The sequence below is a fragment of the Bos indicus x Bos taurus genome, chromosome 13 (assembly GCF_003369695.1).
Source record: "Bos indicus x Bos taurus breed Angus x Brahman F1 hybrid chromosome 13, Bos_hybrid_MaternalHap_v2.0, whole genome shotgun sequence".
In the NCBI taxonomy this organism is placed as follows: domain Eukaryota; kingdom Metazoa; phylum Chordata; class Mammalia; order Artiodactyla; family Bovidae; genus Bos; species Bos indicus x Bos taurus.
In genome coordinates, this window is record NC_040088.1 from 45,039,911 (window position 1) to 45,181,059 (window position 141,149).

Here is a 141,149-nt window from a genome sequence, read left to right on the forward strand (position 1 = left end):
GATTAAAAGACCCTTGTTCCTTGGAGGAAAAGCTATGACAAACCTAGACAGTGTATTAAAAAGCAGAGACATCACTTTGCTGACAAAGGTCCGTCTAGTCAAAGCTATGGTTTCTCCAGTAGTCATGTATGGATGTGAGAGTTGGACTGTAGAGAAGCCTGAGGGCCCAAGAATTGATGCTTTCAAACTGTGGTGTTGGAGAGATTCTTGAGAGTCCCTTGGACTGCAAGGAGATCAAACTAGTCAATCCTAAAGGAAATCAATCCTGAATATTCTTTGGAAAGACTGATGCTGAAGCAGAAGCTCCAATTCTTTGGCCACCTGATGTAAAGAACTCATTGGAAAAGACCTTGATGCTGGGAAAGACAGAGGGCAGGAGGAGAAGCGGGTGACAGAGGATTAGATGGTTGGGTGGCATCATCGACTCAATGGCCATGAGTTTGAGCAAACTCCGGGAGATGGTGAAGGACAGGGAAGCCTGGTGTGCTGCAGTCCATGGAGTCATAAAGAGTCGTAAAGATTCGTCAAGAGACATGACTGAGCCACTGAACAACAACAACAATTTTACACCTGGTCTTCTTTCCAAGTGAACAACATTTTGGTGACTCTTGTATCGATCATTTTCCTGCTTTGCCTAGTGATTTTTTTTTTTTAATTGTGATATAATTGACATATAACATTAAATCTGTTTTAGGTATACAATGCAATGATTTGATACATATATGTGTTGCAAAATGATTACCATAATAAATTTAGTTAATATTCATCACCGCACATATTTTTTTTCCTTGTGATGAAAACTTTGAAGATGAACTCTCTTGCTGGGCTTCCCCTGTGGCTCAGCTGGTAAAGAATCCACCCATAATGTGGGAGACCTGGGTTTGATCCCTGGGTTGGGAAGATCCCCTGGAGAAGGGAAAGGCTACCCACGCCAGTATTCTGGCCTGGAGAATTCAGAGTAGGACACTTTAATTTTGAGATAATGCAGTTTCACATGCAGTTGTGTGTCCTTCATCCAGTTTCCCCCAATGGTAAGTCATAGAGAACGAGTGAAGTTTATTATCAGCAGAATATTGGCATTGAGACAACCCACAGGTCTTCTCCAGACCTACACAGTTTTACTTGTACTCACTGGTGTGTGAGTGGTGGTGGTGTGTGTGTGTGTGTTCATTTTATTTTTTTTTAAGTCTTTTTTGTTTTTTTTTTTGGATGTGGACCATTTTTTTTTAAAGTCTTCATTGAACTTGTTACAATATTGCTTCTATGTTTTGGCTTTTTGGCCAGAAGGCATGTGGGATCTTAGCTTCGAATCCACACCCCCTGCATTGGAAAGTGAAATCGTAACCACTGGACCACCAGGTAAGTCCCTGCATGTGTGTTTGTGTGCATGAATGCTAAGTTGCTTCAGTTGTGTCTGTTCCTTTTTGATCCTATGGACTGTAGCCCACCAGGCTTCTGTGTCCATGGAATTTTCCAGGCAAGAATAGTGGAGTGGGTGGCCATGCCCTACTCCAGAGGATTTTCCTGACTCAGGGATCAAACCCATGTCTCTTATGTCTCTTGCATTGGTAGGGAGGTTCTTTACCACTAGCCCCACCTGGGAAGCCTCTGTGTGTGTGTGTGTTTAATTCTATACAACTGTATCATATATCGGAGAAGGCAATGGCACCCCACTCCAGTACTCTTGCCTGGAAAATCCCATGGACGGAGGGGCCTGGTGGGCTGCAGTCCATGGGGTTGCTAGGAGTCTCGGACACGACTGAGCGACTTCCCTTTCACTTTTCACTTTCATGCATTGGAGAAGGAAATGGCAACCCACTCCAGTGTTCTTGCCTGGAGAATCCCAGGGACGGGGGAGCCTGGTGGGCTGCTGTCTATGGGGTTGCACAGAGTCGGACACGACTGAAGCGCCTTAGCAGCAGCAGCAAACTAATACAAAACGTAAAACGAATATGAAGGTAGAAAGTTAATTTTTTTAAAAAGGAAATAACTAATTTCAGCGGGATCAGAGACTGAAGTATGACTGTCCTGAGTCCTCATTTTCCCACATAGGATGTTAAAAGATAATGCACCAAACTCAAGTATACATAGGTATCACTGTGAACACATCTAGTTTCTGAACTAAACAAGCAAAACCGGAAGAGACGTTGTTGCCTCTAAGAAACTGTCAAGGATTACAACAGTCATAGGCAGGGCCTTTTTCTTTTTTTAAGGGAATTTGGAAAGTATTTTGATTTTTTTAAATACTATTTTTATTTATTTGATCCTTACCTGTGGCATGTGGGCTCTAGTTCCCTGACCAGGGATGGAACCTGGGCCCCCTGCATTGAAAGTGTGGAGTCTTAGCCACTGGACCACCAGGAAAAAAAATCACAGGGTCTGTCCTTCTGGTAAACCTACTATAGCAATGGGCCATCTACCTTCCTGTATATCTTTACTACAAATAGAAGTAGAATAAAATTTTTTTTAAAAAAATAAGCAATAAGAAGAATGTTATATAAATGGAATCATACAATAGGTAACCTTCCGTATTGCTTGTTTTAAATCAGCCTAGTCTCCAGAGACTCTTCCAAGTCATTGCTTGTTGACTAATGGTTTTAAAATGTGTCTGTATTCCTAAATATGGTTTACTTTGATCTGTTTTTAAAAGTAATTTGAATCTTATAGTACATTTCTTCTGTCACCTGCTTTTTTTCTTTCAACAATATGTCTTGAGACCTACTTTTGTTAATGTGTGTGGCTATGAGCTATTCCTTCTCACTGTACAGATTTATCACCATGTTTTAATCACATCAGTTATTGATGGTCGTTTGGGTTGCGTTAAGATTCTTATTTTTCTAAGTATAATAAATGCTGCTATGATGAGTATTCTCGTCTGTGACTCTTGGTACAAAAGTGCAAGACTTTTTCTAGATTCAGAAACTGAAGTGGAATATCTGTGTCATTTAGTATGTGTGTGTCCAGTTTGACTAGGTAAAGAAAAACTCTTTTCCAAAAAATTTTTTAAAAAACACTTATTTGGCTGTGCCAGGTCTTAGTTGCTGCACTGGGATCTTCAATCTTCAGTCTTCACGTGTAGCATGCAGGAGTTTCTAGCTGTGGTATGTGGGATCAAGTTCCCTAAACAGGGACTGAACCCAGATGCACTGCATTGGGAGCACAGAGTCTTATTAAGTCATTGGACTATCGGGGAAAAAATAAAGGAAATTGAATAATGAAACTGGGAAGTCCCCAGAGTGCTTCAGTGAATATACATACCCATTAGAAATATTTGGCCAATTTCATTGCTCCACATCCTCACCACACTTTGAGTATTGTCAGACTTAAACATTTTGAAAGTTGGTAGTTTGTTCAGTAGTGTTCGATTCTTCGTGGTCCCGTGGACTGTAGTTTACCAGGCTCCTCTGTCCATGGACTTCTCCAGGCAAGAATAGTGGATTGGTTAGCCATTCCCTTCCCCAGGGGATCTTCTTGACCCAGAGATTGAGTCCAGATCTCCTGCATTGCAGGTAAACTCTTTACCATCTAAGCCACCTGAAATCATATTTCGTTGTCATTTTAATTTGTATTTTCCTATTTACTAATGAGGCTGAGTATCTTTTTATATGTTGATGAACCATTCATGTTTTTTCTTCTGGGAGATGCTTGTCTAAGTCTTTTGCCTTCTTTCTATTGTTTGTCTTTTTCACAGTCATTCATGAGAGTTCTTTCTATAGTCTGGATTCTAATCATTTGTAAGATATATGTGTTGCAAAAAGTTCTCTGCTGTTTAGCTTACCATTCTCTTGTGCCTCTTGATACATTTTTAATTTTTCTGCAGTCAGCCTTATCAACTTTTGTGGTCTGTTTTTGTTTCTTAAGAAATTCTGCTCTACCCTCTGGTCATGAATACATTCTTCTACATTATCTATGTATATATATATATTTGCATGCTTATTTCAATGTTTAATCCACTGAAAATTGTTCTGTGTGCACATTATTCAGTTTCCTTTATTTTTTCCCCAAATGGATAACCAGTACTCCGGTTTCACCTATTGAATGACACATCTTTCCCCACTGCTCTGCAGTGCCTTCTCTCATAGATCACAAGTGTGGGTCTCTTTCTGGGTTCTCTGTTCTGTACTGGCAGTCAACTTGTACACTAATGTCTACTTATGCACCAATGTCTGTCTGTCCACCAATGCCCAGCCTAGCACCAATGTCTCACACTATTTTAATTACTACTGATGTCTGATATTGTCTGCACACCTCGTTTTTCTTCAGGAGTGGGATGGTTATTCTTTCATATATACTTTACAATAATTTGAGCAGACCCCACAGGTGGCCTAGTGGTAAAGAATCTGCCTACCGATACAGGAGATACAAGAGACACAGGTTTGATCCCTGGGTCAAGAAGGTTCCCCTAGAGTAGGAAACAGCAACCCACTTTAGTACTCTTGCCTGGGAAATCCCACGGACAGAGGAACTTGGTGGGCTACAGTCCATGGGGTCGCAAATGTGTTGGACACAACTGAACACACATGCACAGAAGTATCTGTTTTTTTAAGTATTGGATGTGGGTTTGGGTGAACTCCAAGAGTTGGTGATGGACAGGGAGGCCTGGCGTACTGCAATTCATGGGGTCGCCAAGAGTCGGACACGACTGAGCGACTGAACTGAACTGAACTGAAGAACTGTATTAAATCTACAGATGAATTTGGAGATTTTTTGACCTCTTTTTCATGTGGAGTCTAACAATCTGTTAGTATGGTAAATCTTTCCATTGATTAGCATATTCTTTAACACTTTCCAATAAAAGTTTTTGAATTTTATTGACAGGAAATTTGCACAATATTTTTAGAAAATTTATTTCAAGGCTCTTTGTCTTCTGGTTGCTGCTGTAAGTCACTTTTTAAATTAGGCTTTTAATTTTTCTGACTGTTTACTATGTAGAAATGCAATTGACACAATACATATACACAGATTTTCTATAAACAATTTTGCTAAACTCTCTTATTACTTTTAATAATTTGTCTGAAGATTCTCTTGAGTTTTCCACCCAGACAATCATACTGACTACAAATGATGGTTTATTATTTCCTTTATAACCCTGTAGTTTTATTTCTTCTTTTTTGTCTTATTGAACCTATAAGAAAGCTGATCTATTGTTGAATAGAGCAAGCAGTTTTGTCTTGTTCTGGGGTGCTGATTCAAAGATGAATTCAGTTTGCAAAAAGTTATCAAGCTGTGGACTTATAATTTGTGCATTTTTTTTCTAATGCTACATTAAGTTGTTGTTCTCTACTAAGTCATCTCTGATTCTTATTTGACTCCATAGACCATAACTCGCCAGGCTCCTCTGTCCATGGATTTCCCAGGCAAGAACACTGGACTGGGTTGCCATTTCCTTCTTCAGGGGATCTCCTCGACCCAGTGATCAAATCCACCTCTCCTGTATTGGCAGGTGGATTTTTTTACCATTGAGCCACCAAGGAAGTCCAACTCTATGTTATATGCTTCAATAAAAAGTTAAAAAAAAAATCTAAGGAATATTTTTCCCAACATCCTAACCTGTCCTCATAACTGTATGCTCTAAGGATGCCATTGAGCAGCTTTGTACCTGTCTATTGCAACTTGACCATACATTACCAGAGAAAAGGAGTCTTAGGAGAGGCTAGGGGAGGTATTTTTTCCTGGTTTAGAACCAGGGGGGGGGGGGGGGTGCAGCAGACCCTGAGGACAGAATGGGGAGGGGAGGTAGAAATGCAGGGAAACAGATTTCCATTAAATGGAAGGAAAAGCTTTCTAACAGCAGTGTTGTCAAAATGGAACAAGGGCTGCTATTTTGGAAAAATGAGCTCCACAGCTCTGGAGGTATTCAAGCAAGGCTGACTACACACCTACCGACGGAGGCCACCTCCTCCTCCTAATACTGGGTGAGCTCTGGACCACTCTTCCAACGCCAAACTTTTGAGATTTTGAAAAGAATTGAGTTCATTTCTTTTCTTTCTTTTTTTTTTTTTTTCATTTCTTATCCTACTTTGAGGTGCTGCTCTATCAATACCTCTCACAAAACTTAGAATACTGACGTTACAGAGGCAAAACTGATTCTTTGAAAATGTTAATAATACTGTTGATAAACCCATCTGGTCTGATCACACACAAAAGAAAGATAACATCAGAATTCCTTTCTTCCAAAGAGATATCCAGTAAATATAAGAATAGGTGTGCATCCAACATGGTCAAATAAAAGTGTGATCAAACCTGTTATCCTTCCCCCCTAGTGCCCTAAGTATTGAGCTACGTTTTGAGATTTCTTGCCTTAGATCCTGTCATTCTACAGTGTTTTCAAAAAATGGACAGAGTGGATCAGATACTCGGTGATTTGAAATCCAGTGAAAGAAAAAAAGAAAAAAAAAAAAAGCTCTGTTAATGGGTTTTTTGTTTTGTGTGTGTGTGTGTGTGTTTTGTAAAATAAGGAATTTTGAAAAAAGTGAAGTTTTTAAGGTTTTTATGAGATGGGGCATACTTCGATGATTTCACAGTTTTACTCTATTTTTACTTTCATTCAACCAAGCGTCTTCTTTCTAATCAGGCTCCAGTTTGTTGGTAGATAAAAATACACTCGCAGAGGCTCCCAGAAGCTGCGCCATCGGCCTCGGACGAGAAAGAAGCCTGGTCTCCTCGTGCCGCTATGGAGATGTCTTCCTCTTCCTCCCCCGCCTTCCCTCCGCTCCAAGTTTTTTTCCTTCTGCGTTGATCGTTTGCAGAGAAAATCTGGGGTTCAGACAGGGATGAGCCCGGAGAGGGGTAGCTCTTGAGGGCAGCCCCAGAGGCGGGGCGCGTCTGTCCCCAGCAGTCGGGGCTGAGCTGAGCCCTTCTCCGAGCATCCTGAGTGTTGCCGCCGAGCCGAGAAATCCGTTACCAGGCTGCCGTGTCCCCAAGGGCCATTCCAGGGCGGAAGAGGACGGGGAAAACCGCTGTGTTGATTCTCCCGCCCTGTGGGCAGGTCGCACTGCGGGTCAGGTTACAGACAGGTGAGTCGGGCGGTTGGGCGAGCGGCTGGCGCCCAGGGCACCCCAGGCCGGCCGCGCCCCCGCATCCCCTGGAGCTGGCACACGTCTGATCCCCAGGAAGTGGGGTGACCCCGCGGCCGTGGAGGCGGTGCCCTGCATCCCTGGGCACATCCGAGCAGGGGCGTGGGACCGGCGGCGGGCCCTCTTTCCCCCAAAGCGGGTACAGCTGCTCTTAGAAACTTGGCATCTTTTTCTTACCAACTCCCCTTCCTTCTCCCCACCCCCCACCCCCATCTCTGGCCCTCCAGGTATAAAGGTAGATTAAAAAAACAAAAACAAAAAACCCATACAAAACAAAACCCAAACCCCAAACCTAAATTAAACCCTAAGCTATCCAGCCAAGCTCCCAGTAGGGGCGGTAAGGGGAGGTAAACCCATCTTGACTGGCTTCCTGGAAAGTATTTCCCAGCCTCAGAATTTGGGGAGCAAATGGTTGGGGGAGGCAATCATCGGAGTGAGCGAGGATAAGAAAATTGTTTTGAAGCTGCGTTTGCAAAACTAGCACTTGGCTTTTTTTCCAGAGTGTTTATTTAGGGGTGAGAGGGTTCGCGGGATGGAAGGGGCTTGGGGTGGAAGCAAACGGACTGGTTTTTCTTAGATTGTATGGCCCAAAATAACGTGTTCTAAAGATGCTGAATTTAAAAAAGATTTTTTTTTTTTTTTTTTACTGTGTTTACTGGGGGAAGGGGGAGCTGTTGTAGATGAAGGGGAACGGAAGCCCCCAAGTTCCCTCTTTACCGGATCAGAATCCCGGGCGTCTCCTCGCGGCCTCCACACAACCGAGACTTCAACAAACCCAGGAATGATCCACAAGGTCCAGAGGAGCTGAGCCATTTTCTGGCTTGCTTGTCGGAGACGAATCCACGGGTGGGGGCCGGGGGCGGGCACTAGCGGGAGGCCCCAGCTTTGAGGAGCAATGCCCCGGGAAGCGCGCGCCGGGTTTCGTTCCAGGAGATCTCCCTGAAGTGCCCGTGGTGCGGCATGGGGCAGGGGGTTCAGAGAGAAGCGTCCTTCCTTTTTTACAAAGGGGAGGGGGGAGAATCAGACGTTAAATTCTTTTGCAAACATTCATGCCTAAGGAAGGGCTGGAACAGGCAGCCCCGGCCGCCGGAACCGGTCGGACAGGTAGCGAGCTTGTTGACACCGTTATGTTGCAGGGCGCATGCTCACTCCCAAGTTTCCTGGTGCCTTTTCTATTCCACCTTATGAAACTTTTTTCCTCGGCGTGGTCTCACCCGCGATTTCAGGCAGAGGTGTCGCGGAGCCCGGAGGCTGGGAGTCTCCCGGCGTGCGGGGGAGAGGCCCGGCCGCGCGGCGGCGGTGGGGGGCGGAGGGAGGGGGCAGGCGGGGCGGGAAGGTGGGCTCCGGCCGCGGGGAGCCGGGGACCAAGCCGCCGCCGCCGCCTTTAGTGGGGAGCAACCTGGACTAGGGGCCCGCAGTCCGGGGAGAGGGCCCCCACGATGCCCAAAGTCTTCCTGGTGAAGAGGAGGAGCCTGGGGGTCTCGGTCCGCAGCTGGGATGAGCTCCCGGACGAGGAGAGGGCAGACACCTACATCCCAGGTGAGCGCCGCGCGGGGGCCGGGCCTGGGCGCCGGGTTCCTGGGGTGGGGGCAGGGATAGCCGGGTCCCCTCTACTCCACGACCCGGGCTGGACTCCCTCCGTCCCCCATGCCCCTCCTTTGGGGGAGGGGGGAGGAAGTTACCAAGGAGGACCAAGAGTGAGAGGCTGGGAACCCGGGACGCCCTGCACCCCCTCCCCCCTAGTGGGCGCCTCTAATTGCCCTGCGGCGGGACCGTTGGCTGCTGCGGGCAGAGGTGGCCCAGGAGTGGGACTGGGGGCCACAAAGGGGCAATCTCAATCCCATGTCCTCGTGAGGTTGCACAGGGATAGGTCAACCTCTCCGGGGCTAGGTGGCTCGAGATCGGGTCCCAGGGAGTGGAAATTTGGTGCGCGGTGTCCCCAGCCGCGCTTGGCCCTCGTACCTCGTGGGCACGGGAACTTGGAAAGAGGAGCGGACGCCCCCCACCGCCCCCCAGGACCCCAAGCTTGCTCGGGAGGCCGAGTCAGGGGCTCGATCGCCCACCCCCGCGGCATTGCCCACTTGGCGAGGTGCCCAGGTCCGGGGAGGGGCGGCGGCGGCACCGCCCGCAGGTCAAACTGCTGCGGGCGCCCGGGCCTGACGCCGCGTGTCTGTGTGTCGGGGCGCGGCCCTCGCTCCGCAGTGGGCCTGGGCCGTCTGCTCCACGATCCCCCCGAGGACTGCCGCAGCGACGGCGGCAGTAGCACCGGCGGCGGCAGCAGCAGCGCGGGGGAGCCCGGAGGCGCAGAGAGCAGCTCGTCCCCGCGCGGCCCGGAGCGCGAAACCCCAGAGCCCGGCGACGGCGAGGGCCCGGATGGACACCTGGCGGCGAAACAGCGCCCGGTCGCCAGGTCGAAAATCAAGGTACGGAGTCGACTCTGCCCTCGCCGCCACCTGCACCACGCCCTGGCGTCGGGCTCCCGGGGCCGGCGCCCCTCCCTGCCGCGCCCGCCCGCGCGCCCGGGCACCGGTGCACCCTGAGCGCCCGCTGCGCCGCTCCTGCACCTGCCCTTGGGCCGCGGCCAGGGCGCCTCCGCATGTCCTCCTGCCTGCGGGCTAGCCGGTCGCTGCGCCCGGAAGACCCGCTCCCCGCGCGGGCACAGCCCTCCCGCGTGGCCTCTGGAGCTGCCCAAAGCGCTCAGGCACAGCCTCCTTCCCCCATTCTGTGCATAGAGCCTGAAGCACAACCAGGCCGTTGGAGTTCCAGGGGTGGGAAAGGAGGGACCCCAGGCCCTGGGTTCCCCTCCTCTGGGGCGCAGTTCCCAGCGCTGTTTGAACTCGAAGGGAGTTTCGCCCCGTTCCTTGCGTTCCGGAGACAGTCGTGGGAGCTTGGCACACAGTAGGTCTTTCACAGTATCAACTATTCCCAGTGCCAATTATGAAGTGCCCGTTAGACACGAGGTCTGTGCCGGGCACTTTTAAACTGGTGTTTATCAAATCTTCTTGAATCATATTGACGGATAATCGGATTCAACTGCAAATTGCCCCATGGCCCCGCCCGCAGTGGCTTGCAATGTTTGTTTCCCTCTCTTCTCGCGATTTAGTCCCCACCCCCCACCCAGCCTCTTGGAATTGTAGGCCACAGTTTATCACGACGCCCATCTGCGCTTTCCTGGGTGGAACTTCCAAGATTGCCTGCTCAAAGGTATCCGCTACCTCCAAGATTAAGTCTCAATCCACTGACTCACAGCCAGCCGGAGCCAGGGAGTGGTGTTTTTAGGAATCATATGACCCCAGCTCCTAGCCAGGTGGGCTTTAATGCGAACTTTTGCGGGTTCCAGTCCCTCGGTGAAGTGTTAATTCTTGGGCGCTCCTGGGAGGTCCCAAGGCGCCCCCTGCCCAGGCCGGGGGATGGGGAGGAAGCCCTAGAACACTGTGGATTGGGAAAACTTCCGTTACTTTTGGTGGGAGGGGTCTTCCCTCCCCCGTGCATATTCCTGGCTCCTGGGGCTTGGCTCTGGGAAGGGCTGGGGTGATTTGGTTATGAATTGAGGCTAGATGCTGAGCTGGGAATCCTTAGGAAAGACAGCTTTAAAGGACGCTGTCGACTGGGTGTGGGCATCCTGCTTGGAAAGGTTCAAAGTCAGCTGGTGGGAGGCTTTTCTGGGCCTGCTGGGGTTAAGTGGGAGGGACAGTTTGCCTGCGGCTGCTACCTCTGCCCTCCAGGAAATTCTACAAAGGGTCCCACTTGCATATTTATCTCCCGGCTGGAAGGACAATTGTAACGTTGTTTTGGGGATGATTTGTAGCTAGTTTAAACCTCTATCCCCCAACTGCCCACATTGCCCTGGAAAGAAAGTGGCAGGGGAAAATTATCCAGTCCCTTAACCACCATTTTAGGAGATCTCTGATGCCCCGGGCCAACAGCTCCGCTGGGGCCCTGGATTAAGGGATGAAGAAACTGATCTTATTCCCAGGATCCTTGTCTTTGTGCTGCCCCCAGGGGTGGGGGTGGAGTGTTGTTTGCTCCTCAACCCTTAACTAAATTTCCAGAGGAGTTTTTGTTTGTTTACTGAGGCCAAAGTTCAGGTTCCTTCTCCTCTCTTCTTCCATCGAAAATTGGAGACATCTTGGCGTCAAGATGCTCCAAGATTATAGAATTATCAGCCATGGTATGGTCCATTTTCAAATAACTGGTCAAACCACCCTTGACTTAGCATGAGGTGTGACTTTAGAGTTCTGTGCAAAGTAGGACGAACGGTCTAAGAGGGGGAAGCCACTGGAGCAAGATGCATTTTTTTCAATGACTAGAAGGCACTCATTAAACAGTTGGTTCTTAGAACCAGAAAAGGGCAGAGAGAAGCTCCATCCACAGCATTTACGCTGTACGTAAATGTACAGCTGTACGCAAGGCAGACAGGGGATAAAGTTGTGCCACCCTTGTGTTTCAGAACCATCTGACAGTAATGGTTAGGGTTCTACGCTCTGGCTTTTGCAAGTTGCTAAACCTTCCAGGCTCGATAAAGGACAGAAATGGTATGGACCTAACAGAAGCAGAAGATATTAAGAAGAGATGGCACAAATATACAGAAAAACTGTACAAAAAAGATCTTCATGACCCAGATAATCACTATGGTGTGATCACTGACCTAGAGCCAGACATCCTGGAATGTGAAGTCAAGTGGGCCTTAGAAAGCATCCCTACGAACAAAGCTAGTGGAGGTGATGGAATTCCAGTTGAGCTATTTCAAATCCTGAAAGATGACGCTGTGAAAGTGCTGCACTCAATATGCCAGCAAATTTGGAAAACTCAGCAGGCCACAGGACTGGAAAAAGTCAGTTTTCATTCCAATCCCAAAGAAAGGCAATGCCAGAGAATGCTGAAACTACTGCACAATTGCACTCATCTCACACGCTAGTAAAGTGATGCTCAAAATTCTCCAAGCCAGGCTTCAGCAATATGTGAACCGTGAACTTCCAGATGTTCCAGCTGGTTTTAGAAAATGCACATGAACCAGAGATCAAATTTCCAACATCCACTGGATCATGGAAAAAGCAAGAGAGTTCCAGAAAAACATCTATTTCTGCTTTATTGACTATACCAAAGCCTTTGACTGTGTGGATCACAATAAACTGTGGAAAATTCTGAAAGAGATGGGAACACCAGGCCACCTGATCTGCCTCTTGAGAAATCTGTATGCAGGTCAGGAAGCAACAGTTAGAACTGGGCATGGAACAACAGACTGGTTCCAAATAGGAAAAGGAGTACGTCAAGGCTGTATATTGTCACCCTGCTTATTTAACTTCTATGCAGAGTACATCATGAGAAACGCTGGGCTGGAAGAAGCACAAGCTGGAATCAAGATTGCCAGGAGAAATATCAATAACCTCAGATATGTAGGTGACACCACCCTTATGGCAGAAAGTGAAGAGGAACTAAAAAGCCTCTTGATGAAAGTGAAAGTGGAGAGTGAAAAAGTTGGCTTAAAGCTCAACATTCAGAAAATGAAAATCATGGCATCTGGTCCCATCACTTCATGGGAAATAGATGGGGAAACAGTGGAAACAGTGTCAGACTTTATTTTTTTGGGCTCCAAAATCACTGCAGATGGTGATTGCAGCCATGAAATTAAAAGACATTTACTCCTTGGAAGGAAAGTTATGATCAACCTAGATAACATATTCAAAAGCAGAGACATTACTCTGCCAACAAAGGTCCATCTAGTCAAGGCTATGGTTTTTCCTGTGGTCATGTATGGATGTGAGAGTTGGACTGTGAAGAAGGCTGAGCACCAAAGGATTGATGCTTTTGAACTGTGGTGTTGGAGAAGACTCTTGAGAGTCCCTTGGACTGCAAGGAGATCCAACCAGTCCATTGTGAAGGAGATCAGCCCTGGGATTTTTTTGGAAGGAATGATGCTAAAGCTGAAACTCCAGTACTTTGGCCACCTCATGTGAAGAGTTGACTCATTGGGAAAGACTCTGATGCTGGGAGGGATTGGGGGCAGGAGGAGAAGGGGACAACAGAAGATGAGATGGCTGGATGGCATCACTGACTCGATGGACGTGAGTCTGGGTGAACTCCGGGAGTTGGTGATGGACAGGGAGGCCTGGCGTGCTGCAATTCATGGGGGTCACAAAGAGTCGGACACGACTAGCGACTAAACTGAACTGAAAGCTTCCAGGCTTCAGTTTCCTCATCTGTAACGTGGGAATCTTAATAATAATGACATTTGCCTCATAGAGTCATGAGGATAAATGAGTCAATCAGAAAACATGGTAGGTGCCCAGTAACTCCAGCTAGGATTCTTTGGGTTGGTGGAGAGGCACAAATACTATATTAATTATTAACGCTATTACAGGAAAGTGAACGCTCAACCAGAAGCAAGAGGAAAGATGCAATACATTCTGAGCAGAGGGAGGTTTCTTGGTGTGGATTCTAGGGCAGTGAGAGAGTGCGAAGAGGCAGGCTTTAGGGCGGAGCCTGAAGCTTGAGTAAGAACAGGACTCAGAGCTGAAGGGAGGATGGGAAACGGGCCTGGGGTCAGGGAGAGTCAGGGTGAGGAGCTGGAAATATAGCTGGGATAGGCTGAGATGGTAAAGGGGCCAAGCCAGAAAGTGTGGATGCTCTGTGGGAGAAGGAAAACCTCATTTGGGTCCATCTCGCCAGCTGTGCTTGGGCTGTTCTGAGCCTCAGTTCCCTGATCTGTAAAATGGAGAAATAATAGAATGGGCCTCTCAAGCATTGGGGTAGACAGTGGATACAAAATGCTGAGCGATTTTCTTAGCGTATAAACTGCCCAGTGGGGAGTTAGCCAATAGTGACCTGTGGCAGGTTTTGTTGATGTCCAATATTTTGTTGCCCCCAGCAAGGACAAGGGATTTACCAACTGGATTGGGTGGATTTAAGTATTATTTGGAAAAAACCCACCCATTTGATGTTTGGAAGGCAACGTAAGCCTCATCCCTAGCTCCTTGCCTGTTGACTTCAGTCTCCCAAGACAGAATTGGAAGCTCCAACCTTGTAACTTACCATCTCCTTGGCTGACCAGACTCCTCTTCTTAACTCTAGAGCCACCAAAGGCTGGGAACATTCCTAGTGGGCTCATATTTCCAGCAGCTGGTACAGTAATACGTGACTCATAGGAGGACTTAAGTCAACATGGAAGAGAAATACAGGCAGGGAAGGAGGAGTCAACAGTTCCTAGATACAAGTGACAGTATTTGGGGAAGAACAGGAAGGAAAAAGGGGAAAATGCTTGGAATGGATACTTGAGAAAGCTTAAATTAGTTTAAAGGGGGAGAAGGAGAAATAGGACAACAACGTGTGAGCTGCAGATGATGGTTAATTATGGGGCATTAAATGGGGTAAGTCTTTCCTGGTGGCTCAGATGGTAAAGAATTTGCCTGCAATGCAGGAGACCTGGGTTTGATCCCTGGGTCAGGAGAAGGAAATGGCACCCCACTCCAGTATCCTTGCCTGAAGAATTCCATGGACAGAGGAGCCTGGGGGGCTATAGTCCATGGGGTTGCAAAGAGTCAGACACGACTGAGCGACTAACACTTCCTTTCAAATTGGGATAAAGAGAGTGCAGGCTGAGCTCCCAGGAGTGACTCCCGGAGCCACACTGCAGAACTGGGCTGCCTAGGGAGCTGCTGCGGTGGCTGCTGTGGCTGCTGTTTGCCCATCACAATGCTTCTGCTAATGCAAGATGTGAAAAAATTGCTGCATACTTGCCTCAGCTCAGTTAACTCAGGCCCGCCTGAAGTCAAATCTACAGCAGTGCATGTAACTGGTGGAACCCAGGTCACATCTAAAGACCACAGCTGCGAGGGATTCTGGGAAATGTTGTGTCGCGCTTTCTAGCCTCTCCTATGCAGGATGGTCCACCTCAGAGCAGGGACAGAGGCTGAGCCTGTCCACCCACAGGATCTACTCAAGGGCCCAGATGTGGTCCAGTCTCCTCATATTTATGGGGAGAAAGATAACGCTAGAGAGGTTGTTTTGAGCTCCTCACAGGTGCTAGCGGCAAAGCCCAGCCCAAGGCTCCTTTTTCTTTAGGATGTTGTGCTGTCTTTGAAGTGTGTAGTCGTTGTTGTGTAGTTGTGTTGTTGTGCTGCCGCCTTAGCCACTAGTGTGACATGAGGGAACCTGAAGCAGTTTCTACCACATGACAGGAAACAAAGCACAGGGTTACCCCTCCCTCTCCCACACAGCGTGCCCAGACCCATGGGCCTGTCCCTGGGAAGTGTAGGCACACATTTCGCAGACTCCAAGCCCCATCAACATGTCAGTGTGGGCACCTGCAAGTGTTTTAGCCCCTGTTTCTTCTGGATGATAAGGATATGTTCCCTTCAGCATCTCTGCATTTGGGAAGACTGCATTCTGCCATGCAGTGGACTTGTGACGCTTAAGGATGCAGGAGGGGTGTTTTTATCCCAAAGAAATTGGGGAATTACACTTAGCACGTTTTGAGCACTCAGACATAAGCAGATGTGTCAGTGGTAATCTTGTCCACATGGCCATGGAAGGTAGCCTAGACCCATGGTAGCCTACTGCAGGAAATAGGTTCATTAGTTTAAGGAACTTGTCTGGTGGAAGCATCCACAGAAAATAAAGGATTTTTTTTTTTTCCCTTTAGAAGTTGACAGGTAAGTGACCTTAGCCAGCTTTGAAGTTAGTCAGAGGGCCAGCCCAAGTCCCCACCTCCCCGGACGCTCCTGAAATCTTCCGTAGCTCCGATACAATGATGGGTTTGTTTCTGCTGCAGAGGACTGTTTTTCAGAAGAACTAGAGGGGAATTTTGTGTGTATTTTAAAACGAAAGCCGAGATCCTGAAGAAAACAGGACAGCATAAGAAAGCGCCAAGCTGCAGGGTTGGGGAATTAACTGTCTCTCTTCATCTTTCTGGCCGTGATTAATCGCCAATTAGTTAATGAATCTCCAGACTGATGTCACCTCCCACCCTCCATGGTAGCTTCCCCACTTGAGTGCTGAGCCTCTTGGAGAGTTAATTTTGGATTAAGGGTGAGACTATTAAACTTTTTCAGAAGATGACTGAAGTATACTTTTTCAGAAGTATCTGGAGCAGTACCCGGTAATTGCACACATTAATAATTTCTATATTGAAGTATGAGTATTAACACCAAACTGTAGCTTCTGGTTTTGTTGCCAATGGAGATAAGAGAGAATGTTGGTTTTCGGAACTTTTTCGATTTCAGAATTGCAGATGAAGGACTAGGGGCTGGTGACCCACACTGACGGTTAGTTCCCTTTTTCTTCCATCAGTGAGAGGAAAACTCAAAAGACAGGTGGAGAAACAAGAGGTTTTGTTACATTTTATTTAGGATCACAGGACGCTGGAACTTGTCAAACTCTTAAGAGTTAGGATTTACCGGGCAACTAGTATTCCTTAACAATCCCAAGAGGCAAGTATCGTTATTGCCCACATTTTATGGGGGGAGGAGTGTGAAATTACTCAACCTTAGAGAGGTTGAGTAACTTGCCTACTTAGAGAGGGCAACCTTAGAGAGGTTGAGTAACTTGCCTACTTCCCAGACTGTGAGTGGTAGAGCAGGATTTGAATTTAAGAAAAGAGTTCATCTAATCCCATTTGGGGCTTCCCCCGTTGTCTCAGTAGTAAAGAATACGCCTGCAGTGCAGGAGCTCCAGGAGACAGGTTTGATCCCTACTGACCTCCCTGGAAGAGGGCATGGCAACCCACTCCAGTATTCTTGCCTGGAGAATCCCAGGGACGGGGGAGCCAGGCGGGCTACGGTCCATGGGGATGCAAAGAGCTGGACACGACCGAAGCGACTTAGTACTCACAAATATGGTGGTCTTAAGAGAATGTGATACATCTATTACCATTCCAGTGATCTGCTGCTGCTTCACAGATAACCCCAGAGTTAGTAGCTTGGCATAATGTGTTATGATATCTTCTAGTTCTGTGACTTGACTGTGCTCAGCTGGGTGGGTTTTGCCTGGGGTCTCTTGCGGGTGCAGTCGGATGCCAGTGGGACTGGAATCTCCTGGGGGCTTGACTGGGCAGGATATCCAGGAGGGCTTACTCAGGTGGCTGGTAGTCAGTCTTCTGTCTTTTTTTCTAGCTGCTTTCATTATATGATCCTATCATCTTTTTTTAATTTTGTAACAAGTCCCAATTGATGGACATGTAGGTAGTTTTCCAACCTTTTGCTATCCAGACCAAATTTCCAGGCATATGTGAAGTGCACTCTGTGGGATAAATTTCATCTTTAGAAATTTATCCTCCAAATGTTTTTCTGCAGAATTCTTGGGAATTTTTCCTTTTTAAAAAAAAATTGATGTATAGTTGATTTACAATATTGTGTTAGTTTCACAGGTACAGCAAAGACATTCTGTTATACATATATATATATATATATATATATGTATATATATATATTTTTTCCTGATTCTTTTCCTTTATAGGTTACTACAAGATATTGAATATAGTTCCCTGGGCTATACTGTAAATCCTTGTTGGTTATCTATTTTATATATAGTAGTGTGTGTTTGTTAATCCCATACTCCTAATTTATCCCTCTTCCCCTCCTTTCCCCTTTGGTAACTATGTTTGTTTTCTATATCTGTGAGTCTATTTCTATTTCATAAATATAAGTTCATTTGTATTATTTTTTAGATTCTACATATAAGTGATATCATGTAGTATTTATCTTTCTCTGACTTCACTTGTATGGTCATCTCTAGATTTGTCTATGTAGCTACAAATGGCAATATTTCATTCTTTCTTATGGCTGACTAATAAGACATCTCTCTTTTCTTTCTGATGAAGGAATTTTTCCTTCCCTTTTGCCATTAAAAAATTTTTTTTTGGTCGTTCAGCATGTGGGATCTGATTTTCCAACCAGCGATTGAATGCTCACCCCCTGCATTGGAGTTCGGAGTCTTAACCACTGGACCGTCTGGAAAGTCAGTCCACTTAACCACTGGAAAGTCCTAGGCTTTTTATGACAAGTGAACTAGTTTGGCAGAAGCTAGCTTTATCAGCCATGATCCTTTGCCTTTTAATTAAGCCTACATCTTTCAAAGAGAGACTCTCTTCAGAGGCTCTGGATACAATTCATCAGTGTCTGGGGCTGGACTGCTCAGGACACATTTACAGGCAGCAGGTGGTCCTTTCTAGGGATTCTCTGGATAAGCATTTAGCGGTGACTCCGTTTTCCATATTGTGAAATGGGGATGCGCATAAACGTGGAGAAATGGGAACCCTGCCTTGGCTGAGGGTCATGGGAGAACTTTTCCTTTTGCTCTAGGAAGACCAGAGGGAAGCTTCCTGAGAATGGGGTGTCCTCCCTCAGCAGTCCCCTCACTCCTCTTTGCTCCCCAAGGTTAGAAAGCTGTCTATATCTTGCTCAGTCAGATGCCCCGCTGGCTCTGCACCACCTTCAGTGGTTACTGACCCCCTCCCCTCTGCCCTCAGCATTTTCTTCTTTTCAAACCAAAAAGTGCCACTGATATGAGATTTCCACCCTGGACAATCATAGGAGGTATCTATAGCTGTGAAAAGAAGAGAAGCGAAAAGCAAAGGAGAAAAGGAAAGATATAAGCATCTGAATGCAGAGTTCCAAAGAATAGCAAGAAGAGATAAAAAAGCCTTCCTCAGCGATCAATGCAAAGAAATAGAGGAAAACAACAGAATGGGAAAGACTAGAGATCTCTTCAAGAAATTAGAGATACCAAGGGAACATTTCATGCAAAGATGGGCTCGATAAAGGACAGAAATGGTATGGACCTAACAGAAGCAGAAGATTAAGAAGAGGTGGCAAGAATACACAGAAGAACTGTACAAAAAAGATCTTCACGACCCAGATAATCACGATGATGTGATCACTGACCTAGAGCCAGACATCCTGGAATGTGAAGTCAAGTGGGCCTGAGAAAGCATCACTACGAACAAAGCTAGTGGAGGTGATGGAATTCCAGTTGAGCTATTTCAAATCCTGAAAGATGATGCTGTGAAAGTGCTGCACTCTATGCCAGCAAATTTGGAAAACTCAGCAGTGGCCACAGGACTGGAAAAGGTCCGTTTTCATTCCAATCCCAAAGAAAGGCAATGCCAAAGAATGCTCAAACTACCGCACAATTGCACTCATCTCACACGCTAGTAAAGTAATGCTCAAAATTCTCCAAGCCAGGCTTCAGCAATATGTGAACCGTGAACTTCCAGATGTTCAAGCTGGTTTTAGAAAAGGCAGAGGAACCAGAGATCAAATTTCCAACATCTGCTGGATCATGGAAAAAGCAGGAGAGTTCCAGAAAAACATCTATTTCTGCTTTCTTGACTATGCCAAAGCCTTTGACTGTGTGGATCACAATAAACTGTGGAAAATTCTGGAAGAGATGGGAATACCAGACCACCTGACCTGCCTCTTGAGAAATCTGTATGCAGGTCAGGAACAGTTAGAACTGGACATGGAACAACAGACTGGTTCCAAATAGGAAAAGGAGTACGTCAAGGCTGTATATTGTCACCCTGCTTATTTAACTTCTATGCAGAGTACATCATGAGAAATGCTGGGCTGGAAGAAGCACAAGCTGGAATCAAGATTTCGGGGAGAAATATCAATAACCTCAGATATGCAGATGACACCACCCTTATGGCAGAAAGTGAAGAGGAACTCAAAAGCCTCTTGATGAAAGTGAAAGAGGAGAGTGAAAAAGCTGGCTTAAAGCTCAACATTCAGAAAATGAAAATCATGGCATCTGGTCCCATCACTTCATGTGAAATAGATGGGGAAACAGTGGAAACAGTGTCAGACTTTATTTTTTTGGGCTCCAAAATCACTGCAGATGGTGATTGCAGCCATGAAATTAAAAGACGCTTACTCTTTGGAAGGAAAGTTTTGACCAACCTAGATAGCATATTCAAAAGCAGAGACATTACTTTGCCAACAAAGGTTTGTCTAGTCAAGGCTATGGTTTTTCCTGTGGTCATGTATGGATATGAGAGTTGGACTGTGAAGAAGGCTGAGCACCAAAGGATTGATGCTTTTGAACTGTGGTGTTGGAGAAGACTCTTGAGAGTCCCTTGGACTGCAAGGAGATCCAACCAGTCCATTGTGAAGGAGATCAGCCCTGGGATTTCTTTGGAAGGAATGATGCTAAAGCTGAAACTCCAGTACTTTGGCCACCTCATGTGAAGAGTTGACTCATTGGAAAAGGCTCTGATGCTGGGAGGGATTGGGGGCAGGAGGAGAAGGGGACAACAGAGGATGAGATGGCTGGATGGCATCACTGACTCGATGGACGTGAGTCTGGGTGAACTCCGGGAGTTGGTGATGGACAGGGAGGCCTGGCGTGCTGTGATTCATGGGGTCGCAAAGAGTCGGACACGACTGAGCGACTGAACTGAACTAATGTTGCATGCAGAGCATTTTAAAAATAGGAATTTACTGAGAGGATTAAAGTAAATTAGATCCAGGTTGGAACTGTGGTCGGCACGTTCCCCGGGCACGTTGATGCAGGGCTTTCAGAAGACAGATCTCCCTTTCTTCGCGTTTCTAATCAGAATGACCAGGGTCATGTGCCTGTGTTCTATTTTATTAGCTGTGTGACCTCTCAAATGACCTTCCTGTGTAGACTTGGCTTTGAGAAGCTCCAAGTACCCTTTGCCAAGATTTGGGCTATATTTAGTCTTTTTCACATCCCTTCAATGGAGGCAGTGACCAGAATGGGGACTTGGGCACTGTGGACAAGGAGGAGACCACGACCTGTCCTGATGATGGGAGAGCCTTGGGCACAGCGGAGTCGCCCCCAGGCTCTGTCACATCCCACCACTTCAGCGGACACAGGGCAGAGGTGGGGTATGAGGCAGGAAGGTCTTTAGACTCAAGCCCCGTGGTCCTCTTGTAACTTCCAATGCGCCCCACCTCCCACCGCCCTCTGACAGTCCAGTTTATCAGGGACCCGAGGTAGAGCCCTGCCCTTCTCTGCTTCTTTGCTTCCTCGGCTCTCTTCATCAGCTGCTCTCCAGGGCTCAGGCTAGCCAGGCTGGACCCCACGCAGCTCTTGTTTCCCAGCCCTCTCCTGAATCTTCTTTGCCCTTCCCCCAACTTCCTCCTCTTTGGCTGTGACACTCACTTCCCTAGAAGCATGTTATCTTGCACCAGGACGCCCCCCCGCCCCAACCCCCATCTGGGGTTAGGTGCCCCTCCGAGCAGCCTCTTGCACCCTGGACTTCCTGGATGGCAGTGGCCTGTGCCTAGACCAGCCGCTTCTTGGGAACAAGCCATCCTGGTGATGGGGCACCCTCCAGCTCAGAGCACAGGCTCTGTCTGCGATTAGGCACACATTAATGTTGGCTGAGACTAAGATGGAGCAGTTGAGAATGAACCACTGGAGGGGGCCAATTGAAAAGCCCTGCTCTGGGGTCTTCACATTCTGCCACCTGTGAGTCATTGCCCAGAAACTCTGACCTGCACGGTGCAGGGCTGCCATCTAGGCTTGGGGCATGGGGGCTGGAACCTGCACAAACACTTGCTGACTTCCACCAGGCATTTAGTTGAGGAGAACAGGTGAACCCTGAGGAAATGCTTCTGCGTGATGGAAGCCTCTAGAATGAGTTGGAATAAAGTGCTAAACCATCTGAAAGCCAGTCCTTCATGTCTCAAGTGTGGTCTGTGGACCGCACAGTGGTGTCTCCTGGGAGCTGGCTATAAATTCAGACCCCAGCAGACCTCCTGAATCAGAAGTTGCATTTTAACAAGACCCCCAGAGGATTCATGTGCACACTGGGGTTTGAGAGGCTCTGGTATTAGGGGTACTGGGACCAGTTTGGGCAGGCGCTGCAGAGCCTGGAGAAGCTTATCTGGGAGGGAACAGGTGAGTTGGGGCTTGGTGGAGGTGGTACCTTGGGTGGATGAAAGGAGGATGTTTGAGACATGGAAGGTGTTAAGCCAGGAAAGGACCAACTCTTCTTGCGAATGACACTTGTCTGAAACAAGTTTTTTAGGTTCTTTTATGAGTAGAATTTTGGCCGAACAATTGGATCCATCTTCAAAAGGACTTCTCTGGTGGCTCAGATGGTAAAGTGTCTGTCTACAGTGCAGGAGACCCGGGTTCGAGCCCTGGCTTGGGAAGATCCCCTGGAGAAGGAAATGGCAATCCACTCCAGTACTATTGCCTGGAAAATCCCATGGACAGAGGAGCCTGGTAGGCCCCAGTCTATGGGGTCGCAAAGAGTCGGACACGACTGAGCAACTTTCACTTTTACTCTAAAGGATCTAGGAAACCTTTGATGAACATAGCAGATCTGGTGTTTTTCATCACATAGAGATTCTGTTTTCTTCCTTTGAGGCAGCAAATGCAGTTGAGAGAATGGAGTGGACTGTTCAGAACCTGGGATTTGATTATGGTTTTTCTGGTAATGAAGCTGTGGGATTCTGACCAAGTCCCTTCGGAAGCCAACTGTCATTTGTTCATGATTCTGGGGCACGGCTGGGCTAGGCAGTTCTCCTCTGGGCCGGTTTGTTCACTCAGCTGGTGGTAGTCCTGGGTGGGCCGGAAGGTCCAGTGGCCCCTTATCCACACCTGGCACCTCAGTGCTCCTCCGCCGAGCTGCTTGGGCTTCCTCACGGCATGGTGTGCTCGGGCTTCTTGGTGGCCCCTGGCTTCCGAGAGGGGGGAGGGAGAAAAGCCACTGCTAGGTCTCTTAAGATCTGGAAGTGACAGAGGCTCTGCCAGGTCCAGGGGGCGAGGACACGGTCCCTTTTGATGGATTCAACCTCAGTGCAGGCCCGGAAGGAAGGAATTGACTGTGGCTGTCTCTAGGGGCTCCTCTCTTCTTTCTCCCTTCCATCTTCAGCACGGGCTTCCCCCTTAGGGTCCGAGGTGGCAGCTGGAGCTCTAGCAAGCAGGAAGGACAAGGCCAGGAAGGGCACCATCCTCCCCCTTCCAGAGAGTGTATCCCACTAGGCTGGTGGTCCCACCCCCACTTGCTGGGGGCAGTGCGCTGCTGGAAATCAAGAGCATGGATATAGGGGGAGCGGCTCTGTTCCATCTCGCTGCCCAAAGCCTACACCTGCTGGGAATTTTTAGTGGGGGGCGGGGCAGCCCGAGCCAGGGCCAACCCCTCCCCTACCCTCGCCCCCACCACTCCCCGCTGGACCTCACGCCCCTCTCTGCCCCAGTTCACTACAGGCACCTGCGGCGATGCGGCCATGCATACCTGCGACCTGTGTGGCAAGGCCTTCCGTCTGCAGCGCATGCTCAACCGGCACCTCAAGTGCCACAGCCAGGTGAAGAGGCACCTGTGCAGCTTCTGTGGAAAGGGCTTCAACGACACCTTCGACCTCAAGCGGCATGTGCGCACGCACACAGGTAAGGGGGCGCAGGCACTCAGGTGAGGGGCATGGCGCGAGCTCCTGCGTCAAGAAGGAGGGAGCCCTGAGCAGAGCTGTTTCTGGAAGGATCGCGGGGCAGGGGTGAGGGGGGCCGAGGGAGGGCCAATTTGAGCCAGGCCACCTGCAGCAGTGCCCCCTGGGGCCCGCGACCACCCACCCCCGCCCCCACCCCCCAGCCTGGTCTCGCCCCCAGTGAGATGCGGTTGGAGGCAGGTCACTGGTTGGAAGTGCCCTGCGATGCCCACTCGGAGCATCTGGGCGTCAGGTGCAGCCATCGGGCCGGGCTGATGCTAGAACACGGTTCCTGTGGTCCCTCTGCAGATATTTTGTGCTTCTCTCTTGGGAAGTGATCCTGTCTCAAAATAGCATCACGTTGGTTCCTCCTGGGAGCTCACAAAGAGAAGAAAACACTCAGCGGACTTAGCGCTCTCCAAGCCTTCTGAGGGGTTGGGGAGGAAGGGTCAGGGTGTGGGAGGTCTGGCAGGCGGGCAAGTGCCTGTCCCTCCAGCCTTCCTCAGCTCCCTCTTCTTGTGCAGCGGGTCTGGGTCCCCACCATCTCCTTCCACAGACAGCCCTGGGGGGTGCCTGCTCATCGGTCTGCCGGCACCTCTGATTGCTGGTAGCCTCCGTAGTTTTGTGTAGGAGGTATCTGGTCTGCAGGCTTCTTCTTGAGGACCACACCTTTGCCAGAGAGATCCCTTGAGAATTCTAAGATGCCATTTCCCAGCTTAAAAAAAAAAATCTCCAACTCTGGGCAGGATGAAATTCAAAGTCTCCATCTTGATGGGTTCCATATAAAGCCCCTCTCCGTCTGGCTCCCATCTTCAAATCTGCCTCCTGTCCCAGCCCCTCCGAACCCTCACGCACCCCACTGGGCTCCACCCTCTCATCCCATCCTGCCCAGTCAGTCTTATGCGGGTCCCTCTCTCTCTCCCTACAGTCCCTAGAATTTGTTATAGTCCTGCTGATCCCTCAGGCCCTTTCAGGGTTCAGGGTTCCCCCCTCCGGCATTTTGGGGGTGGGAAAATGTCCACTCCTCTCTCTCAGTGGGGCTCGAAGCTCCCCAAGCCCCACACAGGGCCCTTCTCGGACCCTTGCTATTGAGATTTCCTTTATAGACTCCGTCACACATTTTGTTCTTAGGGTGCTTGCCATGAGCCCCTTCCTGGCTCAGAAGGGTGTCCTTCACCCCAAAGAGTGGTCTGGCATGCTAAAAGGTTTTTCTTTTTTCCTTTAAAAAAACTTTGCTAAAGTGAAATTTTCATTTAAAATTTCATTTAAAAGTAACAATGCATCCAGAAAAGCACCCATGTCATAAGAGCACAGTTTGAGAATGTAGGAGTTTCTACAGAGTGAACACACCCATCTAACCAGCTGGAGTATTGACAGACCCTGTAAGTCACTGCCCTGCCCTGCACCCCCTCTGGTCACTGTCACCTTACCTCCGAGAGGCACTGTTAGCCTGACTTCTGGCAGCATCACTGACTGTTGTCTGGCTTTGAATGTGATGAAAGTGGAATCAATAGAGGATGTTCTCTGGGGTTTGGCTTTAATACTTTCATTTCAGTCCTGAACACGAGAGAACCTGTAAAAGTTTGACCTCTGTGTGGCCAGGCTGACACCTTGGGTTGAGGCAGGAAGAATACTTAGGGAGTGGCCGGTGGTAGGGTAATTGTTGCTGCTGCTGCTGCTAAGTCGCTTCAGTCGTGTCCGACTCTGTGCGACCCCATAGACGGCAGCCCACCACGCTCCCCCGTCCCTGGGATTCTCCAGGCAAGAACACTGGAGTGGGTTACCATTTCTTTCTCCAGTGCATAAAAGTGAGAAGTGAAAGTGAAGTCGCTCAGTCGTGTCTGACTCTCAGCCACCCCATGGACTGCGGCCCATCAGGGTCCTCTGCCCATGGGATTTTCCAGGCAAGAGTACTGGAGTAGGGTGCTATTGCCTTCTCCGAGGGTAATTGTGGAGGGTCCTAAATAGGGTGAAGGGTCCTATAGGTGGTGGGAGTCCTGTGTAATTGTGGAGGGTCCTAAATAGGGTGAAGGGTCCTGTAGGTGGTAGGTGGTCCTATGAAAGTTGGAGGGATTCTGTGGTTGATGGGGCAGCCCCAGCTATCAGTGGGCCCAACAAGTGGCTACAAAGCTGGTCTAACACGCAACTACCCCAAGAGGTTAAGAAACTGGGGACTGGTTGCCCAATCATTTGTCGTTGGCTGTCCGGGAGAGTTCCTCAGCTTTGCATCTTTTTCTGAGCATGTCGTTGAGGGCATGGCCTATTTCTTCTGCAGCTCCTTGCCTGGTGGGTTCTCTGGCCACTCCCTGATCCTGGATCCTGGCCTTTTAGACAAAGTGAAGGGGGCTCGGGGAGCATTGTGGGCTGCTGGTATGGTCAGTTGGAGTAAACATGGAGCTGCCTCATCTGTGACTGAGTTAATTCTCCGTTAGTGGAAATATGAGGGACTGACCACTCTCAGGGAAGAGTTTGCAAGTTGAATCAGTCACATAGTGGTTAAGAAATCCAGATCTGAGCTAGCTGTCTGTGCAGGCTTGTCCAAATTACTTTTTTTTTTGCTTTAGTTTGTCCATCTCTAAAGTACGCATGGGGTTTTAATACATATCACCTAAGTGATGGCTGTGAGATTTCAGGGCAGTAATGATGTATAAAGTGCTTTGCACTCTGTAAGCATTTAGTAAATATGAGCTATTAGAGGTGGTAAATGTTGAAATAGTTGGCAGAGTTTTCCTGAGGCCTGAAGACTTACCTCTGTGCTTCCAGAGACCTCAGCCCACATAGAGAGAAAGAACCCAAACCCTGGACTCCCCAAGAAAGCCAGCGGGTGTGCCAGACAGAAGAGAAAGTGGCATCAGGGAGGCTTCTCGGAGGAGGTGTCCTCTTGGTTGAGTCCTGAAAGAGGAGCAAGATTTTTATAGACCTCTAGTGACTGCTAAAGGAGAGGCCGAAAATCCCTGGGATCCCGCAAGCTAGGCAGTACAGCCCTCCCACCAAAAAAAATCGTGAACTATAAAACTACAAAGTGACTTGAATTTTTTTTTTTTTCTGTACCATGCAGCATGTGGGATCTTAGTTCCCTGACCAGGGGTTGAACCCTCACCCCCTGCAGTGGAAGAACAGAATCATAACCACAGGACTTCTGGGAAAGTCCAAGTGATTTGCATTTGAGTCTCTATTGGACAGTTCTTAGATCATTGAATCTATAGATAATGATTTTAATTTTTTTAATCATAATTTTAACTCTTAAAGTGACTCCTCCTTAAGCTTCTTAAGGGGCCCAGAGCCAGTTCTAGACCTCTGGTCTTCTGATGCTCAGCCGTGTCCAACTCTTTTCGACCCCATAGACTGTAGCCCACCAGGCTTCTCTGTCCGTGGGATTTCCCAGGTAAGAATACTGGAGTGGGTTGCTATTTCTGCCTCCAGATCTTCCCGACCCAGGGATCGAACACACATCTCCTGCACTGCAGGTAGATTCTTTATGGTGCTTTAACATATTCCTTAATACTTTAACAAAGAGTATTAAGGAAATGTCTGGAACCTGTTTTCCCTGCTCTGATTTATTTTCTGATGGAGACTTGCCTCCAGGTAATGATGAACCAGAGAGAGGAGTCACGGGCTTGTTGACAAATTAGCTGCTGGCAGATCAACAAAAGGTCACCAGCTGCAGTGATGCTGCTGAGCAGGAGCTGGAGGGACAGACCTGGCCTCCTGGCTCGAGAGGCCTGCCCTGTAAACTCTGAGCTCTACGCCAAAGGGATAATCGGTAAAAAGAGCAAAGACTTGGGGGTCCTCTGACCTTGTAGCTCATGTGAACCACCTCACTAGCTCCAAAGAGCTCAGCAGAATTCTGTGAACTTGGCTTTGTCTTTGGTTGAGACGCAGATGCTGGATTTTTGCTCTGGACAGTGACAGGTAAATGTTGAATTTGGACCAGAAGCAAAAATGTGGACCCTGTTTTCCCAAGTACAGTAGCTAGTTCAGTGAAGGTTACGGTTGCTCCTAGTCCAGTTGGGCCAGTCCATGATTAATGTAAAAACTTGCCTAAGATCTCTGGACCCTTGTTTTGAGAATTGAAGGGACAGTGTTGAGAGGTGGACAGAGCTGGGTGGGGCCCAAAGAGCAGGATGAATCCCCTCCCCCCTCATCTCCTTCTTCCCTCTGCAGCCCTGGAGAGAACAGGGTGTCTAAGGAAAGACTCAGAACAGGAGGAAACATCTTGGAAAAGACCCAGGGAAACTGGAGCCTGGAAATGTCTGACCTTAATATCCAAGTAGATGAAAGAAAAGATTAGACTTCTCTTTTGGATATGGCTTCACCAAGGAAAGAGTAGATAGGGGGTGTACAAGTGAGGTGGAGGGTTGGCGGCGGGCGGGGAGTGGGTAGCCACGTGACATCTGACTCCAGGTTGAAAGAAACTGGAATAGAAAGAAGAAGCTCTGTTACCATCTTGTGAAAATATATTGGCAAATGAGTGGCTATTTTCAATCCAGATGGTTTTAGGTTGGGTTCCCTACAAGCAGTTTCTGAGATGGTGATTCTTTTTCTTTTTTTTTTTAAATAATTACTTTTATTTTTAGTTATTTGGCTGTGCCTCGTCTTAGTTGTGGCATGCAGGATCTTTAGTTCTCTGATCAAGTATTGAACCCGGGCCCCCAGCATTGGGAGCACATAGTCTCAGCCACTGGACCACCAGAGAAGTCCCTGAGATGGTGATTCTTATAAACCGATATATTGAAGGGTGGGCTCTTGGGAGAAGCCTGCAAGGCAGTGGGGAGCCGCACAGTGTAGCAGGAATGTGGCCTTAGCCTGATCCCACCGGGGTCTTGGGTGGGACTGGCTCTACAGGCCTATCCTGCCCCAGGCAAGTGGGGGCCCACTCAAGGGGGTCCAGTCAGGGAACCAAGAGCACTCACTGCACACAGAATAGAGGGGTTTGCTCTGTTTGAGAGGAGTTGACAGGGTCACTGAAGCCAGCATCAGGCTAAAATGAGACAGAGGACAGAGTGGGGGGAGAGTGGGGGAGAGCTTTCAAGAAAGGAATGTATATTCAGTTCACAGCCCATGAAAAATGTCATGGGTCTGTTTTTAGAGAATATTCTTTTGGCTTTGTTTGAATCTTTTAGGTTGAACCAGCTGGCCATCCATGGAAGGAGATGGTTTGGGTTTTTGGTGGGGGGAGATCTGTCATTTAGAGTAGAATGTAGCAACCAGCATGGGCCGGACTTGGTACTCACCGTCTCTGCCCTCGATGCCTGGGGACCCTGAGCACCGCTGGCACCTGGGGGCGAGAGGAAATGCTGAGTCACGTCTGCGGAGGTGTCAGGGGTGTGGTCTGGGTGTTGTTCGTCACTTTGACCAGGTGTGCCAGGCTCATCAGACAAATATGGCTTTAATTGAAAGCATTTTGTTTTCCTCATTTGTAAAAGTGACTACTTACTGTGTGAAAGACTCCAGTCGACATAGAAGCTATAAAGGAGAAAGCATAGCTGCTGTAACCAGCTGAAAGGGGCACACATGTCTGGGGTTACCCGCTCAGTTTGTGGGAGGCTCCAGAATTCGTAACCATGTTGGTTATACCTTTACAACTCTGGCTAGAATAAAAGAGTCAGTTCGAAGTCTTTGTCATTCCTGTGGAAGCTTCTGAGTTCCATGGGGGGAGACTGAGGAATTCAGGTTGGAGGTCACTTAAGGGAATGGGGGGGCTGTTGACCAGAGCAGTTGTGTCTGCCCTGCCCCCACCCCCACCCCAGCCCCCAAGGGGCCCTCTGGCCTTATCTTCCATCTGGGCCACATTAAGAAAGAAAAGCCAGCAAATCCCGTCTTGATTGAAGAGGAGGAAACGATGGTGTCGTTTGTTTGGAGGCTAAAGGAAGGAGTGGAGAGATTGGATTGGGAGAAACACAGGCTGGCAGAGGCTTGAGTGGGGTGTGTGGGGGAAGAATAGAGTTACCTCCACCCCTCCCAGCCTGGGGAGCTGAGAAGAACACAGACTCCTTCACTCAACAAGCTTTCCCTTCTTTGATTTTGACTTACTTTTTAGCTACAAAAAATAATATAAAAAGGAAAGAATGAAAGAAAGAAAAAAAAAAAGAAGCTTCTTCTCCATACCAAGCCCTATTTCCACTCTTGAAAGCAAAGAAGTCGCTCAGTCATGTCCGAGCCCATGGAGCGTAGTCAGCCGCACTCCTCTGTCCATGGGATTCTCCAGGCAAGAATACTGGAGTGGGTTGCCATTTCCTCCTCCAGGGGATCTTCCCAACCCAGGGATCGAACCCAGGTCTCCCTCACTGCAGGCAGACTCCTGACCATCTTGAGCCACGAGGGAAGCCCCTCCTGAAAGCAAACTACCATTTAATTTATTTCCCCAGAAATTTTTAGTACACACTGCTTTTTCGTGTACTGTCTATCTGGGAGACTGTTTCCTGCCTGCACAGGTGGAGGTGTCTCTGTTGAATGGGTGTCAGAGCGTTTCTCATTGTGAGATGATGATGTAATTTCAAATATGGAGGCATTGTCTTTCTTTTTCTTGCTCCAAATGTAACACTGTCTTTAATTTTCAGGTTTTTTTTTCCTTTCCTCCCTTCCCTATTTCTTTCGTTTCTCACCTTCTCTTCTAATTTTAGAGAACACAATCACAAATCTTATATATCCTTTGCCTCCTTGTGTTAGTCTTCCTGTAGATAATGTCCCTGAAGCTGGCTGAAGGGTAGACCACTTCCGATGTTTATGGGCATGGTCACATTGCCTCTCGCGGATGTCGCCCTAAATGCCCATTCCCACGAGGAGGCCTGAAGAGAGCTTTTCAAGGAAGCCCACTTTTGAATACAGTTCAGTAAAGAAGACTCAGATACAGCAAGCAGAACAAAACAGATATTGCCAGTAACAAAGACTTTTCTTTGGGGATATGTGAGATGAAGGTTGATTTGGCAGTAGAAATAGAACATTTGAAAAGAAGGAACCCTTTGTCATAACCCACACACAGTATTTTCTGGACTAGGTGATACAGGCCCACAGCACCGCACTGAAAGTGGCTAGGGAAGGAAGTCTGTTCCTGCCTCTCTCCACCAGCTGCCGAGGGACCACATTTTATTATTATTTTATATATATTGCCGTGCCATGTGGCATACAGGATCTTTGTTCCCCAGCTAGGGATCGAACCCAGGCCCCATGCCGTGGAAACATGGAGTCCTAACCACTGGACTACCAGTGAAGTCTCTAGGGACCACATTTTAAAATGTTATCCTTTTTTAAAATTTTTGATTTTTTTATAATTATTTTAATGTTTTTTAAAAAATTTCATCACATGTCTGTTCCATAATGCTTTTTAACAAATGCGTTTTTTTTTTTTCCAGTCACTAACATGCTTTTATTTTTGTCATTGACAAATGATACTGTGATTGAATCATTGCTTTGGCTCCTTAAATATTACTTAGGTGTACATTAAAAATATATGTCTACATTAAGAAATGTAACACATTAAAGAAGTCCTCTTTAAATATTGTTGTTGTTTTATCACTAAGTCGTGTCTGACTCTTTTGTGAGTAGGAAATTGCAACCCACTCCAGTATTCTTGCTTGGAAAATCCCATGGACAGAGGAGCCTGGCAGGCTACAGTCCATGGGGTCCCAAAAAAGACACAACTTCGCAACTAAACAACAAGAAATTCTAAAGAGTGCCTTTGTATTCTTTTGACCTGGATTGTAGGCACTTGAGACTGCATCCCCTTGAGTATTTACTGTGTGCTGGATCCTGGCTCATAAGATCTCAGTTACTCCTCAGAGCAGCCTTACAAGGGGGTATTAATTATTGTCCCCATTTTACAGGTGAGGAAACTGAGGCATGGACTGGGTTGATGAGTGGCCGATGGGTAATTCCAGTGGCCTTGGACTCTGTTACTGTCTAGGTGTCAGGGATGGTGTCTCTCAGTTCTGGAACCCCACTCCCAGCACAGACACGATTAGCCATTGTTCAAGAGCACTCATGTCCAAGACAGGGAGACCTCGGCACTGGTCTCCCTCACCTGGGCTCCTTTCTGGCCATCTTCTTTGCCGATCTCTGAGTCTGTAGGGGAAAGGAAGACTCCAGGAGGCAGGAACTTGTTCCCAAGCCCAGAGTCACCAAGAGGCAGCTGCTGTGTGACAAGGTCTGCTTGCTCCAGGGAGTGAGGGGTGAATGTGGTGATGGGGTGGGGGGAGCAGGTTTGCAGAAGTCAGAATTAACTGCAGTAACAAGGTGTGGGAGCCTTCTGTCTCCCCCTCCCCGCCTCTGTTGTCCGCACGATGCAGGGTTCCAATACCCTCTCGCCCTTTCCATCCAGTCTGTGCTGTGTGCGGTGCCCGTACAATTCAGCTGAGCAGCTGGATGAAGAGAGGAAGGAGATGTGACTCTGCATGTAGACTTGTCTGAGGGGAAGGGCTCGGGACAAGCAGTGCAGCCCCATCTACCCCCCTTCTCAGGCCACCATGGGGTGGGGACCTCCAGGAGTAGGGTGGGAAAAGCACCCACTTCCAGAATCCAGGAGTCATTGCTCCAGGTTAAAGCTGGTGGAAGTGTGCTGGTTTCCCCACCGGCTGACTTTGGATGTTTTAAAATAGTCGCGGGCTGTTTCCGATCCCTCCTGAAAGGAGCAGCTGGTCTCTGGGTGAATTTGTCTTGATGAGCTTCGGGTTTGAAATCAGGGTGATTCTTGATTGGCCAGAGGTGGTAGAAGCCAGCTGCCATGTGGGCCCAGAGGCCTGGGTAACACAAAGCCCCTTGTGGCCCAAACATGCAACCTACGTGGTGTATTCCTTTGGGACAGGTCTCATCATAGCCCTCACGTTTGTAGAAAACTAGCCCCCAAGATGTGACTGACCTCTCTTTTCCTGCGCCAGTAGGGTTCATTCATTCATTCACTGGAAAGTGATTTGACAGGGACAGTGTTGCTCAGTTGTGTCTGACTCTTAGCGGCCCCATACTGTAGCCCGCCAGGCTCCGCTGTCCATGGGATTCTCCAGGCAAGAATACAGGAGTGGGTTGCCATTTCCTCCGCCAGGGGATCTTCCTTTCTTTTCCTGGGCCAGGAGGGTTCATTCATTCAAAAATGGTTTACTGAGCACCTATTATGTGCCAAGTGCTGAGCATTATAATGAAGTTTCTTTTGGCAGTTTTTCTGGAACCAGCAGAATATAATACAGGCCTGCCTTCTGCTTGGGTGGGCTGGAGGAACACCCCACCACAACACTGAGCTGATGGGGTTTTTTTCACACTGAGTGTAGAGGCAATGATGGAGGCTTCTGGATGTGGAAGAATAGTGGAAGCCATTCAGTTTGTTCAGGTGGTTGAATGAGGGTGGGAAGGTTTTTTTTTTTTTTCCATTTTGACTTCCTTTATCATCTGTGTAACTTCATAAACAGATATAGCTCTCCAGGAAGCACCAGTAAGGCACTGGGGACTTGTAACCTTGAGGAAAAGACTGGGGTGCATGTCTGCCTCAGACACCCCAAGTGCTGTCCTATGGCTTCAGCTGGCATTGCTTCAGACCTCAGCATAAGTAGCCTTAGCATCACCTGGGAACCAACTAGAAAATACAGGTTCTTTGCCCTACCCCAGAACCAGGATCACCAGTGAGGGTGGGGGGCCTGGAATCTGTGTTTTGACAAGCCCTCTATTTAGGTGATTCTGTTTTGGACTCAAATTTGAGAACCACTGCTTTCACTTGAATTAGGAGGTCTAGGGTGGGGGCTCGAGGCTCTGCACTTCCAACTAGCTCTTAGGTGATGTGATGTGGGGTGGACCACACCTTAGTACCAGGTTGTACAAGGCGAGGGCGTGGGCTGCAGCAGTGCTTCCTTAATCTCTATAGTCTTTAAAAGATGGGATTTGGGTGCAGCTGAACAACAAAACACTGGTGCTGCTAAAAAGGGATGAAATCAGGCTGTAAACACTACCATGGTAAACTCTCCAGGACTATTTACTTATTTTTATTTTTTATTGAAGTATAGTTGTTGTATAACATTGTATTAATTTCTGTTGTATAGCAAAGTGACTCATTTATACATATATGTTCTTTTTGGGGGCTTCCCTTGTGGCTCAGATGGTAAGCCTGCAATTCAGGGGTCCTGGGTTCGATCCCTGGGTTGAGAAGATCCCCTGGAGAAGGAAATGGCAACCTACTCCAGTATTCTTGCCTAGAGAATCCATGGACAGAGGAGCCTAGTGGGCTACAGTCCGTGGGGTTGCAGAGTCAGATACAACTGAGGGACTTTAACTGTATGTTCTTTTTAGATTCCACATATAAGTGATATCATATGATATTTGTCTTTGTCTGACTTATTTCACTTACTGTGAACATCTCTACTTGCATCCATGTTGCTGCAAATGACATTCATTATTTCATTCTTTCTAACAGCTGAGTAGTATTCCGTTGTATATATGCACCACATCTTTAGCCATTCATGTGTTGATGGATATTTAGGTTGCTTCCGTATCTTGACTATTGTAAATAGTGCTGCTGTGAACATTGGGGTGCCTGCCTTTTTCTGAATTATAGTTTTGTCTGAATATATGCCCGGGGGTGGGATTGCTGGGTCATATGGTAACTCTATTTTAGTTTTTTGAGGAACCTCCATACTGTTCTCCATAGTGGCACCAATTTACATTCCCACCATTAGTGTAGAAGGGTTCCCCTTTCTCCACACCCTCTGTAGCATTTATTTGTTGACTTTTTAATGATTGCCATTCTGACTGGTACCCTAGGAATATTGTTAAGCAAAAAAAGTAGATTTTGAAGATATCTTTTAATAGTTTGCTTCCATTAAAGCTAGGATAGTAAAATCGTAATAAATTTCATTGTTGTATAAGTCAAATAAGCATTTTAGACTGTGAATTTTAATTTTTACTATTTTTTAAGCAACTCAAACAATTTTTTCTTCTTTTGGCTGCACCATGGAGCATGCAGGATCCTAGTTCCCCTACCTGAGATCAAACCCATGTCCCCTGTGGTGGAAGTGCGAGTTCTAACCACTGTACCAACCAGGAAGTCCTTGAAAATACCTATCTTGATTGATGGTTTTGCATACTCTTAAATTTTGAGCCTAAAGCTCTGGGGATTCCTGTGGGAAATGGTCCTCCTGGCCACCAGGCCCTGAGATGGTCTAACTACTTGCAGCCTCCTCTCTGCTCCATGGACCTCTCTGGACTTCTAGAAGCTCCATCTCACCCAGTGGGGTACCCATGGGGGTGTGGGGGTGACTGTCATTTGATTGCTGAGCTTCTTGCTCTGTATGGTACCTGTGGCTTCTCCAGCCAGGAGGCAGGCCCCACTGATAGTAGACCAGATTTAAAGTCAGCATGAGGTCTAGGTTGGAGATGCTTTCCTGACTGTAGCTAATGCCATCAGTGCCCTGCCCCTGCCCCTGTCCCTTGTCACTTCTGAGCACATCTGTCCACATCGAAGCTGACCACTGCGGGCGTTCTTGCTGGAGGCCTCCCACCCCCACCTCCAGGCAGGTGGGACCTGCTGGGGAGAAAGAGCCCCACCCACCAAGGGCGCTCTCCAGGGTACTGCCTGAGCAGAGGGACAAAGACCCCAGCTCCCGAGGGGCAGGGTGACTCGGAGGTGTGTGTGCTTCTCTGTCCCGTACCTTGCTTGACCAGTTGAACCCTGGTTGCCCACTGACTGGATGACTCCCCGCCCCCAACCTTGTCATCTTCTCCCTCCCCTGAAGGTGGGGAGTCACCTCACACTGTTCCTGGGGTCTCCCTTCCTGGAGGCACCTTCCAAATACCTCCTTTTCCAGGAAAACCCAAACTAAAATAAAAGCATGATTTACTCTGCCCACTCTGAAACCCAAACATTAAGGCAGGCAAGTGAGAAGATTAGAGCACCTCCTCTTAAAGCCAGGTGGTAGAGTTTTGCTGTTTGCATCTGTTTTTATTATGTTTGCTCTGTGGATAATTTTGTCTCCTGCCTTAACCATTTTCCTCATATTCTTCATCCTTGGTTATGGTGATCCTTTTTTTCTCCCTATTTCCCCAACCCGGGAGCCCCTGACAAGTATGTTTCTCTTGTTTCTCGGAGGAGTTGGACTTTACTGCATCTGAGTGACACCACACACTATTTGTCTTCCTCTGTTTGGCTCGTCTCACTGAACATAAGGTCCTCAAGGTGCATCCACATTGTTGCAAATGGCAGGATCTCCTCCTTTGTCCTGGCTGAATGATACTCCATTGCAGATATGTGCCACATCTCCTTTATCCATTCATTTGTTGAGGGGCACTTAGGTTGTTTCCACGTCTTGGCTGTTGTGAATAAAGCTACAGTGAACACGGGTGTGGAGATAGCTTCCTGAGATCCTGTTTTCATTTTCTTTGGATAAATACGGATAGTGGGATTCCTGGATCATACGGAAGGTCTGTCTTTAAGTTTTCAAGGAACCTCCACCTTGTTCTCCACAGTGGCTGCACCAATCTACATTCCCACCAACAGTGCATGAGGGTGCCCTTTTCTCCACACCTTCTCCAGCATTTGTTACCTCTTGTCTTGTTGATAATAGACATTCTGACAGGTGTGAGGTGATTTCTCCTACCTTGTTCAATTGCTAGGTCATGTCTGACTCTTTGTGACCCCAAGGACTGCAGCATGCCAACCTCATCTGTCCTCCACTATCTCCTAGAGTTAGTTCAAACTCATATCCTTTGAGTTGGTGATGCTATCTAACCATCTAATCCTCTGCTACCCACTTCTCCTTTTGCCTTCAATCTTTCCCAGCATCAGGGTCTTTTCCAATGAGTTGGCTCTCCTAACCTGTGTGGTGGCAATTTGCACTTTTCTGATGATTGGTGGTGCTGGGCATCTTCCCTTGTGTCTCTCAGCCCTTCGTATGTCTTCTTTGGAAAAATGCCTATTCAGTTCCTTTGCATGTTTTTTGAATCATTTGGGGGTTTTTTTGCCATTGGGTTGTATGGGATGACTTTTAATGGCCTCATAGGTGGGAGGCTCTGGCTTGGCCTTGACCCACAGTTCTGTGTCTGCCCCTCGCCCCTGCAGGCATTCGCCCCTATAAGTGTGACGTCTGCCACAAAGCCTTCACCCAGCGCTGCTCCTTGGAGTCCCACCTGAAGAAGATCCACGGGGTGCAGCAGCAGTACGCCTATAAGCAGCGCCGGGATAAGCTGTATGTCTGCGAGGACTGCGGCTACACGGGCCCCACCCAGGAGGACCTGTACCTGCACGTGAACGGTGCCCACCCGGGCAGCGCGTTCCTCAAAAAGACATCCAAGAAACTGGCAGCTCTCTTGCAAAACAAGATGACGTCCTCGCTCCAGGGAAACGCCAACCTGAGCGAGGAGGAGGAGAAGTAGGAGAGGGCCGTGGACACCAACTCTGCCACATGTCCTCGGATTCCTGGTCTTGGAGGTCCCCTGCCCCATGTGGTATTCCAGAGTCCAAGTGGTCCATTCATCTCTCTGTCCTGGGGGCCTCACTGGGGGCTCCATGCCAATGCTGTCATTGATAACAGTGGCATCAGGCCTCTGTCACCTGAGCCCTCAGGAACGCTATCACAGTAATGGAAGCTTGTGGAGAGCTGTGATCACCGTCTGGGTCTAGTTTTCATTTTTATTTTGTTTTTAGGATTTTCACACATGGAGGTAGGGGTGTTCTGAGAGAGACACCCTTGGAGAGATTGATATGGTGCCTTGAAATAAAAGTACTTCCACTTGAAATGCTACTCCAGCAAGGCAAACGAATTCTGTTATTCTGAAAGCGTTGGCCGGAATTATTCTAATAAAGGGAACATCCTTGTGGAATTATCCGGCTCAGAATGCAACAGGAGAGTGCTGACCTGGTGCTCCCTGTCCAGGGCTTATCGTGGGACCTTTGACTTGAGGTTGTTTGGGGGTCGATGTTTTGTACTGGTAGGTGGGTTTGAAGAAGCGAATCTTGAGCACTGGGTAAAGGTAAACACATGCCTGGTGAGCTGGGCAGAGGCGCTGGGCTCGGCTTGCACGGGCTCACAGACACTCTTGGTGCCAGGGTGTTCCGGTGGAGATGCTCTGGCCTCCGGGGCCAGGCCTGAGGGCTGAAGGCCATTGTCCACCCTCCTTGAGTCTAGCACTGGGGGCCAGGCTGGAGCATGAGGAGCCCCGGAGCATACTTAGCGCCCTTGAGTGATGGTGGGGTGGGGGGGGGACAATGGTAGCATCAGTATCTCCCTCACGCCCTGTGAGTGTTGAGCGCAGTGACCTTCAGCCACCTGCACATCCTCACCTGGGACGTTAGCGAGAAAGTCGGCCTGAGACTGAGATGGAGCAAAAGGGAAGCTGGCAGGGAGGGAGTGTGGGGTGGTTTTCAGGATCCCCCCCATGCCTGGAGGGGTGGGAAGAAGGACCCAGATCTCCCCAGAGCCACTGTGGTGGGAGAGGTCTACCCCAGTCCCAGGAGCTGCCGGAACCAGGCAGGAGGGCTGATCCACAGCACCTCGCTGCCCCTTGACCCCTAGGCGCTGGGTGAGTGCACTGGTTCATTCCCCCTCTGGAAAGTTCAGAAAACCTTGGCTTTGGGGCTGGTCTGGGAACGTTCTGATGGCATGGTTGTTTTCTTCTTTCCTCCCTGCCCACATCATCCTCCCCTTCTTCCCTCCCTCGTCGCTTCCACCTTCTCTCCCCCACTTCCTCCCCCCGCCCCCAACACTGTGGTCAGGCTTCAGGTTACAGTCTGGTTTAAGTGGTACATCCTATAACTCAACACTTCTCTGTAGAGTCAGCAGCACTTTTCTTCAGAAGGAAGGAGGAAATAAATTCTCTTTTCACACCTATGATGCACCAGGCACCAAGCCAAGCATGACGTTCTCTGGTCGCTCCTATAGGGTCAGCATCTCTGTGCCTGGAGCTGCGGTTGGAACTGGCTGCTGGAGGAAGGGTCCAGGGATCCTAAATCTGGTTAGAACTCCTCTCCCCGCCTCACCCCACCCTCCCTTCAGAAAGGAAAGACAAGGCCTCAGGTTCAACGTTGGCTGCACCTGAGGCTGGCGTGAGACGAAGGCAGGCTTTGGGGGATCCTCACCACCTGTGTCACCGCCCCGGGGCAGTGGTGAAGGGTAGACGGCACTGCGGGGCCACGTGGGTCCTGGGACCTACGGCGGCGTGTGGGATGGGGTGGGGTGATTGCCAGGTGCAGCCTCCTGGGACAGAGCCAGTGCTGAGGGCTCAACCCTGGCTCCAATGGGCGAGTGACGTTGGGTCTCAGCACTTGACCCAGGAGAGAGAAGCCAGGAGGCGGCTGGTTCTTTTTCCTCGGTTATCTGACATTCCTGTAAAGGAATACCTAAGTGACTCTGGACCAGCTGCCCTGTGGCCGGTTTTGCACAAGGAATTGTGAACTAGCTGATGTGGTGTTCTCTTTAGGGTCAGATTTTTATTAAACAGAACTCTTCTGGTTGCAAGTGACAAAAAGTCAATTTAAAATGACTTTAATGGAGAAAAAGAATGTATTAGCTGTAACGTCGGGTTTTTCCAGCTTCAGGGGTGGCTGGGCCTGGGTGCTTAAATCATTTGATCCTGTATCTTTTTTTCTTTTATCCAGTTTTCCTCCAGGTGGCTTCTTTCTCAGGCAGGTTCGAATAGGGGCTGGATGACCATTCACTGTTCCAGACGGGGCTTTATCCTGGGCTGATGCTTCTAGTCTCTGATTGGCCCAGTTTCTCTCTCATCACTGCCTCCCCTTGACCCCAGCCAATTACTATGCTCTGTGCCCAGGCCTGACCTGGGGCTCCTGCCTCCTCTGAAGCAGGGCTGAGAGGGCAGGCTGACTACACCTCTGGCCTAGGAGAGGTCTGAGTGCGTCCCCAGCAGGAAAGCAGGGTTCTTTGACCAGAGAGGACATGGATATTGGGCAGGTGTACCAGCTAAGACAGGGCACAGCTGCGGGAACAAAGATTCCCAGCACGTGATGTGGCTTAAAGCAGGATGTTTCCTCCTCACCTGGTGGCTCTGGGTTGGCAGGTAGCTCACCTCCATGCCATTACTTAGGCACCCGGACTTCCCGTGCCTGCCGCTCTGGTTCCTTGTCAATATGTGCTTCATAGGAGCTGAGCGTCTGGGTTTCGGCCAGTAAGAGAACTGTCGCAGTTTGGTTTCCTCCAGAAGCTGCTTCTGAGGTAAGAGTTCAAGGTCAAGTTGCTGGCTTAGGAGGTGATCCCAGAAAAGAACAGATGTAGGGTGTGGGGGAGTGGGACAGGAGAAGGAAGACAATACAGGGACCATAACTAGGAAAGTTGGGCTTCCCCAGGTGGCACAGTGACAAAGAATCCGCCTGCCAATGCAGGGGACGTGGGTTCGATCCCTGAGTTTAAGATTCCCTGGAGAAGGAAATGGCAACCCACTCCAATATTCTTGCCTGGGGAATCCCCTGGACAGAGAAGCCTGATGGGCTACAGTCCATGGGGTCGCAACGAGGGGGACATGACTTAGCGACTGAGCATACACAAACAAGTACAACCAGGAAAGTTACTGGTGGGCAGTCAATCCCAGCGGGGGGTCCCTGGGAGGCAGTTGCCCACAGGAGGGGCACAGCAAGCCATTGTCCACTGGCTCTGCATGCCTGGGGTTTGGTTGAGGATGCTGGCATGGGAGCATTCATTTCTGGGCCTTTCCATCTTGCCCTGTGCACTGACCAGGCATGCCTCAAGTGCCAAGAAAACCCCTCAGGCAGAGCCCGAGGGCTTGGCCGTGAGCAATGTTAATACACCAAGTACAGCAAATGCTGAGGGGACATGGATGGGGCGGCACTGGGTCTGGTTCAGGTGTGGACAGGTCCCACCCACCCTCTGAATTGGCTGGCCAGAAATGGCACATAGCCCTTTCAGTCATATTCCAGGGTGAGGACTTTGCCATGTTGGGGTGGGGGCGGGGGAGGGAACACAGGTTCTCAGCCACGGGCTCTCGTAGGCCAGGGCAGAGGGGACAGATCACAGGAGCAGCTTGTAGATTCTGCCTCCGCAGGCAAAACCAGCTGACGACCACCCAAGCCTCTGTCCCCTCCTCCCACCCGTTTGCTTGTCCTGCTCTCAGCCAGTTGTCAAGAAATCCCGCTACAGCATCCAGGATCAGGATTTAGGGCCCTGGTTCTCAGGCTGGCAGCCCTGGAAATTTAAGTCCAGAGTGGTGAGGATGGATATGGATGAACTTTTGTTATCTTCTGCCCTCATCGGAATCCATCCGTTAGCCTGTACGAAGTCAGGCTAGGTCAGGAAGTTCTCTTCTGTTGGTTGATCTTTGGTCAGCACGGAGAATGGAAACGAATTCTTGTGCTCGTCAGAAGTGCCTCCTGGCGGTTTGTTTTGGAAAGAGGGATCTGTTATCACCCGTGTGCTGTATGTGCTTGATGTCCTAGGTTGGGTTCCTTAAAGCAGAGCCTGAGACAGGGAATCGAGGACATGTGGTTTACTGGGGGAGGCTCTCAAGAGAAACCGGGAAGGAGGTGAGGGGCGCCGGGTACAACGGAGAGAAACCAGGCAAGGATGTGGGTGCAGCTGGAGTCTAGCCGCAGCCTGATCTCAGGAGCCACAGACGGAGTCTTATCTTGAGGCCGAGGGAGGCTGTTGGCCGTGGCTTGTCTCTGGGAGGTGGTGGGGAGGCAGGACCATCGGGCTGTTAAGCAGCCCACACTCTTGGCATCCAGGGGTGGTTCACGTGGCAGTTTCCAAGGTGAGGGAGGGAGAGATCATAGGAATGGATTCTTAGCTGTGAAACCGATTGAGGTCCAATATTTACGTTTTGATAAGGGACCTCTTTTGGAGCTAAAGGAGTGAATCACTTATTGCAAATTATCTTGTGTTTGGGAGAGAAATAAAAAATAGTTTTAAATGTATGCAAAGACAAGTCCTTCCTCCATACGTGTCTCTCATCTGCCAAGCCTCTCCTCTACCATCCATCATGATCAACCACTGTTAGCTTCTTGGGAACCTTCTGGAGTTTCTTTGCTCCTATAGAAGCAAATGTGAACATATGTGTCCTTGTTCTCTACCGTTGTTTTTTAAAATTAACATATAGCATCATGCATACTCTTTGGAACCCTGCGTTTTTCTTTTTTTCTTTATTTTTTATTGAAGTATAGTTAAATTACAGTGTTGTGTTAGTTTCTGGTGTACAGCAAAGTGATTTACTTACACATATACATATTCTTTGTCGTATTCTTTTCCATTACAGTTTATTAAAAGATTGAATATAGTAACCCGTGCTATATAATAGGAACTTGTTGTTTCTGTTTTATATATAATAGTTTGTATCTGCTAATCTCAAACTCCTAATTTATCCCTCTCCCCACCCCTATACTTTTCTTCTAATAATACATCTCATAGCTCTTACCATAATAGTACAAAAAAGAAACCTCATTCTCCTTTATGCTGCTGCTGCTGCTAAGTCGCTTCAGTTGTGTCTGACTCTGTGTGACCCCATAGATGGCAGCCCACCAGGCTCCTCCATCACTGGGATTCTCCAGGCAAGAATACTGGAGTGGGTTGCCATTTCCTTCTCCAATGCATGAAAGTGAAGTCACTCGGTTGTGTCCAACTCCTAGGGACTCCATAGACGGCAGCCTACCAGGCTCCTCCGTCCATGGGATTTTCCAGGCAAGAGTACTGGAGTGGGTTGCCATTGCCTGCTCCAAATTCTCCTTTATAGCTCCCTGCTATTGTATCCTGTGGATACACTACTAACTTCTACTGATGGGCATTTATGTTGTTTCCAATATTTTGCTACTATGAAGAGTGCTACAGTGAGTAACTTTGTACATTTGTCATTTCACATATGTGCAGACATACCTGTAGGATAAATTCCCAGAAATGCAGTTGTTAGGGCTAAGGATAGACCCTCCATAGCATTGACCAATATGGCCCAATTCCCCAACACAGAGATATACCAATTTGATTAGCAGTCTCACAAAGTGTGAGATTGCCCTCTCCTCACACCCTACCGACCTTGTTTTGCCATGGTTTGGGATTTGGACCAAGCTGATAGGGGACAAATAGTTTCTCAGTGTAATTTTGTTTTGTTGTTATTGTTCAGTCACTAAATCTTGTCCAACTATTTGTAGCCACATGGACTACAGCACGCCAGGCCTCCCTGTCCCTCACTGTCTCCTGGAGTTTGCCCAAGTTCAAGTCCACTGAGTCAGTGCTGCTATCTAACCATCTCATCCTCTGCTGCCCCCTTTTCCTTTTGACTTCAATGTTTCCCACTATCAGGATCTTTTCCAGTGAGTTGGTTCTTCCCATCAGGTGGACGAAGTATCAGAGCTTCAGCATCAGTCCTTCCAGTGAATATTCAGGGCTGATTTTCTTTAGGATTGACTGGTTTGATCTTGCTATCTAAGGGACTCTCAAGAGTCTAGCACCACAATTTGAAAGTATCAATTCTTTGGTGCTCAGCCTTCTTTATGGTGCAATTCTCACATGTTTTGTTTCACATTTTTCTTATTCTGTGTGAGAGAAAGAGGTTGCATGCTTTTCATTTGATTAAGGCCTGTTTGTAGTTCCTTTCCCCATGAACTGCCTGAATGCTCATTTTTCTGTTGGGATGTTGGCCTTTTTTTCTGTCCAACCAGTAGAAATTTGTTTGTTTGCTGGTTTTCTCCCAGATCATCATTCATCTTTCAATTTTGCTCATGCTGGCTTTTCTTGGCCAAGCAGAAGTTTTGTGATGTTTCTGTAGTTTGAATTGATCCATCTTTTTCTTTTATGGCTGCTGGAGTGTGAATCGTAGTTAGAAAGGCCTTTCTACTCTAAGGTTGTATCGGAATTCTGTCATGCTTTTTTCTAGGACTTTAATGGTTTCATTTTATTGCGTATAAATCTTTGATCCGTTTGGACTGTTTCCTGGCGTATAGTGGGAGGTATGGATCCAACTTTATCATTTTCCAGATGGCTGACAAGAGATATTTTTTAACAGGGAGCTGGTCCAAAACACACCAGAGAACGCTGTCTTCAGGAAAAGGTCTTATGCCTCGGCAGAAGGTATTGCGAATTATAGTGAGGAGCAGTTTTCTTTAATTAGCAGAGATTCGTGTGTTCAACGAATATTGACTGAGTGCCCACTGTGCGTGCGGTACTAAATACCGAGGCTGGAAGAAATGGACTCAAGTCCTTGCCCTCCAGGAGTACTGTCTCTCTTGGGGGAAGACAGATGAGAAATAAGCAATAAACATATACTCTTTGGGGGGCCACGCTGTTTGGCTTGTGGGATCCTAGTTCCTGGACCAGGGATTGAACCCAGGCCTATGGCAGTGAAAATGCCAAGCCCTAATCACTGGACCGCCAGGGAAGTTTCCCATGTTACATAGTATGGAGAAGATCAGAATTGGTGCTCCATTACTATGACCATAAGCACTGTGCCAAACTTGGCTCAGGGAGGGGGTGGGCAGGGACGGGGGCAGGGCACAGCACGGGGCGGCGGGGACAGCCGCCCTCTGCTGTGTGGAGTCCGGGCCTCGGGCCCATCTGAAGGCTGCTTCTCTTGAGCATCTGGTACCTGATGCTGGCTGTCGCCTGGGCCTGGATTCCCCTCCCTGTGTGTCTCTCCTCATTGTCTCTCTGTGGGTTTCCTCTGACGTGGTGGGTTCCTAGGAAATGTTGTGCAGGGAGCATCAGGCTGCTGTCTCCTGCGAGGAGGCTGCCTCCAGAGTCCTGCTGGGTCACTTCTGCCACATTTTCTGTCAGAGGCAAGTCCCTAAGGCCAGTCCACATTGAGGGGAGGGAAATGAGTCTTCCCCTTTGGTGGGAGGATGGTTCTAGATGAGCTAATGAGAACCGTCCATGTCTCTGTGGCCCTTTTTAGGCAACAAAATCTGCCATCTACAGCAAGGACGGTGGGACAAGGGAAGACAGAAAAGGTGGGGAGTTTAGGTGTTTTGTGTTGGGGAGGTGGGAGGGGACATGTGGCCTGGAGAAAGTGAGGGCAGAGAGGAGAGCCAAGGCCGAGGCTGGGACAAGCATGCGCTCAGCTCAGCATGTCTGAGAGCAGGGGCTGAGGAGAGCTGGGCAAGTGTAGACAGGTCAGAGAGGTGGGGCAGCAGGCGGCCGCTGCAGGCTGTTGCAAAGACAGCAGCTTTTCTCCTGAATGAATTGGGAGACCATTGAGAGTTCTGAGCCGAAGAGAAAAGTGATCACTCCAAGGTTGGAGCAGGGTGGTTGTGGCTGCCATGGGAACAGATTTGGAGGTGGGAGGATTGGGTGGAGGTGGGGAGACCAGCTCGGAGGCCACTGCAGAAATAAAGGCAGGACATGAGGTATGTTTGGACCAGGGTGATAGTGGAGGAGGTGGTGAGAATGTCTAGATGCCGGGTTATATTTTTCAGAGTGGAGCTAACTGGGTTTGTTGATGAATTGGATGTGGGTTATCGTCAGACCATACATCTTTCTTTGCCTGGGGCAGTTCCAGTTTAAATATGAATGACACGATCGTCACCCTCGAGTCAAGGATGACTCCAGAGCTTTTGTGCAAGAGTAGAAGTGCCATTTACTGATCTGAGGATGACCAAGCGTGAGGAGTTAGGTCCGGGGAGGTCTGGAGTCAGGAGTTCTGGTTTGGATCTTTTCAAGTTGATGAGATGTCCAGGAGTCTGGGAAGGTGAGAGCTCTGCCTCGAGATTGGAGTTGGATACGAGAGCCTGAGCCTTGCTAGAGCAGAGAGAGCATGAAGACATGAGGCTAGATGCCAGTGTTCCAGGGAAGAGAAATGCTGTAGGTTCGTCATGGGCATGTGGGCAGGCAAGCGTGGCGGTAGGGAGTGAAGGAGGGCCCAGCGACAGGGACTACGAAGGAGCTGCCATTGGAAAGGAGGGATGTGGTGGGGTGGGCACAACTTCACAGGTATTTTATATCACATTTTCTGTCCCTTCGAATGAAAATCTTTCCCAGATGTGTGTACTTCCTCATCTTAAATAGAAGACGGTGAACACAATCTGATCTGTTATGAGTGACCTGGTCACTTTATAAACGTCACCTGCTGTCACACCATTTATGGTCAAGGCTTCCCGAGCCACCATGGCCCACGGGCTGCTTGTCTCCACGCCCTGCAGCCCAGGAGGCCACACCTGCCCTGGCCTTACTTTCTCCATGTCCTCTCACCACCCCTCCGCCTTTAAGCCAGGACTCTCTAGGTTGTGATAGTTGGTCTGAGGACTGGCTTGCAGGGCACACTGGGGTCACAGGTGAAGTGGAGGCTGTCCTGTGACCTGCAGTCTCCATTGAGGCTACTTCCAAGGCTATTTTCTTTACTTCCTCATTCTCCCTGGATAATTGCTTACTGGAAGGTGACTGAGATAAACAGAGGGAACTATTAATATAAGAGCTATTCTGTTGCCAAGTTAATTTAGTTGTTCATTATTTACTAGGCAGTCCCGCCCCATATGTCCCAAACGTTGTTAGATCAGGACGGGGGTGGGGGTGCTGCAGGGAGTGACCGACTAGTTTGCTCACACAAGTATTATTCGTGGGCCTGCACACAAAGCCAACCCAAATCCCTGCCTGTCTGTTCACAGTACATTTTGATTTACAGAAGGTCAGGAAGATCCCCTGGAGGAGAGCATGGCAACCCACTCCAGTATTCTTGCTTGGAGAATCCCAATGGACAGAGGAGCCTGGTGGGCTATAGTCCATTGGGTCGCAAAGAGTCAGACATGACTGAGTGCACATGCACACAGGACAGAGGTAGGAAAAATGAGTAAAACTTGGAAGCATGTAGGGGGTGCTCAGATCTGTGGAGACATCAGCCAGCAGAGGAGCTGCGGAGGGGAGGCTGCAGGTGAAACAGGGTGGTCCTGGGGCCTTGGTGAGCGTGATGGGGAGTCTGGACCCAAAAGCCCAGGATCCAGCAGCACTGAGACCAGGTGACTGCTGTGGGTCCTGGAGGTCACAACTCCCTGATCCCCTTCCCTGGCCTGCAGGCTGACCCTGACCTCACGGCCCAGAGCTTAGCTCCAGCCACAGTGGACTCTGCTTTCCACTCATAGCCCAAGCACATCCCTGCCTCAGGGCCTTTACACGCCCTGGATAGCTGCATGCTCACCTCTTCACTTTATTCTGGTCTCTGCCCAAATGTCACACCATCATCAAGGCCTCTGGGTGACCAGCGCCCAGTGAACCATGTCCCTCAGTGCTCTGTCCCATGCAGCCCCCCTCCTAAGTGGAATCTGAGTTGGTCCTGTGACTTACTTTAACCGACATGATGTGTCAGAGGTGATGCTGTGCCAACTCTGGACCTATGCCTTAACGTGGCCTGGTAGCTTCTGCTTTTTGTCTTTTAAATAAAATTTTGTTTATTTTAAAATTTTATTTTGTTATTTTTCGGCCGTGCTGGGTCTTCATTGCTGTGAGGGCTTGCTCTAGTTGTGGTGAGTGGGGTCTCCTCTCTAGTGGCAGTGTGAAGGCTTTTCATTGCAGTGGCTTCTCTTGTGATGGAGCATGGACTCTAGGGAGCTGGCTTCAGTAGTTGTGGCACACAGGCTTAGTTGCTCCATGGCATGTGGGATCTTCTCAGACCAGAGACTGAACCTGTGTCCCCTACACTGGCAGGCGATTCTTAACCCCTGAACCATCAGGGAAGTCCTGGCACCTTACACTTTGGAATTTGGGGAGCCTTGAGCTGCCACATAAGAAGTCTGACCACCCTGCTGGAAAGGCTGTGGGAAAGGCTATATGGACAGGCCAAGCGAAGAGGGAACAGCCCTGAGACTGCACGCAGAGGGGGCTCAGCTCTTTTGACATCCCAGCAGAGCCTGGGCTTCTCACCATCCAGCCGAGATACAGGTGTGTAAATGAATTACCCCGAATGTTCCCACCCAGCGAAGCCTCATACGACAGCAGCACCAGGAAAACTCTGCAGGGAGCAGAAGAACCACCCAGCTGAACCCAGTCAGTCCACAGAATCTGGAATGATAACAAAGTGATTGTTGCTTCCATCACTCAGATTTGAGGAGGTTTGTCATGCTGCCCTGTGGGGCTGGAACACTGCCTGATTACCACTCAAGAGGTAGCCTCTATCTCTGTTTCCTTTCCCCTGTGTTGTTTTTCTTCACAGCACTTAAAACATGACATTTATACATGCATTTGTTTACTATCTGTCTCTCCCACTGCCCTGCAATCTCCACGAGGTGGGCATTTTGTTTGTTCTGCTCATCGTGTTATCCCTGGGGCTGAGGACACTGCCTGGTTCATGGTAGGCTCTCAGTACATACTTGTTGAATGGATGAATGTGTAAGGACCCACTCTTCTGAGATCAAAACAGCCTTGGTGAGAATGACCCCTTTCCTCTGAGGAAAAAAACATCCAATCTCCAGCTTGCAAGAACACAGAGATCTTAGTTTGGTCCACCTGCAGCCCACTGCAGTGGAAGCATGGAGTCCTAAGCACTGGACCACCAGGGAAGTTCCAAGAATCCACACATTCTTATTGTACTCCTGCCACATGGAAGATTGATTGGAAAACTAATAGATAAACATATTTAATAGCAGCTTTAAACATATCCTGTTTTATGTCTGGGGAATTGCCTCTGTTCCCAGAGAGGGGACAAGAAGCAGGAGGGAAAGGAAGTTGGAAGAAGGGGCAGAGGCACCAGGCCTCAGGTAGATGAGTGGAGGGAGATGGCCCAGCTGTTCACACCTCCCAGGGCCTTCCCTGCACCCCACACCACGGAACAATCCCCCTGGAGAGGCCTCCTGGGCCCCGGAGTCTGGCCTTCTGTGCCGAGGCTCGAGTCCTGCGGCTGCCACAACAGTCCACAGGGTTGCTATTTCAGGATTTTCCTCAGTTCCATCCGCCTGACGTTTTCTCAACCGGTTCCAAGCCCAGTGCACCATTTTAGCTGACGTGGGGGAGTGTTTCGTGGGGACAGCAGATGGATGGGATGACAAATAGCAGGCTGGTGGGGACAGCTGAGAAGCACTTTTCCTGTGCAGGAGCTGTAGGCTGCGCACGTGCCCTATGTGGTCTGGACGTGCTGGGAGCAGCAGCCTGTGTGGGGCGGTGGGCAAGCTGTGCCCCTGTCCTTTGCTGCCAAGCATCTTGTCCATTCATCCAGTTGACCAGATCATGACTGTCCGGGCAGCAGACAGGGCTGTGATGTGGTCCCAGGGAAGTTAAAGGGAAAGAGAAGACAGCCCAGGGTTAACCAGAAGCAGGTTTGCTGGGGGCTCAGGGCACCCCGAGGGGTGGGGAGCTGGCTCTTCATCCACTGCGTGTGATCTGTTGGCTGAGGGTGGCCCTAGGGGCATTTAGCCCCATGGAGCTTTGGTCCACCTGCAACACCATGAAACCTGCAGGCTGAAGTTCTCAGCTTTTTACTAAGAAGCCTTAGCTCAGGCTGCTATAACAAAGTACCATAAATGGGGTGGCTTAGAAACAACAGAAATGTATTTCTCCCAGTTCTGGAGGCCACAAGTCCAAGATCAGTGGTCAGCATGTTCTAGTGAAGGTCCTTTTCCAGTTGCAGATGGCCACCAAATTCTCATTGTGTCCCCAGGAGGCGGAAGGAGAGCAAGCCAGCTCTCTGGCTTCTTCCTGTAAGGGCACTGATTCCATCACCAGTGTGCCTGCACTTGGTCATCTAGCTATACCAGCGGCTAGCAGGCAGGCTCTCCCTTCCTCTGACTTCACCCCTTTGCCCCCACTTCTTCATGCCTGGCCTCAGGGACTATCCACACAACTGGCTCTGTTTATACAGTAGTTTACAGATTAAGAAGGAAAACGACATACAAGTTCGTCCACAACTGGGTCTTATGGCCACTCCATGAGGCACGTGAGAAGTTACCAGCTGCGTTCTGCCATTGAGAAAACAAAGGTTTCCTACTTACCAATGGATGGGCCCAAGGTTATGTGGCTAGGAAGTGACAGGTCCAGGAGGCACACCTGAGACCTTGTCCCAAGGTATATCTCCCGTCTTAGAGCCCCTCAGAGACCCACGGCCGTCATGAGGGTGGGAGGGGGCCAGACAGGCCATTCTCTCCCTTTGGTCTCTAGTCTGGACTCAGTGTTTTCCTGGTAACTCGAGACCATTCTGTGTGCTGCTCCAAATAACCTGAGCGCACTATGAAAAAGGCCTCTTATCTCTCCAATTACACTAAGAAGAAAACCTCTGTAGCCGTAGCTTTTGGCGCTTCTTTAACCAAGAGAAAGTGGGCCTCAGATTTGACCTTCAGAAAGCAAGCGAACTGAGTTAGAATGAAGAGCACTGTTTTATTTCTGTTGTCTTTATTTTACATTGCCTCCTGTTTACAGCAGGTCATAGCTCTTTTTCAGAGTGGTGGTGAGATACAGTTTGCTTTTGAAATACATTTCCTCAAATAAGAGAGTGTTGAAAGAAAAACATTGTGTAAATAATTGTCTAAGTGGTCCTTGGGTATGGTGAACGTCCTGGTGGTGGTACAGGATTGACAGAAGTTTAGGAAACACTCGTGCCCAATAGAGAAGAAATGTCTTCATTACTCGCAACAATAACACAGCTACTACTGAGTATCAGTTATGTGCAAGGGACTTTACATTTGTTATTTCTAATCTCTATAAAAACCCTACAAAGTAGTTATGATCTTGCCCATTTACAAACTGAGGCTCAAAGACTTTGTATAACTTGTCTGGGTCATGCCATTAGCATGGTGAATTGTAAAAATAGCCCCATTTCTTCCCTTCTCTGGATTCACACACCTTTGCAAGGTAACTTTTTGGCTTTTCTTTTCAAAAGGTAGAGTTTAACACTGGTATATTTAAAATGGATACCAAAAATGACCTACTGTACAGCACTGGGAACTCTGCTCAATGTTATGCAGCAGCTTGGATGGAGGGGGAGTTTGGAGAGGAAGTGGATACATGCGTATGTATGGCTGTGTCCCTTTGCGGTTCACCTGAAACTATCACAGTGTTATTCATCGGCTATTTGCCAATACAAAATAAAAAGTTTAAAAATTAAAAAGTTAAATAAATAAAACAGCAACAAGAAAAGAGGTAGAGTTTATTTCGAGGACACAAGACAGACATGGAGTTTACAGTCTGCTGCTGCTGCTGCTAAGTCGCTTCAGTCGTGTCCGACTCTGTGCGATCCCACAGACAGCAGCCCACCAGGCTCCCCCGTCCCTGGGATTCTCCAGGCAAGAACACTGGAGTGGGTTGCCATTTCCTTCTCCAGTGCATGAGAGTGAAAAGTGAAAGTGAAGTCGCTCAGTCGTGTCCGACTCTTCGAGACCCCCTGGACTGTAGTCCACCAGGCTCCTCTCTCTATGGGATTCTCCAGGCAAGAATACTGGAGTGGGTTGCCATTTCCTTCTCCAGGGGATCTTCCCGACCCAGGGATTGAAGCCAGGTCTCCCGCATTGCAGGCAAACGCTTTAACCTCTGAGCCACCAGGGAAGAGCTCAGATCTACATATAATACCTTTCAAATTGCCAAGCTCACGAGTGAAGCCACAGCCTCTCAGCAAAGAGCTGACCAGAACTAACCAGAATGTCTCTGGGGGCCACCCTGACCCCCCAGGTCTTTTCCTGCTCTTCTCGGGCAGGCTAGTTCCCTTTCGTTATTTGTCCTTCCACTCATCTCTCTTAAAATTGTTCCATGTGACTTTTATCAGCCTCTTTCACTTTCTCGGTCTTGCATTCAGGATGCACACAGGCTTACAACTTGTGCCCACCTGGCCCTCGTGTCATGTTCTGTGCTGGTCACCAGGTCTTGGATTTTTAAAAAATTCCCCACCTTGTGTGTAACTGCTGATCCTGGTGATGGATAAAGAAGCATTCACACGTGGGGCAGTTTAATGAGCACATACGCGGATGTACTGAAGACCCCGCACCTGTCAGGCACTGTTGATGTGTCCTGTGAGTGGGGAGGCGACACAAACATCTGGAAGGGTGAAGCGAGAGAAACGGTAGGACATGACTAAGAATGCAAACGGGCGGTGAAAACAGTGGCTCCAGAGGAGGCCAGAGGAGGGTGGACCCGTCACGTGCTGATCGGTGCCAGCTCCAAGGAGGATGGAACGGATGCTTGTCCAGTACCCCTTCCATCTCCAGCATCATCACACGTTTCCTTGAAATAATTTTCGCGACAGCACTGGGGTCAGAACTGTCCAAGTTACCTGATGAGGAGAGAAACACAGGGGCGGGGAGTGACTTGCCTGACACTGCAAGGCTGGACTTGGGTCCAGCCCGCCCGATGCTGAGGCTCCCTGTCTCCGCTCTGTACTAATCAGGGCAGGCTGGGGCTCAGGTCCAAGCACTTAAAGAGCTAAGGCTCGGTCAAACAAAGGGATGAAGGGAAGTTGTTTTCGGCAAAGGCTTTGGTGCAAACAACAGCTCAGAGATGCGGGAGCCCATGCCATAGACGGGACTGGCCTGAATGGATGTTTCCAATCACAATTGACCTTTGCTTGTTGTTTAGACTGTTTTCTTATTGTTTCCTATCCCATTCATTTAGTGACAGTCCTGACTTACAGACATGTTATATGACATCTCAGCATCATTGCTTTTTTTTTTTAGTGTGGAAATCATTTAATTAATTAAAAAATTTTATTGGAGTACAGTTTCTTTACAGTGTTATGTTAATCATTGTTTTAACAAAAAATATTTTTATTTATTTTTGGCTGTGCTGGGTCTTCAATGCTTTGTGCGGTCTTTCTCTAGTTGCGCTGAGAGGGCTTCTCATTGCGGTGGCTTTGCGTGTTGCTGAGCATGGGCTCTAGGGCACATGGGCTTCAGTTGTTGGGGCTCCCAGGTTTCAGAGCACAGGCTCAATAGTTGTGGCGCACAGGCTTAGCTGCTCTGTGGCATGTGGAATCTTCTGGGACCAGGGATTGAACTCACGTCCCCTGCATTGGCAGGTGGATTCTTATCCACTGTGCCACCAGAGAAGTCCCACTCATTGCTTTTTAACACCCTATCGTTCATGGAACATTTTTTGAGAGATCTTTTAATATGTATTGCTAACCTTGATTAGTATGGATTAATATTTTCATGTTGCAAAGTGTCAGATTTCATTTTCTTGGGCTCCAAAATCAGTGCAGACAGTGACTGCAGCCACAAAATTAAAAGACGCTTGCTCCTTGGAAGAATAGCTATGTCAAACCTGGACAGTGTTTTAAAAAGCAGAGACATCACTTTGATGACAAAGGTCCATCTAGTCAAAGCTATGGTTTTTCCAGTAGTCATGTGTGGATGTGAGAGTTGGAACATAAAGAAAGCTGAGCATCTAAAAATTGATGCTTTTGAACTGTGGTGTCAGAAAAGACTCTTGAGAGTCCCTTGGACTGCAAGAAGATCCAACTAGTTAATCCTAAAGGAAATCAACCCTGATTATTCATTGGAAAGACTGATGCTAAAGCTGAAGCTCCAATACTTTGGCCACCTGATGCGAAGAACTTACTCATTGGCAAAGATCCTGATGCTGGGGAAAACTGAGGGCAAGAGAAGGGGGTGAGAGAGGATGAGATGGTTGGATGGCTTCATCAACTTAACGGACATGAGTTTGAGGAAACTCAGGGAGTCAGTGATGGACAGAGAAGCCTGGCATGCTGCAGCCCATGGGGTCGCAAAAAGCTGGACCTGACTTAGCGACTGAACATTTTCGTGCTCTCATCTTTCTCAGCTGTGATCTTAGAAGTCTTCACAGCAGACTGTCCAAGGCCTTGGTTTAGAAGGATGTTGGGCTCAGATCAGCCCCAGGAGGCAGTTTTTCAGCACAGCCCTGATGACTACCTGCTCCTGAACCTCCCCGCATGGGACGATGTTTGCTCAGGGAAAGCCTCCCCGGCTGGAGCCTCAGAAACCGGCGTTCTGTAAACAGCTTTGTTCCTATCTACCCCACTGCTCTTGTGAGCCAGGGACCCAGTCATTGGCTGGAAGAGGCTGCCCACAACTGGGCAGCCAGGTCTCCACGCTGTCGTATCAGAAAAAATGAGGAATCACAAGCTGCCTCAAATGGGAAGAAGAGAAGAGAACTCTCATGTGGTTTGCTTCAGTTCAGATGTGTGTGAATGACTGAAATGCCCAATGAGGTACACGTGGGTCCACCCGTAAGTGGGCTTCTTGCCCTAACTGCAGGCCATCTTCTCCCACCACTAGGTGGCAGGCCTGTTTTAACACAGATTTTAGAGGAGCTGGAGGGCTACATTTATTGGGGTTGCAGTCGGACACGACTTAGCGACACAAACAACAATTCAAGCAATAATGCTTTTGAAGCTATAAAGTAAAAAATTTCACCCCATCATGTTGGCATGTTACACGCTCTTAATAGTGAAGATGCAGGAAAGCAGGATATTTCAGCAGCACTGGTGGGAGCGGGAAGGGCTTCACAGGTGGCGCTAGTGGTAAAGAATCTGCCTGCCAATGCAGGAGACATTAAGAGCCGAGGGTTTGATCCTTGGGTTGGGCAGATCCCTGGAGCAGGAAATGGCAACCCACTCCAGTATTCTTGCCTGGAGAATCCCATGGACAGAGGAGCCTGGAGGGCTACAGTCCATGGGGTCGCCATGAGTTGGATACGACTGAAAAGACTTAGCATGGTGGAAGCAGGAGCTGAAGTCACAGTGGTGGGGGGACTGGGCAGTGACGCTCACACCGGGCACGATGGGGACCTGGTGGACACGGCAGGCCTCATTTTGATGAAGATGAGGATGGCCAACAGGTACTGGTTCCTGTCGTGTGCCAGGTACGCAGCCACATTTAATCTGCACAGCTCAAAGAAATGCTCTCATTTCCCGTCAACTTACAAATGAGGAAGTCAGCCACAGAGAGGTCAGGTAACTTGCCCAAGGTCACAGAGCTGGTAAGTGGCAGGGCCAAGATCCACATCTGCTTCCACTGCACTGCATGTGCCTTGCGTGTCCTGTGAACAGGCACACGTGGGTGTGCTCACTGCAGCGCTGTTGGTGGGAAAGAACAGTCTAACAGCTCACGGGTGAGACTGTCAAGTAGGAGGGGACATGCAGAGTGGCTGGGGGCCCTGCGCTGGATTTAGGGGTCAACCTGGATGGTCTTGAGACTCGTGTTGAGACAGAGGTAGAAACCAACACAGAAAGCAGAACTGTCTGTTATGCATGGAGACCAGCACAGGTGTTAAGTTTAAAGACTGTAAAAGGACATGCTAGAAAGAGAATGCACCAAATTTATAGTGGTGTTTATTTCAAGGGAGGCTTCCCTGGTGGCTCAGATGGTTAAAGAATCTACCTGCAATGCCAGAGACCCGAGTTCTATCCCTGGGTCAGGAAGATCCCCTGGAGAAGGGAATGACTACCCATTCCGATATTCTTGCCTGAAGAGTCCCTTGGACAGAGGAGCCTGGTAGGCTACAGTCCATGGGGTTGCAAAGAGTCAGACACAGCTAAAGTGACTTAACAGGCACACACACACCTCAAGGGAGAGGGAAACAGGATTAGGGAGAAGAGCTTTTATGTGTAATGCCTATTATTTTTTTCTCTCCATCTCCCCATCTCCCTCCCTAAACCTCTTGAGCAAAAAGGAAAATCTCAAATCCCACTCTAACTCCGAATAGCGTTTTATGATTGATCTTCACAAATGCATTTCTTAAACCTGACAGCTGTGATTGTCAAGGCACCAGGGAAGCCTTTGCTCACATAAGGTGGTCTCCCTAGAAATTCTCTTTAGTGTAAATAGTTTTCAAGTTGAGCGGTTAGATGCCAGCCAGGACATCTTGTTAACCTGGAAGGAAAGGAAGGAGGTGGTGGGAACCCAGGAGAGTCACTTCTGTCTTTTACTTAGTAACTGATTGGTTTAAGACAGTGTTTCTCCTTAGGCACCAACTCCAAACGACTAAGGTGTTTCTTTAAACATAAAAGGTCCAACCTACCTTGCTTTGGTTTTTGTGTGTAGGAGGAGGGTAGGGTAGGTTATAATCAAATGTATAATTGCTCAGGTGGAAAGATCAGTGATTAAAACAAATTATCCCCTCCAACTCCTTCTAAAGCCTGTAGGCAAATTAAGTAAGAATGACTTTATGTGCTCTCAGTCGTGTCCGACTCTTTGTGACCCCATGGAGTATAGCCCGCCAGGCTCCTCTGTCCGTGGGATTCTCCATGCAAATGGGTTACCTAGAAACACAATGACTTAGGACTAACTTGCTTCCTGTATTCACTAGGGTGAATGCTTACGAAAATCGTTATGTTGGATTTTGTTGACAAGCTTTCCTAGAACTGGAAGAGGTTTATAGAGGTTAATGGTCCCAGATTAATGGGGGCTAATGGCTCTGAGCAAGAATCCAAGTCTGAGGGGGAAAAAATTGAAATTTGGCTTTCAGTGCCACCATGGAGCTTTTGCTAGCTGCTAAATGCATTAATAATAATAAGGTGTAGGGAGTTTCCCAGCAGTCCAGTGGTTAGGATTCTGCACTTTCAGTGCCGGGGCTCGGGTTCAATCCCTGGTCAGGGAACTAAGATTCCACAAGCCACACGCCAAAAAAAAAAAAAAAGTGTAAGATTGCAGATGAAAAAGGGGAATAGTTTTTGAGCAGATAGCTTTGCATCTACCGGATGCTCTCAAAGCTCAGGGCAGTTTGGCTGTTCCGCACTTTTGTGAGGAAGTCTCAGGAGAGGCATCTGTACCTCCTTTTCAAAATGTTTGAATTATCCTCAATTAGACTCTCTCCTTGCTGCAAGTCCTGTTTCACTTCACTGGAGGTTAATACACCGCATCACATACGGGAGCAGGAGGAATCCAGACACCGGTAACAGCCACGGCGACTCTTGAAAAGCTGTGGCTCCTTTAGATGTGCTCTTCTGAGCCTCAGCAGTGAAACTGCTTTTCGCTTGACCCCCCTGCACCCCCAGGGCTGAGCATCCATCACTGGGGAGGCTGAGGGGTGGGGGCTGCAGGGAGGCTGTAATTGTCCTCGCTCCCAGCAGGGCTTCCTGGGCAGATTGAGGGTCCTTCATGGCACAATTGGCACCGCCTTAGCTTGGGAGCAAATTGCCAACATCCACTGGATCATAGAAAAAGCAAGAGAGCTCCAGAAAAACATCTACTTCTGCTTCATTGACTATGCTAAAGCCTTTGACTGTATGGATCTCAACAAACTGTGGAGAATTCTTCAAGAGATGGGGCTACCAAACCACCTTACCTGCCTCCTGAGAAATCTGTATGCAGATCGAGAAGCAACAGGTAGAACCGGACATGGAACAACGAACTGGTTCCAAATTGAGAAAGGAATACGTCAAGGCTGTATGTTATCACCCTGCTTATTTAACTTATATGCAGAGTACATCATGTGAAATGCTGGACTGGATGTAGCACAAGCTGGAATCAGGATTGCAGGGGGAGTATCAGTAACCCCAGATATGCAGATGACACCACTCTTATGGCAGAAAGCAAAGAGGAACTAAAGAGCCTCCTGATGAAAGAGAAGAGTAAAAAAGCTGGCTTAAAACTCAACATTCAAAACACTAAGACCATGGCATCTGGTTCCATCACTTCATGGCAAATAGATGGGGAAACAATGGAAACGGTGACAGACTTTTATTTTCTTGGGCTCCAAAATCACTCCAAACAGTGACTGCAGCCATGAAATTAAGACACTTGCTCCCTGGAAGAAAAGCTACGGTCAACCTAGACAGCGTATTAAAAAGCAGAGACATTACTTTACCAACAAAGTTCCATATAGTCAAATCTATGGTTTTTCCAGTAGTCATGTATGGATGTGAGAGTTGGACCATAAAGAAAGCTGAGCGCTACAGAACTGATGCTTTTGAACTGTGGTGTTGGAGAAGACTCTTGAGGGTCCCTTAGATAGCAAGGAGATCAAACCAGTCCATCCAAAAGGAAATCAGTCCTGAATATTCATTGGAAGGACTGATGCTGAAACTGAAACTCCAGTACTTGGGCCACCCGAGGTGAAGAGCTGATTTAGTGGAAAAGACCCTGATGCTGGGAAAGATTGAAGGCGGGAGAAGGGGACAAGAGAGGATGACATGGTTGGATGGCATCATGTCCCAATGGACATGAGTTTGAGTAAACTCTGGGAGTTGGTGATGGACAGGGAGGCCTGGCGTGCTACAGTCCATGGGGTCACAAAGATTCAGACATGGCTGAGTGATTGAACTGAACTAGCTTGGGACTGAACTGAACTAGCTCAGGGTGCAGAATGACAGGTCCAGGGTGTGACTATCTTCACCAGAGAGAACTTGCTGGGTCTGGGCTTCTGAACTCCAAGGTGGTGCTTGGTGGGGCTGGGGCCACACCATCTGGGACACTCCAAATAGTCTCACATGATTCCTGACTTCAGAAATTATAGGAATACAGGCTGCTTAAGAGGCTTCCTTTGTGGCTCAGCTGGTAAAGAATCTGTCTGCAATGTGGGAGACCTGGGTTTGATCCCTGCGTTGGGAAGATCCCCTGGTGAAGGGAAAGGCTATCCACTCCAGTATTCTGGCCTGGAGAATTCCATGGATTCTATAGTCCATGGGGTCGCAGAGTTGGACACGACTGAGCGAGTTTCACTCACTCACTCACTAGGCTGTTTGAAAAGCATGAGAGGTGTGGGGAGTCATCACAAAGTCTCCCTCAATCCTCCGCCCCACTCAAAGCTCACTTTCCCTGTGAGGTGACCGTGTGTGCATATGCGTGTAACACACCCCAAAGCTACCGGGTCAAGATTAAGATGGGTTAAGATTCTGAATTTACAAACAAAATCTAAACAATTCCAGGTTTGTGAAATCACCCTGTAAATGCACACATTTAAATAAAAAGCAAAACCAAAAGCCTTTACTTCATCTTTTATTTCTTATAATTAATGGCTAATGAAAGCAAAAAATGACTGTAGCACCTACTATTTTAAGATAGCAACTGTAACTTAAGTGCTAACCTACTCTATGAAACAGGGAGCCATCCCTCAGGGTGGTAGTGGGTGTTTATTTAGGTTTCCCAAACCCAGTGACTACTAATCAATTTTATCACTGATTACAGGGGGAAAAAAAAAAACCAAAACATGTCATTATTATTCCCTGTAGCTGGAAAATTCCATAAACAATTTTGTCCATGTACACAGTTCCTTGACTCAAACCAGAAGATAGCTACCAAAATACCCAGAAGTACGGTTGTCAGAGAGGGCCCAGCCGCTTCTAAGAATTACCTGGAGGAAGGCCAAGGGGCAATGCAACGATATGGGGAGTGTGCACCATCTTTCCAGAGAGCAATGTTTACTGGAGGCTAAGAGATCACGTTTATTCTTTAAAAATGGTAAATGGATCCTTTCTTCCTCGTATGAAATACAGGGAACCCCAAAACCTAAGGCATGATTTAGGAACCTCCACTGGCAGAAGCAGTTAGCTGATAGGAATTCTCACTGCATACACACCCCGGGGGTGTGTGGCCCCATCCCCGCGGTGTGCCCCAGGGAAGCGCTTGGCACACTAAACCTCACCGCCCTGAATGTCTCAGTGTGAAGACTGAACGTCCTGCCCTGGACACAGAAGGTCTGAGAGTCACCAACACTGTGCCAGTCCAGTGCTGCCTGCCCCTTATCCAGGGAAATGCCAGCCAGAGGTAGCGGAGCTGGTCTTTTATGGGCACGAGTCCGATTCTTTGAATTTAACTTTTCTGGCTTCACCTTTTTGGTTGCAGTAATTCCACCAAGTTACTGGTTGCGCCTGTGTTGATGCAGCTCTCAGACCCTATGGCACCTGATCTCAGATCACAGCAAACAGCGACCCAACTTCCCGACTGTGAACAAGCGCTTCCTGTTCCCATGAGGCTTCCTGCCCCTAATCTAGTTTCTGGATATTCTGGTTCTTTTCCTTCTTTGTATATTCTTCCAGTCGAAGAAGCCACTTTGCCCAGTACTGGGAGCAGAGCTCGGCGTCCATGAAATGTGGGTGGGCAGGGGACCCGTTTTTGTAGGCCACCACGATCAAGCCACACTGAACCTAGGAAAGAGCAGGGCGATTCCAGAGTTTGCAGCGGCACCAGGACTGAGGCTCGCTCCCTTCTCACTCCAGGGCAAGCCCAGAACAAAACAATCAGCAGTGAGAGCTCCCGCCTCAGTTTCTAAGATGGGCTGATGATACACAAGAACAGAAAGATGAACATAAAGAACCCGCTGTGATCATTGAAGAACTATTAACAACAAAAAGCCCAGGAAGTGGGGAAAGTGCTCTGTGAAGTGCAGAAGGACAGAACAGAGGAAGAGGTCAGATACACACAGGACAGAACTTGAAGGCGCTATGGCCTGGCATGGGCAAAGCCTGAAGCAAGCCAGGCTCTGCATCCTGACCTGAAAGCTGTAGTTGGCGTCATGGTTCACGGCACCGACATACGCCACGACTTGTAGTGGGTTGTCAAATGTGTTTCGGATGAAAGGCTTTGGCTTCTCTGATGTCTTCCAATCAATCACACAAAGCTTGCCCCTAGAGAGAAACCAAAGGAAGCCCTTGAAGGTGACAGCTCAAACTGCCCTTGAAGGTGACAGCTCAAACTGAGACTCTGTTAGGTTAACCCTGTTCTTACTATAGTTTGCTGCTTGTCACGCAATGACTATGGCTTCCATTGCCCCCAGTTCCAAGCAGACAGCCCTCTTGAGCTTTCCTTGGAACTGAAGAGGTATTGAGCCCCTCATTCAGGTCAGTGACGAGGTGTGAAGGGGTTGACCACAGGGCTGCAGTGAGGGCCCAGGGCCAGGACTGGGAAAGTCTCCCCAGAGAAAGCCTCTAAACTTTCTAGGCTTCTCTTTGGACCTCCACAGTTTAATAGTTGACAAGGGAATTGAAACTACATCTGCTATTATCTTAGTTGATTTTGCTTCAAATGTCTATCAGAATGAACCACAACAGACCAGCAGCAAAGTCCCCATTGTAAGGGACCAAGCATCATGGCGCCTCAGAAAGCAAACCTGGAGCTCAAGTCCATCAACACTTAAAAGGTACCAGCAATATGTAGAAATTCAAATGAGAAGACCTGGTTCCTGTCCTAGAAGTTTACACACAGGGCAGGGATATATTACTTTCTATTAGGGATCTTAGGGAAAAGAAAAAGTCCTGCCACATTTTTTTTAGTAAAATAACTAGTACATTCCTTCCTCTCCCCTATCCTGGTAGGGTTTTACACTTGCCAACCGCACGTGTCAAAAGGACTGCAAGGCGGATGGGTTGAGAACCAGTGACCCTCAAGCACTCTTACTGCTCTGCCTTGACTTCAGGTTCAAAACCAGCTGTTCAGAGGGAGACCCTCCTGTTAACATAGCCCTGGAGTTAGAACCTATGCAAGGTATTTATAAAACCAGGCTAGAGGAGCGCTATCTAAAAGAAAGAAAATGTGAGCTATACACACCATTTAAAATTTTCCAGTAGTTACATCCAAAAAGAAACAGGTAAAATCTTAACATTTTATTTAACCCAATATATCCAAAATATGATCATTTCAGTATATAATTAACATTAAAAAGTTGTTAGTGAGATATTTTACATTGTTTTTTGTGCAAACTCCCTGAAATCTAGTTTGTGTATTTACAGCGCACGTCAGTTTGGCCCAGCCCCAGTCAAGTGCTTAGTGGCCCATAGGGCCCACTGCTGCCCTACTGGATGGTGCAGATGTAGAGGTAACACATCATCTTTGGAACTGTTTTCCATTCTGTAAAGCTTGACAATCTCTGCAAACGAAGAGAGGCCCTAGCATCCCCAGGGGGCTGCCATTCCCAGTTCTCTTGATAAAATCAAAATATCCTACAGTATCGACTTCTGCCATGTACCAGTTTCCAGAAATGTACTATAACTTATAGAACTTAATATTATGGAAAAAAATCTTAATAGTATAAACCCAAATTAAAATTGCAGTAGGACAGTCCACAAATAGCTCTTTAACAAATGAAAAGGTGCTTAGCCTAATTTATTTTGAAACGCAGACTGGAATGATGAGACACAGTGTTAAAACACCCGTTCCCTGTGACCCCGCAATTTCCCTTTCAGGTCTGTACCACAGAGCAATGGTTTGATATCCCGGGTGCAAGTGACAAGTGCCTGGAGAATTTAAGAACTATTCGTGCCCAGGCCTACTTCAGATCGACTGGATTTACTCATATCTCATAGGTTGCTCACCAAAACAAACCAATGAACCTGTGCACCTGCTGAAAAAAACTGTCCAGACAGAACACAAGGAGACCTGGTTACTGCTACAGTTTGTAACTGTGAAACTCTAGAAATAACCTGAGAGCTCCCAATATGGAAGTGGATACAGTTCATTCATACTAAACAGCAGTTAAAAATACAGAAGAGGGTCAAAATAACAAGGCTAACACTTTCTGAACAGATAGTATACATTTTAAGTACTGTACCAGGAATGTCTCATTTAACCTCTGTAACAAACCTGTGAGGTAGGTACTATTATTTGTCCTATTTTACAGATGAACAAATGGAGGTACAGAGAAGCTAAGTAAGTAGCCCAAAGTTAAGAAGAAAACCCAGAAACCAAACTCAGGCAGCATGTCTCCAGAGCCCAGTATCTTTTAACCAGAGTTCCAAAGGTTACACTAACAGATTTTGCCCCCACCGTCTTTATTGCTCACATGCTTTTTTGGGGAATATGGATATCTGCAGATTATATCTACCCTTGAAATCTGGAGTAAGTGGGGAAAACAGTAACAGCAGCAATTTAAAGATCACAGGAAGTTTTAGTGAGCTCAGTGTTCCTATGCATGTCAAACACTGCATGGAAGCCTTGAAGAAAGTTGATTTTCAGGGCCAATAGACCAAGGTGTCCTTTTTAGAGAAACAGGAAAAACAATGCAGGAATCAGATTGGATCTTATGGCTGGTACCTTGCCTGAGGGTGGGGGGCGGGCGGACATGCTGGAAAACAGGCCATCCTAGCCATACTGGACAGTTACATCTTTCCTCTGCCAAACACCCTGACTTGGGCACTTAGATTGACAAGGATGATGTGGCTCTCACCTGATGTGACTTAGCACAGGCTCTACCTTGAAGCAGGAGTTGAGAGGAAAAACTAGTGCTGGATGGGAACCATGCGTCCACCCAGAATTAACTCACCTCCACACTTGACGTGAAAAATCAAATATACTTACTGATAATCAGCCACACAGTCCAGCAGACCCACATACTGTAAGGTCTCATGTTTAACCGCACTTTCCAGGGCCCGCACTCCACTGATGTCTTTCAAAACATGCTGCACACTTTGGATGTAGCCAGATTCAAGGAGACTTTCATCTCTTTCTTTTAAGTTCCCCTGGGGTGAAAGTATGCTTTCCAAGGCTTCATGAAACTGCTTCCCTTGTAAAAACATGTCTGAAAAGAAAATCAGAAGAAAGGGACAACAAAAAATACCCCAAACAAAGCTAGTACTAAAGAACAAATACTCTATAAGACTCTGAAGAGTGAAATTAAAAATCACATGAATTTCCTTTAAGTGATAACCTCTAAGAAACCGTATTTCGGCCTCCTGTGAAACCTAAGAACGCACTTTGAGAACAAAAGGGACTAGAAGAGCTTAGATAATACAATGGATTAAAATGAAGCATTTCTAGTAGAATTAGGCCAAAGCTAGAATTGAAGATTTGGGGGCTGCAGGACCATACCTAGTGAATTCACAAAGCACTGTGAATTTTAGAATTCATTTAATGTAGGTAACCAGTAAGTTAACCAGCTGTGACAGTTGTTAGACATTTAGAGAACTGCACTTGTTTATGGTTCTTTTTACAACCAAATCTGACTTATGAACACTGGTGGAAGCGTCCTTTACCAATAGGCTTAGTGACAGGAAAGGCATGAAAATCAAGGCATGCAGGGATTAACGTTGTGGGGCTTGGGGGAGGGGAGGAAAACATGACATTCTGCACCTGCGCTTGCTTTTAGGACGAGAGCAGCCTGAGATAGTGGCTCTGTCCTCGTTTTTTTTTCCTCATACACTTTTAAGTTAAGAAAAGAGGACACAAACATATTCAACAAGTGCGAGATATATATTCACTTGACTCTTGATTAAGGGAGGAAAGACTCTTGATTAAGGGTGTTGCTACGCTAAGCACTAAGTTTGGCACTTTCAAACTTAACTTTCAAACACAGCAACCTGGCAAGGTAAGGCTCTTCACCCCCATTTTAATGAGGCCCAGGCAGTGGCTATTAAACTTCCCAAAGCAAAAAGCTGCATGGGCCTGGCCTCAGAGTCCATGCTCACTCCAGCCCATCACCCAGTAGAGCAAGAAGAAAACTCAGGGGCCATCAGGTAGCGTGACACACAGAAACAGAGGAGGAAACAGACGTGCTTGGAGACACACCCACAGAAAATGGGGAGTCATCTCAGCTAATGAGGCAATGTCGAACCATAGTACCTTTGCCAAGTTGTTTTTACAAAGATTTTGAAAGGTCAGTTCTATTACTGGCAAAAAATGGAATTGCTCTGGGGACACAACTTAGAAAGTGAAGTGAAATTCAACTGAGGACCTAAGTTATTCCACTCCAAATTTACCTGGCTTAATTGGACTTATCATTACATAAAAGGCCTACACATGTTTAAGACTTATGGAATTAAAACCCAGGGAAAAGAAGTGTAGTTTTCATCTACAGATTAGCTTTAATGAAGCAGAACACAAACATGTTAAAAACAGGAAGGAGAAAAACGGCTTTATCAAGAGCCAAGCTAAGAGACAACCCACTCTCCAGTGCAGTCTTCACCCCTGGCGAGCTCTTCACATGTAAGGTGCAAGGCAACAAACATGAGGATCTGGGTTACAGGATCCCTTAGGATGGTAAAGCTAAGAACATTAAACATGATTCAACTTGTGAAAATAAATTTTAAAAGATTTAAGCATTATTGCAGATAGCAATTAAGTTGGAGTGTTCCTTGAATAAATTGAAGGAATAAAAGTGCAGTGTTTTCAAGTCTTATATTAACAACAAAAAAATCATGAATCTCCTATATTCTAACTGACAAGCATGGGTATTTTAGAATTAACAAATATTCAATGTAGCAAAACAAAACAAAAACAAAAAAAACGGAAAAAATAAACCCCAGCTTTCCCACTAGGATCAACACAAGTATAAATCAAAGTCAGACTTTCTTATCCTCTGCAATCTTCAAAAGGTAAATTGGTGCTTGGGAAAATGGCCCTATGTTCTGGGTCTTTTTTTGGTCACACTGTACAGCATGTGGCATCTTAGTTCCCTGACCAGGGATGAACTAGCGCTGCTGCAGTGGAGCCACTAGACTGCCAGGGACGTCCCTTCCTGCTCTTTTTCTTTCTTCTTCATTTTGGGCCATGACATGAATCTGTATGTGACTGCCCCATTATTAAAAAAAAAAATTAATTCTGCCTGTTTAAGGTTGATCCTAAATTGACGGAGAAATCATATCATAGTAATCTAGATCTATAAAGTTGACTTCATGGAGTCAACCAGTTTTCTTTCTGCCTGGGATATCGGGGTGGCTCAAACCAAACAACTCATCTCCTTTATCAAAGAGCCAGCAAAGTACTTCCTTCCTTTGTGCCAAGAGCTACAGACCTAGGTACGCAACATCCCAGCAGGTTTCTTAGATTCCCACAAGCTGTTTCTGGTTTAAAGAGAATAAAACAAAACAAAACTTTCCATAGGAAACAATGTCCATTTTAAATTCTAGTGTTTCAGATAAAAAACTTAAAATGCCATTAAAATATTTTTTAAAAATGCTGCTTGTTTAACAGGCTGAGAAATTTGGTTGTTGTTACTAATTAACCACGTTAAGAAGGTAGTCAGCCCCAGCATGCAGTCCTTGGCTGAGGCAGCTGAGGAATTTATATAGCACTTGACCATTTTCGCCATATCCAAACGCCACCTAAATACTTAACATTTTCCCTTTAAAACACATATGACCACAAGTTTAATGTGTTATGCATACACATATCTTTGTTCTAAGATGCCTCAAAATAAGTATTACTCCTGTATTAAAAATTAAAGTGCTTCTGGACCAGTATGGGTGCATGTCCTGCACTCTGGGAAGTGCGGACTAAAGGATGCTCAGTGCAAACTTAGCTTTAACAACTGTGATCCTGCTGGGGAGCAACGAATTCACCTGTACTAACGTTCTCTTCTTTCATCTTGCTTTTGGGTGGAATCTGTTTTACAAAAGCTATTCTCCTTGGTTGTTCAAGTTAGTGAGTTAGGACAGGAGTTGCAGGCTCTGAACATCTACCTCAGTTTACTAAGATCTAAATACAGATCACACATTCTGACTTATTGCGTCTTTAAATTTATGAGTCAGTCACTGCTGATAAGCAGACCAAAGGGGCATTTACTAGATTCTGAACAGAAAGCCTAGCAACAACTAGAACTCCATTATATGATGATCGACTATTCCATTAAAAAAAAAATAAAACAGGAAATTCTAATAAAGTCTATAGCTTATAAAACAAATGAATTTTATACATCTTTTAGTCAAAGTATTTATCTCTGCTTTATCTGTAAAATGGGGATAATGGTATCTGTGCTTCATAGGATTGTCATGATAATGAAGTGAGTTATAAAAAAACGCTGTTAATACTATCATCTGAAAGCAGCTCCTCCTTAGCTATAGGGGTGCCTTCTACTCTGGGAAACATAATAACTGTTAAGAATCAGGATTGAGAAGATTACTTGAAGTATATTCGGCAAAGCCATCCTCTCCTAGTTCCAGAATCATGCGCTGCCTCCACTTCTCCAGGTAGAAAGTCTGTTCTGACGTCATGGTCTGCTGCAGGACTCGGGTCACGCTTGGTATCGCATTCCTTTGCAAAGGGATTTTCAGAGGAACTGGAGGATCCCTTGCTGGGTCTGGTTTTATGCTTTTCTCTGGATTGAACAGAGGAAACCAGTTTTGTGGAACTCCTGCTTCTTCTTCTTGCTTTGGGGCCTTACTCTTACTCACCGGTCCGTAGAGTAAAGCATCTTCCTCGAACAGAGACTGTGGAGTCCGAGCATGGCCTCTGAACGACAAGACAGACCTGACCAAATCAGAGTATTTTTCCTGGTCCACTTGTTCATAAGGGTTCACTCTTTTCTTCCGGCCACACAAATAAGAGGAAGTGGAGAAAACAACACGGGGGGCTGCTTCTACAAAAAACCTCTTTGAACTCTGAAGCTGTCTGCAGATGGTCTGAAATACCTCCATCTTTAGACTTTTTTTCACTTCCCTCTGGTATACTTGTAACGTTGAAGGCCTTTGTAATTTTTGCTTTCCTATCAAAGAAAAAGTGGTGTTAGATGTGTTAAATGTTTGAACTATCAAAGTGAAAGCTGCAACGGTATGATATTGCTCTTTAAAATTGCATTCAATAAGTTTTTCAACATGTTTTAAACAGAGAACAAATGACTCCATATTGGATCTATTCTTTTAATTCTAACCTTAGTTCCCTGCCGGGGCTTAATGTGGGCTTTGCACCTTTTGTAGGAGAATGTTATGCCTATAGCCTGGAATATACAGGAGGGCCCATTCTCAGAGTTCTGATCTTTAAAGGTATTAACACATTTCCAAGCATAAAAAGTTACAGAACAGAAAATAATTGTCTTGTTTGAGGTTTTTAGGAGCATTGTGACCAGACCTCCCTGGGCAGCTACAAGAACAAAGGATTCCTGCACCAAGAAGTATGCAACAACCAGTGACATGCCACTCCTCTTTTAGGATAAAAGGAGTCTAAATTCTAACTCTGGAAAAATGGCTCTTTGGGGCACTAGTCCACCATCCTCTGGGTCTGCTGGCTTTCCAGATAAAGTTGCTATTCCTTGTCCCAACAGCTTATCAGTCAATTTCTTGTCTTGTACTGCAGGTGAGCTTGGAATTGGTACCATTTGTACAAAACTACTTTTGAAGGACCAGCATTTGTTAAATGTGAAATAGCAGACAGCTTGGGACAACGTGTCCCTAACACTCACTATGGTGCCAACTGCCGCCTATGAAGGGAACTCTGTGTGATACAAAGAAACACAGGACAGGACGCTAGAGAGGCCTGGTGGTCACACTTAGCAGTTTAACCACTAATGCCTAAACATCAGATTTCTGGGGGAAAAAAAAAATTTTTATTGGAGTATAGCTGATTTACAGTGTTATATTAGTTTCAGGTGTAGAGCAAAGTGAGTCAGTTATACATACACATATATCCCCTCTCTTTTAAGATTCTTATCCCATATGGGCCACTGCAGAGTATCGAGTAGAGTTTTCTGTGCTTTACAGCAGGTCCTTGTTTGCATATGTGCTGTGGTGTCCGACTCTTTGCTACTCCATGGACTCTCTAGGCAAGAATACTGGAGTGGGTTACCATTTCCTTCTTCAGAAGTAGTGGGGTATGTGTCACAACCCTTTCAAATTGTGGTGCTGAAGAAGACTCTTGAGAGTCCCTTGGACAGCCAAGAGATCAAACCCAGTCAATCCTAAAGGAAATCAACCTTGAATAGTCACTGGAAGGGCTGCTGCTGAAGTTCCAATAGTTTGGCCACCTGATGTGAAGAGCGGTCTTTCCAATAAGGAAAGACTGGGTCTTTCCAATAAGACCCTGATGCTGGGACAGATTGAAGGCAAAGGAAGAAGGGGGCAAGAGAAGATAAGACGGTGAGAGAGCATCACTATCTTCACCGTCTGAGCCACCAGGGAAGCTCACGTCACCAACTTGATGGGCATGGATTTGATCAAACGCCAGAAGACGGTGGAGGACAGAAGTCTGGCGTGCTGCAGTCCACCGGCTGGGCTGCAGTCCATGGGTCGCAAAGAGTCGGGCACGACTGAACAAGAGCAACAATATGTCACTCCCAAATCTGCCATTTATTCCTACCCCCTTCTCCCCAGGTAACCATAAGATTGAAAACCAGACTTTCTGAAAAGCAGCATGGAGGGAGAGCTCTCATCTAACCCCTCACACCCCCTACAGTGGGCGCCGCTAGGATCCATTCAAGACTGGGCACTCGCGCTCCCGACCGGTCTGAATCGCCAGGGGCGGTCAGTAGGGCCCCGCCGCCATGTACGCGCTTCGGCGGAGCCCCACAGGACCAGGCCGGCGGCGACTCCTCGCGCGAGAATCACGGTAGGGAACAGCCGGCAGGGAGGTACCTCAGAAGCCGGTGCCCCTCCGCTAGCTTCAGCGCGCGAACGTCTCCGCGGACCGGTTCTTTCGTCCGTCCCGCGCTTTGCCCTCAGGCTACGCCCCGCCCAGGCACGGCGGCCCCAGCAAGCACTGCGGCGCTCATGCCCCGCCCCTATCCCTGGTCGCCCCCCAGCTCCGTGCATTTTCCAGCGTTCTATGGGGAAACCCTCCCTCCGGCGGGAGCCCGGGCGCCTCTAAATCGCGCCATTTCTCTCTCGCGAGATCTCGTGACGTCAGAGCTCGTCGCCATCTTGGGCTCTGGCTGAGTAATAAATTCCCCCGGCACAGGCGCGCGCACCCTTTCTTGAGACGCGCCTCGCTGCTAGAGTCCCTGCGTTTCCGCGTCCCCAGGGCGGCCCTGCGGTTGGCGGCTTCCGGGTGGCCCGGAGCGAGGGTAGGCCCCCGCGTCGCTTCTTTGCCCGGCTCCAAGATGGACGGCAGCGGGGACGGGGGAGGCCGCCCTGGGGGAGCACGTGGGGGCGCCGCTCGCCTTTCCCGGGGCTGCTGGGACGGTGGCGGAATCTCGAGGCCTCCCGCCGCCGTCGGGCAGGGAGGCTGGCGGAGGCGGGGCCGCGGCCGCCCCTTCCCCTGAGAGGCGCCCTGGCGGTGGCGGCGGCCCAGCCTCTTCTCTCCTCGCACAGCCAGGCGGCCCCGCTCGAGATCCGCGTCGCCATGGCCGCGGTTCCCGAGGTGTTGCAGCAGCAGGAGGAGGACCGCAGTAAGGTGAGGCCCTGGTCGCTCTCGGGCTCCGGGCCGGGAGGCCCCACCGGGCCTCTGGGCCCCACGCTCCTTTCGCGGGCCCCCAGGGGACTCCGCCGCCCTCCCTCCGCGTGGTCCGGGGCGCTCCCGGGACCCGGGCAGAGGGCGCACGCTGTGCCTATGCGGTACACAGCTCTCCCCCGGGGAGCCCGGCGGTGCACGTGAGACCCACTTTGCGCGGTGCAACGAAGCTCCGAACCGCCCCCACTCCCTCCAGAAATTTTGGGGAAATTCCGCCCAGGCCGAAGTTGGACCCGTGTTCCCTGCAACTTCACTAAAGCGCTCAGTGCGCCGCTGCGGTACTTGTGTCATTTTATGAGGTTCTCAAATAGCTGAACTTTTCGCCCTTTAGGTGTGTGTGGATGTTAAATTATCCTTCCCTGCCACTCGAATCTGGAGGTAACCAGGGCAATAAATGCGTGTCACCGTAAAGATCGAATTAGGTCTCCGCTTTTATTGGTCCTGTCTTGACAAGTTACTTTGGAGAATACAGGGGTTGGTGTGAGCCACAGCGGCTTGTGCAGAACCGTCAACAAAAAAGTTTCTAAAAAAAAATTGAAAAATGGTAATCTAGGAACTCGAGGTGCTCTCAGATTTAGTCTGGAAGGCATCGCTTTAGAAACCAAAGCACGTTTTTTGGTCCACAGGTCTTTGGACAGACCTTTTCATCTAGTAAGTGGCGGTTGTACGGCTGCTGGGTTAGTTACTGAAAGTTTAAGGAGAGCGTTTTCGTTGGGGGTGTTTTTATTTCTTTGAAAGCTGAAAGAAATTTTTTTTTTCCCTCCCTAAAGCCGGAAGTGGGAACTTGAGACTCCAAAGGTAGTTTTCTCTAGAAGTTTAGATGACCGAATAGAAATTTTGATATCCCCCATCTTGCATCTCCTTTTGCGACCCATAATTAGTTTTACACTGCTGTTTAAAACTTCAGTGGACCTTTCTGTTTGTTAGTATTGTATAGCCCTGCTTGGTTTTAAGTACCTTCACCACCCTCTGACCCTCCAGCAGGACAGAATTGTGAAGGCTACTTCCTTCTGGTTTTAGTGACTGCAGGAAAGGACTATATAGAATTATTGCCCCGATTTTTTTTTTAATTGCAGAAGTAAGGAGATAGGAAATTTAAATGTTACTCTTAACACAGCTTCGTTTTTCTTTCTCATCTCTGATATTGGTCCTGTGATGTGGATTAAGATGGTTTTTGAAGTGAAAGTTCAGGCTTGTTCGACTCTTCGACCCCATGGACTGTATAGTTCATGGAATTCTCCAGGGGCTCTTCCCAACCCAGGGATCGAACCCAGGTCTCCCGCATTGCAGGCAGATTCTTTACCAACTGAGCTCTGAGGTTTTTAAGAAACCCAACATTAAAATGGTTTTTAATGTTCACCCAAAAAGGGAGTTCCAAATGGGACAAGAGTGAAATAACAGGCGGACAGATCTTGGGCAGTTATATTGCTGTAATATAGCTTTGTTAGTTAACTGAAAAGTTTTGCTTTTTTGCTGAAAATATTAGAAGTTCAAATTTTCCGATTGTCTGCTTAGGGATTTCCATGAGGATAGGGGTTCTTCAAGGTTGGCCCCACAAATAAGTCAGGGAGCATAGTTGATCTCGAGGATTTTTAATCTGTCTACAGAACTTTTGGCTCACAAAACAGGAGAATTGGCCTGTATCCAGTAGCCTGGTGCTTCCATTTAGTGGTTTCCATTTGAGCTGATGGTGTAGATTTGTCCCCTTGCCCAGAAAGCAGTTGCATGATTAATTTAGTTTTTAACTAATTCTGTACTGATGGGAAAGGTTGTGTTATGTTCCTTAAGTTTAGAAAAGTAAGGTTTTGCCAAGTCTAGCCCCTGAAACAGTTAACTAAAACTTTGATACCATTAGGTTCATCTCCAAGATAAATTAGTGCAGTACTGAGGCGCCGTCCCCCCCCCCCCCTCCCCGCCCAACAAACACTGGCTGGATCAACATCCTAAGGTGTCTGTAGTTTTTAATGGTTAGGGGGGGAAATTGGGTTATGCAGAACCTTGTTCCCCTAAGATATTTATTCAGGCCTCCAGTCATTTGCATGTTCTCCAGGTCTCCTGTTCACCTCAAGGTCCTTTAAACATCACACTTAGATTCCCACCTGCAGACTCGGTGTGTGTCTGTTGTGATCCTGTGAGTCTCGCCAACCTGTGGCAAATGGAGTGTGGGTCCTGATTGTCTCCTGGGGTATTTTTTGACTCTTGTTAGTGAGCTGAAGTCAATGTGCCAGTGTACACAGAAGCTTTGTAAGCCTGCTCCCCACCGCAGCCTGGCCTTGTTACTTTCACCTTAACTTGTCACTAGTTGGTTACCTAGGCTTTGGATGGTGTTTTCCTTTTCAGAGCCAGTCATCAGTGTTTCACCTGCTACTGCTCTGGTTTGCAGGCAGTTGACACATGTGGAAGTTGTCTGTAGGGACACCACTCTACCAGCCTAGATGGGGTGTCCTATAACTTATATTACAGGGACAACCTGAATTTTCACCAATACTGCAAAGTCCAGAGTAACTGATTCTTGTGGGCTGGAATTTTCCACTGTTTATGCTGCCAAGTCGCTTCAGTCATGTCCGACTCTGCGACCCCATAGACAGCAGCCCACCAGGCTCCCCCATCCCTGGGATTCTCCAGGCAAGAACACTGGAGTGGGTTGCCATCTCCTTCTCTAATGCATGAAAGTGAAAAGTGAAAGTGAAGTCGCTCAGTCGTGTCCGACTCTTAGCGACCCCATGGACTGCAGCCTACCAGGCTCCTCCATCCATGGGATTTTCCAGGCAAGAGTACTGGAGTGGAGTGCCATTGCCTTCTCCGACTGTGTTTATGGCATGACTTTAAATTCGAGAAGTATGACTTCTCAGAGTTGCCCACGCCTTAGTTCTGGATCAGCAGCTTGCACAGAGTGTCTTAAGATCTCCCTTTGTGAATGCTACCGTGACAGATCACGATCTGCCCACTTGATGTGCTGTGGGAAGAAATGGCCCAGGGAGATTATACGAGAATTTTTTGGATTCTGAGATCTAAGTGCTCCTTTGGTTTGAGACCTAGTAAGAGACTAAGATCTAATAATGTAGAACTTCAGCTTGAACCAGGGTTTCTTAATCTGAGCACTACTGACAGACATTTTGGGCTTCCTTAGTGGCCGTCAAAAATAAATGCAGATATTGTCAAATGTCTTGGTTGAGAATCACCAGTTTAGACTTTCTAAGATGGTATGGTGGGGAAGGTCAGCTTATGTTAGAGGCTAATCTTTAATGTGCCAGTTTGTTTCTAGTTTTTTTCAGATGTTTGATAAATTCTAAAGAAATAGCATAAAACATAAGCATTGTTGACTGTCTTTGATATTAATAGAATTAGCCTTCACCCAGTGTTGAGGAACCTGATCAAAAGATGGTGAAGGGTTCTGGGTAGCGGAGGGTTACAAAGGCTGCTGTGCTTTGTAACACCGTGTTGGAGTTCACCGGCCACTTTGGACAGTGGAAACCTGAGGCTCTGATGCCAAAGTGGTGTGGGGTAGAATTGAAGTTGACTGAGACTGTGCTGCAGGGTAGAACATGGTTTAAAAGCCTGCTTTTTAAATATATTGCTCTCTGTTGTCCTGATTGCTTGAGGAAATTAGGATATAGTACCATTGACCAGTGGTGACAGGCACATGCAGTGAAGTTAGGTAGTATTTACGGAAACAACCTTTCAGTGAACCCAGGTTTATAGAGAGAAGGGATGGTGGGACATCTTGTCTTGCATGAATAGCAGATTTGTTTTCTGTGGGTCTAAATTGAGAAGTATCTTTACATTACTGTGAGAAACTTGCTCCTTCAACCCCCACCCTGAAAGGATACTTCACCCCCAACACCTGTATATTTTCTGATTAGCCATTGAGTTACTCCTTAAAAAAAAAAAAAAAAGATTATGTATTTTAGCTGCCCAGCTCCCTGACCAGAGATCGAACCTGCCCCCTCCCCGCACTGGGTAGCGCAGTCTCAGTCACTCAGTCACTTCCCATCAGGGAAGTCCCCACGGAGTAACTCTTAAGAAGAAATTTCCCCCCCTCTAAAAGGGGAAAGTGAAATTTCTCAACTGTCTCGTACCCCAAAGGCAAAACATAAATACATAGGTAAGAGTGAAGGTGCAAGAGCAACTGACCTTCAGTACAGACATTGGGTCCTTGGCTTGACTTCCCCTCTTCCTTTTTACACATTTGGTGTAAGTTGTTCAGACTGATACATGGTCTGGAGAGAAAACTGTAGTTTTCTCAGTAGTTGCTTATGTTAACCTGTGGTACGTGTTTTCTGTCAGAAGAGTTTATGGTTTACTTGTTTCCGAGGGGTAGCTCCACAAGCCCTTGGGTCTAGTTATAGTGCCTGTGGGGCACAAATGCAAGTGTTGCCAGCCTTATCCTCAAGAGCAGGACATAAAAAGCTCGCATGTTGTGCTGGGGGGTGCCGGGTAGCTGGTGAGTGATAAAATGAGGTTAAAATACTTAACATCTGAAAGATCTGGGAAGTGTGGTACCTTTACCTAAACACAAGAATTCCACCAGGAACAGGCAGCCTTCTCTTCTCTCTGTTGCCTTTTTTGTGTCTCAAACTCAGATGACACAATCCTAAGCTCAGGCAGCTCTGTCCATGTTGCTGAGTAATCTTTGTTGGTAGTAAAGGTAAATTTTTTTTCTCAAATTTTTCTCTTTGATCTTGGGTTGAACACAAAGTAAGACTGCTTTGTAAAGAGTTGTGGACTTGATACAGTGGGAACTTTTGGTAGGGAGACTTCATGAGATCAAATAGTAGGTGAAGGTCATTCAGTTGTGTCAGACTCTTTGTGACCCCATGGAGTGTACAGTCCATGTTGTTCTCCAAGCCAGAATACTGCAGTATTCTGCCTTTCCCTTCTCCAGGGGATCTTCCCAACCCAGGGATCCAACCCAGGTCTCCCACATTGCAGTCACATTCTTTACCAGCTGAGCCACCAGGGAAGCCCAAGAATAGTGGAGTAGGTAGTCTATCCCTTCTGCAGTGGATCTTCCCAACTCAGGAATCGAACCGGGCTCTCCTGCATTGCAGGCGGATACTTTACCAGTTGAGCTATCAGGGAAGCAGTAGATGAAGAGTTTTAGCCACTCAAGTACTCTTGCCTGGAAAATCCCATGGACAGAGGAGCCTGGTAGGCTACAGTTCATGGGGTCACTGAGGGTCGGACACAACTGAGCGACTTCACTTTCACTTTTCACTTTCATGCATTGGAGGAGGAAATGGAATCCACTCCAGTGTTCTTGCCTAGAGAATCCCAGGGATGGGGGAGCCTGGTGGGCTGCCGTCTGTGGGGTCGCACAGAGTTGGACACGACTGAAGCTGCTTAGCGGCAGCAGCTGTGAAAGGAAGAAACTAGTCTGTGTGTGTGCGCGTATGCACGTGTGTGGCAGCTACATCCTCTGTAGCAGTGGTATGTTGATTCTCAATAGAATTTCTGTGCTAGGAGATGTTTATAGATCTTGTAGTTCAGCCTTTCACCGTGTGAACTCTTGAAAATAATCCAGGTATCTTGTAATTAGATGGATTTCTCAATGAATTTCATCTTAGCCAATGGATTCATCTTAATCTCTTTGGTTCCATCTTGGCATCTGACTAGCTCATGGGCTTGCAGCCTTGTGAAATGATGATTCAGTTTATCCATTCGCTGAGTGCGCTGCACTGACCTTCTTCCAAGCCTGGGTTCCTGTTCTGGGAACTCTGGGTTACGTGGTTGCCAAATGCCCTGCAGTCTGCTGTGTTCTACTGTGGACGGCTTGTGTGTTGGTGGACTACCGGTAAGAATGGCTGGTGTCAGCAGGGATGGGTCCCTGTGGGCTCATCTCACCAAGATGAGTGGTGGAAATCTGATCACTTGCTGCAGCTCTTTACCTAGTTTTTAATTAGGGACTTTCCGTAGCTGTTATGTTTGTGAGTAGACAGATCTTCTGGAAGTCTTTGGTTCTGTGTTCCTTGAAGACTGAGGTACGATATTGGCAGGGTTGGAATTACAGGGAGGGGAGAGACAGTAGTGGAGGGAGGAAATAAACCACAGATACAGTGCTACCTGGAAGGGCAGAGCTCTTGTGTTGCTCACAGTTCAGTTTTTCATGTACTGGTTCTCCAGGGGTAAGCTGGCATAGAACACAGACAGGTTTCAGTTAGCTTCAGGGCAGGAGAACTTGAACCATAAAGAGAAATTCAGAGAAAGATAGATGTGATACTGGAATTTCTTACAGAACACTTCCTTCCTGTGAGCTGAAACAGTAACAGAGCAATGTATGTTTCATAAGTATGCATCATGTGAATCTGCTTTCAGAAATTGCTGCAAATCCAGTAATTTGGATTTTCTGCAGCAGAGCGTTTTTGGATTTATTTCCTTACTAAAGCGAATTGGACTGGGCATGGCATCCCTCACTTTCCAGCTGAAATAATGGCTCCATGTTGCTTACAATGGGTGATCTGTTGTTTTGGTCCTGTCCCCAGTAGGGGTCTTCCGTATGTTCGGCAGTCAGGTGAAGGTATAGCAAAGGAACATCCTTCAGAGAGCGTCAGTTTGACGGGAAGAACCTGGTGTAGCCCGTGCTTGCCGGGTGCTTTCTGCTCTGGGACTGGAGAAGGGAGAGGCACTTCAATGTGAAAGACAGGCTTTCCTCTGCCTGTGGCAATTTCCGTGTAACGTTCACGTTAAGCTGGAAATTCCGGGGCTGGCATATTCAATTTCTTGCATGTATACAAAACTGGTTAGATTTAAGTAATGTTCAGCTAGACCTCATTCTGGCAGATGAGAGTCACCGTGGAGATGGTTTCTTGTTCACTTTTTTTTTTTTGTCATTTGGCCCTATGGCAGTAGTGTAAACTGGAGTCTGTAGCCAGTGGTAACGTTTATTATACTTTATCTTCCACCTAAGGTTCTGAATTTCTGAATCGAGCTTTGTGTGTTGTCCAGCCGCAGAGGTACTCTTTGCCATCTCTGAACCTCTTCACCTTTTGAAGAGGGGGTTTTTGTAGATGGTGTTAACTTGGCCTTGTACCAAAGTGAGTCAAGTGCGAGATCCGGACCCTGTGTATCAGCTCAGAACTCTGCAGACCATCCTTTGGCCAGTGTCAGGTGCCCCAGCTCTGATGAACAGGTGAGGGGAGTGCACGGGGGTTTGGTTTTAGTTTTTTCTCCTTTTCAAGTTCTCTTATCAAGCATTCAGATTCCCTTTCTGGGGGGTCACGAGGCACGTGAGATCTTCATTCCCTGACCAGGGAGCAAATCTGCACACCCCATAGTGGAAGCACCAACTGGTAACCACTGGACCATTAGGGAGGCCCCCCAGATTTCTTAAAACAGTTACAATTTTGTTTTCCAAATGAAATGCTTGTTTACTCCCTGTTTTTCTCACAAAGATCACTGTAGTCCTTACTATCAGGGTTAATGTGATAAGTATTTTGGGGACTGAAATTCCACCTAAAACTTGGTATGTGATGCAGTGGTTTCTGTAGAAATCTGCAAAAGAAAGTCTTTTTTTAAACTTGCCTTCCACATAGAGTAAATAAGTTTTAAATTTGGTTCTCACAAGTGGCCTAAGGGGATGAAAACCAAAATTAACATGCTTAAGGTTAGACTTGGTTCTGAAGTCTCCTTTCACACAGTGTCCAGGGGCTGAGGCAGCCTGGGGATGCTTGCTGAAACTAGGGGACAGGTGGTGAGTAGGGGCTTTGTGCGGAGGCGTGCCACCTGCTCCTGTACTCTCCACCCTGTTGGTTTATGTATTTAGCAGGTACTGTGGCATAGGACTATGGGGTGTGGACTCTGTTGACGGATCAGAAGGAGTGCTGAGCTTTTAATCACACTGGATACTTCCGGAGTGAGGATACAGTGCTGACTTAGAAGCTTGAAACATTTCACAACTTTTTACTCCTCTGTGATTTATCTCTTCCTTGTCTGGAGAGCTACAGTACAAGGAAGTTCCTTTGACTTGTGAATAGGGGTGGTTTTTGAGTTGGTGAGGGTTTGCATACTCAGAATTTTGCACCTAACTTTTCAGACAATTCTTTAAGGCCCAAATGCAAACTTTTCATGTTATCTGTTGTGAGTTTTTTTAAAAATTGTTGATTGTTTTGTCTGTGGGAGAAGGGTGTTATATCATGTTGAGGGGTGAGATTGTTCGGACTCTGTTTTGTGGTGATGACAGCTGGAGAAGAAGCTGGGTGCTTGATGTCTTCTTAAGGTGCAGTCTTTCCAACCTTGAATGGACTCTGTTAATTTTGTGTCCTTATCACCCTATCTCACAGTAAAAAATGAAATAGCTTTGCTGACCAGAAAGGAAGATAGGAAAACTGAAAAGTCTGGGGTTACCTGTGAGGTTGGAGGTATGGGAACAGGGCCGACCTCAGCGTTCACCTTTGAAGCCCATTGCAGCTTTGATTCCTGCTGTGATGAGCCCATGTACATCCGCCTGGGTGCTCCAGCCCTAATTCCAGAGGCAGTGCCGGTGGTGCTTGCTGGCTTATGGGGCTTGGCACTTAGACGGAATTGTCAGCATGTTCAGAAATTGAGAGGAAGCCAGGATTTGTGACCTCAAGGCAGCAGAGTCTCAGGAAACGTGGCCCTTGTTGCTGAGCTCAGGAAAATGCTCCTTAGTCCTGGCCCCGGGTCTGCCCTTTCTTTCCACCATTAACCAGACCAGCTTTATTCATGTACCAATTCTGATACATAGAAACATAAGATCAGGCGGGTGGCCAGTACTCTCTGCAGTCAGACTGTTGTGAGTTGTGTATGTGTTGTGAGGTCTTTCTGAATACTGTATTTGCCCAGTCATGAATTATCAGGAGGGAGGCTTTATCAGAAATGTGTCAAGAGCCAGAGTCGCAGCTCTGATGAAATGAAGTATCCCTGACCTGGAAGCTTTATCTTTGTTTGCAGAGATTTCATAAATGGACATGTGAAAATTAAGCCAAACAAGCAAATATTTCATAGGTGTCATCAAGAATTTATTTGAAATACATGTTTAGGTTGACATGGCAGGAACTGTTAAGTATGTTGTGGTCTCACAAATACCTGATGTTAAAATCAATTCTGGTGGCAAGAACATGAGGCTTAGTTCTTCTAGCTAGGAAAGCTGTTGTTATAAGGCTAACTCTGGCTATTGCAATCAAAATTTTTTCTTAGTTACAGTGCTGAAGGAAAATGGGACGTATTGACTCTTCCTGAGATACTACAAAGAAGTAAGAAGTAATCCCATACATTTTTAGAAAATATATTTAATCTTTTTATACCTGATGGAACCAATTTTTCTGTCTTTGGTGGTTTTATTTTGAAGAAAAGAATTCAGAGGGAAATACTTGGGATTCCCTGTTCCCTCATCTTAGTTCTTAGGTCCAGTCTCCACTTGGCACTCCATCTTCCTGTGTTCAGTAACCCAGAGTGTCCTGGCAGCCTCCCTTCAGCTCTAGCTTACAGTTGTGGGCCTGGGGAGGGATGAGATGCTTAATCCATGCAATTTCTCATCTGACAGGCCTTCAGATCCACTGTCAGCCTATCTGTCATAAGAATGAAAGACTTTACCATATTTTAGATTCAGTAGGAATTTTTTTTTTTTTAAGGGAAACCATTTAGCCACTTTCCCCCAAAAAATACACTTCTTTAAAGAATTCTTTTTAAACTGGCAAAATTGGAGTTGAGTATTATTTTCCTCTTGAATTTCCAGCTCTCAAAAATCAGGTACTTTTGTTTCCATAGTAGTGCTCACGCTTCTGCTTTATTTATATGTAATCACAGTGGAATTCTGATAGTTTATGGCTTTGTTGGTTTTTACAGTTCATCTCCTGTTCTAGATCTCTTGTATCCTTGAGACAGTCCTTGAATATACATAGGTCCACGCTGGAGTGGATTTTTCTCTCCATCCAAGACCTCACACCACATAACTGTTCTTTGTACCTTCTGTCTCTAAGTTATCCCAGCCTCTAACTTTTAACACCTCTTGAATGTTTTTGTAATTTGGGCATGTATGTAGGAAGTTCACAACTTCATTTTTATCTATTTTAAGCCTTCTTAGTACAGTTCTTTAAGTATCTGGTTAAATGTATTTTTCACACAAAGTATGTAATGTACATGATATCAGAATCATATAGTTGCTGTTTTCAGATTATAGGAATTCACTGGACCCACCCATGCACTTAAGAGCAGTTGTCCCCACAGTTGCAAATAGATACCTCACCTGACTTTGTTCTAAATGGTCATGGATAGATTGCTAAAAGTTATTACTGGCTCCCCATTTTTGGATGGATGCTTTTTAGGACTAAAGTGGACTTGAGACTAATAGCTAAAAAATGTATTTCAGCTGAGATCTGTGTCAGTGGACCTGAATGTTGACCCCTCGCTTCAGATTGACATACCTGACGCACTCAGTGAGAGAGATAAAGTCAAATTTACAGTGCACACCAAGGTAAGTGACAGAATGACCTCAGCAGTGAAAGCAGCGCCAGGTCACATCTGTGCTGCAGTGGGTGTGAGCCGAAGTGCTGCTGAAGGTAGCGCTCCTGGGTGAGGCCCCTCCTCCCTCTCCATCAGATACCGGCTCCTATTACAGCCCTGTGCACTGTGGGGGAGCCTGGGGCCCACTCTGCTGGTGTGAGTGTGGCTTGTGCTCTGCCTGGGAAGCACACCAGTCCTGCACAGCTCCACCTTTGTTTCTAATTTGCATGCATGGCAAATGCTTGCTTTTCCCATCTTTGCTCAGTTCTTGGCCATCACCCAACCTATTATGATTCAAGACTTTTTCTCCAAATTTTAAAAATTTTATTTTCAAGTGTAAATGATTTACCATGTTGTGTTAATTCTTCTCCAGGTTTCTCATTTGACAAAAGCACTATGCCAGTCTGAAAACTACAGAAAGTTTAACTTCTCAGAGCCCTTTCAGGAACATTTTTAGCCTTTCTCCTTCCATGCTAGTTAAGTGTACTCCGTGCTTGTCTTAGGCCGGGCACTGTTTTAAAGGGGTTACACGGACCTGATTTTCTGGACGTGATTTCCATTATGATTTTTTCTGATGGCCATCTTACAGGTGAGGGTCTGAGGTACAGGTCTAGATAAAGTGGCGTAGGCACAGTGTGAGGCAGGACATTTGAGCGAGAGCCCTTGGCGGGTGCCTCCCCAGCACATGTGTGTCCCTGAGGTCCTCTCCCTCGTGGGTTTCTCTGCTGCCCTGGTGCGTGATTAGCATACCTGTTCCTCAGGAGGCAGTGTGCGTGTATCTGTCTGAGTTGACCTGAAAGGTGGAGCTGTGTGACTAGAATTCCTTGAAGAACACATTGAATCTTAGCTCTGACTTTCCTGGTGGTAGGGAGGTCGTGTGTTGCCACTTTGTTCTTTATTAGATCTCTTAAAAACCAGATGATTTATTGTGCATTTTTCCCATTGTGCACTGCATGAAACCCAAACCACTTTTTCAGAAAATGGTAGTTAACTGTCACTTTGTTTTTTCTTGACAGACCACACTGCCCACATTTCAGAGCCCAGAGTTTTCTGTTACAAGGCAACATGAAGACTTTGTGTGGCTACATGACACTCTTATTGAAACTACAGACTATGCTGGGCTTATTGTAAGTACATTTTGAATAATCAGATAATTATCGAAGCAAGTATCTAATACTTTGCTGTTCATTTTGTTGTGAGAGATTTACCCGTGGGTTGTGAAAATAGTCTGAGTTCATCTGTCAACTAGAGTATATGTTAGCTGTTACTGGTAAAGTCTAAAGTAAGTGAAAACACTGTTAGAAGCACAGTTTTATAGTCTACAGTCTAAGAGGGTAAGCAGTTCCATGGTGTACCGTCTTGTCTACTTTTGGGTGTGGCATTTCCTTTCAGCCGTCAGGTTGAATTGATTCCTGGTGGTGGTGGTGGTGGTTGGTGTGTGTAGTCTGCTGAGAAGGCAGTTGTCTTTGTGCTCAGCTGTGGAGAGTTGATGCCTGGCTACAGAAAGAGACTTAGCTGATTTTAAAGGACAGAGAAATGTGGCTTGACCTGCCAGGCCAAGAATCTGGCCAGATAGTACTGAATCAGTACTGAACAAAATCAGTACTGAAGCTTATGTTTTAAGAATCTTCATGCAAAATTAGAATTTTTTGTCCTGGAATAAAAAAATTCCTTGTAAGTCCAGAGGTTATTACCTGGATGCTGCGTCTTCATTGGTTTTATTTTAGCCTTGGTTGTAATATATCAATTAGATAGTTGCAGCAGGATATACAGTTTGCCTTATAAATTAAGTTGTTAACTGAACAGATGTCGAAGTGAGTGCCCAGTTGTAGGAAGGACCCTTCTTTTTTAAATGGCCAAAAGGAACGAGGGTAAGAAGAAGCACAGTTGACGTTCAGAGAGCCCCCCTTCCCCCGCCTCCTGTGGGGTGAGGATGCTCAGGAAGTCAGTGCCTTGCCTGCAGATCCCGCCAGCGCCGACCAAGCCCGACTTCGATGGCCCTCGAGAGAAGATGCAGAAGCTGGGAGAGGGTGAAGGGTCAATGACAAAAGAAGAATTTGCCAAGATGAAGCAAGAGCTAGAAGCGTAAGTGACTTTCCTTGATGGGGCCCTGTCTTCTGAGGAGAAAAATGACTGTTGTACAGCAAAGAGAATCTGCCAGCTAAGGTTTTCAAGTGTAGCAGTTAATGACTTGCGTGGCTACTGTCAGTGAGTTGCATGGGGGTGTGGGGGCCTGGTCTGTAGACGATTCCCTGGTGATACTTGGAGAAGGAAATGGCAACTGATGCCAGTATTCTTGCCTGGAGAATCCCAGGGACAGAGGAGGCCTGACAGGCTACGTACAGTCCATGAGTTGGAGACGACTTAGCAACTGAACCACCTGGTGATACTGGATAGACTAATTTTTCTCTTTGCAAACAATGTTAGTCATGGAATGTTGGTCCGGCAAAGTGAAGAACTAAACCTTTGACTGTAATGTACAAAAGCTTTCTTCCCTGACGTTTGTTTACTGGAAATACAGTTGAAATTAGGTTGTAGCAAATGCTGTTAACAAGGAAGCATTCTAACAATGGCTACATTGATGGCTTGAAAGAAGTCCAGGTCTGCAAGAAGCTTATTTTAATCTGATTGTAATTCTTTGCAACAAACATGGATTCTTTATGCCATAGTTGGAGGCTTGCACAAACTATCCTCTTGCTCCTTCCTCTTGCCCTCCTCCTATTCATTGGGGTCCATTTCAGCAGTTTTTGCCAATATGCTGCCACAGGCCCAGGTGAGCTAGGCCCGGGCTCACACTCCTGCCAGGCCCGCATGGGCAGCTCTGAGGATAGAGCACCAAACTTGCAGACTTGGTCTTCTGCTGTTGAGCGTAGAGTGTGTAGGTTGAGATAAAGCCACTTTGTAATTTCTGATAGTTCCCAGCTTTGTTAGACACATGGCTGTGTACATGGCTGCAAAATTAAAGGACTGTCATGGTTTTAAAGAAGCCATTGTTGTGTGCTGTAATTGCACGTGGGTTTGGGCTTGACAGGTGTGTCCATCAACTCTGGTTATGTCACTTCCCCTTCCATGCTGCTGCTGCTAAGTCGCTTCAGTCGTGTCTGACTCTGCGACCCCATGGACTTCAGCCCACCAGGCTCCCCCGTCCCTGGGATTCTCCGGGCAAGAGCCCTGCAGTGGGGTGCCATTGCCGGCTCCTTCCGCTTCCATGGCTATTCCACAGATTCCCAAATGAGAGCTGCCTCATCACCTAACTGGATACTGCATTACGCCAGGCTGCTCGGGGCCGGTTCAGGTGGTGTGTGTAGCTGTGGGGCAGCGCTGGCGTCCCGGGAGTGGTGCTGGGCGGGGGGCTGAGCGGCGCGTGTGCCCTGTGTTGCAGGGAGTACCTTGCTGTCTTCAAGAAGACGGTGTCTTCGCACGAAGTCTTTCTCCAGCGGCTCTCCTCCCACCCTGTTCTCAGTAAAGACCGCAACTTCCACGTGTTTTTGGAATATGATCAAGATGTAAGTCATTTTAATTCCACAATCTTAATTGCAATGTACAAAAAAATACATATTTTCTGAAAAGTTGACTTTCAAAGTTGGATTTCCCTTTTCCCCTTCAGTTAATTTTGGGGTTATTTGAAAGTTGATCCTAGTTTTTTTCATCGAAAGGGGACATATGGTTGCCTTAAAAGAATACATTCTTTTTCTTTATTATATATGAGACAAGCACTGACTTACAAATTTCCTCATAGTCTTTAACCAGTGAATAATAGCATAACAACAATTCTACCCAGAATTTAAGGGCACTAAGACTTGATGCCTAGATAGTTTTTCAAAGTGTCTCCAGAGTCATAGAATATGCAAGAGACTCTGGGCCAGGAAGATCCCCTGGAGTAGAAGATGGTAGCCCACTTAAGTATCTTGCTTGGAAAATTCCATGGACAGGGGAACCTGGTGGGCTATAGTCCATGGGGTCGAAAAGTCAGACATGACTAAGCATGCACACACAAGACTTGGTACATAGATAGTTTTTCAGAATACCTCCTGAGTCAGAATTATCACCTGCCCTTAGGTTTAGTTTTGTTTGATTTTTTAGATATGGTTACAGTGGGGTTAAAGGTGGCTTGGGTGTGCTTACGTTACTTGGGATGTGTTCAGAACTTGATAGAAAATATATGTACCATTAATTATTTTGAATTTCTTTTCAGCTAAGTGTCAGGCGGAAAAATACTAAAGAGATGTTTGGTGGCTTTTTTAAAAGTGTGGTGAAAAGTGCTGATGAAGTTCTTTTTTCAGGAGTTAAGGTAAGTGGCCTTTAGCTGTTTAAGAAAATTCTCTTTGTGTGAATAGGTGACCTTTTCTTTCTTCAGAATAGGTATTTGTGAAACAAATGGTATTAGCTTCTCAAAATGGAAATATTTTCAAGTTTTGGTTATTTTTATCAACTTACTGAACTTTGGCTCATTTTCCCAAAATACCTGTTCTTTCCCAGGAGAAGGGATGAGAGCCTCACTCTTTGGTTTTTGTTGTCTCCTTTTCTCTAAGGAAATGACACTCAGTTATCCTTAAGAAAATAAGCTACGTGACCAGTCTTGGCTGTCTCCACAGCTGCACTGTCCCTGTAGCCCCAGCCTTGTGTGGAGTTGAGCGCCTGACTGGTGCTGTGCCCTGGTGTAGTGCAGGGACTGAGGTTTCTGTTTTGTTTACACACTGGATTTGTAGGCCTTTAGTAATGAAGAAAACATAAAACATGAGAAATAATTTTACCTGTTTCTTTTTATACTGTGGCTGCTAAGTAGAAAGTTCTAAGTGGCACATTTGGCTCACGTTACTTCTGCTGGACAGTGCTGTTCTGGAACATAAATAGATGTCCAGGTTTCTCAGTAGCAGCCTAGGTGTGGTTTATTTCTTTGCTCCTCAGTTACTGTCTGGTGTCTGACTTTGCCACTTGTGGTCTTGAGTAAGGAGACTAGGAGGTGGGTAACACAGGCCTGGTCAGAAGTTTGGAAGCTCTGGGGCTGTCTCTGGGTGGCGGTGAAGGTGTGCTGATACCTGTCTATAGTAGGGGTGTTCGGCATCCCTGGTCAGTGCCCCCCAGATGCCAGTATTGCATCCTAGGCCATGTTTCAGAAATGCAGGTATCTGAGACAAGGTAGCAACCCACCTAGCTGGACCACCACTTTAGTGGAATTGCCTCAGGAGGTCAGCAAGCTTTACTGGGCTGTGCTAAATGGCTCTTCAAAATGGTTCTCTTGATGTTTCTTGCCAGCCTTTCACTTTGGCTAATCCCTGGTGTGAAATGTTAATTTAAAAAATAATTTAAGTTTCGCTGGTCCTTACAGGTTAAGTTTCTTATGCCCAAGCTTATTTTTAAAATATAAAATATATACTCGTACGTAGAAGTTTTGCTTTTTTGAAACTTTTTTGCCTTCCCTTTTAGGAGGTAGATGACTTTTTTGAGCAAGAGAAGACTTTCCTCATCAACTATTACAACAGGATCAAGGATTCCTGTGCAAAGGCTGACAGGATGACCAGATCTCATAAAAGTGAGTGCACTCACCCACTAGCCCCCTACCTCTGCTCAAGTGCCAGCTCTGTTCACATGAAAGGACTGCCCTTGTTCCACAGATGTCGCAGATGATTATATCCACACCGCAGCCTGCTTGCATAGCCTGGCTTTAGAGGAGCCTACAGTCATCAAGAAGTAAGTTTTTGTTGGGAGACATTTTCTCTCATCCCCTAATTGAAAACTGTTGTGCAATTAAGAGTATAATGGATAAGGGCTGCATAGTTCAATTCTGTCCTGAGTACAAGCCCATCGAAGGTGGATGGTCTCCAGCATGCATTTTATACACCCTCCAAACAGGAGTACTTCTAAGCCGTCTATAGGGAATTCAGGGCACTTCTGTACCAAGTGTGGCAGCTGTTGTCAAGGACTTGATTGCTGTCAGACATAAATGTGTCTGTTTTGTGGGTTTTTTTTTTTTAAGTTAATTTTTGACTGCTCTGGGGCTGTTCTCATTATGGTGCGTGGACTTTTTGTTGCGGAGCTCAGGGCTCTAGGCATGCAGCCTCAGTAGTTGGGCACACAGGCTTGGTTTCCCTTTCACAGCATGTGGAGTCCTCCCAGACCAGGGATTGTCTCCTGTGTGGGCAGGCCGATTTCTATCACCTGAACCACCAGGTGATTTGATTAATTTGATTTGGAGTTGTCACTGAGTGAGGTTTTTCAGCGTCTCTATTCAGGTTATTTCTGGTATGAGATGGTACAGTTGGCCCCCTCCATATCCATGGGTTCTGCATCTGCAAGCTAGAAGAAACTGCAGATAGAAAAACATTTTTTAGAAAGTTCCAAAAAGTGAAACTTGAATTTGCTGCACATCAGCCACTATTTGCATAGCATTTACATTGTACTTAAAACTGTTTGTATCCATTTACATTTTATCAGGCACAGGAAGTAATCTAAAGATGATTTAACATATATAAGAGGGTGTACATGTATTATATATATCAGGAGCTTGAGCATCTGGATTCTAGGGTCCATTCAGGGTGGGGCTGGGTCCTAGAGCCACTGCTCAGCTGTTACCATGGAATGCCTGTTCTACTAGGCCTGGTCTAGTGGGTGGTAGTATATTTAAGACCTTAAGTCAGAATCGTGTATATTTGCAGGTACCTGTTGAAGGTGGCTGAGCTGTTTGAAAAACTTAGGGTAAGGATTTTTACATTGGTCTTCATAGTAGACATTTCATAATCTGTAGATTTCTTCTTAGATGATGGTGGCCTTTTGTTTTGTTTTTTAACAGAAAGTGGAGAGTCGAGTCTCCTCAGATGAAGACTTAAAGCTGACGGAGCTCCTGCGATACTACATGCTCAACATAGAGGCTGCCAAGGTGAGGGCTCCTCCCAAACAAGGCCTGGTGATGCAAGTGTATTCTCTGGGTTAGAAATGAAGGGAGATGGGAATTTGTTAGGATCATTCATGTAAGTGATGTCACCCTAAATAAAGAAGTAAACTGAGGCAAGCGCCAGTTTATTCAGGAAGAGCAGAGAAATTGCATGCCGCATGGGAAGCCACAGGAGATTGCATTGAAGGTCTGGAGTGGGCTGTATTTGGGGGCAAGGAGTGCAAAGACAAAGAGTTTGGGAAGGCATGTCATTGGCCTGAGGGCACCGGTCCTGAGCAGGAGCTCACTGGCTGGGCGCTCACTGCTCGGGAGGGGAGCTCAGGCTGGGTCTTCTGTGCATCAGGTGTTTGTGGAAGTTAGTCTCTCAGTTCCTTCGTCCTACTCTGAGGGTGCGTGGGTCCCCCAGGTTCAGATCTTCTCAGTGACGTGCCTTCTTAGGTGTGATACCAAGTCCTTAATGTGTGTTCTTCAGGGCCCTGGAGGAGGAGGGCTGGTGCCAATAAGTGTTTGGGGAGTTAATACAGACAGATAAGAGTTTGGGAAGTTAATATGCTGCTGGATGGGGACATAAGTGGACATACACCTAAGGGGCTCTTTGTGAGGCAGGAAGGGCTTTGGGGTTTGTTATCTTTTATTGAATTGTAGTTGTCACTGCATCCTTTGAGTCATGAAGCATTGCTTAACCAAAAGCAAGATGTAAGCAGAGTGACATTTGGGAATGGAACACGTAATCTCCACTGTCTACACTGTCCTGACTACATGTTTAAATTATTTTTATTTATGTCATCTTTCAGTCACTAAGTCATGTCCAACTCTTTGCGACCGACCCCATGAACTGCACACCAGGTTTTCCTGTCCTTCACTATCTCAAATTTGTCTGTTGCTCAAACTCATGTCCATTGAATCTGTGATGCCATCCAACCATCTATCCTCTGTGGCCCACTTCTGTCCCCAGTCTTTCCCAGCATCGGGGTCTTTTCCATTGAGTTGGCTGTTCACCTCAGGTGGCCAAAGTATTGGAGCTTCAGCATCAGTCCTTCCAGTGAATGTTCAGAGTTGACTTCCTTTAGAATTGACTGGTTTGATCTCCTTGCTGTCCATGGGACTCTCAAGAGTCTTATCCAGCGCCACAGTTAGTATCAATTCTTTGGCTCTCAGCTTTCTTTATGGTCCAACTCTCAAATCTATATATGACCATAGATGAAAAACCATGGCAAAGTGGTGTCTCTGTTTTTTAATATGCTAAGTTCATCATAGCTTTTCTTCCATAGAGCAAGTATGTTTTAATTTTGTGGCTGCACTCATGTCTAGTGATTTTGGAGCCCAAGAAAACAAAATTTGTCAGTGTTTCCACTTTTTCCCCATCTATTTGCCATGAAGTGCTGGGAACTGGATGCCAGGATCTTTTTTTTTTTTTGAATGAGTTTTAAGCTAACTTTTTCCCTTTCTTTCACCCTTATCAAGAGACTCTTTAGTTACTCTTCACTTTCTGCCATTAGAGTGGTATTATTATCTGCATATCTGAGGTTGTTGATACGATTTTTATATGAAATGTACTAAATTAGGCAGCATAAAATTTTAAGCTAATGGGGAAAGGTCATCAGGAAGTTGAAATTCTTTTCCCCATAGTTTAGTTTTATTTTAAGCGATTAGTCTTTTGACATGTTTTCTTTTGGGAAGTAACCCTGTGGTCATCACTGTTTGGTTCCTTCTCTTGATGCGTGTAGAGAAGTCTGGGAAGACTCAACATTGCATTAATTAATTGCCCTTCCCTGCCTCATGTTGAGATCTTAAGGGGTGGAAGTACATGAGGTGGCTGCCATCTGACCTTTCAGGCAGTAAACCAAGGTACTTGTCTGGTTCTTAGAGACTTTAGCTGGTCTTCCTGTTCTGTTCTAGAGATTTTTCAGTATAGGTTTAACTACCGTATATCATGTCTGTCGATTTGCCTTCTAGGATCTCTTATACCGACGCACCAAAGCCCTCATCGACTATGAGAATTCAAATAAAGCGTTGGATAAGGCCCGGTTAAAGAGCAAAGATGTCAAGCTGGCCGAGGCGCACCAGCAGGAATGCTGCCAGAAGTTTGAACAACTCTCTGAATCTGCAAAAGATGGTGAGTGAGGCCTCTTCTTTCTTTTTGCTATCTTTTTAAAAAATATTTTTATTAGCTTTGTCAGATCATCTTTGCAGGATGTGAGATAATTTCGTTGCTGTGCGTGGACTCTAGTTGTGGCACGCTGGCTGGCTTCGTTGCTCCTTGGCACATGGGATCCTTGTTCCCTGACCAGGGATCCAACTCATAGCCCCACCATTGCAGTGCCGATTCTTAACCCACTGGACCTCCAGGAAAGTCCCTACTTTCACTTTTTATTGGGAAACAATTTAAAAAGTTTACAGAGAGAAGTTGTCCAAATGGTGCAGAAGATGCGCACATGTCCTCTATGTCACCTGCACACGTTCATGAGTTCCTACTTGTGTGATTTTATAAACATATCTGGGTGGTTTGTTTGTTTGTTTTTTAACTGTTTGAGATTAAGTTATATCCTTAGTCGTTTTATCTGTAAAAACTTGGCTATGTTTCTGCAATACAGTTACCAATGTGGGTTGCATTTAGTTTTCACTCTAAAATCTCCCTTAATCTAGAAGGAACACATTTCAGGTTTAGTTTGGTTTTTTGTTTGTTTGTTTGGTTGGTTTTTTTTAAATCACGTTGTCTTTTGGAAGACCAATTTCTTTTTACAAATATTAATAGATGTCCCTTACTTTTGTTTGGTCTATCTCCTCACGATTGGGTTCTGGATGCTGTGTAATTGTGTCCTTTCGAGGGCATCACATTTGAGGATATGTTGAATCCATCATCCCCTCATATCTGTGTGTTTTGATGACACAGTCAGGGGTTTGTCCACTGTGTACTTGACTTTTTTTTCCTGCGAGCCGCTGATGAGACCAGGCATCGCCCTTCCTCCCGGATGTAGCCGAGGCAGTTGTCTCTCCTGCACTCCAGCTTTCCTTTCTCTCCCTTAATTTTTAAAATCATTTTTACTAGAATGTCTGGATTCCTATTTTCCAGAAGTTTTAAAGTTTTTCAGTGTATTAAGCTATTTTGGTGTTTCTACCGTCCAGAGTGAGCCTATGGGCATGCCTTTAAGCTGGCGTGTCCTATGACACCCCCATATTTTTGAGCGTTTAGATACTCTGTTTTAGTCTTAGACTTCTACTCCAGCGCTGAAAATCACCATCTCTTCCAGGAGCCCATATTGAGTACTCTCTGTGTACATTGCTTCTGGGGCGGTGCTTCTAGACCCTTCCACTGACGGTGAGGAAGTGTCAGGGTGTGTGCATACACACCTACTCCCCAGGGATCATGAGTCCATGATAGTGACTCAGTTCTGGTCCATCTCCACGGTTCTTTCTTACCCTCTACCATTCCTGGATAATGGGCTTTTTAAAATAATTTAGGACTTCCCTGGTGATCCAGTGGTTAAGACGCCACACTTATAATACGGGGGGAACAGGTTTAATCCCTGGTCAGGAAACTTAGATTCCACATGTCAAAAATAAGAAGATAAAATATAGTTTTATAACTTTATTGGGAGATGGCATACCATTTCCATTAAATATGAGTGTAATAGGTGGCCTTTTCCATAGGGGATCTCAGTACCGTGAAACTCTTAGGGGCCATGGAACATAGCAGAGCAAAAGTTGAGGACTGTGGTCTTACAGAATGTGAATGTACGTTATGGTGGATTGTGTACTTGATTCATCCTCAAGACACCCTCTCCCTTCAAAACTCTAGGTTTCCATGTGAAACCCATATCTCATCATAAGACTGTTCTCTCAGAATGTTCCCCTCCTCTGTGGATCTGGAGGGTTCTGCTCCTTTGTTTTGGCTGAGTCTGGCCAGGACCATGGGGCCCTCCCTGGGAGGAACTGGGCTCCTCTGTGCAGAATCTCTGCTCATGGCCTGTGGACACGCCCATGTGGCTGCCCTTGGGATTTCTTTTGGAGAGTCACCTCCTCCTCTCTCAGTTCAGTTCAGTTCAATTCAGTCACTCAGTCGTGTCCGACTCTGCGACCCCATGAATCACAGCACGCCAGGCCTCCCTGTCCATCACCACCTCCCGGAGTTCACTCAGACTCAACGTCCATCGAGTTGGTGATGCCATCCAGCCATCTCATCCTCTGTCGTCCCCTTCTCCTCCTGCCCCCAATCCCTCCCAGCATCAGAGTCTTTTCCAGTGAGTCAACTCTTCGCATGAGGTGGCCAAAGTACTGGAGTTTCAGCTTTAGCATCATTCCTTCCAAAGAAATCCCAGGGCTGATCCCCTTCAGAATGGACTGGTTGGATCTCCTTGCAGTCTACTTAAAGTAAAATTTTAGCTTAAAAAAAATAGCTAATTTAAATGTATAAGGAAAAAGGAGACTTCAAAGCTACCACATTGAAATCTCAGGTAATTATATAGACCAGAGTTAGTGGCTTTGATAATTTTTGTGTTTTTCTTTAAATGGTGCCAATTTAGGCCGAACTCTATTGCGGAAGGTTTGTGCTGATGGCATTTGATAAGCCTGGATGTACTGCCTGTAAAAGTGCAGTGTCCTCTAGGATACGAAGATGAGTGGCTCTTAGCCTCATGGCCCTAGGTTGAGGCTCTCAAGTTGTGGCTGACTAGATGGGAGCTGTTGGACAAGCACAGCACAGTGGGCAGGCGTCTTGGGAGACGGATGGGTGTCTATTGAGTTCTGTCTGGTCCTGGAGGGAAGGAGGAGAGCTTATAATGACACTCTGCATGACCAGCCTGATTAATATCTGAACTACTGTCAACGTCAGTATGTTTCTGAGTTTTTTACGTGGCTCTTAACATGACATTTCTTTTCTACTCAGTGCTGTGTAGATAAGGTCCGAAAGGGTGAGTTTGCTTCTCGGACCTTCAGCACCCCCTGAGGCTGAGGGGGATTTGATCAAAGGAAGTTTAAAATAATCCATAAAAAGACCCTTGCTGCAAGTCTGTGCGGCCCACCCTCTCCCCGCCCACTCCCCACACACACTGCATCCTGGAGGGAAAAGGCCAAGCAGCTCAGCTCAGGAAACCCCAGGTGTTCAGGGACAGTTTCCATGTCAGGTGTGTGTACCGATGGCAGAGAAGTGAAAGGTGAGGTGTGGTGGGAACCAGAGCTCTGGAGATCATTTTGTTTGTGAAAATGAGGTATGGAAGTTAAAGATGGAAATTGCTCAGTTTTTCTTGGTAATCTTTCTTTTGTAGAGCTGATCAATTTCAAACGGAAGAGAGTGGCAGCGTTCAGGAAGAATCTAATTGAAATGTCTGAACTGGAAATAAAGCATGCCAGGGTAAGTCTTATCTTCACACGAGTCAGCTTTGGAGGGTGTTTTTCAAATTAACTTCCCAATTCACTATTCCAGTATCGTCATGCAGTGGGGGCTGGCTTTGTGGCTTAATCCCCTGTGGGTGGGTGAGAGCCACTTGATGGAGTATTTTTTTCCACTGCAAACCAAAAATCTGAAGTGTAGTCTTGATGAAAAGCTGCTTTGTGAGAAGAGCATTCTTGGTGGCAGTTACCCTGCTTCCCTCCTGACGCCCTGTGGGCCATGCTGTGGAGGGCTTGTCCTAGTAATTTGTAAGCAGCCATCATAGCAATTGCAAGCTTAAGTTTGCCAATTTACTAACCTTAGACTTCTGATACTAATTCCTTTTTGGTTTAAAAAGGAAGAAAAACGTCCTCATGTATGTAATGTGTGTAGGATAATTTAGCCCAGAAGAGATGGAGAGCAGTGGTTCTCAGTGCTGGAGCACGTTAGAGTCCTACTCGAGCTCTTCAGGGTTTTTGTGCCCACGCCCAAAGCTCTTTGGGTGGTTCCTGGGTGCAGCTGATCCTGACCCCCTAGGGTGCTGTCTGGTCCAGGGCGGTTGGGTCAGTGTCACTGCTCATCTGCACTGGTTAAAGCAGGGAGACTGGACATTTGTGTGTGTGTTGAATTCCTTTATTTTGATCACAGCAGAGATGTTTCCTCACTTGGTTCTTTAAGTCCTACTGTATCTGACCTTCTAAATTGGAGTTTTAAAGTATCGTCTATGTGTCATTTATACATAATGTCCTGAGTATTCTAAGTTATTTGAATTCCTTTAAAGTGAGAACTTTGTAAAACATATCCCGCCAAGTCCTATGTGAATATTTATCATTTGTAATCTCACCCACAACTGATTTTTAGCAACTTTTTATCCAGTCTTTCCAAGGCCTTTGACCTCTCATTTATATCACGTGTAGGTTCAGCCACATCAGCGGGATTGGCGTGGCTACAGTGGGAGCAGACCTAGGGTGGGCGTGGGCTGGGGGTGCTGAGAGCAGTGACCAGGCAAGGGGACTTGTGGTTCAGGTGTCACTGCGTGAAAAACAAGCACCAGCCCAGACGTCCGTGGGTCTGAGGCCTGAGCTCAGCTGACTTGAGGTGCGAGGTCTGGAGCATTCACTGGATTCCTTTCTTCCAGAACAATGTGTCCCTCCTGCAAAGCTGCATCGACCTGTTCAAGAACAACTGAGTGAAGGACTGAATGTGAAGAAAGCCCGCATCACTTGCACTTAAATCATTACCACAGAAGATTGATTTGATTTATCTTGACTTCAGTTTAAAATTATGTGAATACATATTTTGATTTCTAAAGATCTTAACACTTAACCATGTTGGTTTAAAAATATTTCTATTGCATGCTCCTTGGACATAACTAATCTTGATGCAGTTAATACCTCAGTGGGTAGAATCTTAAGTACTGGGTTCTCCTCTAATTTGTAGTAATGAAGAAGGGGTTCTGGAGCGAGTGTAATCAGCAGGGGCCCTGCACATGTCATCTCCAGTTTCATGTGCTCGGGTCCCTGTAATTTAGGGTAGGTGCCTGTTAATAGCAGATGAGTCAGCTACTTGTTGCAGGTGACAGACATTCCATCCCTTTGTCAAGTGATTTTCCCCTTTCTTACTCTCACAGATCGGTAGTCACCTTCAGTTGTTTGTACTATAACAAGAGCAAGAAAAATATCATATCTTTATATATACCCTTTGCAACTCCATTTTTGTAGCTGGGATACAAATATTTGTGGGGAGAGGCTTATCCTGAAGGTATAAGAACAACTAATGTGAACCCCTCCCTTCCTGGTGGGGGCACAGTATGTGTGTGCTTGGACGTTTTATAAAGCATCCAATAAAATAATCCATGCTCTCCTGTCTGTGGAGTGATTCTGGGGGAAACAGGCCCAGTGCGCCGGGCTGCAGCCCAGCTTTGGGGTGGTGTGGTAGTTGCCTGGCGCTGTCCTGGCCTCTCTTCTCATCCTCATTCACAGGACAGGCCTGTTCATAAGGGTCCATCTGCCCCATTGTCCGTCACTGAGCCTTGAGGTGGTGTCCGCCAGATTTCCACCTCTGAAGTTTTATTACATCTTTCATAATTATTTGAAAGATACACTTGGAGACTGTAAAAAAGTTCACCCACCGCACTGCTTTTAGCAGTCTTAATCAGTTGTAACTGGTGTGGGGGTTGTAAAACATTGGTTTTGAACAAATTTTAAACTGATGTTGAAGTCTTGTCTTCCCAGCCAGTTAAGCAGCTAAAAACAGGCCTGGACACAAGTCGTTCCTGCTCTCTTGTTGATTTAAACAGTCTGGGTTCCTAACCATGTCTCCGTCCTGCTCACCTGGCGGCCCGGTAACCAACACTCGGGTGTGTCTGGGGTTGCACCTGGACCTAGGAGTTGGTGGCTGCCGGCCCACCTTGCCTCAGGGCTTAATGGGGGGAACTTGGTTTGGACAGCCATTGCTGGGTGTGGTAAAGGTGGCCAGGATGCTGGGGACCAGGTTCTGGTCATGCTTAGTGGCTTAAGGGGCTCCTCTTCTGAGCCAGCCAGGTCTGTAGTGCAGCAGAGCTTTAAACTAGGTGCCCCTCATGGTAATGGGCTTGTTACCTTCTGCACTAACATCTTGCTGGTCATGAAGCTCCATGGGGTTCTGGGTAGGTGGGGGCATTTCTAGTCCTATCACCTCTCACCCCGTGTCTGTCAGTGGAGCCATTACTGCCTTTCTGCAAACCTGGGCTCTTCCCCAGGGGCCAGATGAACTGGTGCCGAGGACAGGCTCCCCTGTCCCTACACCCCTCAGCACAGACAGAAGGCACCCCTGCCAGTTCAAGCAGAGCGAGGTGATTCCTTGTTGCCATTCAAAAGGTGTTCACTTTCTGTTCATAATCTTTATTTCTGACTACTAGAAGAAATCCTCAATCATACGGCATCCCATGAAAGTCAGTTACTGAATGTTTCTGATTTCCCCTCTACCTATGCATGTGGTTGTTGGTATTTTACAGAAAATGATCCAGGGCTTGGTCTCTTGAGCCTTGGAGTCCTGAAGCCTGAACACTTGTACATCTTTTTGTCTGGACTGTTAGTCCCACCAGAAACGGCAGGACCCCCTGCAGACAAGTGTGGAGGCAGTGAGGGTGGGCCACACACACCCCACCCCCATTCCAGCAGCCTTCCTCCCCATTCTGCAAAGGCTTCACTTAGAAAGATTTAGCCTAGCCATTTTAGGAGGATTTTAATTTTAATTGGGTCTTAACTTTCATGCTTTACAAAACCTCTTTTTAAAGCTTGTTAAATCGTGAGACCTGTAATCTTGGGAAAAGAGAGCCGGTAATCCCAGCCTACAGCCACTTCATCCTACACCTGCCTTTCAGCTCTTGCATTAATTCATGTGCACCCTCAGCCTATCAAGGGTTTTTAGCATCAGTCAAAGGGGTGGAGGTTTTGAGGGGGTCAGGAAAGACTGGCCTTCTTTTTTAACCTCCATGTTGCAGACTTGTCATTTTGGTAGAGTTTGAAGACTGGGGTGGGAACGATGTATCTAAAACTTGGTGTGCTGCAGTCCCTGGGGTCGCAGAGTTGGATATGACTCAGCGACTGAACAACACATTGCAAGGTCACGGGAGGGGACTCTTCCCTGTTGTGAGACCTAAGACCAGGCGAGATTCCAGAGCAGCAAGTTAAAGCCCTGCTAGGTTTAGGCTAGGGCCAGTTTTTCCCAGATATAGGCCTAATATGCTAATTCCTGACCTAGTGATGGAATGCTCAGCTCCCCGCTGGCCTGGCCTGCCAGGGAAGGGAGGTGCCTGCAGACAGCTGAGTGAGTCACTCGGGGGTGTCACTCATCTCTGCTCTGGGCAGTTGATTGTATCATCAACCTTTTCAGACTCTAGCAGGCAAGTGGCCAGGCATAGACTTTAGGGCAAGAGTGGGAGGAAGAACCCAGGAAGAGGCTCCTGAGGACCAGGGGAGACGCAGCCACTGAACAGGCAGGTGATGGATGAAGTCCATTCGTTCTGGAAAGCTGCCCTGGCCCAGAAAGTGGCAAGTCTGGGTGGATTTTTCCAGAAGGAAACTGCTGTGAAGCCTGTGGGGCTTGCACAAGTGTTTCTTGTTTGTGTCTTCAGTCCTCTGGACCTGTCTGCACTGCCTGCAGAGCGCTTGTCCCACAGAGCAGGGCTGGGACAGAGTCAGGGCCCCAGACAGGCCAGTGTGCGCAAGCTGAGGAGGGCGGTGGGGGTCAGGGTTGTCAGGAAGCCGTGCGTCACCAGCACTTTCAGCCCGAGTTCACTCTGGCCACGTCTGATCATGACCTTGGTCTACAAAAGACTCTTCTGATGCGACATAAAGGCCCAGTCCTCAACTGCAAAGCCCCACCTGATTTGCAGATGCTGCCCTGAGGTGGTTTGCTCCCAAGGCGTCCATACCCCACGTGTACTTCTATAATGGGACCACCCGCCCCAGGAGTCTGATCTTCCCCCCGTACCCAGGCTGGCTTTGGTGACATGCTTGTAATCCATGGGATGGGACAGAGCAGCACTGTGGGTGGGTGTGGGTGGAACCTTCCCGTAGGGACAGGAGGAAGCCTTGCTCTCTGCTCCCTCTGGTCTCTTCCAGTGTCTGTCTCTCCAGCTGCAATGCTGGGAGAAGCCAAGCCACGTGCAGGAGGGGCCAGCTGAGCCCAGCCTTGAAGCCCTCCCAGCCCGGGAGCCAGGCAGGTGAATGAAGGTATCTCCAGACCCCCGGTGACCAATAGGACTTAACGTATGATGGATGGGAAGGTTCAGTGTGGTCCAGAGGGGTGGTAGCTCTGGCTCAGAGCTACTGTGGGAGACTTAAAATGCTGAAGCCCGGAGACTCCCCTGGTGTCCAGCGGCTTAGACTCCTAGACCTACACGACCTACCCCCCACCCCCCAAAAAAATACAAAACAACAAAATGTGTTAGAATTGCTGATGCCTGGGCCGACCCCCAAGTTTCTGATTCCAGTGTAGGGGGTTAGTGGACAGCACTCACCCCTGGATCTGATGTAGAGGCAGGATCAGAGCCCCTTGTTTAGGTGAAGCCAGTTATTACCATGAGCCAAGTGCTCATTAAACCCATTTTACAGATGAGGAACATGAGTCTCAGCTGGACACACAGGTTAAAGGGTGCCTGTGGGAACGCTTGGTCCTCCTCCTAGAGTGAGAAGCCAGGCTCTGTCCAGAAGGCTGTGGCTGGGGCCCCCTGGGTTTTGGCGAGGAAGCCCTCAACCCCCTAGGAGGTGGGTTACGCCTCCCGAGGGCCTGGGCTGGGACCGCATCTAATCAGCCTGATGAGAGACTGAACCGCCCACTCCTGCCCTGTGAGCTGCTCACTGCCCTTCCCTCTAATTTTATTGTATCTCCTCAGCAGTTTCCCAGGACCTGGGGGCTGCAATGGGAGTCCCCTCCTTGCCTTAATGAAGGGGCTGCTTTTTCCAGCTGGCTGACTTCTCTAGGCGGCGGGGGGGTGGTCTGCAGCTGTGTGCAGAGCCCTGCAAGGGGAGGGAGAACCTGTTAGCAAGCGGTCTGGAGTAGAGTGGGAGGCAGTGGTCCACCTAGTGCTGTTCTAGATGCTTTTCCAGACGCTTTGTAGAATCGTCACGGGACTGTAAAGAGAGCAGGGGCATGGCAGTCGGATGCCCAGCATCTGGCTCTGGGTGGTTCCCTCTCCTGTATCCCTGCCTCATGTTGGGGTTTAATTCTCCTGATCATTTTCTTCCCAGGCTTGTTCCTCTGACTGGTCTGTGTCTCCTGGGGGTGAGGACTCTGATGCTTTCTCATCACCCAGTTGGTTTGCTTCTGCCTCCCTCCACCAGCCACTCCCAAAGCTCACACCTCTGCACTTTTGCATGGGGACAAGGGCAGGGTCGGTGGTGGGGGAGGGGGTGTTCTCTAGTGGTTGGGGGGTTGCTCTGAGCACAACAGGAGGGCTAAGATGGGGAGGTTTGGGGCCCCCTGTGTGTACCTAAGGGGCGTTGGAACATCAGTCTTGTCCTGGGTAATAGTCCCAACTAGTTGGAGGAGCTGTGAGGACTGAGGGAGGTGGTCCAGGCAAAGGCTTTGGAAGCACAGTACTCAGTGCATAGTAGGTGCTTCTTGAAAGTGACGTTGTCCCCTTATTTGTCCCCACCGGCTCTTGGCTGAGGGCCATGCACACAGCAGACTCCCAGTTAGGGCTGTTTGTTCCACTGGTTTAGAGCCATTTAATAGGGTGCTCAGACACTCAGTTGTGCCCAACTCTCTGCAGCCCCATGGACTGTAGCCCGCCAGGCTCATCTGTCCATGGGATTCTCCAGGCAAGGATACTGGAGTGGAAAGCAATTCCCTTCTCCAGGGGATCTTCCTGACCCAGGGATTGAATGTCTTACATCTCCTCATTGAGTGTGAGATAGTGAAGGACAGGGAAGCCTGGCGTGCTGCAGTCCATGGGGTTGCAGAGTCAAACACGACTTAGCGACTGAACAGTAACAAAAATACCATCCGAGGAATTCCATCTCTGCCTGGGTTCCTATCTCAGGCGTCCAGAGGGCAGCCAGAGGTTGACAGGTTGTGACTTTTCTCTGGCCAGGCAGGCAGCCCCTGCAGCTCCTAGACCCCAGCCCCGGACTGTGGAGCTGCATACCCACAGGGGCCGTTTAGTGGGTGAAGCCCTTTGGCTGGGGGTGGGGTGGGGGTTGGGGGGAGGCAACCCAGCACTTCACCCGAAGGGGGCGAGTCAACCACATGAGGCTTCCGCTTCCCCTGCCCTGCTCTGTGGACACCCCACCCCCTGGGAGCCACTCTTTGGTCTCTGTCCCCCGGGGCACTGCAGGTACCCTAGGATCAACACTAACCACCAAGGCCACCCATTGCTGCCCCTGCACACACAGTGGGCCCTCTGTCCCGGGGCCCAGTTGCTCCCCCAGGGAGGGACCCACCCAGAAAGGGGCAGGAGCTGGGGGTCCTCAGCTGTGGTGGGGTGGGTTGGAGGTGGGGGTCCACAGGCCCAGACCCTGGCCCCCTTGCCTCCACACCCCCTGCCAGGCTTCCAGAGCCACACCCTCTGCCCTGATCGTGTGAAGAGCCTGAACCCCAGGAAACAGCGCTCTCAGGAGCTCCAGAGACTGGCACTTGGTGGTTTTCCTCCCCAATTACAGAGGAGTCTGGCGGGCTACAGCCTGTGGGGTCACAAAGAGTCAGACAGGACCGAGCATGCAAGCACTCCTGAATGACCAGTATCTACTTCAAGGGGCCCACAGGGGCGAGAGGGAGGTTGAGGGGCAGGAGGCAGCTGCCCGGAGGTGGCAGGGCACCCCCTCCTTGCCCCTCTCCCTTAGTGTCTGAAGGTCTCAGTGCAGAGGGGCCCCGAGGCCAAGGTCCAAGAGCCCTGCTATTGGCTTCACACTAAACAAGTCTGAGCTGACGTCAGCGTCTTGAGGCTCCAGGGATGCCAGAGTTTCTACTGCAGAAAGGGCAGGTCAGGCGCAACCTTGAGCAGGAGAAAGGGTTCTGGTGGGGTCTCCTGGCTGGGGGTCCTGTGGGGCCCGGGGCCAGGAAGCAGGAGGCGCCTCTATCCAGTGGTCTGACCGAGCACTGGACAAGACATGCCTCCAATTACCCCCATCTCCTTGGACAAGTCACTCACCCTTGATTTCCCATCTGAAAAGTAAGAGTGGAAGTGTCCCCAGGGGTGAAAGCGTCTGCAGTGGTGGATGGAAGGAAAGAGGACCACTAGGCGATGTGGAGACCCATTCACACTCTAAAGGCATCAGCGTTCAAAGGCAAAGACCAGGGCAGTGAGTCTCTGGAGTGAGGCAGGCCGAGGAGGGGATGCCCAGAATGACTCTACCCAGGCTGGTCTATAACCTGATGAACAGGAGTCACAGGAGCATGAGGAGAACTCATCACTCACTCTACCAACAGCCTGAATCACGTGCTGGGCGTGAGGGACAGCAGGGGATGAAACACACACCATCCTTGCCCTCCTGGACTTTATTCTGCTGTGAGTGTGGGGGCAAGAGCAACAGTAAACAAACGAGCAAGTTCATAGAGGTGTTGGGATGCTGCTTTGCTGAGACACATGTCTGGGAGGGTGAGCAGGGCTGGAGCCGTTATTTTACATGCAATTGCCAAGGGTAGCTTCACTCATCAGAGGCCTGAAGGTGATGAGAGAGGCCCATGGGTGTTTGGGAAGAGAGTCCAGGTGGAGGAAAAAGGAAAGAAAGAGCAAGGATATTCAAGAGGGAGGGGACATACATATACCCGTGGCTGATTCCTGTTGATGTTCGGCAGAAATCAACAAAATTCTGTAAAGCAATTATCCTTCAATTAAAAAATAAGTAAATTAAAAAAAAAAAGAGCAAGGACGATGGTTGTCCAGTGGGGCATTTTTAGAGTCTGTATCCGTTAGCTAGTGCTGTGCAACAACCACTCAAGCACATAGTAGCTTAAAATAAAAGCTCTTGATTTTTAATGGCTAGACCCAGCCAGGAAGTATTTCCAGTACCAAGGTTGGCTGCCAGGCCGGCGGGGGCAGGGGCTTAGAATGACCGCGCCTGGGAAGGGTGGTCTTGGTTCTGTGGAGTCCCGGCCCCCAGCAAGCCTCACGCAGGTTATGTTCATGGCCCCTGGACAAGCTTCCAGGAGAGTGAGTCTGGGCTCGAACCGACACTGTCACTCTATTTTTTAATTAATTTCTTTTGGAGTATAGTCGCTTTTACAATGTAGTGTTAGTTTCTACTGTACAACAAAGTCAGTCAGTCATACATATACATATATCCCCTCCCTTTTGGATTTCCTTCCCATCTAGGTCACCACAGAGCATAGAGTAGAGTTCCCTGTGCTATACAGTAGGCTCTCGTTAATTATCTATTTTATATTAGTACACAGTATCAATAGTGTATATGTTAATCCCAGTCTCCCAATTCATCTCACCCTCCCAGCACTGTCACTTCTGACGTATTTTGTTAACTTATAAGATTCAAGGGGAGGGCTATTTGACCCAGCTTTTTGATGGAGGTGCTGCAGACACCAAGGCCACGTTTGCAAGTTCCTACAATCCCCTGTGTTGCAAGTGAGCATCCAGGGCTCAGAGTGACCCACCCGAGGCCACATGGCCACGGAGACTCCAGCTCAGCCTGGTTTAATGTCAGTTTGTGCTTTTTTTGTGAAAACGTATTCTTGTCCCCCAAGTTTCTTAAATTGTTTAATTTCCCCCAAATTACATGTTAAGGGAGAAACTACAGAAAAGTAAGTGAAGTCACTGAGGGGCAGGACAGAGAGGTGAGACACCCAATCGTCTTGCAGGCTTTCCTTCTGCACAAGTGTGACTCCCCCCTCCCCTGCTGACACCCCACCCCCAGGGCCTCCTTCCTGGGCTGGAGGTGGGGGTCCTATAGGCAGGGGTGAGACCCCCTGGCCAGAGGGATGGTCTGGACAACCTGGTGGAGGGAGGGAAAGGCATTCCTGGCCAAAGTGGTGGAAGCAAGCTTGCTGCTCATGGGGGCTGGGAGAGGTGAGGAGGACACCTGGCCCCTCCAGCTTCCCTAGCTGCCCTCCGCCAGCACTTGCAACCAAAAGAAGCTGTGCCCGCCTACTTCCCGCTCTGGGTCTCGACTTACTCTTCTGTGAAATGGGTCTAATGGGCCTCACACCTGAATGGACATAGAATCAGCAGGGAAGGTGCTAAAAACACACAGTCCAAGGCTCCATCTCTGGGTGAATGGAGGGGTATGGGGGTGGTAGGGCTCGGGGGAGGAAAGTACATTTTTACCCAGCGCCCCTGGGGGGCCTCTGATGACAGCCCTGCGCCCATATCAAGAAGCTCCTTGCCCCCATTGGACGCCCCCGGGACCCATGAAGCACCTGCTGTAGCAGGATTGGATTCACCTAGGATCTTCCAGACCTGGGCGGCCCTTTGGTGCTACGCCTTTGCCAAACACTGCCCACCGCCCAAGCCCCTGGCGTGGCTCCCACCCGAGCCCCTGGCGTGGCTCCCGTCCTGGCCACTGATCCCAAATGCCTCAGCAGCATCTCAGCCAAAAAGCTGTGAGGGCAACATGTGTAAAGGCCCCTCTGGGGCCCTGCAGAGGGGAGCTCTGTGGCCTGGGGGTCTCGGGGCTCCTTCCAAGGACTCTTCCTCCGCCAGGCTCCCTCTGTGGCCTCAGCCTCCTGGCCTTGTGCTGCTCCTCACTCCATCAATATTTGTTTCTCCCCTGGCTGCAAACAGGCCAGTATTTGCTTAAAGGCCTGAGCAGACGTGGCAGCCCTGGGGGTTCCCTCCTCTCTGCAAACAGGCTCCCCAGACAGCCCTGCCTCTGCTGGGCCTAGCATAGCTCTCCCAGGTCACTTCACGTCGAACCAGTCATCTGGCTCCCCACGTGTCAAGTCTGGTCCCAAGCACATTCCCCCCAAATGTCCTCCAAATGCTCCTGGCTGCGGCAGGGCTCCTGATCCCAGCTTGAACAAGCCACATAGAGTCTGTGGGGACAGGATGTGCTCTTGAAACAGATTTGCACGTGGTTTTCTAGGAAACCAGCTCCTGAACTGGGTGGGTGCAGCACACAAGCCCGGGAACCCCCAGCTGGGACCCCAGAGTTGGGGAACGCTATTGATTAGTGTGTGACTGGCCCTCGGACAGGCCACTGAACATTTTTTTCTGCCAAATTTATTCATATTGGTGGTGTTCAGTCGTGTCTGACTCTTTGCAACCCCATGGACTGCAGCACACCAGGCTTCCTTGTCCTTCACCATCTCCTGGAGCTTGCTCAAACTCATGTCCTTTGAGTCAGTGATGCCATCCAACCATCTCATCCTCTGTCATCCTGTTCAGATGGGATCTTGTCATTTTTGCCTCCTCGGAACCTGGGGACCTTGGCTCTTACCTCCCTCCCACACACAGCAGAATATTTTGAGGTCCATCGCCCTAGTTTTGAGCACTGCTCACATCAACACAGGTGTGGCAATTGTTCCTTTCCTGAGATGGACTTTGATGGCAAACTGGACATTTGCTGTTTCTTAAAACACTTTTCATTTACTTGAACTACGTTTCAAGAAGTACTGGTAGTAAAGTTGCAAGGACAGTACCGAAAGCTTCCCATCCTCCTCTACCAGCCTCCCCAAACTTACAAACACGTAGCCCAGTGGTCAAGTCAAAGTTTAACTGACACTAACACCCTGAGTCCAAGCTGAAACCCTGCGTGAACCTCGCCAGCTTTTCCACTAAAGTCCTTCTTGGCTCCAGGAACACATCCAGTACCCTGCACATGCATCTGCTTGTACTATGTCTCTGCTGCGTTGCCCTTGGCAAAGGTTCCCAAGCTGTTCCTTGTCTGTCGGGACCTGAAGACCTGCGAGGTGTGTTGACTGGTCACCTGGCCAAAGGCCCCTCAGCCCAGGCTTGGTGGGGTCCTCACAGCTGGGTGGAGGACCTGAGCCTGGCCAGGGCACCGCAGACATGGAGCCTGGGATCCCAGGCCACAGGGTCACAGTGTTGACTTGTGCAACGATGCCTGGCTCTCTGGGCTTCCCCAGTGGCTCAGCTGGTTAAAGAACCTGCCTGCCAGTACAGGAGAGGCAGGAAACGAGGGTTCGATCCCCTGGGTCTGGAAGATCCCCTGGAGAAGGGAATGGCTAACCAGTCTGCTATTCTTGCCTGGAGAATCCCATGGACAGAGGAGCCTGGTGGGGTACAGTCCATGGGGTCACAAAGAGTTGGACACGACTGAGCTCACACACGTGTGCACATACTGGGCTCTCTGGTCAAGTGGTCCCAAGGGGCTTTCCCTCTGCGAGGTCAGAGTCACTTCTCACCCCTGCCCCATGAACAGACACCTCAGGAGAGATTCCTGGAGGCTGTTCAGGTGCCTTTTCTCCTCAAACTTTCCACGGTTCTAGCCTCCATCAGCCAGCAGATCTTGTCTTCAACATTGCTCTGTTTTCCCCTCCCTCCTCACCTTCTTCTCTCTGTGTATTGATCAGATTGTATTGATCAGATTTCCACAGCAAGAAAGAGCTGTCCCTTCTGCTCCATGGACTTATTTGATCAGGTAGCTATTTCTATCCAGGTGGACTTCAGGATCTTCTATTCTGTGAATGATAATCTGATACAATCATTTTTTACTTTATTCCCAGTCCTGCAACCCTGGCTGCGAGGAGCGCCGTCAGGACTCCCGTGTCCTGTGGACCAGCCCCCATGTTTTCTGGCTCCTTATAGTTTCCCAGGATTTTGCTGCCCTTCCTTCTTGCTTGGCTAATCGTTAGCTATTCTGCTTGGGTTCTGTGGGCCTTTGAGGGCAAGGTCACACCTTCTGTTTGATATCCATTATGGGCTAGACTGTACATAAAACATATTCCTTAGTTGACTGGTGTGTTGGCAGAGCTGTGTCTTTGAAGGAATCCCTGCCATGTGGAGTTGGAAGTTGTGATTTTTGGATGAGGAGCTGTTCAAACCAGGCAGAGTCCAAATCAGCTCCAAAATGACTGCCTTTTACAGTTCCTGTCCCTTCTATCTTGGAGTCCCCCCAGAGAGCCCCCTAGGGTCTGAAAGCTGGAGGCCACCCGAGTCACACTGACTAGGAGCTCTGTTTGTGCGGCACACGGGGGCGTGCCGAGAGGTCATGATGTTAACCTCAACCTTTGTTTACAAGCTTCACCTGATCTTACCAACTCCTGAGAGAGCTGGGAAGGTCCTTAGTTTGGGTTCCCTCAGAAGTCGACCGGAGAAGGCAATGGCACCCCACTCCAGTACTCTTGCCTGGAAAATCCCATGGACAGAGGAGCCTGGTGGGCTGCAGTCCATGGGGTCACTAAGAGTCAGACATGACTGAGCGACTTCACTTTCACTTTTCTCTTTCATGCATTGGAGAAGGCAATGGCAACCCACTCCGGTGTTCTTGCCTGGAGAATCCCAGGGACAGGGGAGCCTGGTGGGCTGCCGTCTATGGGGTCGCACAGAGTCGGACATGACTGAAGCGACTTAGCAGCAGCAGCAGCAGAAGTCGACCTTGTTGCAAGGATTCAAAGGCAAGGGCTTTCTAAAGGGCGGTGATCCCTGGTGAGGAGTGGGGAAGGGAGACAGAGCTTAGGGTTAGAGTTAGTTCTGGCTTCTTATTCTGACTCCTCACAGCCCCACCTGCATTCCCAGCCTGTTCTGCTGAGCTCCTGGGCCTGGGCTTTCCTTCTGGGTCTGGAGTGAGAATTCTGGGCTGGGAGACCTGGGCTCTGCCATCAACTGTCTGAGGTTCGTTGTGGGCCCTGGGTGCAGCCCTGCCTCCTTGCACAAAGAGGGAATCATCCTGGTCTGGCCCACCTCCTGGGACCACCTAGGACTTCAAAGCAGACAAAGTGAAAGATGGGTTGTCACAGTCCAGGGCCTGGCTGACTTCCTGGGCTCTAAGAAACGGAAAGAGACAATGAACATATAAAAAGAAGTTCCACCTTCCTGGTTTTTGGGAACATGTGAGTTAAAAGTTCAACTGTGGGAATTCTCTGGTGGTCCAGTGGTTAGGACTCTGTGGTCTTACTGCTAAGGGCCCAAGTTCCATCCCTGGTGGGGAAACTGAGATCTTGCACAGGATGGCCCAAAGAAAAGAAAATACTAGTGATTGGTGTGTGTGTGTGGAGGTGGGGAGGCTGTCTTAGCCCCTTTGAGGGGCAAGTTGACACAGTCTATTATAATACAAAAATGTCCACATCCTATAACCAAGAGAATCACTTCTTTGAATCTGCAGAAGCGTGACATCGTGGGTGTGTGAGGCTGGTCACAAAAGCACTACTCCATGATCCTGAGCAAGTTCCAGCCTTTATTTCCAACCTGTCACAAACTAATACATTTTTACTCTTACAGTAGAATGAATTGCTAGAGGAATAAAGTTTTTAAAACACAAAGGCTTACAAAATACAAGCCCATGATTTTTATTGTGAGATTTGACATAGCATCACTCTACCAAATTGCTATAGAAGTTTCTCAGTGTTTATCCGCAGCCCGGGGCACACGACCACAGACCCTGTGCTGTGATGCTCAGCTGTGCTGCTTGCAAAACAAACAGGAAAGAACCTAAATATTTATTAATTGAAGAATGACTATATAAAAATGTTATGTCCACAGTATAAAATCCAGGTAAGAGTAAAAAACTAAAGGAGAAATTTATAAGACTGCAGCCATGAAATTAAAAGACGCTTACTCCTTGGAAGGAAAGTTATGGCCAACCTAGATAGCATATTCAAAAGCAGAGACATTACTTTGCCAAAAAAGGTCCGTCTAGTCAAGGCTGTGGTTTTTCCTGTGGTCATGTATGGATGTGAGTGTTGGACTGTGAAGAAGGCTGAGCGCCGAAGAATTGATGCTTTTGAACTGTGGTGTTGGAGAAGACTCTTGAGAGTCCCTTAGACTGCAAGGAGATCCAACCAGTCCATTGTGAAGGAGATCAGCCCTGGGATTTCTTTGGAAGGAATGATGCTGAAGCTGAAACTCCAGTACTTTGGCCACCTCATGAGAAGAGTTGACTCATTGGAAAAGACTCTGATGCTGGGAGGGATTGGGGGCAGGAGGAGAAGGGGACGACAGAGGATGAGATGGCTGGATGGCATCACTGACTCGATGGACGTGAATCTGAGTGAACTCCGGGAGTTGGTGATGGACAGGGAGGCCTGGCGTGCTGTGATTCATGGGGTCGCAAAGAGTCGGACACGATTGAGTGACTGAACTGAACTAAACATAGAAAGATGGCTGAGACTCAGAACTGAAAAGATGCAGTGTTCTTATGTGTTAAATGTAAAAAAAAAAAAAAAACAAACAGGAAAAAATAGGAAAAAAAAAAAAAGAGCAAACAACCCACAATAAAACAACACTTTATGTTTCCTGTGGGCTTGTGAATGCATGTGAAAATGTATAAAAACGGGACTGGAGACACATCTGTCTGGTACAGACACCTGGTTTGGTTGCACGTCACTTTTCTGTGCTTTGCAGGCATTGCTTGTTTTTTTTTTGTTTTTTTTTTTACACATTCAGCGTTTGTGCCAGCCCCATGTTGAACGTGTCTATTGGTGCCACTTTCTAAGCAGCATTTGCTCACCTCGTGTCTCTGGGTCACATTTGGGTAATTCTTGCAATATTTCAGAATTTTTCATTATTATCGTGTTTGTGATGGTGATCTGTGAGTGGCGATCTACAGTGTTAGTACTGCAAAAGATTATGACTCCTTGAAGGCTCAGATGATGGTTATCATTTTTTATCAAGAAAGAACTTTCTTGGGGAGGCTGTGCCACGTGGCTTGTGGGAAGGAAAGTACTTTTTTTGGCACATGAAAATGTATTACTATTGTGCTTTCATCATCAGAATGTATGAGCTTGGTCTTTCCTTCTTACCTTTGTATAAGGTCAAAACAGATACATGGCTACTTTGATAACCTTAAAGTGGGCTCCAGGAATGTCGCCAATAGCATGGCCTTTGTGACCAAAGCCAGCAACCAGAACTTCATCATTTTCCTCAATAAAATTTAAGCAACCATCATTGAGTACAAAAGCTGTGATTTTTTTTTTCTTTTTTACCATTCTTGATTAGCTGAACCCTGGCACACTGCCTGATGGCAGAATCTGGCTGTTTGGTTTCAACCCCTGCTTTTTCAAGCACAATTCCCTTGGCATGAGAAGTGCCTCCAAAAGCGTTGGCCTTCAGTGCTGTGCGCCCACATGGGCTTTCTTGTACTGTTTTATCATGCCACTTCTAGACTGCTCAGTGGCTATGGAGCTTCCTGGCATTGTAAAGACTGCGACACTTGCCCATCCTGCTGGTATCACAGGCCTGAGTGAAAAGGGAAGTACTTTATAATTAAGGTATATACATTGTCTTTTGGACATAATGCTATCACACACTTAAGACAGTGTGAACATCTTTATGTGCCCTGGGAAACCAAAAGAATTTGTGTGACCTGCTTTATTGCTGTGGTCTGGGACCAAGCCTGCAGTATCTCCAAGATCTGCCTGAATTGGGAATGGTGAGTAAAGGGGGAATCTTTCATAAGGGCTTAATGTTTATGAAAAGAACACAACCAAATATTACTTGCATAATGTAAAAAATATGACATCTGAACTGTGGTGTTGGAGAGGACTCTTGAGAGTCCCTTGGACTGCAAGGAGATCCAACCAGTCAATCCTAAAGGAAATCAGTCCTGAATATTCATTGGAAGGACTGATGCTGAAGCTGAAACTCCAATACTTTGGTCACCTGATGTGAAGAACTAACTCATTTGAAAAGATGCTGGGAAAGATTTAGAAGGGGACAGCAGAGGATGAGATGATTGGATGGCCTCACCGACTCAATGGACATGAGTTTGAGTAAACTCCAGGAGTTGGTGATGGACAGGGAGGCCCGGCGTGCTGCAGTCCATGGGTTCACAAAGAGTCAAACACGACTGAGCGACTGAGCTAAACTGAACTGAGGCAACGTTGATCTAAGGCAGGCAGGTTACACTTAAAAGAGAATTTTCCAGACTCTGCCCTACCTCCTAACAGAGGGATAAACCACCCACTCTGCCCTGCAGTGAGATGTGATTAAATGAACAGTAAGAATCAGGTGCAGACTGGTGAGAAAGAAGGCACAGTTGCAACCTGAGAGGCTGGGAGGAGAAGACTGGCTGGCTGCTTGTAAACAAGCCTTGTGTGAGGGGGCCAGCGGTCAAGGAGAGAATTTGGGTTTTAGGTTCAAACAGAGAGTAAAATTCTAGTGCCTGCCTTCTGAGTTGAGGGTAGACTGAGCACAGGTATTAGTCTCGGCTCCTTCCTGAATCCCAGCTCACGTGAAACAGTAAAGGGAGGGAAACCCTCAGAGTTGAAGAGGGTGCAGAAGTTGTTAGCTGGCTCAGCAGCCAGGGTTAGGGTTGAGTCAGTTCCTCTCTATTTCTATTTTTCTGAGAGTTTTGTTTTTTTTTTTAATTATAGTTTTTTTTAATTTCTCAAATGCTTGTGCCTATCCATTCATTCAATCTGCATTCTGGGACCCCATGACACAACCATCCCCCCACCCCAGCCCAGCAAATTTAAAGACATCATGACCTCCTTCATTGCTCCAATTATGCCCCTCCCCAGCATCGTCCCTGATCTACTGAATCATTTACATTATTCAAGGAGTGTTTGTTTTTTTTTTTTCCATCTTAAAATCTCCCTTGAGAAGCTCACATCATCTATGTGGTAATCCTGCCAAAAAATGTTTAACCTGAGTCCAGTCATGAGGAAACAATCAGACAAAGTCCCCAGTATTTGGGACGAGCTACGTGACAACCGACCCGGACCCTTCAAGCATGTCAGTGCTGTGAAAGACAAACAAAAAAAAACAAGGACTGTTTCTGATTAAAGGAGAGAACAGATATGTGACAACCAAAGGGAATGCGTGAACCCCGATTGGCTACAGGATGGGAAAAAAGAAAGCAAGTGTAAAGAATGTGTCTGTTGCTGGGAGCATGTCCACACGGTCTGTGCGGGGGATGACATTATTGATTCAATGGTCCGTTTCTCTGAGTGGGATGTGGCATTGAGCTCACGGAAGAGAATGGTCTTGTTCCTAGGAAAAGCACACTACAGTATTTAGGAGTATCCGCACCCCAAAATGACTGTGTGTGTGTGTGTGTCAAGGGGAGGGGTAGTAAATGAGGCAGAATGTTAACAAATGATGAATTTAGGTGAAGGGTGAAGAGATGTGTGTTATACTCTTCTTTCAACATTTTGCAGGTTTGACAGTTTTCACAATGAAATATTAAGCAGAAGAGCATCTTCCCTGGATCCATGTCTGCCTACAGCTACACCCAGTTTTTCCACCGATTGAAGCAGCCAACCTTCCGCATAGAGTCTCTGACACTCGGGCTTCCACTCCTCCCCCGGGCCATTCATGCGTCTGTCTATTCCCGCCTGGTTTCTGCCCATCGCCACACCGACCTGCCTCGCCCAGATCCTTACCGCCTCCGTGCTGCCCACCCTGCAGTCACATTCCACATGGGCGTCCACTCCTTCCTCTCCAAACCCTCTTGTCTCTCAGCCTCCATAACACTGGCTTCTCCTGGTTTTCCTTCTGCCTCGCCAGACTCCTCTTGCTCTTCTTCACTTTCTCCCCTTTCTCTACTCACCCTCGAAAGCCTGGGTTCCTAGGAGCTCAGACTCTTTCTTTCATTAAGTCTTTCTTCAGGTGGTTCACTGATCCCTATAGATTTGAAGAATGAATTTGTTCTAAAGATGCCCACACTTAACAGCTCTTTTTTTTTTGCTCATTCTCTTGGTGTTTTAAAATTAATTTTTTTTTGCTTTTGAAAAGTTTATTTCAACATAACTATACTTATAGAAATTAATTAATTTTAGTTGAAGTACAGTTGATGTACAATGTTGTGTTAATTTCTGCAGTACAGCAAAGTGCTTCAGTTATATACACCTTTTTTTCATATTCTTTTCCATTATGGTTTATCATAGGATATGAATATAGTTCTCTGTGCTGTACAGTAGACCTTAGACAGTTCTCATTTGACATTGCTCCTGGGATATTTTGCAGACATCTCAGGTTGAACTTTTACTCATTTATTCATCCATTGAGCACACTGAGCAATTACTATGTGCTAGGCACTTGCTGGAAACACTGGGGAAGGGCAAGAAGGAGCCAGTTATGGCTACACTGTTGGAGACATTCTTATTGGGAGACAGGTGATGAGCAAATAAGAAAGAATTTGAGGGTGGTAAGGACTCTGAAGCTGGCGCTAGTGGTAAAGAACCTGCCTGCCTGCCAATGCAGGAGACATAAGAGAACTGGGTTCAATCCTGGGTGGGGAGGATCCCCTGGAGAAGAGCATGGCAACGCACTCCAGTATTTGCTTGGAGAATCCCACAGACAGAGCCAGGCTACAGTCCATGGGGTTGCAAAGAGTCAGAGATAACTGAAGCAACTTAACACGCATGCATGCGCATGGACTCTGAAGAGACTAAAATGATGAAAGGGATGTGTTTTAGAGACTGCTTGGGTGGACTTATATATTAGGATGATCTGAGATGTATTTTGAGGGAGGTGCATTTAAACGGACGAGCTCAGGTTGAGATGCAGGGGCGACATGACAAGATTGTGAGATGAGGGGTTCAATGCCCTCTGGATGGGAGTGTGCTTGGCATGTTTTGGAAATGAGATGTGTCCCCAGAATCAGAACCTTGATCCTTTCTTTTCCTATCTGGTTTGTATTTTAAAATTTCAGAGCATGTAAGACCCTGTCATCAACTATATCTGAAAAACCTTGAATTGACCTTGCATTCTTATTTTGGGGTCTTCTTCAGATCAAGAACAGTTCCCTCTCTGAGCTGGACAGTACCTTGATTCTTTTAAGGGCAGTGAGTCAGAATGTCAGGACAAGATGCAGATGTTTGTCAGAATTTCACCTGTCCTTTTACCCATGTGCAAAACACAAGGAATAAGCTGACATCTGCTTGAAGGGGGATGGTTTCCATTGTCGGCGGGTCTCCATTCTTGGAGACCCACTACCAGCCCACCCAGTCCTCTCCAGCTGGCCTTATGTTCCTGGAGACCAGGAGGGACAATGAGGGAGAGTCCTGGGACTTATAGCTAAGACATTGCTGAAAGTATCCTTCCCAGCAAAGTGGAAAGGGTAACCTGATTCTTATAACCTTTCCCAGTAGAAGTTGCAGCAAATGATGATAAAATCTTTGCACCTCCCTCAGGGCTGGATCGGAGAAGGCAATGGCAACCCACTCCAGTACTCTTGCCTGGAAAATCCCATGGACGGAGGGGCCTGGTAGGCTGCAGTCCATAGGGTTGCTAGGAGTCGGACACAACTGAGCGACTTCACTTTCACTTTTCACTTTCATGCATTGGAGAAGGAAATGGCAACCCACTCCAGTGTTCTTGCCTGGAGAATCCCAGGGACGGAGAGCCTGGTGGGCTGCCGTCTATGGGGTCGCACAGAGTCGAATATGACTGAAGCGACTTAGCAGCAGCAGCAGCAGGGCTGGATCCTATTAGGGCTTGCTAATGAGGCAAAAATCCATCTTTTTTTAAATAGAGGGTTGAAACTTATCTTTAAAAGGATCAGAAACATGCTTAGACCTTAAATTTTTCTGAATGGGCAACACATTCATATCTTTCTAGAATTTAAAATAAATTAAAAATGTGAAAAAAAAAGAAAAAAAAAATGTGCCCCAAATATTTCCCTTTTATTCCTGTCCCCAACCTCTCAGTTTCTACCTGCCTCCATCTCCTGCCCTACAAACACATAACCACTATTATCGCTTTTCTGTGCATCCCTGTGTGAGACCTGCTCAGAGCCCCAGAGTTGATATAAGATTATTTTATACTGAAGATATTTGAGATTCAACAGATGCAGAAAGAAGTCTTCTTGGAGCTTCCTTTATCTGACTAAAAGAAGAAATTTCTGAGAAATGAGGATCATCATAAATTTCCTCTTTGGGGCAGGAGAGAGACCAAGAATAAACCTTCGAAAAATCCCCTCTTGGGAGAGTTTCACAGTGTATGCAGAAAATGGAAGGACCTACATGAACAAACACCATCACAAATGTTCTAATGGCCAGTTTGTTTTCCTAAAACCCATTTGTCTTTCCTAAAGAAATCTGCTTGTTCTTCCTATAGAAGTCTTTTTCCTCCTCTTCCATTTCCCCTACTAAGTGAGGTGTGTAAGTAGATAAGGCCCAGATTCTAAGGACTACTCTTGTTATTGAGGGCTCTTGCATGGATGAATAAATAAGCTCTGCTTTTTCTCTTACTACTGTGTCTTTTTCAGCTTAATTTACAGGCCCCAGTCACAAAGCTAAGAAGATAGAGGAAAGTTTTTCCTCCTTGGCACTTGCAAAGACTTTTTGGGAGTGGTATATATAAATATAGCCACAAGTCTTTTTGTGGATACTTGTTTTAATTGCACTCTGGGAAAGATCTGAGTGGATTTGCTGGGTCACAGGGTAGGTATATGTTTAATGTTAAAAGGAACTCCAGAATTTCCCCAAGTGGTTGTTCAATTTTCAGTTTCTGCCAGCAGAATATGAGAATTCCAGATGCTCTCCCTTCTGCCAACACTTGGTATTGCAAGTTCTTAATTTTAGCCATACTTGTGGGTATTACATGGTATTTGGCTGTGGTTTTATTTTGCATTTCCCGGATGACTAGTCATGCCGAGCATCTTTTCATGGGCTTGTCAGCCATCTGTATCCTTTGTAAAGTGTCTACTCATGTCTTTTGCCTATTTTTTTTTTTCATTGAGTTGTCTGCCTTCCTACCAGTGAGCTGTGCAACTATTCTCTATATTCTAAATGCAAGTTTTTTCCTAAAGTCTATGTGTGGTGACTGTTTCCTGCCAGCCTGTGGTTTGCCTTCTTAGAACAGGAAGCTTTTTTCCCCCAAAACTTATTCATTTTTAATCGAAGGAAAATTGCTTCACAATATTGTGTTGGCCTCCCCTATACATCAACATGAGTCAGCCACAGGTATACACGTATCCCCTCCCTCTTTAACCTCCCTCCCACCTCCCACCCCTTCCCACCCCTCTAGGTTGTTACGGAGCCCCGGTTTGAGTTCCTTGATTCAAATAGCAGATTCCCATTGGTTATCTGTTTTACACATGGTCGTATATATGCTTCCAAGTTACTCTCTCCCTTCGTCCCACCCTCTCCTTCTTCCCCCTCCACCCGTGGCCATTAGTCTGAGAACAGGAAGCTTCGATCCTCTGCCACTGACCCCTCCCCCTGGCCAGCTGGCCTCCTCGCCCCCTCTGTCCTTTCAGATCCCTCTGAACTCACTTCTATCCTTTTCTTTCCTACTTTGCAGGTCAGCCTACTCCATTCTTCCCCCTCAGATCAGATCAGATCAGTTGCTCAGTCGTGTCCGACTCTTTGCGACCCCATGAATCACAGAACGCCAGGTCTCCCTATCCAACACCACCTCCCGGAGTTCACTCAGACTCAGGTCCATCGAGTCAGTGATACCATCCAGCCATCTCATTCTTCCCCCTAATCTTACACTAAACCCTTCTTGGAACTCAAATTTTTTTTTTTTTAAAGAGTCAGTTCTACTTGAAAAGAAGATGTGTCTCCTCCCCTCCCCCCACCCCTCCCCCTAGCTCTCTCTCTGCTGACCCGTGACTGGCTCGTGCCCAGCCCCACATCGACTCTCTTCTTCTCCATCCCCGTTATTCTTCAGTTTCCCCACCCTTGCTTCCACATCCATCATGGACCAAAGATTAACCTTTGAGGATAAAACCAGGCTTTTCCCCCAGTTGAGGCTTTTGTACAAAGTGTTCTTCCAGAAACCTCTCCAGTTCCTATCTTGCCAGAAGAAACTAGGGGTGGGCACCTAGAAAGTAAGTCCTACCACACCGAGAACCCCAAATTACAGTTTCACTGGATGAGAAGAAGCCCCCAGAACAAATTTCATTTCTCCTCCTGTAATGTCCTCACCTATGTGGGTCTCCTGCCATGTTCAACGATTACAGTCCATGGAAGCATTTACTAACCCTCACCTGGGTCAGAGTCACTCACCTGGGCAGCTTTTAATCCCCACCCCTCAGGGCTGAGTCTGCCCATTAGACAGACAGTGATGGTTCCCAGAACATCAGTGTCTGTACCACCTGTGAACCCGTGAGGAATGCAAATTTCTAACCACAGGAGGGGGCCTCGCACTTGAGCGTGTATCAGTCACTGGGAGGGCTTCTCAGAACAATTGTGACAGAGATTGCTGGGAGCAGTTCCAGAATCCAGGAGGTCTCCGTGGGCGTTTGCATTTCTAACACGTTCCTGCTTCAGGAGCACGCCTTGAGCATCACTGTGTGGGACGGTCTGATTCAGCTGGTCTCGGGGGGTGGGCCTGGTACCCTACGTTTCACAGCTCCATGGGATTCTGATGTACAACTGAAGTTGACATCCCCTGGTCTGTGGGCTGGGGTGCAACACGGCTGAAACTGTGCAATTTTAACAGAAAGAAGTGTCTGATTTATTTATTTAAAAATTAAAAAAATTGAAGTATAAGTGATTGACACAAAGGAGTTTTAAATACAGGACCCTCCTAAAGCGTTTCTTCCTTTGTCTAACCTTCCCTTCCAGAGCAGCCCTGCGTGTCCAGTGTACTCGTGGCCCCATAAGCTTCTGCTGAAGTCCAGCAGGACCCTGAGGTTCTGAGCAGGCCTGGCTCCCGGGTCCAGGGCGGGGCCGGCAGCACTCGGGCCCAGGGGCTTGGGACCTGTCGGAGGACAACTCCAGGGAAGGAGTCCCTGCAGACCTGCAGACGGTGCCACAGCCCGCTTGGCTGGAAAGAGACACGCCATTTTTGGTGCCAGCTGAGCGGTAAGGATGGAAACTGTTGCCAAGGGCCTGTGGACTGGGTGTTTGAGACTGCCCTAGTAAACTCCCAGGGGATGGTTTCACACTAGTACAGGTGAGCTTTTGCTGTCCAGCCATGCCTCTGTCAAGGGTGGTCACCAAGACGTTTGATTGTTTTCATTTACTTTTTTATTGAGGCATCATTTACAGATGATAAAATGCACACATTTTAAGTGGACAGGGACTTGGTGGTCCAGTGGCTAAGACTCTGTGCTCCCAACGCAGGGGGCTTGGGTTCAATCCCTGGTCAAGGAACTAAATCCCATGTCCCTCAATGAAGAGTTCACATGCTGCAACTAAGACCCACTGCAGCCCAAGAAACAAATATTAAAACAAAACAAAACAAAAAATTCTTAAGTGGATGGTTTGATGAATTTTTACCACTGTCTACACCCATGTGACCACCAGCCGGGTCAGCACAGAGAACGTTCCGTCATCCAGTGAGGCCCCTCAAGCCCTCTTCCCAAGCCCCACCACCCACTGCCCCCCTCTTGTGACCCCAGTGTCACAAACAAACTGTCAAACTCCGTATAAATTTAGTTAGATGGGATGTGCTCTTTCGTGTCTGGTTTCTTTTCCTTTACATTGTTTTTGAGCTTTATCCATAGTATTGCGTGTAAGAGCAATTCATTCATCTCCCTTCAGTGCTGTACACCGTGTATTCCTGTATTCTTCCACTGATGGGCATTTGGGTTGAGTTTAGGGTTTGGCTATTCGCAGTTCAGCTGCAATGGGTGCTTCTGAGGACCCTGCTTTCCTTTGGCTCATCCCCAGGAGGGGATCGGCTCAGTCGGATGTTACATGTATGTTTGATTTTAACAGAACTACCTGACAGGCCTCTGCAGGGTTTGGACCAATCCACCCTTTCACTGACGATGTGTGTGCCCTTGTTACTCCCCAGCCTCACTCCCCTGAATGTTTCCAGAGCTTTGATTGTAGCCATCCTGGTGAGTACACAGTCCAGGACTCTGAGCTTTAATCTGTAACCCCTGTAACCACTAATGTGAATCACCTTTTCATGTTTCCAGGCCATTTGGCTAATTGCCATGTCTAAGTTGTTTGTCCACTTTTTCTACTGGGTATCTGAGAACTTTTGATTAAGGGAAAAGCGTCATGAAACAATGCCTTACTTATGAATTGAGAGGGGGCTCAAGTGGGTTTGTGCAGAGGATGGGAGTGAGAGAAGGGATCTTGGTAATGAGTCTGCTCCTGGCCCCAGAAGTTAATGGATCTATCTCCCTAACACTGAGAACAGCCTACGAGCAAGACTGGGAGTCGGTAAAATTCATGAAATAGGGGGACCGTTGTTTTTTTTTTTTTTCCTATTTGAAAGCAGGCTGTTGTGGACCTGGTAATAAACGGTATTCTCCATTTTCTACTTTCCCATCCCCTGAAGCTAGGCCAGATTGTGGGCCCCCTCTGGTTCGGGACAGCAACCTGTAAGCAGCCTTTGGCCACCAGATCACTAATACAACCCTGACTCAGACCTGTTGATCAGCTTGCTCGGATCCCATGAAAAGCCTCCCAGTATCTGGGGGCGCTGGAATTGCATCGCTGTCTACACTCTAGTTTCTTCAGTGTCAAGATGCACAGCCAGTAGCCCAGGTGTCCCAGCACCTGGATCCCTAGATCCCCAGGAGACATCTTAGAGGCTGCCCTGTCCAGGTCTTGGCTGAGCACTTGCTCTGCGCGGGTTAACTTCCAGATCGGGGATGGATTTTGTGTCCCTTTGTGTGCAGGGCTCAGGTAAGTGGCCACCTGGCTCCCGTACAGCCCTATCAGTATTTGTGAACTGAATGGATGAATGAATGATTTGGGGTTTGATTCATCTCCCAATCAGGCAGGCCATCTTTCATTCCTGCCACTGTGGGCCAAAGGAAAAACCAGGGATGTCTTTTCATGTTTTACCAGAGACTCAAAAGCCATTTTTTTTTTTTTTTAGGTTGCAAATGATATTTTTACTTTATGATTTTTTAATTGGAAGATAATTGTTTTACAGTGTTGTGCTGGTGTCTGCTGTGCAGCAGCGTGAGTCAGCTATCAGTGTACACGTATTCCCTCCCTCCTGAACCTCCCTCCCACTGCCCCATCCCTCCCCTCTAGCTCATCACAGAGCATGAGCTGAGCTCCCTGTGCTTTGCAGCAGCTTCCCACTGGCTACCTATTTTGTACATGGGACTATACCTATGTCAGTCCTATTCTCCCAATTCTGTGTCCACATCAGAGACTCAGAAATTTTGACATCTTGTTCCTGATGATTTCATGACGTTCGAACCTCCCTTGGTTATTGAACACTTTCATGTCAGCTAAAGAGATCCCTTGTGTCTCCACTGACTTCATAACATAAAGGATATGTCCAATTGGGAAAAAAAATGATAAGAAGGTTAAATGCTCGGTGGTGCCATTCTAGAATCCTAAGAATCAAGCAATCAATCCAACAATCAATCATTTAGGCCCCTAACTAACATTTACCATGTAATCTCCTTAGTGTCAGGCACGTGGTGTATAATGCTGGAGATTTCAGTTTGCTGATGGATGGATTCTCGGACTCCATGTCTCCTCCCGGAGCCTCATCCCGGATCTTCTCTTGACATGGGTTTTCTGCCACACCTGTGGATTCCTGGATCCCCCGGTGATGGCTGTTAGACCCCAGCCCTGGCCAGTTTCCAGTGTCTGATTGTGCTAGGTTGTAATACCATGTATTGCCAGCAGGTGCCTCCCTTCTGTTAATAACACCTGATGTTTCCTGAAAATACCGGTTTCTATTCGACAAATGCTGCTGCTGCTGCTAAGTCGCTTCAGTTGTGTCTGACTCTGTGCAACCCCATAGACGGCAGCCCACCAGGCTCCCCCATCCCTGGGATTCTCCAGGCAAGAACACTGGAGTGGGTTGCCACGTCCTTCTCCAAGGGCGTGAAAGTGAAGTTGCTCAGTCCTGTCCGACTCTTCAGGACCCTATGGACTGCAGCCTACCAGGAATGAGAAGAAGATAAAAGTAAACTTTGTGGGCTTGACATTTCATTTAAAAATAAAAAAGTTAACTTGGAACGAAGAGTGACTGTGGGTAATGAAAGGCATGAACATTTTTTTTGGACTAGTCCCATTCAAAGGAACTTTTGGAAATTTGCTCTGCCATCTGTCCTGTGTGATTTCTGTAGCCACTGGCTACGTGTAACTGCTGAGTGCTTGACACCTGGCTTGTCTGACTGAGAAACTGAATTGTAAATGTTATTTAATTTTAATTAAAGTTTAAATAGCCACACATGCCCGAGGGTCACAGCTTTAGAGTAACATTTGTTTCTGTCATTTCAGCAAAGGAGAGAGCAGAGAGTAAATGGAGATACAGCACAGCAGTCAGTTAAGGCCCCTGCTCACCACGTCCAGATGAGGGTTCAGCTTCAGTTAGTTTATTGTCAAGACAGTGGAATCAGAGCGATTTGGAAGTCAGCCTGGCCTTGCAACTTAACAGCTGCTGTGGCTTGGGGCAAGCAAAGTCATCTCTCTGAGCCTCAGTTTCTTCATCTGTAAATTGGGGATAATAATACCTTCCTCAAGACTCTGGAGTGCAGTGCCGCCTGAGGGCAGTGTCTGCAGACCGTAAGAGCATCCCCTGCAGGCAATGACGACAGACATCTAGTTCTGAGCTTGTCTTCCTCCTCAGTGTCACCACAGGGTCGTCTCCTAGGAGTCAAGGGGCTGTGTCAGCTTTATTCTCTGGAGGTCAAATCAAAGGGCAGACCAAGGGGCTCTCGGGGTGGGGCCGACAGGGAGGGCAGGGATTGTCTTCATCCCCACTGTGCTCTCTGGACAGTTAACTCCTGCAGGATCTCTGTCTGCTTCCTTCCTCCCGTTCTGGTCCAGCAGTCTCTGCCTCTGTCTGGGTTATGTTAATCATCTTTTACCAGGGATTTTTGGGTCACCCTGAGGGGACACCCCCCCGCCCCCGCCTCAGTCGCTCCATCCTGAGTCCCGAGTACTTGGGGGCCCTAACGCACGTGTGAGATGCTGGGGATTTCCTTTAAAGCTGCCCTACCCGGAAATCCAGAAAGCTTGTTTAACATGCAGATTCTGACTCAGGAGGTCTGGGGGCCCCCCCGAGAGCCTGCGTGTCTTGTCATCTAAGGCGTTTCCTCAGCCTGGAGTTTTCAGGGCTCCTGAGGGTGAGAACCGGAGAAGGCAATGGCACCCCACTCCAGTACTCTTGCCTGGAAAATCCCATGGGCGGAGGAGCCTGGTAGGCTGCAGTCCATGGGGTCGCTAAGAGTCTGGCACGGCTGAGTGACTTCACTTTCACTTTTCACTTTCATGCATTGGAGAAGGAAATGGCAACCCACTCCAGTGTTCTTGCCTGGAGGATCCCAGGGACGGGGGAGCCTGGTGGGCTGCTGTCTATGGGATTGTACAGAGTTGGACATGGCTGAAGTGACTTAGCAGCAGCAGCAGCAGAGGGTGAGAACCGCTGCTGTGATGTTGAGAATCCAGGATCTGTATCGGAGAGACCTTCCTGCCTTGCAGAGGGACAGGGAGAGGCCTCTCAGCCTTCCTTAGGGAGACGGCCCCTGAGACGGTTCCAAACGGAAGTTCTGACGGGTCGGCGGGGCATTATGGGTGAGTGTGGGATGAGTGTGGACTGGAGGGAGGTTCTGGTCAGAGAACTAAATGCTCAGACCTCGGTTGATGGGCGTGTGCTGCCTGAGGTTTGCAGGATTTTTTTTTCCCTTTTAATTTTACCATAACTTCAGGCTTACAGAAAAATCCCAAGAATAGAACAAAGAACTTGTTTTTCACTCCTCATCCACGTTCTACGTGTGTGTGTGTGTGTGTGTGTGTGTGTGTGTGTTCCTGAATTATACGAGAACGGTGCAGCTAGGATACTCTTTACCTCCCAAAGCTTTGATGGTATAATTCCAAAAAATACAAAGGATATTCTCTCCTAGAATCACAGGGTGGTTACCTGACTCAGGAACTTCAGTCAACCCAGTGACGTCACCTCAGGCCTCGTTCAGGTTCAGATTTCACCAAGTGTCCCAATATTATCCTTTTAAACAAAACGACATTTAGAATCACAAGTTGCCTCTGGTCGTTCTCTCTCTTCTAAGCCGCTCCTCAGGCTTTCACGTCTTTGAAGAGAAAGAGCCGGTCCTGTTACAGACGCTCCCTTGGTTTGGCTCTGTCTGATGTTTCCTCAGATTAGACTCAAGTCATGCGTTCTCGGCCGGAATTTTACGGAAGGGATGCTGCTTTCTGCTCAGTGCATCATACTGAGAGAATGTGAGGGCGATTTTTTGGTTTGGGAGATTGTAAAGCAAATTTGGGTTATGAACACTCCCAGTGAGAAGGAAAATCAAGACCCAAGTAGTGGGATGGGATGAACTGAGAGAATGAGACTGACATATATACACTATTGATACCATGCATAAAGTAGATAACTAATGAGAACCTACTCTGGAGCACAGGGAACTCTACTCATTGCTCATTTGTTGCTGTGGTTTAGTCGCTCAGTCGTGTTTGACTCTCTTGTGACCCCATGGACTGTAGCCCACCAGGCTTCTCTGTCCATGGGATTTTCCAGGCAAGAACACTGGAGTGGGTTGCCATTGCCTTCTTTAGGGAACTTCCCAACCCAGGGATGGAACCTGAGTCTTCTGTATTGGCAGGTGGCTTCTTTACGGTGTCCTAAATGGGAAGAAATTTGAAAAAAGATGGGATATATGTATACATATGGCTGATTCACTTTGCTGTAGTGCAGAAACTAACACAACATTGTAAAGCAGCAATACTCCAAAAAAATTAATTTTAAAAAGAGAAGTAAGAAATAAAAAGGACGCATACAGGGAAGCTGGTGTGGTTTGTTCAAGCATCTGCGATTAACTCAGATTTTCGAAGGATGGAGCTGAGGTCTAAAGGCAGAGGAGTCAAGTCAGAGAGGCAGGAGATAGAGTAATGAAAAGCTGACGCCCAGAATGAGCTGAGGCTACAAAGAATGCTGGAGGCAACCACGTGGGCTTTGAAATTGCTTCTTAAAAAAACATAAATTTGCTTTTCTGTCAATAAGAAAATAGAATGTGCCTATTGTGGAAAATCCTGAAAGCATAAAGAAGAAGATAGCTACTCCCTGAGTCCTAAAACCAGCTGGAACCGCTGCTAGTATTTTGGCTCCTTTTCTCCCAGCTTCCAGAAAGGGCTTTGAAAGCCCTACTTGGAGCAAGAACTGAGATAAAGAAGAGCCAAGTCTTGTCTGCCCCCCAAAATAAGGAAATTTTGTCACATGCCGCAACATAGAGACACCTTGAGGACTTTATGCTCAGTGGAAGAAGCCAGTCACACAAGGACTCCACCTGGTGTCATGCTGGTGGGGGCTGGTGAGACGGCTGCCTGTGTGCCCACACTCCTCAGCGGGGCGTCTGTGAGCTGGGAGGAGGACACCGAGTCCGGGGAGGCCGAGTGCAGGTTTGGGACCCAGAGCCGCTGCCTCGGTCTTTGCAAAACTCAGAGGCTCATTCCAAAAGTTTGGGCCTAGGCAAATACATCACTGATTTGTAAAAAACGAAAGGGGCGTAGGCAGGGGCTGTAATGGGGGCGGGTCCCAGCTTGAGATTAAGCTCTGGGCACTTAAATTGAGGCTGGAGAGGCCCCTGGGGTGGGGGCAGGCAGGGAGCTTATGTCACCCAAAACAGCCTTCACAACAGTCTGACCAGGTGGGTATTTCTATTTTTTTTCAGGTGGGTCCTTCTCATTTTTGTTTTACAGACAAGGAAACCAAAACTCAAACGTAGGTGATGTGTCAGACTCCATAAGCTCCCTACCCAGGTCCTTGGTCACCCAGAGGTCACCCCAAGAATCGCATATGGCTGATGACTTCCTATAGTTCTGCACAGGGGTGTCCTCTGACCCTCTGAGGGTTGAGTGAGTTAACGCCCTCAACCAGGAAATTGATGGTAAATACCCCAATTTGTTTGCTTCTTGCTCAATGTTTTTTTATGATGATAAAAGCACACATGTACCATCTTAACCATTTTTGACTTTGCAGTGTTACCGGTAGGCACTTTGTTATGCAACAGATTTCTAAAACTTTTCATCTTGCAAAACTGAAACCGTGTGCCCACTGAATAGCTCCTCGTCCCCCTCCCCCAGCCCCTGATAACCACCATTCTACTTTCTGTTTCTATGAATCTAACAACTTTAGATACTGCGCTTAAGTAGAATCATGCAGCGTTTGTCCTTGTGTGACTGGCTTCTTTCATTTAGCATAAAGTCCTCCAGGTGTATCTGTATTGCAGCATGTGACAGAATTTCCTTATTTTTTAGGCTGGAAAATATTCCACTATATGTATATATCACATCTTGCTTATCCATTCATCCACCAATGGACACCAGGGTCGTTTCCACCTCTTGGCTGTTGTGAATAATACTGCTGTGAACATGTGTGTGCAAATACCCCTTCGAGATCCTGCTTTCAATTATTTTGGATCCATACTGAGAAGTGGGATTGCTGGGTCATATGGCAATTTTAAGGTTTTGAGGAAATGTCATAGCATGTCCCACAGAGGCTGCACCTTCTTATTGAGGAGATAATTGTGGGTCCCAGAGGGACTGGTCACCACGGTAACCTCCTCACAAATGCTCTCCTTCTATTGGCTGCCTTCTTTTCCTTTCTCACCTCCCAACTCTCCTACCTGTGTTTCCTGGAGTCCAGGTAAACTACAGGCACCAGGTCTTTATTGCAGAGTCTGCTTCTGGCCAGACCCTCAACTAAGGCCTGTCCCTCACCTGAGGCTATGCAGTTAGTAAGTCGCTCATCTGAATATCTATTGCTGTATAATAAGCCATCCCAAGACTCGACTGCTTCAGTTCAGTTCAGTCGCTCAGTCGAGTCCGACTCTTTGCGACACCATGAATCGCAGCACGCCAGGCTTCCCTGTCCATCACCAACTCCCGGAGTTCACTCAGACTCACATCCATCGAGTCAGTGATGCCATCCAGCCATCTCATCCTCTGTTGTCCCCTTCTCCTCCTGCCCCCAATCCCTCCCAGCATCAGAGACTTTTCCAATGAGTCAACTCTTCTCGTGAGGTGGCCAAAGTACTGGAGTTTCAGCTTTAGCATCATTCCTTCCAAAGAACATCCAGGACTGATCTCCTTTAGAATGGACTGGTTGGATCTCCTCGCAGTCCAAGACAACAATTTATTGTCATTTGTGGTTCTGCCCATTGTCTGGGCTTGCTGGGTGGACTTCATTTGAGGTCCACTGTGGCTGCAGACAGATGTTGACGGGACTGGAGGCATCTGAAGGCTCGACGGGCTGGCCATCTGGAAGCTATTGGCCATGGCAGCAACAAGTGGTCTTTATGTGGTGGACTTGCTCACAACCCAGTAGCTGGCTTCAGAGAGGAGCATTCCAAGAAGGAATATTCCAAGAGGCAGGAACAGGAAACTGCCAGCCCAGCGGAAGAGGCCCAGTGTCTTTCCCACTATGTTCTGTGGGAGAAAGCACGGTATAGGCTAATCCAGATGAAAGCAGGTGGAGAAATGGACTCCACCTCTTGACGGGCTCAGGAAGAGCATTGGGGTGGGAGAGATTTTGGTGTCCATCTTTGGAAAGTACAGCTGGCCACAGTGATGGGGCCAGGGTTCAGACCCAGGGAGTTCAAATTGAGATATCACGACCTCAACCTCTAGCCTGCCTCCACCTAAGAGGTGCATTCTAGGGAGTCCTGATGCTTCCAGGGGGCTGGAGAGCCAGCAATAATGGCAAACCTGAGAAATGCTGTTTTGATTGATTATGACCCCAATTTTATGTTCAGAGGGATGTGGTCTGGGGAAGTAGAGTTCTCCAGTGGGGTGATAAAAGTAGAGACAGTGGTAATCTTGAGGTTAACTTTTGGAAAATGATATGCAGCAGAGCGTGATGTAGCTTCTTTGTAAGCATCAGGAAGGAGTGATGTGACCGTGAGGTGGGAAAACTTGGTAGGGGTGAGCTCAGTGATCCTCCCACCCCGCTGGGAAATCAGATCCTCATCCCTGGACCTATTAATGTTATAAGGAAAAGGGGTCTTGGAAGATCTAACAAGGATCTTTTTATTTTTTCAAAATTATTGAAATATGTATTTTTATATAAAATATTATATGCTTTCATGTTCTATAATTATCTCCTCATCTGCTATGACAAGGATCTTGAGACATTATCTTGGATTATCTGGCTGAACCCTAAATGCCGCCATGTATGTCCTTATAAGAGACAGGCAGAGGCAGACCTACACACGGAGAGGAGAGTGAAGTGATGACAGAGCAGAGAAAGATTGAAGATGCTGGATTGGGTGCTGGAGTGATGCAGCCACAGCCCAGGAAGGCCAGTGGGCACTAGAGCTGGAAGATATGAGGAACCAGTTCCATCCCCAGAGCCATCAGAGGGAGAAGAGCCCTGTTCACACCTTGGTTTGCATCCAGTGATACAGATGTCAGATTTCTGACCCCTGAAACCTTGAGAGAATCTATTTCTGTTGTTTTAAGCCACCAGCTTTGTGGCAATTTGTTACAGAGGCTGCAGAAACTAACACACAAGCTAAGATCACTTTGTTTGCAGACAGGCTGGTGAGTAGCATGAATGAGCTGTGTCCAGTCAGCATTCAGATAATGGGTTGGCAAACTCACTTCCCTGGTGGCTCAGACAGTAAAGAATTTGGCTGCAATGTGGGAGACCTGGGTTCGATCCCTGAGTCAGAAAGATCCCCTGGAGAAGGAAATGGCAACCCACTCCAGTGTTCTTGCCTGGAGAATACCATGGACAAAGAAGCTTGGTGGGCTACAGTCCAGGGGGTCATAAAGGGTCAGACATGACTGAGAGACTAACACAAACTCATTGATAATGAGAGTATTTCTGGGTGATTTATGGCAGGTTGCACAGCTCTCTGCAACGTGTTTGTCATGAAGGGGTCTCTGGCCCCAGGCAGTGGTGGGGTCTGCAAAGAAGAGCCAGAGGGCTCTGCAGTTAGCTCTGCCCAGGTCACTGTTTCAGTCAACGTTGCAGACACAGATGGTGAGCGACTACGGCACCGGATAGGAAGGTGATACAACGTTGGCGGTAAGAGTGAAAGTGGTCCCCAAGCTGAGAGGAGTTAGTTCAATAGCTTGGCACTTTATGGGTTGTTTTTTTTTTTTTTGCTGCACTGCACAGCATGCGGGATCTTATTTACCCCATGAGGGATTGAACCAATGCCCCTAGCATTGGAAGCTCAGAGTCTTAACCACCGGACCCCAGAGAAGTCCCTCAATAGCTTGGAACTTTAGAATAAAGCTAAGATGAAACAGATGAGAGAAAGTTAGATTTTCAGAAGAACCCACTGCCAAGCACAGACCAGGTTGAGGAGTTCTGGCCAGGAAGTAGTTTCTTTGGAAAGGAGCTCAGGGCTATATTCATCAAGAGTACTGTATGGGTTTTTTTTTTTTTTAAGAACAGGATTTGGGACACTTTGTGGGAGGGCAGTGTCCAGTTCTTAGGGGCTTGGGGGGAGGTGCTAGGCACTGACTGCTGGTTGGAACGTCTGGGATAACCCTTACATTTTTAACAATTCTTTCCTTTTTTTACAACGAGGGGCAGGACCGTAAGGAATCAGGAAACAAGTGTGCTGGGTCACTGACCCTGTCCACCCTCTCCCTTTCACCGCTCTGCATCGTGCCCCTCACCCCTTCAAACTTTACCACCCAGAACATGAAGCTACATAACACTATGTAATGTGTAATAAAATATAGTGGCCTAAAGCAACAAGAGTCGTTCACTGTCTCACCATTTCTGTGGCTCTGGAATTCAGGAGCGGCTTAGCTGTGTGGTCCTGGCTCAGGGTCTCCTGTAAGGTTCTCATCAAGGTTCAAGGTCTACACTCATCTGAAGGCTTGATTGGGGTTGGAAGACTGGCTTCCAAGACGGCTCACTCACATGGATGAAGCGCTCACGCTGGCCGTTGGCAGGAGGCCTCAGATCTTTACCCCACAGGGCTTCTTGGGGGTCCTCAGCATGTGGCAGATGACTCTCCCCAGAGGCATGACCCCAAGGAGATCGGGTGGAACCCGTGAGGTCTATCATGACCTAGTCACATCCTGCTATTTCCGAAACTGATCACACAGGTCAGCCCTATGAAACGTGGTGGGGGACCCATTGCCAGGAAGAGGTAGGGGTCCATTTGAAAGTCTGGTTACCATGGGAGCAGCAGGACGGGATGCCATGTGGCTGGAAGTTGATCAGGAGCTGGAGGGTGTGATGAAATCCTCCCCAGCTCGGGTTGGCCTAGTTCCAGCCCAGCTCCGGGATGGAGATCTCTGCTTCCCCGTTCAGCCAGTGGTGCTTCTGCACATGCCAGGAGGGATTGACAGCTTCCTTGGAGTCCTGCCAAGACGCAGTCCACAGAGCAGGCCTTCGGGTGAGGGTGATGCACCGTGAAGACAAGAACCATGGAGCTGCTGGCAGGAGACAAAGGCTTCCACTGAGGGGATGTGACATAGGGAGCCAGCCAGTCCACGGCCACCGCTGCTGTCAGGAAACAATAGGCATTTCAAGAAGGCACCGGAGGTGCAGCTGAGCAGTCAGTGACCTGTCACTGTGGCCGCGTGCTCTCCCCACTCTGCCATCTCAGAGGCTGTGCCAAGGTCCCTGGGATTTGTCTCAAAAGATCAGTTGTTCAAAAGGGCCCTTTAAATCTGCAGTGTCTTCTGGGCTTCCTGCATGTTGTCCTGCCCAGTTCAGGGTGGTGCTTCTCTATCGTCTTCCGTTTGTGAAACGCAGTTACCCACACGCGTTAGGTGAGAAGAGACAGGGAACCAGGAGAGGGTTTGCACGAGGCTGTTTGGAACGGCCGTGCCAGCACGTGGAGGTTCTGTCTGTGTCTGAGACTTCTAGCTGAGGTCGGGTGTCCAGCAGGGAGCTGGTGGATGCGCTGTGCCAGGAGCAGTGGCGGGGGACCTGGACTCAGCCACAAGTCTGCTGGCCGGGGTGCTGTGGGCAGCTTGGGCCTTGGCATTGAGCAGAGCTGCCAGCTGGATGCGGGTCTGTCCCTGTAGGCATCATGCAACACAGAGTTACAGATGAAGCACCATTTGGCAATGATGTCTCCTAAGCGCTGAGAGCACAGGAGGAAATTCCATCACAAGGACTTTCCCCGGGAAATGTTTACTGGCTGCCTGGTCACCCAAGGCAGGGGCTCACGTGGCTGGCCTGAGTGTCCGTGAAAGGAGCATCAAGAGGGAACATCTGTGGGAAAGACTGTGTTGTGCTTAGTCGCTCAGTCGTGTCTGATTCTTTGTGATCCCTGGTGGGCCACAGGCTCCTCTGTCCATGGGATTCTCCAGGCAAGAATACTGGAGTGGGTTGTCATGCCCTCCTCCAGGGGATCTTCCCAACCCAGGGATCAAACCCAGGTCTCCAGCACTGAAGGCAGATTCTTTACTGACTGATCCACAAGGGAAGCCCAAGAATACTGGAATAGGTAGCTGTTCCCTTCTCCAGGGGATCTTCCCAACACAGGGATGGAACCCAGGTCTCCCAAATTGCAGGCAGATTCTTTACTGTCTGAGCCACCAGGGAAGATAGTGCTGGTCAGGCTTAAGGATAACAGATCAAGGTGGAAGGCTGCCCAAAATATTCCCACAAACTGTTGGGGACGACAGACTGGTGTTTCAATCAGTATTCAGCTGCTAAGGAATGGGATGAGCTTTGCATATCAACTTGTGCCTCCGTGGAATGGCTGACTGGCTTCCTGGCCGTCCAGCATCTGCTTCCTTTTTCCTCAATCTCTAATTTTCTTCTGGGAAAACTGTTTGCCCTCTCCCCACTCAGATGCCATCAAACATTGCTAGAGGGGACCTTTTCCAGAAGTGAGCATCACTCAAAGCCCACCCATGAGTGTGCCCTGATTTGGTTTACCTGGATGTTGGGAGTGCTGAGTCAGCTGAATTGTCCATAAATGGAACTAAAGTTTAATTACAAGGGGGAAGTTTGTTATTTTCAAGATAACTAGTCAGCAATGTTTGTAAAATCAAAAAAACATTTAGTTGTGCAAATAACTACTCCCTTTTCACTAAATTCATCATTTCTAATTGCACTGCACACTTTCAAATCTATTGTGAGCATATATCTCCCACTGCTTCTCCTCTTTGCCTGTGCCCCGCCCAGGCCCCCACCCCCTGGTCCCTGTCTACTCTGACCTGTGTCCCAGGATGCTGGACATTTAAGCCAGGACATCCTGTTTTCAGCAGGGTCCAGCCAGGGGGGTGGTACGTGCAGGGTAGGAGAAAGGCAAAGTCTGGATATTGACCCCCTAACCCCCAGCTCCTTCCTTTCTGGGTCTGCACAGGTCAGGGACCTCCCTCCCCTAAGGTCCCCTGCTCCTGTCTAGGACCTCATGTGGGTCATTCTGGATCATCTGGGAAGGACCCCTGATATTGCTCACCCCAGGATTCTGTCTAACCCGGCACTAAATCCTCCTGCACCTTTGTCAACAGTCTGCCAAACTCCCCTCAAATTGCCCCATTTGAGTGCCCTCTGCACCCCCAGGGACTGTGCCTGACACGATATTTGAAACTGTATTTTGTGCAATACTTGAAAAAGTTCTGGGTGTCCTTTTCCTCTTTTGAAAACCTTAGGAGGGATGCGCATGTGCGTGCTCAATCGAATTGCTATTGTCTGAGCTTAAAGAGCAGAGGTGGCCTGGCCCGGAGGAGACAAGAGTAGCTTTGTGTTTTCTTCAGTGTAAGGCTCAACCATGTTTTAAAAGTCGTGGCTGCCAGGGAACATGGACCAAATAGGGCGATGTTGTGTCCCAGGAGTCTGTCCCTGGAAAGCTCAGAGAACATCAGGGCAGGACTGGAGGACACGGTGGTGTGCTTGCACCGCACCATCTCATGAGCTCCAGGTGGAAGCCAGGACAAGGGCTGAGGATGGAGCGAGGCAGTCAGGATGGAGAGGAAGTCAGTGTCTGCTTCTGAAGGGACCCTGAGACTTCCCTGGCAGCCTAATGGTTAGGACTCCACACACTCAGTGCTGAGGGTGCTAGGTTCAATCTCTGGTCAAGGAACTAAAATCTCACAAGCTGTGCGGGCAAAAAAAAAAAGGGGGTCCTGAGAGAGGACTCTGGAAAGGGACTTGTGCTCCAGACACTGGTGACAGTTACTGCAAAACACCATGGGGTTAGGGTGTAAAGGTTAAGGTGTAAAAGTCAAGGGAGTAAAGGTTAGTAGGACACCCAGAAGATGTGGGGCCATGTGGCTGCAGAGCAGAAGAACATACAGCAAGGTGGGCGAGGCGCCTGGTGATCAGTGAACAGAAGCAGGTTCTCCCCGGTATACATGTGAGTCTGTTTTTGTGCAATAACATCTATATTTATTGAGAGCAAAAGGACTGGTGAGCTGGAGGGGAAGCTTAGCTGGGTGTATGTGAGATGCAGCAGAGAAGGGAGAAGGACAGAAAGACAAAAGGAACCAGTCATAGACCCTGGCTCGGGTTCCTCCGTCATGGCAGGGGCCCCAGTGCCCTCTGAGAATTTCCTCTCCCTCAAGTGGGTCTGAAGAAGGGTCTGTCATTTGTTGTTTTGAGATCATCGAGATGTTAGCATTGCTACTGTCACATCCATTTTCCAGACATGGAAACAAAGGCTGGAGTGGGATGCCCTCCTGGCCTCCACTCTGTCAGGACAACAACAGACCAGCAGCAACTCAGTGGGGGTCACTGAGGACATTTTCTCAATGGAGAGGCTGTTCACAGCCAGGTGGGGAGAGTGGAGAGAACCGCAAGGGCCGATGAGGTGTCCACTAGCAGCGCTGGCCAGCAGGGCTCAGGGAGAGGGGCTCCAGTCGCTGGTTAGCTGGGGGACAGAGGTGGATCAATGCCCTGAGCCCTCCCTGCATCTCCTTCCAGTCTCCCCAAGGCCGTATCCACCAGGAAGAGGGGGACCAGACCCCCAGGCAACACAAGCCCTCACTTCAATCGCTCTTTGTGACCCCATGGACTGCAACGTGCCAGGCTTCCCTGTCCTTTACCATTTCCTGGAACTTGCTCAAAGTCATGTCCATGGAGTCAGTGATGCCATCCAACCATCTTGTCCCCTGTCGCCCCCTTCTCTTCCTGCCTTCAATCTTTCCCAGCATCAGGGTCTTTTCCAATGAGTCAGCTCTTCATATCAGGTAGCCAAAACATTGGTGCTTCAGCTTCAACATCAGTCCTTCCAATTAATATTCAGGGTTGATTTCCTTTAGGATTGACTGATTGGATCTCCTTGCAGTCCAAGGGACTCTCAAGAGTCTTCTCCAACACCAAAGTTTGAAAGGATCAATTTTTCAGAGCTCAACTTTCTTTATTGTCCAACTCTTACAACCATACATGACTACTGGAAAAACCATCGCTTTGACTATATGGACCTTTGTTGGAAAAGTAATGACTCTGCTTTTTAATAAGCTGTCTAAGTTTGTCATAACTTTTCTTCTAAGGAGCAAGCATTATCTTTTAATTTTGTGGCTGCAGTCACCATCCACAGTGATTTTGGAGCCCAAGAAAATAAAGTCTGTCAATGTTTCCATTGTTTCCCATCTGTTGGCCCTGAAATGACGGGATCCGATGCTGTGACCTTAGTTTTTTGAATGTTGAGTTTTAGGCCAGCTTTTTCACGCTCCTCTATCAGCTTCCTCGAGAGGCTCTTTAGTTCCTCTTTGTTTTCTGCCCTAATGCTGAGCTTTCCAGGGTTTAGGGGGCAGGGCAGGTCCTAAGCCTGCAGGGTCTTTCTGGAGAAGCCAGTGAGGGTGCTCAGCCCTGGGCTGTGGTGTCCAGGTACCCAAAACTCAGACCTTCTCTCCCCGCTCCTCCCTTCCAGGTTCTACTTTCTTTCTCCCCACCTCCCCCACTGCTGAGAACAGGGGGAGGGGGCTTATAGAAGGTTTCTCCTCACCCCAAGGCACCCCTGCCTGATGCCTGACAGACGGGGGACAAATGTTTGTCGCGTGTGAGGGAAACGGGGGGTGAGAGGAGGCCTGGGGTGAAGTTCTGTGCCAGGGGGACCCGCGCCAGCCCAGCGCAGGCAGGTATTTGCCAGGTGATGCCCCAGCACAGGGAGGAATGGCAAGGAGGCTGGAAGGGGAGGTCACAGTGCATTGTGGGCAGTTCCTATGGGGCACCTGGGACCCCATCCTTCTGGGATCACTCGAGGAAGCAGGTGGGATGTGCCCCAGAATTGTCCTACCAGGAGAGGAAGCTGCGGGAAGCATCCAAAGGCTCCTGACCCTCGTGGGTGAAGGTGGCACCTGGCGGCATCAGACCTCATCGCCCCAAGACCTCACTACCCCCACTCCGTCTGTCCGCCTTTGCCCGCAGCTGCTGGCTGAGCACCTTCAGCTGGAGCAAGGAAGCCCTGCGGGTGCTCAAGGTGGAGGCCCAGCCTTCAGTTCAGTGGGCTCGGAGGAGGCCCACCTACTGAGCGCCTGCTATGTGCACTTGGGCGGCCAGGGACAAGGCACCCGCTGAGGTTGGCGCCTGGCCTGGAGATGCTGCCGTGGACCCGGGCTTGAAGCAGGCGCCCAGTGTGAAGTCTTGGAGTGAAGGGTCCTTGCAGCGGAGGGGGTCTTGGGGAACACGGAGGAGACGCGTTTGAAGGGTTGAGAGGGGCTGGGCATGGACCCAAGGGGTCTCTGGTTCAGTGGAAGCACAGGTTTGCCAGTGGAGTGCGGCAAGGAGGAGGCAGCAAGGGAAGACGGGTGCCCGCTGGACGGGCCGGCTGTGTGCTGCTGGTCTTCACTTCCATCTCTGGGGTCCCGTTCAGCTGAGCTGGAGGATGTGGACAGCTAGTGGCTGGAACCAGTTAGCAGAGAGTTTGTGGAGCCCTTAGGCCAATCCATAGCCCAAGGACCATGCGGGAGCTCCTGTGCGCCCAGGTCCCTGCCCCACTCACAGACTGGCCTTTGTACTGCTGGTCTGACACAGGCTCTCCTTGTGGCCAGAGTGAGGGCACTGGAGCAGGTTTTCCATGAGCAGCTGGATGAGGTGGTTGCAGGGCCCCAGGGAGACCTGGCCAGGGGGATGGAGGGCTGGACTGGGGGCTCCCAGGGTGTGTCTGAGGGTTCCCAGGAGAAGGTGCCACACCATGGGTGGCTGCTGCTTCCAAAGGGCTCACTCTCTCCCAGGGCAGGAGGCTCTTCTGATGCCCCCTTGCTAATTAAAGTAGCTCAACAACCCCCACTCGCCCTGAGCGGGGCTGTGGGGCTTGCACATTCCAAAGGGCAGCCTTCCAAGACTCAGGTACAGAATGTTTCTCATGCTGGCCCTGGGGAGACTCCTGGTGAGCTGATGGTCCGTGAGGGTCCCTCACTCAGCCTCCTAAGGCCACGATCAGTTCCTCCTGGACCATTTTTTTTTCTGGCTGCCTCGCTGGCTGTTTCCCAGATGGTCTCGCTGGGCTGGGCGGGCCTCACATAGGCCCTGTGCTCACCAGGGTCTCACGCTTGGCTTAATGCTCTGCTGTCAGCATCTTGGAATTCTTCATGATTTTTGAACAAGGAGCTCTACAGTTTGATTTTTCCCTGGCCCCACAAATGATGTCACTTCTCCTGTCTCAGGGCTCAGGAGAAGATAGAAATGCCCTGAATTACTCAGGAGAGGGTCCCCAGCTCACCCACCCTCTTCAAGCTCCTCCTGTCCTGGACTCAGGGTGAGGAGGACACAGTTGTGGGCATTTTGCAAGTGTCAGTTTACTCCAAGAAACATCTTTAAAGAGAATTGCTTCACGAAAATGATACATGCTTACCATGAAAAATTTAAACAATACAGAAAGTGAAGAAAAAGTGAAAGGGAAAGTTGCTCAGTCGTGTCCAACTCTCTGTGACCCCATGGACTGTATGTAGCCCGCCAGGCTCCTCTGTCCATGGAATTCTCCAGGCCAGAATACTGGAGTGGGTAGCCGTTCCCTTCTCCAGGGAATCTGGGATTGAACTGAGGTCTCCTGCATTGCAGGTGGATTCTTTACTGTCTGAGCTACCAGGAAAGACCAAGTGACGAAAAAAATAATTCAAATTCCATCACAGAGAAGTGCCTTTATTGGCATTTTGGTGAACATTTTCATGGTGCTGTGGATGTATGTGTACATTTATATACTGTCTAAGCTCGGACTACTGTAACAAAAATAGCACAGACTGTGTGGTTTAGACAATAAACATTTATTTCTCACAGTTGCAGAGGCTGGGAAGTTCAAGATCAGAGAGCCCAAAGATTTGGTGTCTGGCAAGGACCCAGTTCTTGGCTGTAGATTCTACCCTCTCACCATGTCTTCACCTGGTAGACAGGGAGCTCCATATAAGGACACTAACTCCATGCTGGGGGCCCCACCCTCATGACCTCATCTAATCCTAATTACCTCCCAAAGGTCCCACCTCTTCATACCACCACATTGGGGGTTACAGGTTCAACATATGGATTTGGGCAGACATGCAGGACATAATATATGGGGTTTTCCTGGTGGCTCAGATGGTAAAGAATCTGCCTTCAATGCAGGAGACCCAGGTTCAACCCCTGGGTTAGGAAGATCCCCTGGAGAAGGGAATGGCAACCCACTCCAGTACTCGTGCCTGGAGAATTCTATGGACAGAGGAGCATAATATATATAGAGAGATATGTTTATATTCATTGGTATATATCTACACACATTTCTGACATAATTAATATAATTAAGATCATTTATATAAATATTTATTATTATTTTTACTTTACATTTACATTTCAGCTGTTCGAAGTCCAGGACATATAGATCTACTGCACTCATTGTTAACAGCTGCAGAGAATTCCACTGCATTTGTAAACCACCATAAATGACTTAGGGCCTCCCTGATGGCTCAGTGGGTAAAGAATCTGCCTACAAGCCAGGAGACATAGGAGACGTGGGTTTGGTCCTTGCGTTGGAAAGACCTCTTGAAGAAGGAAGTGGCAACCCACTCCAGTATTCTTGTCTGGAAAATCCCATGGACAGAGAAGCCTGGCAGGCTACCCTGAGGTCACAAAGAGTTGGACATGACTGAAGTGTCTAAGCATGCATAAATGACTTAACCAGGTCCCCACCCCAACAACATACATGTCAACTGCTGCCAAACTTTGACTCTTAAAACAAGGCAGTGAGGATACATCCTGAGTGGAGGCATCTGGGTTTCATGTTCTCCTGCTGTATAGACATAGGGACTGGAACATTATTCAGCCTCCCCACCCCCACCCCTGACAGTAGGCGAATAAGATGGAGCATATTTTCACCTCTAGGGTTGAAGCAGTTGTTTCCACATGTGCTGAATATCCCAGTCCAAATCTCATTTGTTCACTTGGCTGTTCACCTACCCCACTGGCTCCAGTGACTTCTTTCTTTAAATCTGGAAGAGTTGTGTGCTTCTCTTAGTCTCTGGTGTCCCCCATGAGAAGGGACAGTGACAGTTCTCTGCTCTAGGAAAACTCACTCAGAGGGCATGTCACACCACAGCTCTGGGATCACCATCAGCACCACTCTGGTCTCACAGAACCCAGTGTACAGTCAACACTCAACAAACATCTTGGGAGGGGGTGAAAGTGTTCACACATCTTTTTTTCTTTATCCCCCTCCCAAACATTTTATTATAGAAAATTTTTTGAACATACAGAAAAGTTAAGTGAATTCTGAAAAAAGTTGAGCAAACATTCAAATACTTACCACCGGATAACATTTTGCTCTGTTTGCTTCACGTATATCTGTCCAGCTCTCTAACCATCAATCCATCTTATTTCTTTTTATACCTTTCAAGGAGAGTTGCAGACTTCACCCCTAAACACTTCAGCTCATGTATCATTCTGTTGAATAATTACTTCACAGTTCATTTTTCTCTGGTGAAATTTACATGCAATGAAGTTTCCAAATCTTAAGCACACCATCTGCCAAGTTTTGACAAAAGCATCTGCCTGTGTGAATCAGAACCCTGTCAAGGTTCAGACCATTGCCGTTGTCACCCAGATGGTGCCCTCAAGCCCCTTCCTGCTCCACCCACCCCCACACTGCCCCCAGAGGCAGCCATGGTTCGCATCTTTACTTCATCTTTGATGAGTTTTGCCTGTTCTTGACCTTCTCATAAATGGTGTCCAACTGCAGAGACTATTTTGAGGCTGGCTTCTCTCACAAAGTAGAAAGAAAAAGAAAGTAAAGTCGCTCAGTCGTGTCCGACTCTTTGCTACCCCATGGACTGTAGCCTACCAGGCTCCTCATTCCATGGGATTCTCACTCTGTAGTAGTTCTGAAATCCGCCCACATTGTTGTGTGTGTTCATCCCTCACACTCTTTTGTGTCACTTAGCACACTTTCAAAGGCCCTTAGTCCATTTCCATTTGACTTGATTTGTTCAGGGTTCCACTGTCAGTTAGAGGGGGGTGGTCAAGGTTTGTCTCCATGCCTCCAGGTAGGAATGTACCCCAGAAGTTATGGATGGAAACTTCAATATCACAGTAATCCAAGTCTGTGGCCCGACCAGTAATGCTGAAGAAGCTGAAGTTGAATGGTCCTATGAAGACCTACAAGACCTGCTAGAACTAACACCCAAAAAGATGTCCTTTTCATTATAGGGGACTGGAATGTAAAAGTAGGAAGTCAAGAAACACCTGGAGTAACAGGCAAATTTGGCCTTGGAATACGGAATGAAGCAGGGCAAAGACTAATAGAGTTTTGCCAAGAAAATGCACTGGTCATAACAAACACCCTCTTCCAACAACACAAGAGAAGACTCTATACATGGACATCACCAGATGGTCAACACTGAAATCAGATTGATTATATTCTTTGCAGTCAAAGATGGAGAAGCTCTATATAGTCAGCAGAAACAAGACCAAGAGCTGACTGTGGCTCAGACCATGAACTCCTTATTGCCAAATTCAGACTTAAATTGAAGAAAGTGTGGAAAACCACTAGACCATTCAGGTATGACCTAAATAAAATCCCTTATGACTACACAGTGGAAGTGAGAAATAGATTTAAGGGACTAGATCTGACAGACAGAGTGCCTGATGAACTATGGACGGAGTTTCGTGACATCGTACAGGAGACAGGGAGCAAGACCATCCCCAAGAAAAATAAATGAAAAAAAGCAAAATGGCTGTTTGAGGAGGCCTTACAAATAGCTGTGAAAAGAAGAGAAGCAAAAAGCAAAGGAGAAAAGGAACGATATACCCATTTGAATGCAGAGTTCCAAAGAATAGCAAGGAGGGATAAGAAAGGCTTCCTCAGCAATTGATACAAAAAATAGAGGAAAACAATAGAATGGGAAAAACTAGGGATCTCTTCAAGAAAATTAGAGATACCAAAGGAACATTTCATGCAAAGATGGGCTCAATAAAGGACAGAAATGCTATGGACCTAACAGAAGCAGAAGGTATTAAGAAGAGGTGCCAAGAATACACAGAAGAACTGTACAAAAAAGAGCTTCACGACCCAGATAATCACAATGGTGTGATCATTCGCCTAGAGCCAGACATCCTGGAAAGTGAAGTCAGGTGGGCCTTAGGAAGCATCATTATGAACAAAGCTAGTGGAGGTGATGGAATTCTAGTTGAGCTATTTCAAATCCTGAAAGATGATGCTGTGAAAGTGCTGCACTCAATATGTCAGCAAATTTGGAAAACTCAGCAGTGGCCACAGGACTGGAAAAGGTCCGTTTTCATTCGAATCCCAAAGAAAGGTAATGCCAAAGAATGCTCAAACTACTGCACAATTGCACTCATCTCACATGCTAGTAAAGTAATGCTCAAAATTCTCCAAGCCAGGCTTCAGCAATACGTGAACCATGAACTTCCAGATGGTCAAGCTGGTTTTAGAAAAGGCAGAGGAACCAGAGATCAAATTTCCAACATCCGCTGAATCACGGAAAAAGCAAGAGAGTTCCAGAAAAACATCTATTTCTGCTTTATTGACTATGCCAAAGCCTTTGACTGTGTGGATCACAATAAACTGTGGAAAATTCTGAAAGAGATGGGAATACCAGACCATCTGACCTGCCTCTTGAGAAACCTGTATAGAGGTCAGGAAGCAACAGTTAGAACTGGACATGGAACAACAGACTGGTTCCAAATAGGAAAAGGAGTATGTCAAGGCTGTATATTGTCACCCTGCTTATTTAACATATGCAGAGTACATCATGAGAAATGCTGGGCTGGAGGAAGCACAAGTTGGAATCAAGATGGGCAGGAGAAATATCAATAACCTTAGATATGCAGATGACACCACCCTTATGGCAGAAAGTGAAGAAGAAATAAAGAGTCTCTTGATGAAAGTGAAAGAAGAGAGTGAAAAAGTTGGCTTAAAGCTCAACATTCAGAAAACTAAGATCATAGCATCCAGTCCTATCATTTTATGGCAAATAGATGGGGAAACAGTGGCTGACTTTATTTTTCTTGGCTCCAAAATCACTGCGGATGGTGATTGCAACCATGAAATTAAAAGGCCCTTACTCCTTGGAAGGAAAGTTATGACCAACCTAGACAGCATATTAAAAAGCAGAGATATTACTTTGCCAACAAAGGTCAGTCTAGTCAAGGCTATGGTTTTTCCAGTAGTCATGTTTGGATGTGAGAGTTGGACTGTGAAGAAAGCTGAGCACTGAAGATTTGATGCTTTTGAACTTTTGTTGGAGAAGACTCTTGAGAGTCCCTTGGACTGCAAGGAGATCCAACCAGTCCATCCTAAAGGAGATCAGTCCTGGGTGTTCACTGGAGGGACTGATATTGAAGATGAAACTCCAATACTTTGGCCACCTGATGGCGAGAGCTGAATCACGTGAAAAGACCCTGATGCTGGGAAAGATTGAGGGCAGGAGGAGAAGGGGATGACAGAGGATGAGATGGTTGGATGGCATCACTGACACAATGGACATGGGTTTGGGTGGGCTCCGGGAGTTGGTGATGGACAGAGAGGCCTGGGGTATTGCGGTTCATGGGGTTGCAAAGAATTGGACATGACTGAGCCACTGAACTGAACTGAACTGTCTGGACCACACTGCCTCCTTGTTCCCTCTGCCTCCAGCCCCACCAACACTGCAGGATGTCTTGATGGCCCTCTGCACCTCCCCCTCTAATTCTGCCTTCAGTCCACTGCAGGCCAGCCTTGGCTTCTGCTCCCTATCTCCTTGCAGTATTCAGCACAGTCTGCCCGTGCCTTCTAGAAACACCCTTCTCTGTTGCGTCTACTGCCCCAGTAGACTTTCCTCCCACCTCCCTGGCCACTCTGACTCCGTTTCCTTGGCTGCCTCTCCCTCTCTGGATGACCTGCAAACACTGAGAATCTTCAAGGTCAAGTTCAGGACCACTGTCTCTGCCCTCTCATGCTCCGGGTGGTCACATCCAGAACCACTGCTTTAAATTCCATCCACATGCTGATAGGCCCCCAGTAGGTTCCTTCCTTAAGCGCCAAACTTATACAACCTCTACATGGGGCTCAAATAAACACCTTCAACTTAACTGCCAGAAACAGAGCCCTTGTTCCCCTCGCTAATCTGACCCTACTCCATTGCCTTTGCTCACTCAGTGGTCCCACTAACCACACAATTTCTGCAAGCCTGGAGCCTGGGGGATCCTTGATTTCTCTGGCTCCTGCATCCAGCTCACAGCAATCCCCCAGAGCCTATCTCCTCATCAAACCCTAAATCTGTCCCTGTCTCTGCGTTCTCCACCCGACAGCCCTAGTCCATGGAACATCTTATAGTACACCATATTTCTAATTCATCTGAAATTCAAATATAAATAGCATCCTGCATTTTTTATTCAGTAAGTCTGTCTTCTCTGCCTACCAGGCGTCAAAACTGGCCAGGGCCTCCTACTTGGTCTGACCTCACCTTGCCAAGAAGCTCCCTGTGCCTGCTCCCTGGCCCACCTGGGCTCCAAGTGAACCAGGAGAGGCCTCTGCCTCCCCAGCCTGCAGCACTGGTGGGGGGAGAGGAGTCAAATCCCCCATCCCCAACCTCCTGAGATGTCTGCATGGCTCAGCCAGAGCCAGGCTTCCGTCTTCTCATTCCAGGTGGCTTCCTGTTCATCACTCTTGCCCCAGGGTTCTGATTGAAGGATGGAGGGGACTGATATTTGTGAGACTCCCAGCAGAGGGCCTGGCTCACCCAGTGCCCAATAAATGATGGCACCCCCTCATCCTCCTCATGCCTGTGTGGACACTGCAAAGACAGGAAGATGAGGAAAGGATTTCTTGGTGGGAATGGCCCTTGCTCTCTCCAACAGCTTTCTTTTAAATCACTACATTTAAACCATGTGTCGTGGTGAGGAGCCCTGTTTCAGGAAGTTCTGGGAGTCACAGGGACAAAGTCTGGTCTTGCAGCTGGCGGAGCAACGTGGGGGTATGGACACTTGTGTGCAGGCTCACCGCGCCAACACAGGACAAAGTCCAGACCCTGCGCCGGGCCTGTGGCCAGCCAGCCTGGCTTATCTGTCCAGCCTCTCTCCTCCCCCCTCATCTCCGGTCTTCTGGTAAACTCTTGGAAGCTGAGTGAACTGGCTCCTTAGGATCTGAGAGAATACCCTTTTACTAAAAGCCTGCTCTTGGGGAAGATGTTACTTACTCTCTGGGCCTCTACTTTTCCATCAGCTGAATGGGGCTAAGGAATGCAGCCCGTCTCCCCAGCTGAGCAAATGAGACCATCTAAGAGCTGATGATGCTCTCTGCCCATGTGAGTGGTCCTCCTTGGAGACCAGCTCCCTGACAGGGAGGTTTCCAGCTGCTCCCTGGGCCTTGGAGCTGGCTCCGCTCCTGTTTCTGTGGCTCTGTGTGCTTCCCTGTTGCCTTCAGCAGTGTGTTGCTAGGTGCCTCTGGACTCGGAGAGCTCCTTGATCTCCAGGAGCTGTGATTTCCCCTGATGGTGCCTGGCACACAGATGGTGCTTGATAAGTGCTTGATAAACAAGCACAGACTGTGGAATTCCACTGCCTTTTTGGTATCTAGAAGACAGAGAGAGGCCCCTCCACCTCCCCCCACCTCCTGCCTATTCTAGAGCAAAGCCTTAATTCCTGTCCCTGGAAACAGGACCTCCCCTGCCCCCCTTTTTGGTCAACTCTAAGTCAGAAGATATTAAGAAGAGGTGGCAAGAATACATAGAAGAACTGTACAAAAAAGAGCTTCACGACCCAGATAATCACGATGGTGTAATCACTAACCTAGAGCCAGACATCCTGGAATATGAAGTCAAGTGGGCCTTAGGAAAGATCACTACGAACAAAGCTAGTGGAGGTGATGGAATTCTAGTTGAGCTATTTCAAATCCTGAAAGATGATGCTGTGAAAGTGCTGCACTCAATACGCCAGCAAATTTGGAAAATTCAGCAGTGGCCACAGGACTGGAAAAGGTCCGTTTTCATTCGAATCCTAAAGAAAGGTAATGCCAAAGAATGCTCAAACTACTGCACAATTGCACTCATCTCACATGCTAGTAAAATAATGCTCAAAATTCTCTAAGCCAGGCTTCAGCAATACGTGAACCATGAACTTCCAGATGGTCAAGCTGGTTTTAGAAAAGGCAGAGGAACCAGAGATCAAATTTCCAACATCCGCTGAATCACGGAAAAAGCAAGAGAGTTCCAGAAAAACATCTATTTCTGCTTTATTGACTATGCCAAAGCCTTTGACTGTGTGGATCACAATAAACTGTGGAAAATTCTGAAAGAGATGGCAATACCAGACCATCTGACCTGCCTCTTGAGAAACCTGTATAGAGGTCAGGAAGCAACAGTTAGAACTGGACATGGAACAACAGACTGGTTCCAA

At 47.8% G+C, this 141,149-nt stretch overlaps 3 protein-coding genes, 1 long non-coding RNA gene, 1 other non-coding gene and 1 pseudogene across 9 annotated transcripts; 3 read left to right on the forward strand and 3 right to left on the reverse strand.

The window, feature by feature from the left end:
• Positions 1-6,473: 6,473 nt before the first annotated feature.
• LOC113903487 lies at positions 6,474-8,389 on the reverse strand. The gene is made up of 2 exons (XR_003514140.1): positions 7,794-8,389; positions 6,474-6,994 (listed from the first exon to the last, which is right to left on the reverse strand). It is a non-coding gene; the product is annotated as an uncharacterized LOC113903487 (long non-coding RNA).
• A 10-nt stretch (positions 8,390-8,399) lies between these two features.
• OVOL2 (ovo like zinc finger 2) lies at positions 8,400-37,264 on the forward strand. Of its 2 annotated transcripts, XM_027559659.1 has the most exons (4): positions 8,400-8,615; positions 9,279-9,499; positions 23,249-23,438; positions 36,504-37,264. In XM_027559659.1, the coding sequence occupies exons 1-4, from the start codon at positions 8,516-8,518 to the stop codon at positions 36,815-36,817; spliced, it is 825 nt and encodes a 274-aa protein (XP_027415460.1). In that variant the 5' UTR covers positions 8,400-8,515; the 3' UTR covers positions 36,818-37,264. The 2 variants fall into 2 exon arrangements, with proteins under 2 accessions (XP_027415460.1, XP_027415461.1); XM_027559660.1 differs by lacking the exons at positions 8,400-8,615; positions 9,279-9,499 and adding an exon at positions 10,278-10,383.
• Positions 37,265-58,193: 20,929 nt separating this feature from the next.
• On the reverse strand, positions 58,194-68,889 carry MGME1 (mitochondrial genome maintenance exonuclease 1). 2 transcript variants are annotated; one of them, XM_027559666.1, is made up of 5 exons: positions 68,818-68,889; positions 66,043-66,624; positions 62,505-62,724; positions 59,707-59,839; positions 58,194-59,359 (listed from the first exon to the last, which is right to left on the reverse strand). In XM_027559666.1, exons 2-5 carry the CDS (start codon positions 66,554-66,556, stop codon positions 59,198-59,200), a joined length of 1,029 nt encoding a protein of 342 aa, XP_027415467.1. In that variant the 5' UTR covers positions 66,557-66,624; positions 68,818-68,889; the 3' UTR covers positions 58,194-59,197. The 2 variants fall into 2 exon arrangements, with proteins under 2 accessions (XP_027415467.1, XP_027415466.1); XM_027559665.1 differs by lacking the exon at positions 68,818-68,889 and adding an exon at positions 68,486-68,608.
• On the forward strand, positions 68,781-93,885 carry SNX5 (sorting nexin 5). 3 transcript variants are annotated; one of them, XM_027559661.1, is made up of 14 exons: positions 68,781-68,913; positions 69,161-69,242; positions 79,627-79,731; positions 80,777-80,887; positions 81,724-81,845; positions 83,143-83,266; positions 83,956-84,051; positions 85,188-85,293; positions 85,376-85,451; positions 86,417-86,456; positions 86,551-86,637; positions 88,609-88,768; positions 91,917-92,002; positions 93,159-93,885. In XM_027559661.1, exons 2-14 carry the CDS (start codon positions 69,192-69,194, stop codon positions 93,207-93,209), a joined length of 1,215 nt encoding a protein of 404 aa, XP_027415462.1. In that variant the 5' UTR covers positions 68,781-68,913; positions 69,161-69,191; the 3' UTR covers positions 93,210-93,885. The 3 variants fall into 3 exon arrangements, with proteins under 3 accessions (XP_027415462.1, XP_027415463.1, XP_027415465.1); XM_027559662.1 differs by lacking the exon at positions 69,161-69,242 and having other exon boundaries at positions 68,836-68,913; XM_027559664.1 differs by lacking the exon at positions 68,781-68,913 and having other exon boundaries at positions 68,920-69,242.
• On the forward strand, positions 74,935-75,170 carry LOC113903747. Its single transcript, XR_003514288.1, has one exon. It is a non-coding gene; the product is annotated as a small nucleolar RNA SNORD17 (small nucleolar RNA).
• Positions 93,886-107,288: 13,403 nt separating the features above from the next.
• Positions 107,289-107,795, reverse strand: LOC113902829 (annotated as a pseudogene).
• Between the last annotated feature and the right edge of the window lie 33,354 nt (positions 107,796-141,149).

Bases quoted from the DNA above. Each gene is read 5' to 3' on its own strand.
- OVOL2 (XM_027559659.1), top strand. From the start codon at position 8,516: ATGCCCAAAGTCTTCCTGGTGAAGAGGAGGAGCCTGGGGGTCTCGGTC. The intron at 9,500-23,248 runs GTACGGAGTCGA...TCTCTGCCCCAG, and splicing joins TCGCCAGGTCGAAAATCAAG to TTCACTACAGGCACCTGCGG. The intron at 23,439-36,503 runs GTAAGGGGGCGC...TCGCCCCTGCAG, and splicing joins GCATGTGCGCACGCACACAG to GCATTCGCCCCTATAAGTGT.
- MGME1 (XM_027559666.1), bottom strand. From the start codon at position 66,556: ATGGAGGTATTTCAGACCATCTGCAGACAGCTTCAGAGTTCAAAGAGG. The intron at 62,725-66,042 runs GTAATCTTCTCA...TTTTCTTTTCAG, and splicing joins CTTTGCCGAATATACTTCAA to ACATGTTTTTACAAGGGAAG. The intron at 59,840-62,504 runs GTAAGTATATTT...GTTTCTCTCTAG, and splicing joins GACTGTGTGGCTGATTATCA to GGGCAAGCTTTGTGTGATTG.
- SNX5 (XM_027559661.1), top strand. From the start codon at position 69,192: ATGGCCGCGGTTCCCGAGGTGTTGCAGCAGCAGGAGGAGGACCGCAGT. The intron at 84,052-85,187 runs GTAAGTGGCCTT...CTTCCCTTTTAG, and splicing joins TTCTTTTTTCAGGAGTTAAG to GAGGTAGATGACTTTTTTGA. The intron at 88,769-91,916 runs GTGAGTGAGGCC...TTTCTTTTGTAG, and splicing joins CTCTGAATCTGCAAAAGATG to AGCTGATCAATTTCAAACGG.